The following is a 122,017-nucleotide window of genomic DNA, read 5'->3' on the forward strand; positions in this document are numbered from 1 at the left end:
TGTTTTTCCGTTTCTTTATTTGTATCTCATTTCAGCTTCCTGTCGGTTCCATTTCTCTATAAACACATACTGTTGTCCAAAAAAAAGATAAAAAAAATCAAAGCAACAGCTCTATCCAGATTATGAATCACGCAACGGTTCTGAATATAACAAACCGATACAAATTTAAATCAGACACCGACTCTGAAATTTAAAAACCGGAGTACAAAACAAATATCTGCAAAGAGAGTTAGCATGAAGGAGAAATACTCTTGACCGAAACTTATCACATTCTTGATGCCACTATTTGATCCAAGCTACATTTGCCATTAGCCTATTAGTGTCTATGTTGTGAAGACATGCTAACACTGGATAGTCTTTAGACTACTCAATTTTATTTTCCAAATACATTATGATATATTATTTCTTTTACTTATCCGTTTATATTCTGTGTAACCATCTCTATTTTCTATATATAGAGATGTTTTTACTTCTTTGTAAAGTTGATCGGCCATAATACAAAACATATATTGATACTAATATAATATAACCAGGTGAAACATGACTACACCCCAATTAGGACAATCCCGATTGCATCATCTCTACAAAACTGGATCATCCAAATTGCATAATAAAAGCATATTTACACAGACTTGAAAAGACCTAACAGGCTTAAAAGAAGAGAATTCAAAACAAAATCCCAAAAAACTGTTTTAATGTCAAGTGAAAATGTAACTTTTGTCAATGATGTTAAACAAAAAGTAGAATACACCAATGAACATATGGTTAGTATTCTCAAGAGTCGAGACCTATATACACTTTTCGAAACATAATGAAATAAAAAAAAACAAACAAACAACTTACCTTATCAAGAAACCGTATGGCTATTCTTTATCTTTAATAAAATGAGTTGTCAAAAGCTTTGAAACCGTGAAGCCAACAAACGTGTCAACCTTAAATAGTTCTTTTAATTTATCATCACATAGAATCCTCCGTTTGTCAGATGGATCCTGTCAAAAAACATCAATTGCTTTCAGATCAAAACGGCCTTTGACCAAAATGGGCCTGGGTTGAAACGAGCCGTTTTAGAAAATCGTAACAGAATAGTAATTAACCTGAAGGTCATTTTGTTTGATATAGTCCCATATTCTCTTCACGACTTCTGAACGAGATAGTTCGTGTTCACCCGTACCAAAAAACTGAGCCAGCTCATCAGATATTGGAAGTGGAGAAACAAATCCCGAACCCTTTGACTTTTTTCCTTTTTCCTTTTGTTCAGGTTCATCTGAGAACACAATACACAAAGGTTAGTAAATTTCTACAGCATTGACCACAATTCGCTTAGTCAACACCTGACATTACCTTCTTTGGCTCGTTTATTCTGTTTTTTCTTATCTGAAGGTGTTTCTTTGACTCGTTTATTCTGTTTGTTCTTATCTGAAGGCGTTTCTTTGACTCGTTTATTCTGTTTATTCTTCTCTGAAGGTTTAACTGTAACTGCATTTTCAGAAGAAAATATGATCACATAATGTTATCAAAGTATCCTTTTTAATATTCAGTATTACCTTCTTCCTCTTCTATTGGCCATATATGCTTGCTAAGAGCTTTATTCATTTGAAACATATCAATAGATTTGACACGAAAAATTTCATGTAACATTTCATCACAGAGAATCTTCCTTTTGTTCTGTGGATTTTGCAAATCTTTCTCTTTGATATAAGCCCATATCTTCTTCACAACCTACACAACCAAACAAGAAAAATCTCAAAATAAATATTTTAGAAACATTATTTTTATTATTTATATTAAACCGTACCTCAGTTCGGGCCATTTCGGGTTCTCCTGTAAACTTCTGAAGTGGAGGTGAAAGTGCACATGGTTTGCTAAAACCTCCTCTTTTCTTTCCATTTGCAGCCGTCTTGTTGCTTTTACTTCATAATTCATGATACATTTAGGTTATATTAGGAATATTAAACAGAAAAAATGTGGAAACTAACTGCAGCCAGTTTACTGAGTTACAATATACAGTGTTGGAAAAATCTTATTCAGTCAGAGACATACAGTGTTGAAAACATCTTATTTAATCTGCAACTAGTTGCTAATCGGACTCCTGCTTAATTTTAGGGCAATGGCAAAAAAATCGGTTGTCGGACTTAGTCAATCCTAATCTGTCAAATCTGGACTAAATTAGTTTTAATTGGCCTTAATTCTAGCAAAATACTCCAGCAATTTCCAGAGATTGCGTGTATATATATACATAAAAAAGTGTGTGTGTGTATACATAAAACTGTAAATTACTTAATATAAAACTAAAATTTACATATAAAACTCCAATACGACTAACCGCTAGTCCCTACACCACCGTCCGACCGGCGAGTTCCACAGCATTGACAAGATGTATGCTATGCTTCTAATAACAAGATCCAAAGCTAACTAGGTCTCTTCACATTTTGAATCTTCTAATGTTCAACAGAAAACAATAAATTCATAACATTCATATTCAACATTCAGCATATATTAATTGCACATTCCATAACAGAACAAATAATAAACAAACTCAAATAAAACCCTAAACTTGGCCAATATATTAACAATATACAATAATATTATACATATACACACACCTGTTTGTATTCTCCTCCTCTGCATCACTTTCTTCTTCTTCTTCTACCTCTTCTGGTTCCACGTCATCATCGGATACACTCCCGCCATTATCGTTCTCTTCGACCTTAACATTATCCGATTGTTGAGCCTCCGTATTGCCATGGTTATAACGCGATTGAAGATAGAGATCGATTTGTTGCCTAATATAGGGCTTTCTATCGGACAAATCGATACCTAATTCTTGCTCGAGTCTACGGCGGACGGTTGCGCCGGTGGCGGTGTCTAGGTCGGATGTTCGGAGGACGTCGTGGAGATGTTTTAGAAGCTCTGAATCGGTTAACATTTTGGATTATAGAGAGGTTATTGGCATGCACAGATACAGATGATGATGAATAGGTTAAGTAACTAACTGATTATTATTATTGTTGTTGGTTGTGTGTTAATGTGAATGTGAATGTGAATGTGAATGTGAAACTAGGTTTAAGTTTGAAGGAAGGAACATTATTATTATTATTATTATTATTATTATTATTATTATTGAAGAAACGTGGATCGACTCACTGGTGGACGATCTACTTTCCTCGGGTGTGATTATGCTATTTCACCGATGGTTCTCTGGAATCTGGATTCTTCCACCTACAAAATGAACAGCATCGTAAACTTACCCCTCAGAAAGGGACAGAGGGGTCCTCTTTGGGGTAACCCTCCGGTGTGAGAATAAGAGTTTGTAGGAGAAGATAATAATCTGAGAGTAAGGAAATTGGAGTGTATTGCTTAATATAGCTGAATACTGTGTAATAGGGTGTACCTCTCCTTGTGGAGTTGATGTGGTATTTATAGTGCTAGGGTTTCCAATGATTGGGCTCAGACCCAATTAGGGCCTTTTTGGCCTCCTCCTATTGCTTCGCGCCACGTGTCCTTGGGACACCTGGTGCTTTTTCATTGATTATTGCACATGGGTTTTGCTGAGTTGTCCACCTTTCATTGGCAGCTGTCAACATCAGCATATTCTTATTCCTTAAAAAGATACCTTCTGGAAGGTTGTCTGACGTGCACAATCAAGGTTGCCCTAATCCTGATTTGGATAAGGACGAGGTTGATTATGTGCATGTGTGATATGCGCCTATCCTGAGGATGCGCGAGGTCTTCTCTTTATTCTCACGCGCAGATGTTTCATGCGCAGATGTGATATGCACAAGCATGTGATATGCGCCACGCGCGGATGCGCCACGCGCAGATGTGATATGCGTGAGCATGTGATACGCGTGAGCATATGTGATGCCTGAGCATATGTGATGCATGAGCATATGTGATGCCTGAGCATGTGATGCATGAGCATATGTGATATGCGTGAGCATATGTGATATGCGCTATGCGCATAGGTTTTGGCTTTGTGCCTTCATAATGTCTTGATTTCAAGCCTCTTGTCTATATCTTGTGGGTTGACCCGCCTCGCTCGGTGTTGAGGCGGGTACATACCTCTTCAAGCCCCCCCAGTCTAATGTGTGTCTTGTCTCGCGCGAGCGAGGTAAGATAGATATTAGACTTAATAGTTTGCTCTTTTAATAGGGTTTGTCTTTTCTTCTTATTACTTATCGGTGCGCGAAATTCTATCCTTTTGTTTGAAAGCGAATCGTCCCTGTACGTGGTTGGTTGTTGCTGACATGCGTCAGTGATGGAGACGTGTCAGACTTTTCGTGTGCTCGAGGTGCTACAGTTGCCTTTCATGTCCCCTCACATAGTGTCAGGAACACGTGTCGCGCTCGCGTTGGTCCGTACCTGCGAGTGGTGGCGAGTGAACTCTGGCAGCACCTGTATCGTTTCTTTTCGTGTCCCCTCACACAGTGTCAGGGACACGTGTCGCGCTCGCGTTGGCTTACACCTGCGAGTGGAGGCGCTTGAAGTCCGATCAGTACCAAATTTTCTCTCTCCTGGGCCTATAAAAGCCAGCCCTTTGAGTTTTTTTATCCTTCATCTTCTTTGTTGTTTATTCAGAGCTTCTTTCTTCCTTCGATTAAGTGCCTATCTTTCAGATTTCCGTTCTTCAGAAGCAACTTGTGCCTGACTCCGTTGTATGTCTGATAGCCCAGACAACACAATCTCCCCCAGCAATCGCCGTGTGAAATCGTTAGTAATGTCTATGTTGAAGAAGACCGGCAAGGGGAAGAGGGCTGCTGAGGCCTCATCGGAGGAGGTAGGGAAGACCAAGGCAGTGAAGAAGTGGGATGAGATCCCCTGTAAACTGAGGCAGTCCGATTTTGACAGCCTTATCGCCTCTCAGGGTTTTCTCCCTGAGTATGGCTGCATGCTGCCGGCGGCCGGGCAAACGGCGGCGGACCCGCCCACCGGCTATATATCCATTTATTGCCATTTTTTCACCCACTGCAACCTTCGTCTCCCGATGACAAGGTTTGTGGGTGCGCTGCTTAGATTTTATGGGATTCATATATCCCAAGTCCATCCGTTTGGACTCGTGCGCATGACTCACTTTGAGTTCATGTGCAAATCTCAGCGCGAGGAGCCTAACCCTCGGCGCTTTCAATTTTTTTACAAGCCAAAGATCCAAGATTCTTGGTTCTCATTCATTCCTCGCAGTCAGAAGGTCAAGTGCTGCACCGTTTCCTTCAAGAGCCTTCATGACTGGTCTGAGAGATTTTTTTACATTAAGGCTGGTGTGATCCCCATCCGCATGACCATGCGCGCGATCTCTTCTGCGCCTGCGGATGTGGGTGTCTTCAAGAACCCAACTGGCGCCTGGGTAAAAAAGTTGACTGCCGAACCATCCCCCGCCAAGAACATTTGCGAGGAGGTGCTGGTGGGGGTTGGTATGAGCAGGAGGTGGGCCGACAGCGCGACTGAGCCCGTTATCCAAGTTGACGGCTTGTGTAAGTTAACTCATTGCATTACTTCTGCGCGAATATAATTCGTTTTGCTGATATCATTTGACTTGTTTTGTGCAGTCAGCAAGGAGTATGTCCACGCCGCCTATGATGAGCATATGGAGGGTGGCTCCGTCGCGCTGGGCGCTGGGGAAGTTGGCTTCCCCGATCGCTTCGATCACATGTTCATCCCTGTTGATCTGGGATTTCTCTTTGACAGCGATGCGCCTGGTAAGCCTTTGTACTTATGCTTATGCCTTTATAATACCAAATTTGGCTAACATTTCTGTTGCACGTATTGTAGACGCGCTTGAGAACTACGAGTTGGAGCTCGCAGAAGAGGAGGAGGAGGAGGAGGAGGAGGAGGCTGAGGTGCCTCAACTAAAGCGTAAGGCTAAAGGGAAAACTGGCGCAGGGGCCAGTAAGAAACAGAAAAAAGATGATGCCCCTGTTGTTCAGGATCCTCCTACTCAGGCGAAGGGACTTGAGAAAACCCAGGAGTTTACCTCCAAGTTTTCCTTGTCTTCCCTGCCTCAAAAAGTGGGCAGACCTCCTGTCCACACGAGGTATGCTGCCGCTACCTCCTCCCTTCGCGCGGCGGAAAAGGGAAGCGGCGTTGCGCCTGCCGTTTCCTCTTCGACAGGTATACTTTGCTTATCCTTTATGGTTCTATGAGCGCAATTCTGATAGAATTACTAATGAATCTTTGCTCACTCAAATGTTTGTAGAGCCGGCGACCTTGGTGGATCAACCTCAGGCGCAACAAGGTGCCGAGGCTGCGCCGGAGTTCGCTTCGAAGTCCCCTGTTTTACCCTCAAAAAAGGGGAGAATGGACTTCATGGCGATGTTTAACTCGCGAACGGCGTTGCGCCAAGGTAAGTATTGCGCTTTTATTTTCTGACTTTTTTCTTTTAGATCAAGTCATGAACCATTTCTTTTTGTTGATTTTTTCATAGGAGTCATAGCTGGCGTTCAAGCTGCTGGCGGCACTGCTGGCGCCGGTGCCAGTGCCGTTGGTTCTGCTCCTGCTCCTGCAAGCGCTGAATCTCCCCTCATCGGGATTACTAAGGATCTGGCGGCGTCGAGACCTCCCTCACCTCCTCCTGCGCGCAGCCCTCCTCGCGAGACTGATTTTGGTTCTTCTAGGTCGCAGGAGAAAAGGCCTGTTTCAGAGGATGAGGAGGTTCAAGTTGAAGGCTCCGACAGCGGCCGCGCCAGCCCTGCTGCGCCACGAGATTTCGCAGCGCAGTCTTCTCGTGGGGCTGGCGCTGACTTTTCTGCTTCATCCCCGCAGGTATAGGTTCGTTTTTGCTCCGCTGCGCGGACTTCCATATTAGTGTTTTGACTTAGATCATTACTTTGTGTTTGCAGGAAACCGATCACATTTACCGCCCGAGATGGAATATTACTGAGGACAGCTCATTTCAGTCCATGGGTGTGTGTGAGGATTTCTGGGCTCATTCTGTGCCTCCAGCTGAAAGGAGGTTTCAGGAGGGCCGCGCTCGCGATGACTTGCTCAACGATCATCTGTTTGCTGGGTCGGCTTTCTTTGCTGCCTCCCAAGAGCTTCGCTATGATTACGTAAAGGTACATGATGCTCTTGCGGAAGCCAAGCAAGAGGCTAAAGTGTCTGCTTGGCATCTTTCTGATGCTCGAGAGAGAGCTGAGAAACTTCAAGCAGAGCTCAACGAGAACAGAGCAAGTGCCAACACCGCCTTCGTGAAGCGCGGGCATGAGCTACAGGCTGCGCGGGAGAAGCTACAGGCGGCCGAGGCTGACGCGGCCAAGTACGCGCGTAGAGTGCGCGACTTGGAGTTGGACGCGGAGGCGCGTGACCAAGCTCTTGTCCAGTCTATAACCGACAAATCATCATTGGAGAGTGAGGTTGCGCGCCTGAAGAAAGAGCTGGCGGCCGCGCGGGCTGAGAAAGATGAAGCCTTGGCGACGGCAGCGTCTAGCTAGGAAGCCCTCGATGTTGCGCGAGCGGAAAAGGAAGAAGCCTTGGCGGCAGCAGCGTCCGACAAAGAGGAGCTGAAACAGACTAAGGAAACTGTTGAGTTGTTAAACTCTCAGATTCCTACTCTTGAGACGTCTGTTTCTTCCCTCGCGCAGGATCGCCAATGGCTAATCTCACAGGGTATGACTCGTTGCGCTTACGCGATGAAATACTCAGACGAGTTTCAGGCCCTTGTGATGGATTGCAACGCTGCCTCGCGCTTGGTGGGTCGAGCTGAAGGGTTCAAGGATGGTTGTGAATATAGCGCACTGAAGAAGAACCCATCCGACTACCCTTACCAGCTCGACGTTGTCTTCGCGGATATGGCCGAGATGGGGGAGAAGTATTTGAATACTCCCATTCCCATCCTTGGGCAGGTATTTTAACCTTAATGAGATTACCTTGACTTATTTTCCAAGTCTTTTTGTACTCATATTTTTCCTTATGATTTGCAGATATCCGCGCTTGCTGACCAGCCCGATCTCGGCGCGCTAAAGAAATTACTTGACGAGTGCGAAGAAGCTGGTGGCGGCGATGATTGCGCGGGGAACGCTGCCCCCGCTAGCGGCTCTGGCGTGGCCAAAGGACCCGCTCCTGACACTATTGTGATAGAAAGCGACTCCATTCAGGACGAACAACTTGACTATGGTCAGTTTGGATATGACGAAGAGCGGGCTGCGCCAGATGCTGAGGGCGATGATGAGGACGATGAAGAGGCTGACGTCGACGTGGAGAATTGAGAAGCCCTTCATGTTTTTTTTTTATTTTTTTTTATTTGTAGTTTGTATCTCCTCATCTTGTAAACTTGTAAATTTCAATGCTTTGGAATGAAATTTTGTTTTTCCCTTATTCGCACCTTGCGCATTCCCCATTCATCTCTTTATGTTGCATGTTTGCTTGTTGAATATAAGATATGCTTGCACGTTGAAATAAGAACAAGGTTGTAAGGAAATTATTATACTTAATCCTTGTCATATTGTAAGTGATTTTGCCATATCTTGATTATGTTGACACGTGCCTTGGCGTTTCATTATTCCTCTTTTGCGCGACGTTATCGCGCATTTATTATAGGGAATTATGAGTTTTTTAGCCTTTACGTGTCAGTATGTGTTACTCAGATATCCATTACAATTTCATGCGCGACCTCGACCTGAGACCTTAACAACTATGTTTCGGCATTTGCTTTGCCTTGGTTGTGCTTAGGTATTTTTATGGTCAGGCTGCGCAGCATGCATGATGGATGTTGTGAGTGATTTGAGCTAAGGCTCACATTATTGGGCTAAGGCCCTGAGCTAAGGCTCATATTATTGGGCTAAGGCCCTGACGTTTTAGAGTTAAGACTCGTTAACGCGTTTGAGCTTGAAGCTCGCGCATGTATGTTTTACTTCGTTTTATTTTTTGTTTTGATGTCAATACAATGTTGTCATATTGCTCAAAATTAATAAAGAGAAGTGTGAAACATGTATGCAAAAGGTAATAGAATCCACATTAAGAGAAGATAGCGCGTATCATTATTCATAATGGCTTAAAAAGCCTTGATTACAAACTTGACATTTTTTACATGAAACATCTTCTAAGCTGTGCCGCGTTCCATGCGCGCGGGATCTTCTTTCCATTCAAATCTTTTAAAGCGTATGCACCTTTTCCCAATTCTTCCGAGACTTGATAAGGTCCCTCCCAATTGGGGGACATTTTTCCCGGGGGTATCGCGCGGCTAGCTTCATTGTTTCGAAGGACAAAATCATTTTTCTTGAAGTGGCATTCTTTCACGCGCTGATTGTAATATTTTTCCAGTTTTTTCTTGTATTTGGCTTCACTGATGATAGCCGCCTTTCTGCGCCCTTCAAGCAAGTTGAGATCCAACCTCCTTTCGCGCTCGTTATCAATCTTGCTCATCATGAGTACTCTATGGGATGGGCATCCAATTTCTGCTGGAATCATTGCCTCCGTTCCATAGGTTAGGCTGAACGGGGATTCGCCGTTGCTGGTTTTGCTTAATGTCCTGTGCGCCCACAGGACATTAGGTAGCTCTTCGACCCAAGAATGGGATTCTCCCTCCAACCTTTTCTTCAGCCCATTTAGCAAGCTTTGGTTCGCGCGCTCCACTTGGCCATTCCCCTGAGGGTGGTATACTGAAGTGAAAATTTGGTTGATGCGCAATTCCTTGAGCCAGCTGGATATCTTCTTGTCAGTGAATTGTTTGCCATTGTCGCTCACAATTTCCATGGGAAGACCGAAACGGCATATGATGTGGCTCCAAATAAACTGCTTCATCGCCTCGGCTGTGATTTTTGCTAGTGGCTTGGCTTCGACCCATTTTGTGAAATAGTCTACCGCCACTACCAAAAATTTTACTCGCCCTTGCGCTTGCGGTAGGGGACCCACAATATCGATTGCCCATTTGTGGAAAGGCCATGCGGAGGTCACCGGAATCAAGTTGTTCTTTGGCCGCATGGTGTTTGGCGCATAACTCTGACATGCTTTGCATTTTTGGATCTCTTTTAAAGCGTCCAAGTACATGCCTGGCCAATAGTAACCTGCGCTCATTGCCTTGGCAACCACCATGCGCGGGCCAGCATGTATTCCACAGATTCCTTCGTGTATCTCTCTGATCACATAGCTTGCTTCCTCAGCATCTAGGCATTTCATGAGTGGTCCGAGATAAGAGCGTCGATACAATGTACCCTCAAGCAGTTCATAGTTCTGCGACTTGTGTCTTATCTTCCTCGCCTGTGCGCGATTGTCCGGTACCTTTCCCTCTTTCAAGAATTCCATTATTGGAGTTATCCATGATGAAGGGGTTGTATGAGTTACAAGGACAGACTTCGCTACCACCGACGGGTTGCTCATTACTTCTACCCTGACATCTTTGCCAAAGTGATCGAAGCTGGTTGATGCTATCTTACTCAGCGCGTCGGCAGATTTGCTTTCACTGCGCGGAATATGAATGATTCTGAAGCAGTCAAATTGCTCGATGAGTTTTTTCGCCTGCTCTAGATACAGAGGCATGGTGTTCTCCTTGGCATCATAAAGGCCATTGACCTGTGCTGCAACCAAGTATGAATCAACATGGGCCTCTAGCTTTTTAACTCCGAATTTGTGCGCGATGCGCAGGCCAGCCAGCAGGGCTTCATATTCAGCTTCATTGTTGGTGCTCTTGAAGTCCAACCCGATGGCGTAAGTATATTCATGATTCTCTGGATCCACCAGTTTGAGGCCTGCGCCGGACCCTTCGTTGTTTGAAGCTCCGTCTGTGAACAATCTCCAAACATTTTCTTCATCATTGGCTCGCGGAGGGTCTACCTCGCGCTGAGCCTCTTCAATTTTTCCTTCGGGGATTTCTGCGATGAAATCAGCTAAGACTTGTCCCTTTATTGCTGGACGGGGCTTATAGGCGATCGTGTGCTCTCCTAATTCCAGCGCCCATTTTGTCAGCCTTCCCGAGAGCGCGGGACGTCGCAAGACTTGCTGGATGTTGTAACCAGTTAGAACTTCAATAGGTTGACCATTGAAATATCTATGAAGCTTACGCGACGCGTGTGTTAGTGACAAAACTAACTTTTCCATGATGGAGTAGCGCGTCTCAGGATCTGTCAGCACCCGACTCACATAGTATATTGGCGTTTGGATTCCCTTGCGATCCACCAACAATACTGCGCCGATGGCGCGCTCTCCTGCTGATAGGTACAATGTCAAGATTTCACCAGGAAGTGGAGCTGTGAGCGCGGGCAGATTTATCAAACATTCTTTTATCTCACTGAAAGCTTGCTCGGCCTCAGGAGTCCATTTGAATTGGCTTTTCTTTAAGCAATTTCTCAATGTGTTGACAAATGAGGTAGATTTGCTTGCATGATTCGCTAGGAACCTGTTGATTGATACCAATCTACCATTCAGCTTCTGGACTTCTTTCATGGTGGATGGCGAGGGCATGTCAAGGATGGCCTCCACCTTTTCTGGGTTCACCTTGAAACCGTCCTTGGTGACCATTACACCTAGAAATTTTCCCTCTTGTACGCCGAAAGTGCATTTGCTCGGATTGAGCTTCATGTTAACTTCCTTTAGGCGCCCAAGAGTTTCTTCGATGTCTTTGAGCATTTGTTTTTCCTCCCTGCTTTTGATCACCAAATCGTCCACGTAGACTTCTAGGTTTCTTCCAATTTGCTCGCTGAAAACGGCATCCATAAGTCTTTGGTAGGTGGCTCCCGCATTCTTCAAACCAAAGGGCATTTTTGTGTAACAAAAAACTCCCTTGTCGGTTCTGAAGGCAGTCTTGTCCTCGTCTTGTGGTGCCATTTGAATCTGGTGATAGCCCTTGTAGGCATCCAGGAAACATTTGAGCTTGAATGGCGCCACGGAGTCCACCTTTGCGTCGATGTTTGGGAGGGGGTAACAATCTTTTGGGCACGCTTTGTTGAGGTCCTTGAAGTCAATGCACATCCTCCACGACCCGTTACTTTTCTTTACCATCACAGGATTGGCTACCCATGTCTGGTATCGTATCGGGCGGATGATGTTCGCGCGCAGTAGATCCTCAACCTGCTCATTCATGGCCTTCGCCTTCTCATCCCCCATGACTCTCTTCTTTTGAGCAATTGGCTCTACAGACTTGAACGTGTTGAGAGAATGTTGCGCCAGGTCTCGCGGAACCCCAGTCATATCAGAGTGTTGCCACGCGGAGACCGACATATATGCTGTGAGCATCTTTTCATTCTCAACCTCGTGTCGTCTGATATCGTAGCGCCAATTGTGATTGTCTGCTCCGGGAATTTTGGGTTGAGAATCCATTCCTCTGGCGCGTTGTCTGCCATTGGAAGTTTCATTCTCCCTTCCCGCGGAGTACTTATCACTGCACACAAATGATCTCGGTATACAAAAGTTACACCTGTTGGTGTTGGGAACCCCAACGCGCCGTGCGCTGGCGACGGTATGGCGTTAAATTGGGCAATCGTTCCTCTACCCAAGATCATATTGTGGCAAGAAGTGGTGGGCAAGACCAAGAAGTTGACAACTTCGGCTCGCTTGTGTTTCTCATCCCCCATAGTTAGCTCAAATTGTATTTGACCTAGGGGATGAATGATTTCATTTGAAACACCAGAGATTGGTGCATTCACAATTTCGAGCCTTGCTTGTTCTGCCGGATCCAGTTTTCTGAAACATTGCTCATACATGATGTCTGATTCGCTGCCAGTGTCCACCAGGACTTTTGACACTTCATAATGAGCAATGTGTGTAGTGATGACAAGAGGACTGCTGATAGAAGGGCCTCCCCTGATTCTTGGGAAGATTACTTGTTGCTCGCGCCAATCTCCTTGGATTTGCGCACTTCTCTTTCTTGATTTTTGCCCTTGCCTTCCTCCCTCGGCTACACAGATTCTTTTGAACTTTTTGCTGGCAGAGGCTCCCTCTGGTTGTTCATTTTCTGGTCTTGGGTTTTTCACCAGGTGAGCCAGCTTGCCTGATTTCACATCTTTTTCAATTGCATCCTTCAAGTGATGGCATGCATCAGTGTTGTGTCCTGTGGACTTGTGAAACTCACAATACTTGCCACTGTTTGATGGTCCCTTGTAGTGTAGTGGCTTGGGGCTTTTGAACTGGACATTCTCAGTGCTTAACACTTGTGAAGGCGTTTTTGTGAGGGGAGTCCATATTCTTGGCAGAGGTCTGTTAGGATCTCTGCCGCCTTCCCTCTTATCACCTTCGCGATTACGAATGTCTTTTTGGGGCTGAGGTGAGCTTGGTTGCGCCTGCTTTTCTGCGGGAGAAAAACTGGTTGGTTGCAACCTGGACCATACAGTGTTCTGTTTGTCCCTTCTTTCGTTGTTGCGCGGTGCCTCTGCTTGATGCCCTCTTTCTCTCGCTCTATCTTGGGCAATTTGTTTTTCATTTCTCGCGAAGACTCGCGATGCTTCCATTAGCTTGGCCCAAGTGGTTGGCATGCCATCTCTGCTTACTAGAGCTCGGCGGAGTTGATCGCTGCGCGCGCCTTGTATAAAGGCCACGCGCAATAGTTGCTCAGTGATACCTCCGATTGCCAGAGACTCCTGATTGAAACGAGTTATGTAGTCTTCAATCGTTTCATCATTCCTGCGCACGCAGTGCATGATGTCATCAGGGTCACGCGTGTGTCTGCGCTGTTGTACGAAGTGGGCTTGGAACTTTTCCAATAGTTCCTCGAACCCATCGATTTGCCCAGTCGGCAAGCTTTCGAACCAGACACGCGCCGCGCCCGTGAGGCAGCGAGCAAACATGTGACACCATGTTGGCATCGTCCAGCTTTCTAGGTTTCCAGTGTTGTAAAAACCTTGTAAGAAATCGTCTGGATCTGTTGTGCCGTCATATTTGCCCAAACCACTTGGCATCTTGGTTTTGTGCTGAATGGGGGCCTTCGCGATGCGCTCAGTGAATTTTGAATGTTTCACCAAGATGGCTGGCCTGTACGGTGTGGTTACGTCCACTTGCCCTCTCACTGGTGGGCTGTATGGTGTGTACAGATCCAGATCGGCTTTGGCTCCAGGCGCCATGTTCACGTGCGCGCGGAGCTGTGAGCCTCCTGCATGAGTATCTCGCGTCTTCCTCATGCTGTGCACTTCTTCATCACTAAACTCAGCGTGTTCAGTGTGAACAGAGTGACCCTCTTCCGGCGCGCACGCCCTTTTTGTTCCTTGAACGGTCTGCTTGTCAAACGCTAGCCTTTGTGTTAAGTCGGCTAGCTTTTTGTTTTTGACCATCTCATTGTACTTGTCCATTAGATGTCGTTGCTCGTTTATGAGCCATTCTTTAGGGTCATTGGTTTCATCTTCTGGACCCATTGGTCCTTTTTGTTTCGCGCCGGCAAGATTTTGGAACGTGAGATCGTCTGGAGGAGTTTCAGTCTGGCTATGAGGAGTTGTGATGAAAGGATGATTACTGGTGGTGCGCGTAGAATCACTCGGCACCCTCAGAAACTGCTGTCCCCCATTAACATCCTCACGCTCAATATCCTCCAGAACTTGATCGACGTTACGAACACCAGAAACCATGGTGAAATTTTTTTTTTTTTTTTAGAGAACTGATGAGATTTTGTTGCCGTTCGTGTCCCACGGATGGCGCCAAATGAAGAAACGTGGATCGACTCACTGGTAGATGATCTACTTTCCTCGGGTGTGATTATGCTATTTCACCGATGGTTCTCTGGAATCTGGATTCTTCCACCTACAAAATGAACAGCACCGTAAACTTACCCCTCAGAAAGGGACAGAGGGGTCCTCTTTGGGGTAACCCTCCGGTGTGAGAATAAGAGTTTGTAGGAGAAGATAATAATCTGAGAGTAAGGAAATTGGAGTGTATTGCTTAATATAGCTGAATACTGTGTAATAGGGTGTACCTCTCCTTGTGGAGTTGATGTGGTATTTATAGTGCTAGGGTTTCCAATGATTGGGCTCAGACCCAATTAGGGCCTTTTTGGCCTCCTCCTATTGCTTCGCGCCACGTGTCCTTGGGACACCTGGTGCTTTTTCATTGATTATTGCACATGGGTTTTGCTGAGTTGTCCACCTTTCATTGGCAGCTGTCAACATCAGCATATTCTTATTCCTTAAAAAGATACCTTCTGGAAGGTTGTCTGACGTGCACAATCAAGGTTGCCCTAATCCTGATTTGGATAAGGACGAGGTTGATTATGTGCATGTGTGATATGCGCCTATCCTGAGGATGCGCGAGGTCTTCTCTTTATTCTCACGCGCAGATGTTTCATGCGCAGATGTGATATGCACAAGCATGTGATATGCGCCACGCGCGGATGCGCCACGCGCAGATGTGATATGCGTGAGCATGTGATACGCGTGAGCATGTGTGATGCCTGAGCATATGTGATGCATGAGCATATGTGATGCCTGAGCATGTGATGCATGAGCATATGTGATATGCGTGAGCATATGTGATATGCGCCATGCGCATAGGTTTTGGCTTTGTGCCTTCATAATGTCTTGATTTCAAGCCTCTTGTCTATATCTTGTGGGTTGACCCGCCTCGCTCGGTGTTGATGCGGGTACATACCTCTTCAATTATTATTATTATCCCACACTCAAGGAATGAAAGAAGGGGCTAATATTCATTATTATTCAATCTAAGATTTGGGGTCCAATTTTGTGGAGCTCATTTCTTTTATATGCTCATTTCATGTGGCCCATATTAAAACGAGCGGGAATTTTGGCAAGAAAAGAGGCTCATGTGAATTTCTTGTCGGATTCGAGTGAAGGAATGTCTACCCTCTGACCGGCGGACATTCTTGTGTTTGGATGGGCGGGGGAAACATGCTTGTGTGGACCTTACTGGGGTGTCCCCTCTCGTCAGGCTTAGGGACAATGGGTTTGTTGCTAGGTAGGTTGTGCTTAAGGCGGAAGCAAGAAAAATTGCTAAGCACGAGAAAGCGTGTGTTAAGAATCAACATGCCTTCATTCCTTTTGCTTTAGATACTTTTGGGTCCCTTGCCCCTGATGCTGATACGTTTTTAAAAAGAGTTCAACGGGTCGTGCATAGTAACTCAACGACGCCGAAGAACGATAACTTTGTTTTCAGTAGGATCGGTTTTGCCATTCAAAATGGGGTGGCGGCGCAGCTTGTTGTCCGCTTACCTGCCTCTATATTGTAATTGGATCCTTCTATATTATATAAAGTAATTAAACACCTTTTGATTTTAAAAAGAAAGTGTTTAAATTTGAAAAAAAAGAATATTTTTTTGTTCAAATATGAAATAAGTAGCTAGCTATGTTAGAATGTAATTACATTAAGTAGATGTGTATATGGTTTAGTTTGGTTCGGTTCGGTTATTAGCCAAAACCATAACCAAAGTTATCAGTTAATCAACTTTATTAGCCATTTGATTTCGATTTATTCGGTTAGTTTGTCGGTTGCTAATGACCAATACCAAATTTGGGATAAAGTTTTTGCTTAGACATACATGAAATGGAGGTATAAATTCAATAAGTGAAGGTAGAAATATACAAAAAGAATGTATAAAACATGAAATGGAGGTATAATAGTTAGAAATATATGAAAATATTAATACTTCGGTTCGGTTAAATGAGGGCACAAAAAATACCCAATAGTCGGTTAATTCGGTTTATTTCGTTTCGGTTTCGTCGGTTTTCGGTTCGGTTATAAGAAGGTAGCTATGTAAATGTTAGAAATTAATAAGATGTATAGCCAGATCGTGTATCTAGCCCGGCGTTACTCTACACTATGATTATTTACGTAAGTTTTGACTTTGTTGCACGTATAAAAGGAAGGTTTGTGTTTGTAGGTTTGCTGCGCGTACGAAAAAAGGACGAAAAGTTGATATTTTAGCATTCTAGTCTTAACTTACAGCATAATAAGGCTGATACATAGTTTATAAGTTTTGCAAAAAAAAAAAGGAGCAAGTCAGCAGTAACTCCTTCAAAAAAGAGGCAGGGCTAAAGCTTCACGATTGTCGATCAACGAACGAATAACATCCAAAGGCTGATGAGAAGAAACCGATATCTGGTCCACCAAGGAGTGCCCAGAGGATTGCAGGGTGTTATAAGCTTTGGTGAGGTTGTTCATAACAGTTGCCAATGGAAGGAAATGAGGTGTGTTCCTGATAACAGTAACCCCAGCAGCAGCATGCTGATATCCGGCTATTAACCCATTTTGGTAGCCAGCCGCTACTGATTCCCGGCTAATGTTCTCAACCAATGTGAGCCACTCTTTGCTATCTCGGACGCGCTCAAAAACCTGTTGAAACCCTTCACTTATCAGCCAGTGCCGGTCGTGGGCTAACCTGCCTCGCTCCACCCGAACCTCCTCGTGACGTGTAAGTAAGCCCGAACGTTCGTCCTCTAACTTAGTAACCTCAAGTTTACTTAGCTCCAACGATTCTAGGAGTCGGGAATTCTCCTGCGACAATAACTGCTCTTTTTCATAAAGCCTCGAGATCTCCTCCTATATGGAAAAATAAATAAAAGTAAAGATTTATGAAGAATAAAAAAGAGAAAAAAATTAAATAGTGAAGCATACCTCCTGACGTTTCAATCGGACCGAAAGCTCATTAGCGGTGGTCTTGGACTTATCCAGTTCAAGATTAGCAGCATCAACTGCAGCAGAGAGTCGGCCATGTTCAGAAGAAGCTTCAGCCTTATGCTTCTCCAGTTGCACCACAAGCCCCCTTAAAGCATCATTATCAGAAGACAACCGTTTGACTTTGGGGCGAAGCATCTCTATCTCCTTTGAAAGACGGGACTGTGGGGTAGCCGATTGTAGCTTATCTTCTTCGAGTAAAGTGAGTGTCTGCAGTAAAGAAAGTTTATCTCCCACGACTGTTTTCAATTCGGACTTCAGTTTCTCATTTCTTCGAGAAGCTCGCCGATAAGCTTCTTCATACCATATCATTCGGTGGTTTATCTCAGCGCCACTAACGAAGTTCGTGGCTAAAGATTGGGCATATTCGTCAGAGAGTTGTTGGGAGGCCATGTGACGACCAATGATTCTTTCAGCTGGAGGAGGTCCGAAATTAAGAAATTGCTTGACGGAGTCGGGGTTGTCTAGAAGGGTACCATTGAGAAAGTTCCAGTTTGGATGAAAAGGCTGCACACTCTTTCTTCCTCGCTGAGAAGAGGAAGGTCATTGTAGGCCATGTCCTCATCCGAACACTGTCCCTTTCCTCGGAATCCAGAGTAGGCCCAATGGATGGAGGAGGATCGTTGGTATCGTTTGGAAGCGGGTCAAGGTTGAAGACGGGTATCACATCAAACTCGAACGCATTCCCTCCTCTCTTGGTCATTTCAAGTAGGCCCGTATCTGCAGCAAAAGAGAAGAGACAATGATAGAAACCGAAAACTTAAACAAGAAATTAAATGATAGTTGGCCCGATTTGAGACGGGCTATTCTCCAATTAATACTATTCGAGAAGGATTAGATCTCCATTACAAGGATTTTAACCAAGTCAATTCATAAACATAAACATTGACATCCTCCTCACTAGAACAAAAGATATAATAAGCACTAGTAGAATAATAACTTGCCCTAAACTTTAGCTACCATTTAATTATAGAATAATAATCGGTCCTAAATTTCAGCTACTCATTAACCCAATATCACCTCATTTAATAACTGATTTGACCAAGATATGGGACCGTATCAGACAACATGTTAATAAAAAACAACGAGCGACGCAGAAAAACGAGTCAACACCCAAAATTACCTTCTTTGACTCTTTTATTCTGTTGGTCCTTATATGAAGGTGTTTCTTTGACTCGCTTGGTCTGTTTGTTCTTATCTGAAGGTGTTTCTTTGTCTTCGATAAAATGAGTTGTCAAAGGCGTTGAAACCATGACATTAGCAAAGGAGCCAGCCTTTAACAGTTCTTTTAATTTATCATCACACGGAATACTCCGTTTGTCAGACGGATCCTGTGAAAAAAATTTCAATTTTCAGATCTAAACGGGCTTTGACCAAAAATAGAACTGGATTGAAAAATCTTAACAGAATCATGAATAACCTGAATATCATTTTGCTTGATATATTCCCGCATTCTCTTCCGGACTTCTAAACGAGATAGTTCGTGTTCACCCGTACCGGAAAACTGTGCCAGCTCATCAGATACTGGAATTGGAGAAACAGGTCCTCCCTTTGACTTTTTGTTGCCTTTTGTTTCAGTTCATCTGAGAGAACAATATACAAATGTTAGTAATATTTCTTCAACATTGATCAAAATGCGCTTAGTCAACACCCAAAATTACCTTCTTTGACTCGTTTATTCTGTTTCTTCTTACCTGAAGTTTTAACTGTAACTGCATTTTCAGAATAAAGTATGATCACATAACTGTTACAGAGATTACGCTTAATTAACACCAAGTGTGTGTGTCTGTGTGTGCGCATATATATATATATATATATATATATATATATATATATATATGTATATATATATATATATGTATATAGACAGTACCTTCTTCCCCTTCTACTGGCCATAGATGTTTGCTAAGGGCTTCACACATGTCAGCCATATCAATAGATTTGACACGAAAAATTTCATACAACATTTCATCACAAAGAATATTCCGTTTCTTCTTTGGATTTTGCAAATCTTTCTTATTGATATAGGCCCATATCTTCTTCATAACCTGAACAACCAAACAAGAAGTTTAAAAGAAATAAAATAAAAACATAGTGTCTGTTATTTATGTTGAATTGTACCTCAGCTGGAATCATTTTAGGCTCTCCGGTAAGCTTTTGAAGTTGGGGAGAGAGTGCCCATGGTTTCGAAACATCTCCTCCTATTTTCTTCGCATTTGCAATCGCCTCGTTGTTTTTACTTCATAATACATGATACAGTTTGAGTGATATCAGGAATGTTATACAAAAACAACTATTATCAGCATTCGGTAAACAATACTAACCTAAATACAGTCTATATTAATTGCGCATTTCGTTGATATGGGTGGTTTTTCTCATTATTCCGGTCGGATTGTGTTGATTGAGACAACCTTTTTCTAATGGAACCGGTTAGAATGGGTTGGTGTTATTTTTCAAACAGGTCCTTATGGGTTGCTCAACCAGCATTAAACACGTGTAACTCGTGCAGATAGCCGGGTTACGTGGCACTGGAGGCGCGTTTCTCAGCCCAGTATGTGTAACCGGCTCCGCACGTGTAACCTGCACCGAAATGCGCGCATTTAAAAAGTGTAATTGACGCCTAAAGCTTAACCGGTGTTAAAAGCCATAAACAAAGCTGAAATTTACATTAACATAAAAAAATAAAACATTTATTTTCCGTGTAAAACTAAGGCAGTCAAAACATGTGTCAGACGCAACACGATAAAACACGATGACCTGTTGTACTAAACACAAACACGACACGATAACTAATCGTGTCATTTTTTCCAAACAAGAACACGAACCTATTTAGTAACAGGTTAACCTGTTAAGACTGCCTGTTAAGACCTGTTAAGGGACTTGTTTAAACATACAATGAATAATACATGTGTAATGAAACAAAATTTTTCAAAACAAGCATAGAAGTCCTAATTAACACATAAACAATGCCATATTTGAAAAAAAAATCACAATCTTTAACATATATGAAACAAAAAGCCACAAATCGATACCATACTTAAAACAAAAATCCTTAAAAGCAAATCATAACATCCATTAAAATATACATTAAAATATAATAGCGGGTTCTTACGGGAATTAGTGAAATGTCGTATGACTTTAGGTTTAATACTTTAGGAGTGCATATTTATTAATTTTTTTTAAATTAAAAATCTATTATCATGTGTCTTTTAACATTTTAGGACACAAATTTTAACACGTCTTAAAAAAATAGGTCGACCACGAAACGTGTTAAGCTCAAACTCAAACCTGTTAAAACCCGCGACACAGGTCCGTGCCTGTGTAAAACCCATTCCAATTTTTATCCTAAAAAAACATGAATTAATCTTGGGTTTGAAAGACCTACCTGGGAGTCACCATATTTTTCAGGAAAATTCAACCAATCAATCAATTTCAACTTTTTTTAACCAAAATAGAGCGTTTACAAATGGAGATTTTGAAAAAAGTAGAGAAATAGAAATGTAAAATTGAAGAAGGTTTGTGAGTATTTGAGGAGCAAGTGATAGTCAAAGAGAAACGGAAAGTGAGAGTGAATGATGAGTTTATAATTTTGAATTTTGTATGTAGGGGATGTTTGGGATTCCATATTTAAGGTAAAAAACGACTTTTTTATATAAAAGTTTTATGACTTTTTAATAAAAAGATTTCAGAAAAATGTGTGGATTAATATAAGACAAATTGTTAAACCAGTGTTTGATTTAACTTATTGATTTAAATGATCAAAAATGATATAACGGGCATTCTAAACCTATAAAGAGATAAGTTAGCAAACTTCAACTTATTGAAAACCTTCATTTTGGCTTTGTTAATAAGGAGAAATGGAAAAAGCCTTATGTGTTCCTAAACATTTGGCTTTTAAATTTAGTTGTTTGTTTTATTTTAAATTAAAAAAGCAAAAGAGTATTTAGTGATCATGAGGTTGTGGATACTTGAGCATCGATATAATGAGATTGAAGATAGAAATCGATTTGTTGTCTGATATAGGCTTTTCTATCGAACAAATCAATACCCAACTCCTGCTCGACTCAATGCCGGATGGTGGCGTGGGTGGTGGTGTCGAAGTCAGATCGTGTAGATGTTTTACAACCTCTGATGAATAAGCGATATATCATACGAGCTCTTCATAAAGCAAACACTCAATATCACTATGACACGATTGTTAGATGCTACTCCAAGATCAATGCACTCGTATAATAAAGATTATAGTGTTTTAACATAATAACATATCAAAACTACTCTTCAATACCTGTACAGCTAACTTAGGCCTCAATCATGTTCATGGTGCAAGTGCTTCATAAAACTATATATAGCAAATGCAGTATTAGATATGCACAAAACGATATTCTATCAATAAGATCATAAGATTTTGAACCCTAGTAAACTGTTTAAAGATATACCATCATGAAAATCCAAACAAAATAGCTAGGATGCATCATCTTCACTATAATCAGAATCGCTTCTATCAAAGTCAACCGTTTGGGATTCTTCCTTTAAACCGGAGGATAATTGTTCCGGCTTCAGAAGATCTTTTAACTCCAACACAATGTACGGATCCACCAATTTCCAAAACCATATTGAATTGCTTCTAAGTAAACCTATCCAAAACACTCCCCCCTTGCGTTTGACTTTACAAGTCAAAGACTTTTTCTGTAAAGCTTTAACAATTCGGTCAACACCGTCTTCACTTCCTCTAATCTTAAACAAAATATCTCCAGACGATGTCTTATACCCCCCATACATGTACCAATATGCAAGAACTCGCGGTGACAACCACCGATGAATTAATTTTGGAATCACCGGTTGACCTTGTGGCCAAAACTGGTCAGCATAAAACCCAAAATAAGAGTGTGAGACTGTAGTCAACTGGTCATCTTTTTCATTACTCAAATCCAACCACTCGTGAAACTCGTTGCAAATACGTCTCTTTAAACCCTTATGTACACTCAAGTTCTCATTAAACTTGAAAACAAGCATATGATTCTTTCTTTTTTCATCTGATTCAATCTTTAAACCACCTAACAATAATCCGACAAGAGATTCTCTTTGTTCTTTGCTAAGCTTTAACGTTACCGGGTTCTTAACAACTTCTTCATTCGAACTCAAAACCCTTTCAAGACTTTCAACCAAATCAGGTTCAAGATTAAATTTTTTCTCCTTCATTAAAGCATACATCTTTTCTGCTTTAACATACTCTCTACCATCTAAATACCCTCTTACAATAAGATTGCAAGATTTGGAATTGACACCAACATCCTTGTAGGGGTATGGTACTAAACCCGGCTTACGACCTTTATTTATTATGTCTGGCTTATTTTATTATATGGACTAATACAATATTATTGGGCTGAGGGGGTTTTGTGGAGGTAACCCTAACTGGGCTAGGCCCATTAGGGTACCATGATGGTGGCCATGAGGCTCCCTATATAAGGAGGTCTCCACCTCCTTATTAAGGGTGGTTGTTGTTCTCAATAAGAGCCACCACCATAACCATTTTTGTGTCTGTAAACAAGAGATCCTCGAGATTTCTTAGCAGTCACCTCCACACCCCCAAAAGCCATTGCAGATCTGAGCGGAGAAGACGATCCGAGATTTGGTTAGATCTCAAGCTATCGGAGAAGAAGATCGAGTCGTGTTTCGTTCATCTCGAAGACCGGGGAACATCGTCATGGATCAGGTCAGATTCATTTCATGCTTCTTCATTGGCGCCATCCGTGGGACCGGCAACGAGCTACCCTTCGATTTTCGTCTCGGTTCTCAGATCTGTTCATCCATTATTCTAGATCTGTGATTTTCTTTCTCCCAAGAAAAATCCAGATCTGGAAGTTTACAGAGAGATGCTTCAAGATTTGTTCTATTAAAGCTCAAAAAGATCCATAGATCTAAAAGATGCTTCCAGATCTGTGCAAAAATGAAGCTGAAAAAGATCTAGATCTAGGTTATAGATCTGGATTTTAGGTTTAAAATCATAGATCTAACTTTCTCTCATCCTCAAAATGGAAGAGACATCATATACTGCGCCATCGCCATCGCGGAAAAATGTGATGGCCGCACGTGCGCCATCGCAGATCAGTACTCCGTCATCACGTGCGCTCCAGCGAACAAGACTCCCGACGCCGTGCATGCGCGCCCGCGAGTAACCGCTCCGCCGCCATGCATGCGCACCACGGATCAAAACCCCATGCGGGTTGGAAGACGACCCCATGCGGGTCAAAAAAAGTACAATATGAGCTTGGAAGACGACACCATTCATGGGCGCCGTGCTCCGACATAACAAACTCTGACCAAGGCGGGTCACCTGCAAGCTCCGCAGGTAAGCACCCGACCACCGTTCATGTGCGCCGATGGGTTTCAACAATACGTCACCATGCATGCGAGCTAAGGATCATCGCGTCACCGTGCATGCATGCGTGTCCCGCTGATCAACTCTACACCGCCATGCGTGCGCTTTCGCAGATAAACAATTCGCCGCCATGCATGCGCGCCATGCACATGTTGCACTCCACCGACATGCTTGCGCGCCGCTGCTGATAGTGCACTACGCCTTCATACATCATGCGCGCAGCCGCGCGTCAACACTTCGCCGCCATGCTGCGTGCAGCCACATATCAACACTCCACCACTTGTGGAAGACTTTGCCGCCACCACGCATGCGCCACCGCGGCACAATACATCGCCACCACGCGTGCGCCACCGCGGTTCGATACATCGCTACTACGCATGCGCCACCGCGGTTCAATACATCGCCACCATGCATGCACACCGTCGCGGATCAACATTCTGCCATCATTCATTCGCGCCACCTTGAGGCAACAGCGCGCCGCCATGAAACCAACAACGGCGGAATGCTCCGATGCCTTGCATGCGCGACCCCGCGGATCAACGACCCGCCATCATGCATGCGCGCCGCCTTGGATGATGCATTCCGCCGCCATGAACAGGCGCCCTGCGGAACAACTAGCCGCCATGCATGTACGCCCACGGATCACCTTTTTGCTTCCATGCATGCGCCGCATCGGAGGAACACTCCTCGCCATGCATGCGCCGCCTTAGAGGAAGCCGCATCGGAGGAACACTCCGACGCCATACAAGTGCGCTGCGGACGAACTCTCCCGGCCATGCATGCGCCGCATCGGAGGAACACCCCGACGCCATGCATGCGCACTGCCGAGGGTCACTTACCGCGGGTCAACACCTGCGGGCCACCATGCATGCGCGCCGGCGGGTCCTCTCTCCGCCGCCATGCATGCGCACTGCCGAGGGTCACCTACCGCGGGTCAACACCTGCGTGCCACCATGCATGCGCGCCGGCGGGTCCTCTCTCCGCCGCCACGCATGCGCACTGCCGAGGGTCACTTACCGCGGGTCAACACCTGCGTGACACCATGCATGCGCGCCCGCGGAAACCACTATGTGGGTCGGAAGACGACTCCATGTCCTTGGTTTTACGCAGAAGACTCCACCGCCAGGCATGCACACTGCCGAGGATCAAGACTTCGCCGCGACGCATGCGCGCCCGCGAGTCACCACTCCGCCGCTATGCCACAGCCGCGGATCAACATTCCACCACCTATGGAAGATCCCGCGCACATGGAACGCAGCACAACTTAGAAAATGTTTCATGTAAAAGTTGTCAAGTTCGTAATCAAGGCTTTTTAAGCCATTATGAATAATGATACGCTCTATTTTTTCTTAACATGCGTTCTATTACCTTTTGCATACATGTTTCACACTTCCCTTTATCAATTTTGAGCAATATGACAACATTGTATTGACATCAAACTAAAAATAAAACGAAGTAAAACATACATGCGCGAGCTTCAAGCTCAGACGCGTTAACGAGTTTTAACTCTAAAACGTTAGGGCCTTAGCCCAATAATATGAGCCTTTGATCAAATTACTCATAGCATCCATCCTACGTATTGCGCAGCTGGACCATAAAAATACCTAAGCACAACTAAGGCAAAGCACATGCGCGCTCAACCCTTCGCCATGAATGCGCGCTCAACTCCCGCCATGCATGCGCGCTCAACTCTCCGCCATGCATGCGCGCTCAACTCTCCGCCATGCATGCGCGCTCAACTCCCGACATGCATGCGCGCTCAACTTTCTGCCATTCCGCCACCATACGTACGCACCGCCGGGATCAAGACTGCCACCATGCATGCTCTCCCGCGGGTCACTATTCCGCCGCCATGCACGCGCGCCCGCGGATCCTCACTCCGCAGCCATGCATGCGCGCCCGCGGAAACCACCATGTGAGTTCGAAAGACGACTCCATGCTTTTGGTTTTACGTAGAAGACTCCAACGCCATGCATGTGCACGCAACCCTCTACCATGCTTGTGCGCAACTCACCGCCATGCATGCGCGCTCAACTCTTCGCCATGCATGCGCACTCAACTCTCCGCCATGCATGTGCGCTCAACTTTCAGCCGCTATGCATGCGCGCCCGCGGATCACCACTCCGCCGCCATGCATACGCGACCTTGGATCACCACTCCGCCCCCATCCATGCGCGCACCGCAGATCAACACTCCGTTAGACGAACACCGATCACCGCGGATCTTTATGAACGCTAAGGGTCACTTACCGCGGGTCACATATGTGTTCCTTAGAATAAATTCCAAACAGCTGGAGGTCACCCACACACGCATATCGGTGCTCCTCCATCACCACCGGAGCAACTAAAGTTAACAGTCTCGGAAGAACTCCGCCACCGCGGAAATATCCATGCTCCGCCGTGATGCTTGCGCGCCGTGGATCAACATTCTGCTGCCATGTATGCGCATCCGCGGATCCTTAGTATGCCGTCATGCATGCGCGCCGCGAATCAGCATTCTACTGCCATGTATGCGCATCCGCGGGTCCTCAATACGCGCCGTACTTAAAGGTTGGGAATCCTCATAAACCCATACGGCTACACGCCACACTTAAAGGTTGGGAATCCTCCTAAACCCATACGGCTACGCGCCACACTTAAATGTTGGGAATCCTCATAAACGCATACGGCTACGCGCCACACTTAAAGGTTGGGAATCCTCATAAACCCATACGGCTACGCGCCACACTTAAAGGTTGGGAATCCTTATAAACCCACATGGCCACGCGCCAAACATAAAGGTCGGGAGCCTAATAATATCCCACATGGCCACGCGCCAAACATAAAGGTCGGGAGCCTAATAATATCCCAAACGGCCACGCGCCAACGTAGGTTGGGCACACCTCATAATTTGCCCGAGGCTGGGAACCTTGTAATACATCTACTTTTAGTTGATATGTTTTTGCAGGTTCGGCTACGAGTCGCACAAGCACCTATGACACTGTTATTATTATCTGGCCGTTTGTGACTCCACTATTATTTTGAAGACAAGCCGGGATAGTCATCCTGCGTAGAAGAGGCCCTTGTGGGCCAGTCATTATCATCATATTATAGCTCATAAGCCGCAACTCGCGCATGCTTCATTATTTTATAGCTCTACACCATTATTATCATAAGGATCACAACATGTCACCATCATGGAGAAAACCTCTCAAAACTAAAAGACAATAAAGACAAGGCCGAAGAAAGGGGAAAAAACCGCCTCATATCCTAACACACCTTATGAAGTCCAGCGCTCCACCTAAACGCTTGCACGCCTAGGAGCAACACTGGACTTGGGGGGCTTGTAGGGGTATGGTACTAAACCCGGCTTACGACCTTTATTTATTATGTCTGTCTTATTTTATTATATGGACTAATACAATATTATTGGGCTGAGGGGGTTTTGTGGAGGTAACCCTAACTGGGCTAGGCCCATTAGGGTACCATGATGGTGGCCATGAGGCTCCCTATATAAGGAGGTCTCCACCTCCTTATTAAGGGTGGTTGTTGTTCTCAATAAGAGCCACCACCATAACCATTTTTGTGTCTGTAAACAAGAGATCCTCGAGATTTCTTAGCAGTCACCTCCACACCCCCAAAAGCCATTGCAGATCTGAGCGGAGAAGACGATCCGAGATTTGGTTAGATCTCAAGCTATCGGAGAAGAAGATCGAGTCGTGGTTCGTTCATCTCGAAGACCGGGGAACATCGTCATGGATCAGGTTAGATTCATTTCATGCTTCTTCAATCCTCAAGATTCTGCATTTGGCACAATACATCCTCCGCCTTTTCAAGATTACCAATATGTACCAAAGATTTGAGATATATATTGTAGATGGTACGATTTGGACGACATTTTTCAAGGGATTGAAAGAATGTATACTCCAATTTATCATGCATGCCTAATGTAAAATACATGTTCGTTAAATCGATAAAAGATGGCATTAATGGCTTCTTACCACTTTCAATAAATTCTTTCATCATAGACTCTGCAAGCTTCGCATCTCGAGCTTTACACAACACTTCTATAATTTTATGAAATCCTGAAGTGCTAGCTGAACCTAAATGTTCTTGGAGACTTTTAAACACCTCTAAAGATTTCATATATTCTTCGTTTTTTGCATGTACTTCCATTTTATTAACAAAAGCTTGAGAAGGAATGCTTTGAGCTGACTTAACAGGCTTTTTCCATGTTTTCTCGGTTTCTTTAACGTCCCCGTCTTTTGAGCAAGCTCTTAAAACAAATACAAACACTTCTTTACTCTCTTCAATTCCAGATAACTGCATTTCGGCTCGTAAAGATTCAATTCTTTCTTTATCTACCTCATCTTGATAGCTATGAAGCCAAATAAGACCACTGTAGATATCCTTATGAATCTTGAATCCAGATGTCACCATTTGATGGAATATAAATTCCGCTTGATCAAGGTACCGTTTTGAGATGTCTTCTGGTGCGGTTACAATGGCTTTGAAAAGAGAATTGTGGAGGCTAAGTCGGGGACTATAACCGCCTAACTGAATCATCCGGTTGTAGATAACACACGCTTCATCTAAACAACCTCTGTTCGATGAACTAAGGTAGGATATTATCAAAATATGAAACGTGTATTCCATAGGGATTAATCCATGGTTAATTATGTCATCAAATATCTCCCTACATTTCAAATATTTTCTCTCTTTTCCCATTAAATCCGCTAGCCTCGTAGCAAGCGCAAAATCAAAACGAAACCAATGTTGTTGCATCATCCATTTGTAAACCTGAAAATTAACCAACCAAACCCAAATATTTCAACTAAATAACAAAACAAACAAACAAATTTATATAATTTTATATAATTAAGTATTAGTAATAATTAAAGTAACAAACTTTACCCTAAATCTGGTTTCATTCTCGCGAATTCGCATACAGTGCACCGCAACATAAGTCATATCGTCTTGATTAACCCACTTTCGTTGAGCATTCAATATTCTAACAAGCGTAGCCGGCTTATGCGACGGAAGCTCCTTACACAACCAAGCTAGCTTAGACCTCCTCCACTGTTCAGGCAGCTCATCCAATTCCTTCACATCAAGTGTCGGATTCGACTTCGACTTCTTGAAATCATCAACACCCGACCCAAACCCGGCATCAAAGGTGAACAATTCGTTATTTTTATCAAAATCCCAATTCTCTTCCTCGCCCGCCAAGTGTTCGACGAAATGACTGACTGAAGATTGGTCGGTGGAGCGAGTGAGAAAGGACATACGAGGTGGGTTTTGGGCGTGGGGTTTGTGGGTTATGTTGAAAGTGCGTTGGGTGATGATACGGCGGTGGTGGAAGGAGGTGGTGAGTGAGCGGAGGATGGTTAAGGCTGTGCGCATGGGTGGTAAGTAAGGTTTAACTTTAACAGGTGTGGGTATGGATGAGAGGATGAAGATGAATGGTGGGTGGTCTTGAGATTGAGAAGTGGTGTTCAGTTGCATTTCGTTGGTTCTTGGTTTGGTGAGTGAAGACAGTGAACTGGTGAAGCATTATGTTTGTTCAGCTAAACCGATAAAGGTGTTTTTGTTTAATCGGTTTAACCTGTTTATTACTTGCATAAAACATGCTAAACTTATTGTGTTAAATAGGTTAATAAGAATACATATTGTGTTTATCACATATTTATCAAAATCAAAATGACAATATGTTTTATTTTTATAAATGATTGAATATAATTTAAATTTGATTTAAATTGTAATATTGTTGGTTTTAATTTTATCATGTTAATTGTATGTTATAACCAAGTTTAGTGAATATCGACAATACTCGTGTTAGGTACACACTGTTAAAGGTGTTGTGACATTTGTGTTTATTAACCATTTATCTTTAATCATGTTAAACGTGTCATGTCGTGTCATATAACCTGCTTATTAAACTATGTGTTAGTGTTAAAGAAAACGTCACACTAAGTTAACAATGACGTGTGCGTGTGTGTATGTGGAGCGTATGTTAAAACTTATTACGACAAGGATTTATAGGTATATAGAGCGTGCGCTAACACCTTTGTGATGGGTTAAACCCAATGTTATATAGACATATAGAGGCTGATATACGTATGTATAGAAGATCGTTACAAATATATGCGTCAAGATAGTGACATGTGTGTGTACAGAGTGTGATTACACGTATATACATACGTGGGCGGATACATGTTGAAGCCACGAGAGCCAAGCCCCCCCCCCCCTCCCCAAACCCACTCAACCAAACCCGACTAAGATCAAATGCATGAAACATTTTGTTTTGACCCGACCTATTTTTTTTTATCCTACGCCTTCACTTACATAAATTCCTAGATCTGTCACCGTTACAATGATAACAATATAAATGAATAGTTTATGCGGGTGAAAGTTGTTCAACAACTCTTTGTTTATTAATTTTTTTGTAAGACATGTGTATATGTCTTTGTGAAAGACATGGATAAGTCTTCAATTGTATGAAAGTTGTTCAACAACTCTTTGTTTATTAATTTTTTGTAAGACATGTGTATATGTCTTCAAATTTAAAAAGTTGTCCAACCATCATGTAAGACATATGTGTATGTCTCTAAATTTATAAAAGACATGAAGTCTTTATTTATTTTCTTAGGTTTGTTAAGTTTCCAATTATAAATCATTTAGTTTTAATAAGGATTAATCGAGTTTTGAGAAATCAAATTTTTGTAAAAATGCTTAAGGAAAGATTATAATAAATACTTTTGAAGTAAATTAACAATTATAAAATAAATCATACCTCCTCTTCTTATCCAGCTAAGTGAACCTATGGCTTGCCTTGGCCGAGTTTTGCATGCCTTGGCCCCAGACCATGAGTGCCTTAAACATTTTGTTTTGACCCGACCTATTTTTCTCTCCTACGACTTCACTTACATAAATTTCTAGATCCGTCACCGTTACAACGATAACAATATAAACGAATAGTTTATGCGGTATCTACTCACGTTGACAGCCACCCTTGTTTATTTTCTCTCAAATGAAAACCCTTAAACCCTACCGGAAAAACCTACACTTTTCCACCGTCACCTCCTTTCCACCACCGTCACCATCGCCGCCTGATGTCAATCTCGTCGGAAAAGCCATCTCCATCCTCAAACGCCACCACACACACAACCTAAACCCTCTATCTTCCCAATTCACCCCTCAATCAGCTTCCTATTTACTCCACCACTCCCAATTCGACAAAACCCTAATCCTATCATTCATCAATTGGGCTCGAAAACACCCATTTTTCGACCTCAAATGCAGCTGCCAATCAATCCACATTCTCACAAGATTCAAGCTTTACAAAACAGCCCAGTCCATTGCCGAAGACGTAGCCGTTAAAACCCAGGACGATGAAACCGGAGATATGGTGTTCAATTTGATTAAAGACACGTACTTTGATTGTAATTCGAGCTCTTCGGTTATCGATTTGTTGGTGAAATCATATTCCAATTTGAAATTGGTTAAAAGGGGATTGAATACAATTCATTTAGCTAAATCCCATGGGTTTATGCCCGGTGTGCTTTCGTATAACGCGGTTCTCGATGCGGTTATCAGGTTGAACGAGCCGATTAAATTAGTTGAAGAAATGTATATGCATATGATTAACACTGGTGTTTCGCCAAATGTGTTTACTTATAATATATTAATTCGCGGGTTTTGTGCGGTTAATGAGTTGGAGAAGGGTTTGGAGTTCTTTGATAAGATGCAAACGAATGGTTGTTTGCCGAATGTTGTTACGTATAACACGTTAATTAATGCTTATTGTAAATTGAGCAAACTTGATGATGCGCTCAAGGTGTTTGATAAAATGTCCAAGAGGGATTTGGAGCCGAATGTGATTTCGTATAATGTTATACTTAACGGGCTGGGTCGAGAAGGGAAGATGAAAGAAACGGGTCGGGTTCTTGAAGAGATGAAGCGGAAGAGAATTGTTCCTGATGAAGTGACGTATAATACACTTGTGAATGGGTACTGTAAAGAAGGTAATTTCCATCAAGCACTCATTTTGCATGATGAGATGACGAGTAATGGGTTGTCTCCAAATGTTATTACTTATACTTCTTTGATTAATAGTATGTGTAAAGCTAGAAACCTGCACCGGGCTATGGGGTTTTTAGAACAAATGCGTGTAAGGAAGTTGTTTCCGAATGCTAGAACTTATACAACATTGATTGACGGGTTCTCCCAACAGGGGTTCATGGAAGAAGCTTATAAGTTGTTGGATGAAATGAAAAAGAACGGGTTATTACCATCTATCGTGACTTATAACGCTTTGATTCATGGGCACACAATAGACGGGAAGATGGAAGATGCGTTACGCGTTCTTGATGATATTAGTAAAATCGGATTATCCCCGGACGTTGTAAGCTATAGTACAATCATAACCGGTTTTTGTAGAAATCAAGAACTCGATAAAGCCTTTGAAATGAAACGCCAAATGGTCAAAGAAGGTGTTCAACCCGATCATGTTACATATTCATCACTAATTAAAGGTCTTTGTGTTCAGCGGAAACTAACCGAAGCTTGTGATTTGTTCCAAGAAATGTTGGGATTAGGTTTACCACCCGATGAATGTACATACACGGCTTTAATAAACGCTTATTGTGTAGAAGGAGATACAAAAAGCGCGTTACAGCTGCATGATGAAATGATTAATAAAGGCCTGCTACCCGATGTTGTGACTTACAGTGTGTTGATTAACGGGCTTAGTAAGCAAGCACGAACACATGAAGCAAAACAGATTCTTTTCAAGTTGTATTATGATAATGCGGTTCCGGATGATGTGACCTACAATACTCTAATAGAGAATTGTGGTAACATGGAAATGAAAAGTGTTGTAGCTCTTATAAAAGGGTTCTGTATGAAAGGTTTGATGAGTGAAGCGGATAAGGTGTTTGATAAAATGCTTCAAAGAAAACAAGTGCACAATGAAGCTGTTTATAATGTTATGATACATGGTCATTGTAAAGGTGGGAACTTGAGGAAATCTTTTGATTTTTATAAAAAGATGGTGAGTCATGGGTTTATACCTCATACTGCAACGGTCATTGCGTTGGTGAAAGAGCTTGTGAAAGGTGAAATGATTGTGGAGTCGAGTGAGGTTATAGAAAATGTGTTGAGAAGTTGTGAGGTTACGGACGCTGAGGTGGCGAAAGCGCTTGTTGAGATAAACCATAAACAAGGGAACATGGATGCAGTGTTCAAGATTCTTTCTGAAATGGCCAAGGATGGGCTTCTTCCAAACAGTGGGAGAACTGAATATGCTCAGTTATCATGATTAATGTGTCATCTTTAACATACAATGAAAAACGCAAATTTGTTAAGCGAGCCAATGGGTGACTTACTCGAGTCAAACCAACTCGAGTTTTATGAGTGAGCTACCTTCAACTTGAACTTGGCTCGGGCCAGTGAGCTCAAACTTAATCAGCCTGAGTTCTTAACATGTTAACGAGCCGTTGGGTGATCTGACAGCCACGAGCTATACGATGTATTGATCAGTCTTAGATACTAAGTGGAGTGTGAGACCCTTTTGATGATACTAACAGAAGGTTTGTATATAAATTGTATGATTATTTATAATTTAATGATCTTGTAACAGTTATTCTGAATAACTAGCTTTGGTTTATTATGATTTTATTCTCTGATATTTCAGAATGTTCAAGCCTTCAAGTAGAAATGCTGTCATGCTAGAAATTTTATAGGTTTGTCTTGTAAATCACATTTTTGATCATTTTTTTAGACCACCCGTAATGGAGCTTTTTGCGCGGCCTTTCCGGCGTTTTCTACAAAACGCTTGAATGGCACGAATTTCAAACATATTTGACCGTTAATTTTGCTGAACAACTGATGGGTATTGAACAAGATCCAGATCCGCCCGTCGCACAGTCCATTACATGCCGGATCCGTCGCACAAGATCCAGATCCGCCGCCGTCGCCGTCATACGTGTTCGAGGTGATTAGGATGTGATCTGGCTGAGATCCGCCATAAACCGGAGGAGATGTGGAGGTGAGATAGAGCTACGGTTTTGGTGTGCTAGATAGAAGGAAATTGATTGCTATTTTTGTATTTTATTATTTTGGGTGTTGATATGATTGAAACCTTCATATGTTTAGTCCCTATGGTTTGTATATAGAAAAAATTTGAAACAAAATGTATTTATGAATGAGATGCCATATGCCAAAGTTGATATAAGAATGAATTTTAAAACTTCTACATCCGTTTAATGTATTTTTTTTAATTTTAATGTAGTTTTTAAATTTTATATCTATTATTTAAATGAATTATTATTTTTAAAAAAACAAAAACAATTAATGGTGACTGGGCGCCACGTGGCGCATAACGCCTGGGGTGGGGCTTTATGACTACACCCTGTTTTCGTATAAAACCATAACTCTGAGTGGGCGCCACATGTCGTATAATGGCTGAGCGTGAGGCTTTATGACTATACATTTTATGACTATACATGGTCTTAGAATAACAACTATTCCTGACATCAGTTTATTTTGACATGTTTAAACAAAAAAGTTATTGATTGCATAATTTGGGAGAATTGCATATAATCTACTTTTAAACTTTACTAACGGCATATTTACTCAACCCAAAACTAAATTGCATATATCCCCCATTGTAATTTCATGTTATGATAAATATAATCTTTCAGAATTGAAAAAACCCTTTCTTATTTCCCAACCAATCAGTTATCATATGAAGTGACTCTTCGTAACAGGCGGCTCTCTCTCAGCGAATTTGATACCTGTTGATTTTTTAGTTGACCGAAACAAATCAGAATTCAAACCAATATAGCGAGCATCTGCAATTAACAGAGGCGTAGACTACAGGATCAATATACTCGATACCCAGGGCAATTACAGGTTCGATTTGCTATCCGGCCAGGCTTGAATTTGGTTTTCTTGAAGAATTCTTTCAGTTTTATATCCAGAAGAAAGATTCACACGGAATTGAGAACTGATATTATGATATATATTGCTTGGCCCAATCTGTGTATGCAGTTTCCACAATTCTTGAATTGAGAACCCTAAATTCGAAGTATACTCGGTTAGCGTGCGCCGTGCGGGATCAGGTTGGTTTTGCAAGGAATGTGGTTTGTTCAGACGGGGGTTTTCGTTTTACTGGTGTCAAATTACTAAATGTTGCTTTATGCGTGAGCTAGAACCATTTGCACACTGCAAATTAATTGTCATCTTGCACTGCTTGTACGTTTCACTGCTGCTGCTTATATTTTAGTTAGCAGAAAACATGATGTGAACAATGAAATGACACCAGGCCCGTCGAGTTTAACCAAATCCGATTAATACCACTGACCCAAGTCTCAAACGGGTAGATCAGTTCGGTTTAATCGGTTTTCGATTAAATTTGTTGAAGCCTTTTACATTTCCCAAACACAATTCTTTACCAAATTTAACCACATTAAGCCAATCCAAATCAAGCCCGGTGGCGGGTTAACCAAACAGTTCTATACAATTAACATACAACTGAACAAAACAAAAAACTAACCGAACCAATCAGTTCAAAACATAAACTTACAGTTATGGCTAGGGGCAGTTCAACTTCAACATCAAGTGCAAAAGAGATCAAACATGACACAACATATGACTGCAAAACATCTTCTATGCATTCAGAAATTGAGTTAGCTTTTAACTACAGATCATATACCAACCAGTTCACATACACACTACTTATTACCACCAAAAGCTTTAATCATCCTAGAACAAAGTTACAACAATATTAGTAAAAAAACAAAACCAAAAGACAAGACCAACCTTAAACAAGAACCACCAACCATCATCTCGAAGAAAGCCTCTGGTACAAATCATCAGCCAACACCTGCCTCAAACTCTCACCAAAATAATAATAACTCTTCTCACTCTCCAACACCCTCGGCACCGGCCCCCTCTCCTCTGGCTCCCTCCACAACTCCGGCTCCGGCTCTCTAGCAATCTGACACAAATTATGCAACACACAACACGCCACAATCGTCTGCGGCGCGTGATTCAACCCCACGTTCATATCCTGCAAAATCCTCCACCGACCCTTCAACAACCCAATCGCCTCCTCCACCACCTTCCTCCCTTTCATCAACCCCTCATCAAACGTATTCTGCGCCGGGTTCCCCGTCCGGTTCCACGAAAACGGCGTCAACAAAAACGACAGCAACGGATAAACCCAGTCCCCAACGATATACGGCCTCACCGGTTGCCCCTTCACATTCACCACCTTCTCCCACACAATATCCCCGGAAATCAACTTATTATAAAGCAAACTATCCCGAAAATGCGACACGTCATCAAACGCACCCGGCGCCTTCACACACACATCCCAAAAAATTTTCTTACAATCCGCCACCACTTGAAGCTGAATCGACTTAAACCCGTACCCATTCATATAAACATTCGGATTCGTCACACCCGACGGCAAACTATGCAGACGAATATGCGTGTTATGAATCGCACCACATATATTCGGAAGCGACGTGATCTCGGCAAACGCAGCCGTGGTCTCGTGCAGCCTCCGTCTCCCGGCGGGTATCTTAATAAACTCGGGGTACAATTTAGTCGACAACAGTCTCGTAACCATATTAGTAATTTTCGAAACAAGGTACGGTTCAAGAGCGTATCGTTTCGCTACGGTTTTCGCGGATAGCCCGAGGGAGAGACGGGATAAAACCATGGCAACGGCGTAATCGGAAGGTAAGGAGAGGTTGGATTGGGCAATATAGGGTTTTAATTTATCAACAATTGTGGTGAATACAGGGAAAGATAGGCCGTACAATGAGCGCCACTGGGCGTCACGTAATGGAGCTTCCATGTGCCAGATGCGTTCGGTGGAGAGTGCACGGAAGGCTGCGACGGAGTATTGGGAGGTGGTGGATGGTGAGGGTGGTGGTGATGGGGTGCGACGGGGTTTGCGGGCGGTGGAGATGAAGGAGAGGACGGAGGCGATGGTGAAGAATAGGAGTGGGGCGGCGGAGGTGGTGGTTAGGAGGGAGGATGGGGTGGTGGTGGTGGTGGTGTCGGAGAGTAAGGAGGTGGTGGGGTCCAGGTGGTTTTGGAGGTGGAGGAGGTTGGAGAGCATGATTAGGAAGGATTGATCCATTGGGTGTTGAATGTTGAAAGTTGAAACCCTAATTTGATCGCCGGTGAGTGGTGGAGAGTGGTTATGAATACGGTGAATGTATAAGTTTGGTCCTCGTGGTTTTTGTGGGTATGTAAATTACTACCTCCACCTCCGTCTCGTTAAAATTGTTATAGTTTGAAAAATACAATGTTTATTTATTAATACTAGTTGTATGTGTTAATGGTAAATTTGAAAACTGGTTAATAAAATTTGAGAGTGTACTTTTGTAACGAAACAAATAAAAAAGGTAATACAGACACCTTTAATGAGACGGATGGAGTATCAGTTAAGTGACGTTTGGTTTACAGATTGTTTTAGAATTGGAATTGGAATCTACATATTAATTAAAATTTGAATAGGAATAAGAGTTGTTTGTTTACATCTGAATGAAACCATATGATTCATTCAGACTTCAGACTGTTTTGTTCTATACTAAAAAAACACCTGAATGATTAAAATTTGGGTCTGAATCATTCAGACTCATGTAGTTGCTGAATAGAACAGATGCTCATTTAGATCTGAATCATCCAGATCTGAATGAACAAAACAGCCCATAAGACAAATGTAGTCAAAACTAGTTTAAATTGCACATATGGTATTCGATTGTTTTATAAATGGAATTGGATCACCGTTTCGAGGTAAGTTTTACTTCATTTACAACAGTTGACTCGTATTCTTCTCCCGATCAAAAGCCCTGAAACATCGATTTGAAATTCAAAAAAAAAACTAACAACGTTAATTGTTTTTTAACGGAGGTCCATTGAGAAAAAAATAGTAAAACAATTGGATCGTTGATAGATAATTTTAAAGACTGGATAGTCATTAGCGAATACACAAAAATGTAAGATTGTTTATTTCCAATTAACTTTATTTTTATAGGGGGTGTTTGGCCTAGCTTTTTTAGTAAAGCTTATAACTTTTTTAGCTTTTCTTTATAAAATAAGCTTAATGTGGTGTTTGGTTTAGATTTTTTAGCTTATGTTTATAAGCTAATTTGAATAAGCTTATTTGAAGATGGTTTTCTAGCTTATTTGTTTAAGGGGGTAAATTACCCATTTGTCTTCAAATGATTATGGATTAATAATATTGAAGCAACTTATTACTAAAACAAATTAAAGAATGATGGATTTAACAAATTATTAAGTAGTATAATCAACTTGTAGAATATAAGCTAATCCAAACACTTAAAAAGAGCTTATCAAATAATAGAAAATAAGCTATAAGCTACTTTAAAAATATAAGCATAAACTAAAAGATAAAAGCCAGGCCAAACACCCCCTTTATAATTAAAAGTTAAAAGTATCTTGTTAATTGTTTTCTCCGTAATGCAAGTAGAAAAAAGTAAAAGTGAGAAAAGGGGTTTATGTATATAGTGAGAGGGCAAATGGGCAATATATACAATTCAGTTATTATCGGATAGATGAAGTTAAGTTAAATTAACCCATTCGGTTTTTCTCGATTATCAACGCAAGTTTTTTCCGGTTTCTTGAGGTAAAATCGCCGATTGCTGGTTTCTTTTCTTTTATGTTCTCAGTTAGATCTATCTACTATTGACTGTGATAATGGGTTAAGGATAATAGGATACATAACTTTTTACTGAAACTGTAATCTTGTATATTAAGGAGCAGTGTAGGCTTACCATTGTCACTTCATGAGTATGATAGATTTACCACCTGTTGTTGCTTGCTATTATTTAGTGAAACATACTTTATTATATTTTCACTCGTGCGCCCGTACAACCCTAGATTGCCGGTAAACCAACCGAACGTTCAGTGAACTATTTGTGATCCGTTTGGCGGGAAGTTTGTTTATTTTCATGCATTTAACAAACAAACGGGCATGAACAAACATGAACACATGTTTCGGTCGTTCGTTAATGTTCATTTTTGGTTGAAACTTTGGATGAATCATCTATTTGTTTGCTTGTATTCATTTTTGTTCGTTTATCTTTGTTCAGTTATGTTCGTGAACGGTTCATTTACAAGCCTATTTGTACAAAGGAAATAGGAATATTGGTATCTTAATCAGCTAATAGTTTCTTCTTATATGTCTTGTTTTCTAATTAACTAATACTTCTCAACAGCTAGTAAAGTTACCATGAATAACCAGCTACTCCAGACAATTCTTGTTGTGCGAGCCGGACAATTGCAAGCAGCTAACCTGGTTTGCTTATTGGTGGCTTTCATTGCACGCCGCAGACTGACTACCAAAAAACGTGCTAAATTACAACGAAGATATGTACAAGAAGAGATATCACACGACCTTTCAAATGATGATGACGATATTCAAGGTGTGATTATCACGCCTTCTTCATCCGAGCAATCTTCAAACGTGACGAAACATAAAAGTAAGAAAAGAAAGCTTGAACAAGAAGACGAAGCACTTATCTCGAAGCTTATGAATTGCCTTGACAGTGTGACTAATGCTATTCTAGAAGGCAATAAAGTACTTGATAAAATTTGTCATCGCGAGTATACAGGTGAGGAAATTTATAAAGAATTGGAGCAGATGGGTTTAGAATCCGATGATATACCCAAGGCTTTGATTTATTTGGCGGCTCATCAAGCAGAGGCAAGGGCATTATTTACTTGTCCTCATCATATACGGATGGATATACTGAAAGCTATGATGGGTGCGGGTAATTAAGCGAGTTCGGGAGGCGGTGAAAGGGTTAATCTTATGCATTTTGTAGTTGCAGTTTTTTTTTGTTTGGTAGTTTCGAACAATATGACATTTTTAATCATTGTAGGGTATTGCTTTGATGTTTTTATATGATTGCGCTACACCGTCTCTGGTTGGTATATTCATCGATTTCAGGTAATCGTAAACATAATCTTGTTTATTTATTCAATTTTAAATCATGGTTGCAAGATGGAGTCATCTAAGTTGCGATGTAAATAAATACGGGTGCAAATGAGCCGAGCTCGGCTCGTTTAACTTACACAGAGCTTGAGCTCGGTTCATTTCGAACTCTATTTTCAAAGCTCGAGCTCAGCTCGTAAGTAGATTTTTAAGCTCGAGCTCGGCTCATTTACTATTTATCAATTATTTTTTATATAATTATAATTATATTTATATATTAATTAATAAATATTAAATATATGTTTTAAAAAATTATATAAATGACAGGCGAGCCTTAAGCTCGTGAGCCAGCTCGAATTCGATAAGTGAATCCCGGGCCCGGGCTCGTTTATTAAACGAGCTTACATTTAGGCTCGGGCTCGATTGAGCTTTTGAACGAGCCGATCTCGAGTAGCTTGCGAGCAGCTCATCTTGTTTGTAACCCTAAATGTAGTGTTTCAACCCACAAATTGTTTGATTTGGTAAAATGAATATAAGATGATAATGCGAAAATTAAGCTCCAATAAACTCAAATGCAAATATGCAATGTAATTATTACTTGAATACTAGATTAATGTGTTATGTAAGACTTCATAGTTCACAATCAATGCCTACTGTCCACCTCTTATTATCCTCTAATTATAGTGGTTCCAAGTTCCAACAATTACAGTGGTTTATAATTTGTTCATGTACAACATTGATATACTTAATTTACTATCTGTGACATTATATTGTACTTAGCAGTATGTTGGCTACAATATCTGCATATTCCTATATATAATTTATTTTAATAAAACTATTGGCAGAAAGCAAGTGTAGTTATCAAAAGGACCTATCAACTTTTCAAAAGGCCAGGGATTATAATGCAGTGTCGTTAGGTGCTATAACAAGCAGTGAAGAGACAGATGATGGCTCTACATTTGGATGTTACTGATAAAACTAGTAATTTAATAAGTAGTACTAATGTGAAAAGAACTTAGTAAGCATGACATTCTCATTCTCATATGTTTAAACAACTTAGACAAATGCAAACTTATAGACTTATAGTATGCAATGCCGTCTCCGGGAATCTTTAAAGAATATTCGGGCAAAGGCGACTTATAAAATGGTTTTCTTATTGGGTTTTAACAATTAAAATTTTAAATTGGCTTATTGAATTATGATTTGGGTTGTGTAAATTTATTTAATTTTTTTATAAAAATGAACTTAAATGAATTGGGTAATTGGGTTATAAAATTAAAAATACATATTTTTTTCAGAATTATATATATAACTTTTTTTAAGTTCAGGCCTACCCTATCGGGGTAATCTGGCCGGGAGCCGTCTCCTCTTTTCAAAGCCGGCACTGAAACGGTCTTTGATTCCATCAAAATATAATGTCACTATGCTCTTAAGAGATTTGTAAAATGGAATCATTTATTTGATTCACATAGCTATTAAAATTTATATTAACTGTCTTAATCTTATCAAAGAGAACCATAAGTCAGAAAACTATATTATTGTGTGGGTGCATTTACATCAGGATCATGCAGCAACTGACATTGAGATCCATTATCAAAAGGTAAAGGATGGGTAGGGGCCTGGTTTACAAGTCCAATTGTTTGACTTATTTGGTCAAATAAATCGGCCCAGACATTTTAATATCCCCTGGCTGGACCCTTTCCGTCAAACAATCATTTGTACGTTTTCTCCCACTTGTAGAGTATAAGATACTACTAATTTTATAAATTTTGTTATGTAAGTTTCTAACATAAGTAACCAAGTGTATAAATTTTATAACGTGAGGAAAAATAAATAGGAGTAAAGAGGTAAAAGCAAGCACAATAATGCACATATATCGTGTGGGTCTGTCTTCTTTAACGATTGATGGGCACCTTCACCTTTTTTTTTAATTGTATATTCTTCTAGGATCTATAAAATAGAAAGGAAAAAAAGGTATAGAAATGAATGGCTTGTAGTTAAGTTTGTGGAGGGCTTTGAGTTTGTATCTTTTATATAGGGCTGTGCACAAAACCGAAAAAAACCGAACATAAACCAATAAAACCAAAAAAACCGAACCGAAAAAACCAAACCGAAATAGAAACCGGTGGTTCGGTTTTGAACTTTAGCAAAAACCGAAATATTGGTTTTGGTTAGGTTTTGTATTTTGTTAAGAACCGAAAAAACCGAACCGAACCAAAATAACCATAACATCTTAACCATAATCATTAAAACAAAATCTTCCGATGAATATTTGTTTAATTTTAACAGGTTTTAAAAAATCATAAAACCGAAAGTTTGGTTTTTGGTTCGGTTTTAGTCTAAAACCGTACCGAACCGCACCACGCACACCCCTACTTTTATATATGGTTAGGGTCATGTACCAAAGGTTTCTTTAAGCAAATGTAGGCAATTGATTGTATTTAATTAAGTGGTAAGGGTTAAAAGGTGGAAAAAGAGTTGTATGACATGTTTTTAAAACTTAAACAATAGACGTTTATTAATCGAAGGTATCTTTAGTTACTTGCTCTCGTACCATGTTTAATCAAAAGACCTAATTTTTGTGTCGTGGTTGACATAGTTCTTTCATATCAAAGACTAGAGATCAGAAGTTAGAGCATCCATCACGGTGCTCTTTCCCCTCGTTAGTATATATCCCACTTGGAGAGAGAGAGAGAGAGAGAGAGAGAGAGAGAGAGAGAGAGAGAGAGAGAGAGAGAGAGAGAGGTAGGTCTGGCGGTGTAGACGACATCGGGGAGTGGTGCGAGGGGCATAGGTGAAATTTACTAAGGGCCCGGGGTGGTCCTGCCCCCACTGTTTTTTGCGAAGTAGTGTAAATTTACCCGTTTTCGACTGAAAATTTTTATACATAGTGTAAATCTAGCCGTTTTCACCCGGAAATTTGAGCCCCCCTCCCTCGTTTGTGATTTTGTGTATACATTTTGAGTCCGGCTCCCCCGGTGTCTTAGTCCAAGCTTCACCATTGGCGAGGGAGGAAGAGAAAAGGGGTAGTGGCGATGTAGTGGTCTGGGCAAGTCCGACCACTATGGGCACCTCTTAAAACAATGAAAATTTTCCATTTCAAACACTACAAGAAGTATTTATTACAACTTGGTATATGTAAAAATGTATATATCAAAATGGTTAAATCTTAGTTGAAGCAAGTACTTGGTGGAAGTTTTCATCCTTTTGGGTTTATTGTTACACACGTAAAGGGAATATGTTTTTTGATGAGCAGACTTAACGTTACTAGGTTGTAATTATATGTATCAAAAGTCACAAAAGTTTTTTCCATTAAAAAATATGTAAAAAGCTATGGACATGGAGAATGGTTTTGTAGCACTTTCTCTTTAGTATCGACTATAATAATTACGTGGCACCGTATAAAACAATGCTTTCCTCTCCTTTATTTTACTTGTTTATCAACATATCTTTTTAAGAAAAATCTTTAAAATATCCTTTTTATTGAGAGAGACTCCCACAAATCAAGAGTTCCACATTGTCTTCTCAAACACGTAGGCAACGTGTTTTTAAGGCAGGATAAAGCGTTGGTATGACCAATAAGCAGGAGTCACTTGTTATCAATAACTCAAGAGATGACTTATTTGTTCAACAAAATTCATTGGGGTGACCTGTTTGTTCATATAACTCGTCTAGACGACTTGTTTACAACCTCATCTGAACAACGTCTTTGTTCATCAAACTCATATGAGACGACCTGTTTGGGGCTGGCTGACATTATTTGATTAGAGGACAAACACGTCGGGCGAGTAGGAAAAACGGCGGCAACGACGTGTATGAAGGGGACATTTTTCAAACACTTGATTTATGAGACATAAACGAAATCTATCTCTATAAAAAAATACATTTTGAGATTTTTTTTTCTTTTCGATTAATAGTTTGAAGTGATATCAATAGCATTTTGTAATATGCACAAAACAATTTACTTCTAGTAAAGGCTTGCTGATCAAAGCTAATTTGACATCCCGAAATGTAAGATTTACATGAACGGGACTAGAGTGGGTTTAAAGGTCCTACGATCATAAAGGTGTCAAGCGTGTCGAGTTGGTGGTTGAATTGCTCAACCTCAGCGATTATCATATGCTTATTTGTGTTAATTGTTATAAATTATAAACCCAACCATATTCAGAACACGCCTAAAATCGTATAGCTCAGACACCCACATATCTAAACGAGCTAATTGGGTTTGTGAGTTGTAAAAAATATGCTACACAAGTTAGTAGATCGACGTATCTACTTAAACAAGTTGACGAGTTAACATATTTAATTAAACAAAATAAAGATTCAAACCTCAATATTACCCGTTTAATTCAAAGGTTAGTTTTTTTAATGATAATATAGTTAAATTATCAAGTTGAGTAGTTGAAATTTGAAAATGTCTTATTCCACAAACTTAGAACAAGTTGGCTAGCCAAATTTGGATGATTGCTGTTAGGACGTGTTAAAATTAATGTCAGCATTAATGACCATCCGACGTCGGTGATGGTAACGAAAGTGTATAATCATAGAGAAGTGAGTTGACTCGTTGACGTACGTTGACGGGGTTAGAAGTTAGGACCCTGTCCTCCACACCAATCACCACGGAAACAAATAATTAAAAAAAATAGATAATAGAAACTAGGGTTGACATTTGAGAATGGTACGAAAATTCTGAGAAAAAAATAAGAGAAAACACAAATTAGATATAGTAACGGTTATAGGGTAACAATACCGGTATCAATGTTGTTAGGCCGATATTAGTTTGGTGCATTACCGTTACACGGTGAAAAATGTACGTTATCATGGCATGGAAATACTAATCACTCACTATCACCTTTCGCTCAACATTTTTAAAAAAATATTTTAAACACAAATCTATAAACGATTTCAAAGCAATCATCTATTATTGTCGGATAGTCGAGATTTATAATTATATTTCACTGAAATTACATATTCAAACATGTGCGTAAGTCATTTATGATACTCAAAAATAACTTTTTTAAAAGATTATATCAGAATGTTGGAATGTTGACAAAACAGTTAATTAAACATAACTATGTGTTCATATTTATTTAAATATTACGAGTAAAAATCATTACAAAACTCATATTAAAAAAATAAATGAAATATTTTACCAAAAAAAAATTCATTAAAAAGTTAAAAAGGTAAAAAATCAGTTTACGTTGATATTTGTATGTAGTAGCAATAAACAAACAGATATATTTTATCAGATTTCAGTTACAAAAATAACACTTTACTATATAAATGATAAAATTAGAGAAGAAAGTCATGAATACTTTATACAATAGGTTTTTTTTTTTTTTTTTAACTCTTTGAAATATTTAACTAATCCATATGTAAAACTATGTAATATACCCAATAATATATATTCCTTACGACTTTTATTATCACATATATAAATCCAAATACATGGAAGATGGTTTTGTAAGACCATTTATACTGGTCACGTTGTGGCCTGCGTTGTGGGTGAAAACGCAGTGGGTATATCGCCACCCCTTGCGTTTTGTGTGTTTTTATTAAAGCGTTGTATGTAAAACGCGTGAAAAGGGCACAAAAATCAAGAGGTGACCGTTGCATGTTACCGTTGGAGAATAAAAAAAATATATTTCTTTATATATTAAACCAACTAATTCTCAATCAAAACTCATCAAATATATAAAAATTCTCTTTCAACTCTACAATTCTATAAAAATTCTCTTTCAACTCTATAAAAAATCACTATATATGGATCCTCCATCTATATATGAACAATTTTTCGGGCCCGACCAACAAGCCGAGGACGTGCAGGAGGAACAGGCGGTTACGAGTGCGATTATGCCCGCGACAAAGTATATGACTTCCGTTACGAGTGCGATTAGCTCTCCACCCCCCGTTTCAAAAAGAGCATATATCGAACGAGATCGTGCCGAAGCCAACAACCGGTTGATGGCGGATTACTTCTGCGACTCCCCGAGATACAAGAACCCGAAGACCTTTAGGCGTCGTTTTCAGATGTCTAAAAATTTATTTATGCGCATCACCAATGATTTGGAGCGTGAGTTTGATTACTTTCAGCAAAAGCTTGACGCTTGAGGGACGCTAGGATTCACGGCTATTCAGAAGGTTACGTCAGCCGTACGCGTGCTCGCCTACGGAAACACGACCGACATCAACGACGAGTATTAAAAGATGGCCGAAAAAACAACTCGGGACACCTTGGAGTATTTTTGTTACGATACGTTTTATTTTTTTTCAATAGTTTATCACTTGTTTAATGTGATCATTTATTTTATAAAAGTTTTGTAAAATATAGGAATATTGAAACTATATGGACCACATTATCTGAGAGAGCCCAACGTTAACGATCTACAACGTCTTTACGAGACACATACAAGGGTGCATGGTTTCCCTGGCATGATAGGGAGTGTAGATTGCATGCATTGGGAATGGGCTAATTGTCCAACTGCATGGCGAGGTCAATTCACACGAGGTGACCAAAAGGGACCAACGGTCAGTCTTCAAGCGATTGCTTCATACGACCTTTTGATTTGGTCGGCATTCTTTGGTGTTCCCGGTTCCAACAATGACATAACCGTCTTAGAGCAGTCTCCTGTGATAGAGAGTTACATATCTGGGACCGTTCCCGTCGCTTTGTTTTGGGCTAACGATAACTTCTACCATCATGGGTACTCTCTAGGTGATGGAATATATCCAGAGTTCGCGATAATCGTTAAAACATTCAGAGACCCGATGGATGAAAAAAGACAGTATTTTAAAAAAGTGCAAGAGTCTGCAAGAAAGGATATCGAGAGGTGTTTTGGTGTTCTTCAACAACGATGACATTATGTTAAAAATCCTTGTCGTCTGTGGTCTTTAGAAAGAATGAGATGTGCTATGTATGCGAGTATCATAATGCATAACATGATCATCGAGGACGAGGGAAGAGCAATATGTCCAACTTTCATACCGGACCCGGATCCACCACGGACTCCGGCAAGTATGGAGCAACGACTGAAAAACTTGGATTCCGTGCGGTCAAGAGAGATACATAAGGAACTAAAGGAGGATTTGGTCCAACATCTTTGGATGTATCGACCTCTGCCTGGTGAAAACGATGATCAAAACGAGGGCAACAATGTAGACGATGATGAAGACGATGAAGACGACGAAGACGACGAGGACGAGGACGACGACGAAGAGGGCGAAGACGACGACGACGACAACGACGAATAGTTTTTTTTTTTTTCATGTAATATTTATTTAATAAAATATTATTGTTATTTGATTATTGTTATTAAAAATTTTTAAAAAAACAAAAGGTGTAAAAGTGACTGGGCGCCACGTGGCGCATAATGCCTGGGGTGGAGAGTTATGACTACAGCCTGTTTTGTAAAAAACCATAACTCTGACCGGGCGCCACGTGACGCATAATACCTGGATGTGGAATGTTATGACTACACATGGTCTAATATCGTGGTCCCTATCAACGTTGTGGAATAAACATTGACCATCCAATGGAAAAAACACAAACAAAACAAGATGGGTCGCTGTTCAACGTTTACACACAACATGTGGTTTTCATATCGAATGTTCACACACGCATAACTTGTTCCGGCCTCCAAAGAAAATTCGAGTTGGTAAATCATTTTAGTCAACCAAACCATTTAAATCAGAACAAATCAACCAGTTCAACTTATTTGAAATTAATACGGTTCGATTTTAGTCTGTTTTAGTATGACTAGCGGATTAAAACTTTTTGTTAGATGTCGAGCTAGTAGTTAATCCATTTGATTATTTTATATTTTTATAATGTGTAACTATGAAGGTGTGTTATATTCATTAATCATATTCACTATTTTCAACGTTTTAATACAAAGTCATAATTTAGAAAATAATAAATTAAAACTGCTAAATTGATCGACAAACTCGCTAAGCCTAAGCAAGTTTAGGGGGTGTTTCATGTTTGTGTGAGCTTTTAAATCCAGTTTATTTGCCTTTTGAATAGCAAAATGTATTTGATAAAGTGTATTCAAAAGCTTCAAATTAAAGCATTAAAACTTTTTAAAAAGCAAATAAACAGGTTTTAGAAGCTCACCGTTTACTCCCTTAGTCTGACCTCTACCCAAACAATGCTAATTGAGTGATAATATAGTGCTGAATTGAGTGATAATCATTAAGAGGCTCATCAGGTTAATAAAATGTGTAATCAAACACGAGCTACATCTAATCTATTTAGAAGTAGCCTTTTAATATAATCATTAAGAACTTACCAAACAGCCCATATGTACAAAAATATCATGTTTGTTTAGCGGTCGAAAATAAAAATTAAAAATTAAAAAAATCCAAGAAGCATAATGGGTTTTCTGCAAGATAAGACTATTATTTTACAAATCTTTAATCAATTCACATTGTACAAACATAATTACCATGATTAAAAAACACACAATCTAATTATACCACTCCGTATGTATGTAACAACAAACCTGATACTAGAATCTTCACCAGATTCATCGTTTCATAACCGAATTAATCCCACGAGATATCTCATGAACACTCCCAGCATTTTGATTAAACCTTAGGCAACCCATCAACCCAGATTTGTACGGCAAACTCGACTGATTCTTCACCGAATCACCACCACCACCACCGTCGCTGCTTCTAAAGCTAAACGACTGGTTCTTCTTCCTCGTAGTCGCACTACCCTCACTCGCACTTCGAAACAATAACAAGTTCTTCAAGTTCCACTTATTATACCACGTTAAGTTAGATGCTTCATGATCTTTGCTTGTTCTCCGGTTATTTAAAATATCCGAGATTCTAAATGGAGATAATGATCTAGAAACCTTGTGTCGGGTGTTGTTCGTTGATCGAATTCGTCCCCGAGTGTAATTATCTTCGGGTTGTGAAATGTGTGGTTGGTCAGAAGAGGTTTGTTTTAATGCCTCAGAGAAAGGATCAAAATCCTTGTGTTTAATTCGGGGAGATAAGCGTAATTTAGGCGATTTAGGCGATTTCGGTGATTTGGGTGAATGTAAATGTGAATCGTTTGAGACATGCAAACGTGGGGGTGGTTTTAAGGGTTTTATTTTGCCGCAGTCGAAGAGCTCATCGGCTGCAGAGATAGAGTGGCGTTCAAGGTACCCGAACGCGAAATCTGTGTCTATTTCGTGTTCGGGGTATTCTTGTTTGGGGATTCCGGGTTTTTCTTCCCAGGTGAAGGGGATGGTGGACTGGGGACTAGACGGGGCGGTCGCGTAGGGAGTGGTCGTGGTGCTGTCGAAGTTGAAGTCCCCGGCTGGTGACGGTGGGATTACTTGTACTTCCATGAGAGGAGAAGTGATCAATGAGTATTTGGTGAAAGGTTTCACAGGTGAATCTGTAGAATTATGGAAAGAACTAATTAACAAGTGGACCTTCATCTATGGTGTGAAAAGATATACTTTTTTTTTTCTTTTTGAATTATTATTATTATTATTATTATTATTATTATATGGAAATACCTAAACCACCAACTACGTTATATAGGATTTTGATATATTTAGAACATGGAATGGATTGAAAGATTCTAAAATGTTTGAAACTAGTGTTTACCTCGACGCAACGTGCCGGGCAGGTCGGTAAAACATGATCGGCGGTAAAACACAAGCAATGATACGGTAAGTCGACGCGAATTCGGTCGGTTTCAGTTACGTGCGTTATTGTATCAAAACTAAGAAAAAACAAAACAAAAAAATTATAAAAATTAGGGTGGACCAATGGCGTGACGTCGGCCGGTAAAACTCGATCATTTGTAAAACCCAACCGTTATCAATTCTGGCCGTTAAGGCGGTTGAGTCCATGCGAATTTAGTCGGTTTTCGTCATGTTCGTTACGATACCAGATTTAAAAAAAATAAAAAACATCGGGTCGCAGTCGGTTTTCGTCATGTTTGTTACGTTGCCAAACCTAAAAAAACAAAAATCAACATTCAGTCGCTTTTCGTTATGGTACTAGAACTAAAACAAAACGTGGTGATTCTACAGGAATTCGATCGGTTTCCGTCGCGTTCGGCACGGCACCGTAACTAAAAAAATAATAAAAGAACAAAAACAAAATTAACATTCGGTAGGTTTTCATTACGTTCATTACGGCCGAAACTAAAACAAAGCAAAAAATATACATACCATCAATAGGGTGCCGCAAAGTGACTCAATCAGGACTTTGCGGCACCAAACTCCTTAATTATATTATATAATAATATTCTAAGACCGCCACGTCATCAAAATCGAACGGTTTAAGAGTTTATAGTTGCATAGTTGTGTTAGTTTCATCCTTCATGCGATTGTGATTCTTTGAGAAAAAATTGTTACCCATACGTGTCTTGTTGAGTTGTAGATCCGACATTCTTTAAGTTGAGGTGATTGGTTGAATAACTAACTTGGTATATGTTTGGTGGCAAATATTTGGTCGATTCATAAAGTGATTTATTGGCTGATGTATTTTAAATGATTTTTTTAAAGGTTTTATCAATGTTTTCTGATAAGTTAAAAATAAAAAAACAATAGTCATTGATTCTTGACATTAGATTTTACCTTTACGTTATGTTCCTGAGTTCATTTATGAAAAGAAAGTAAAGAAAATAAAGTTTTCTCTTCTTATTTTTTCTTTTGATACCTCTTTTTTCTCTTCAAATTTTCCTTTCAAATCTTTTCAATTTGGAAAGACACAAATTCTTTTATTTTACTCATCATTTTCTCTTTCTTCCCATCTTTTTCTTTCTTTTAATGAAACTCGGGAACACCTCTTTAAATTTTACTTCATTTTTCTTTCTTAAATGAAACTCAGGAACACAACATATTTTTTTCATCTCTCATTTTCCTTCCCTTTCCTCAGTCAAATGAAACTCGAGAACACAGTGTTATAAGGACCTAGACACGCTGATACATTGATAAAAAAACAATGTTAGATCCCGTGTTATACACGGACGAAAAATATATAAAACTTCACATATATACATATATATGTGTGTGTGTGTGTGTGTGTCTTATATACATTTTAATGAATTGTAAACGTCAGATAATCTACCATTATTATTATTATTATAAGGTTTCATATTGTTGTTTTAATAAAAAGAATACAGCATACAAAAACCAATAGCGAAAAGTAGCAATTTAAAACATAATTTTAAGTTATGCCACGTATTTCTAATTTATACCATGAAAAAAAGACATATTAATAGAAACTTCATCATCTGCTGAAGTCATATGTTGTAAACTATGAAACGTAAACATATAGTATTGTAAAATAAGTTGTGTGTTATAAAAATCAATTTTAATTGAAATTATCAAACATTTAAGTACACAACATAAAATAATGCTAAAAATATGAATATAACAATGAGATATACTTATAATTTTTAGTAAACCACGCGTTTAATAAAACAACGATATAATTCAAACCTCGTGACTTAAACCACCATTTCAATCCAAACATCCACACATTCAATCCAAACGTTCATAAATAATTTCTCAAAATCCAAAAAGAATAAAATAACAAAGTCTCAAAATTAAAAAAAAATAACAATGAAAACAATTAATTATCTCTATTACTCAATAAATGATGATTATAACCATTTATTTTGAAAACTTCTTCAATTAGGAGTTAATGTTTAAAATAACATGTGAAAATTATATAAATAGAAAATAATGAGTTAGAAATGGACATGCTAGTAGAATACCATTTAAAAGTTGAAACCTTGTATTGCTTTAACAGTATGATAAAATAAGATTGTATATTATATGAATATACAATAAATTCATATAATATTTTGAAATGATATTTATACTTATTATCCCTTTATTTTTTTCTATCATGAATGATGTACAATTGAACTTAATATAATTGTTATTTTCTTTAGATAGCTTAAAAGCTTTGATTTAAATGCAAGTGTTTTAGATTGCTTAAAAGCTTTTGTTTAAATGTACCTACTTTTCTATTGTCCAATAAAAATATATAATATATATAAACGAAAACCCAAAAATCCTAGGTGTCATGATGTGGTCGCTCTCCTCTTTTTTCGAGTCACCAGATTTGCTTGATTTTTTAAATGGAGGCTTCATGCATTGACCCGAATTCATGGGTATGGGTCTTATCAAACCCATATATTTCTTAAACGGGTTATAACATCTCATTAAATTAAAAAACTAATCTCACCAAGTATTTGATGTAAAAATCCTATAAAATAGGAATATATAAAAAATTAATATATGATTTTTTTAAAATATATTATTATAAATAAAAAACAATTTTATGGTAAAAAAACAAACGGGTCTTGAGTCTCACCAAACTCATATAGCTTTTAAACTGGGTTATAACATCACATTTATTTGTGAAACCTTTTATCATCAAAGCATAAGTATATTCTTAACTTACATACAATAAATAAAATTAAAATTGAAAAAATATATAAATACTAAAAACAAATAATATAAAACAACCCCCGTAATACGGGGGATAAAAACTAAAAATTAATATATGATTTATTTAAAAATATATATATATATTATTTATAATTACAAAACCAATTTGTAGTAAAAAAAAATAAACGGGTTTTTGGTCTCATCAAACCCATATAGCTTTTAAACCGGGTTATAATATCTTATTTATTTGTGAAACAATTTATCATCAAACCATAAATATATTATTAACTTTCATACAATAAAAAAGATAAAAATTCAAAAAATAAATAAATATTAAAAACAAATAATATAAAACAACCCCCGTAATACGGGGGATAAAACTAGTATTATAATATATCAATTTCTTTTTATCCAATTAAAAATATTATAGTAGATCAATTTTTAACTGTCCAATAAAATATTTTATAATATATCAATTAATTTGTATTGTCCAATAAAAATATATAAATTATCAAGAGATAAATACCACAAACACGATTTTATTCAAAAATTTAACAAAGAATTTAAGTTTTTTATGACGTATGAATTTTGAGTTGTATCATTGGATTCAATTAGGTGTCATTAGGACTCTTTGAAGCAAGATCCATAAGACATGGTTACAACAATAACTTTTGAAATGACCTTTACACCTTTACTCATGAATGTACTCATTCTCCTTTGTGATTATGGCTGGTGCTCATGCTTTCACTCACTTTTTTACTTATATTATTTTTTTTTGATTTTGGTTTAATAGTGTAATGTTATTAGATCTTATTAAATTTACAAGCACTTATTTTGGTTTAATAAAACAATAACATGCATTTGGCAACACTAACAGGCTAATATATTGGAATTTCGTTCATATTCGCGAATTAAGTTTAACAACACATCGAGAGTAAATCAACATCACACTCGCATTACTTTTGTGAGCACGAAACTAGAAGCAAAATTACATAGACGCTGGAGGCTTTCCATTTAAAAAAGATGAGAAAACTGCTAGAGCACGTTTGGGCTGATAGCTTGGTACAAAATGTCCAGCTCCTCTAATGGTCAGAAATATTAAGTTTTCATATTCAACCGCATACCCACCGACCTAAGGATAGCAAAACAGTAAATATAAGCAAATAAACAAACTAAACACAATGCTTATACTATATGAAGGAAGTTGTAAGTATTAGTTTCTAACCTCGCCATTCAAGTACCATGGGTACCATGCTGTCTTAGTCGTAGTTTTCAATTTTTTTATTGCATATTGGGTTGTTGTCACGGCCACTCTACTATCAGTATCCCCACTGCATTTTATAGGATGATCATATATATTAAAACACATGTAAAAAAATAATAGCATATTTCTTTTTTTTTATTGTTTCCAGTCAAACGACAAATATTTCATTCAACTAAAAATTTGTCACATGTTTGACATGACAACTAATTAAGGAATTAATTATCATGTCATTTTTACATGTAATATGATATAAACACATGTAACAATTATGTAACAATATATTTGATATGAAAATCTTTGTATATTATGGCTACTTACCTGTAAATCCAAAAACGAATGCCACTCTCCATCAATCGTTGAATGGTTGGTAACATAGTAAATGGTTGGTCGGCCCACTTTTTAAATATGCCATCACTACATAAAGAAAAAAAACTCGTAAGAACCTTTTCCGGTCTGCAAACACTTTTCAAAACATTGTATTAACTTGAAATTCGACAAAAGGTTCTTACTTGCAATCTTCCCAATGCCCCGGGAGGCTAGTGAGATTCGCATGGAGCGCCTTTTGGACTTCAGGGATGTTCAAGTAACTTTCAATATAGTCTTGTGTGCATGGATCAAAACCTACCGTCTACAAAAATTTCAGTCTCAAATATGTTCCAAAGAATTTTACTAAAACAATAGACTATAACATAAAGTTAAGTTACCTTTGTAGATGTTCCATTCAAACATAAGGGAGCATAAATCTCGAAAGGAAAGACATTCCAGACGAGGTAATCCTCCTCGTGAATATAAGCTTTACATATATCCGACAATACCGAATTCCACGAAAAGTCACAATTCTTAACGATCCCATCATGGATTTCATCAGAAACCATCGAACGAAACCACAAAAAATCATGTTTTCCCTTTTGTTGAGTTTCATAATCAATAAGCGCATTTCCAATCTTAAAAAAAACACCAAATTTACACTCGTAAGTTTATAATATATGTTACAAACATTGGTTTTTAAAAATCTTTATATTATATTTAACATGCTTACCATAATCCCTTTGAGGTTGATAATGGTGTTATTATCGTTCCCGTTGCTTCTAAGGATTAATTGTGCGAGTTGAGGTATGTAATGGCCAGCGTAACTTTCTCCGGTGATGTAAATATCTCTAGTTTTGTATTCAGGAAACCTCTCCAACCAATTGATTAAAAATGTATATGAATCTTTCGTTGTTTGTACATCACCTGGTGTTTCATAGTCGGAGGATTTGTTGGAGTACGAAAATCCGACGCCAGCAGGAGATTCCAAGAATAGCATATTAGCCTCTGCAATTGTTTTCGTTACAAATTGCAAGTTTGAAAAGTTTTCGGTAATAATTGATTGTTACAATAATGTAGAAACAATAGTTTTAAACTCTATTGATTTAATATGTTGTTTACATTATTTAAAAAAAAAACAAATATACAATGAAATTTTGAATAACAAGGACAAATAAGTTACCTTTAATCCAAGAGTTTATGTTAATCGATAGAGTTTTACCATCTTTATTAACTCGAAATGGGCCAACTTCCATCATTGTTCCACCACCGATTGAAGAACATCCGGGTCCTATAATAATTTTAGTAGTTAATGAGAAATAAAATTATATGAAGTTAAAGATATATAAAAAATATATTAATGATTGGATTTTTCGTACCTCCGTTAAGCCATAGCACAAGAGGTTTTTCAGAAGATTCGTGTTTTGACTCTGAAAAATAGTAAAACAGAGCTCTGCCATTATGTGGATCAACTGTTACATAACCCGAATATTGGTTAAGTTTGAAGCTTTTTGGTTGTCCTGGTAACCTTGAAATCTTGTCATTCTCCTTCAACCCGTGTTGTGAGCTTACATGAACAACAAAGTCTGCAGTGGATAAATCTGGACTTTCGTACGTTTGTTTAAGATGTTGAAATTCTTGGAATTCCGAAAAATGGTCAAAGTGATTTCTAACACACTGAACCAAGATCAAAATAGCGAATTGAATTGAAAACACTAAAGCGGTCTTCATAGTTGATGTTAGATTGTTTATACTTGAGTAAGAACACTTGTATTTGATGTTAATTTAAATGTGCTAAAATTCATGTTATAAAGGATTCTTGATGTTATCTAATGACGAAACACATAATGTTTGACCGGAGTGTATCATGTGACTTCTAAGATTTCAAGTGATTGTGACAATTCAAATAAATAGAAAAAGTTTAACGTTATGCATAATTAATATCTTTCATATTAAATTGCTTTGGAAGAAAAGGTTAAATATTCAATGTAGTTCAAATGCATATCCATGGGTTCTAGATGTCACAATGAGCTGGCAAGTTATCGTTTGATGGGTTGAAAATAATTTTACTATAATTCATATTTTTGTGTACCAAAAACATATATTTTAACCCAACAACTTAAAAGCATGTAAAACTAACATGGCCCTAACAACCTGTCTATCAAAAGAGATTGACGGGTTGTTGAAGAGGTAGGTCCCAGCAGAGCCCAGTTGGACCCGCAAGACTCACCTTAAAAAGGGACGTCTGCGCAGAAACCAACTGGATCCGCAGGACCAACCATGCTCAGAGACGTGACGTCCTTACGCGCAGTACGCAAGCTGTTCCCGCAGGAAATGCCTCCCAATGGTGAAGGACTCCGCCTGTCCCCGCAGCCTCGGATACAAGCCATTAGGGAAGGCCACCCGCGCAGCAAGGCTACACGCACAAGGCACTTAGCTCTCAATCACAGTGTCACCTGAAGGAATGAGCGAAGCCGGGAACAATCCCGCACAAGGGCGGGAGGGGGAATACTCCCGCCCAAATAAGCCAGTCCGTACGATACGGGAAGATCTTCTGTAGTGTACCTGACGAGGTATGGGAAAAAGATCTGACTAAAGATACAACAGCTTATGGACAACAGTATGGCGAGCAGCATGCTCCTACACTGTATGTCACTATTAGCCGCTGCCTACTCACCAACTCTTGTCATACCACGTGCGTAGCCGGCAGTTGGTAGAAAAGGAATAGTATACAGCAGGCCTGGTCGCTATCAGCCGCTACCTACCCACCAACTACCAGCAGGGCACGTGCGTAGGCTACTGTTGGTGGAACAGGAACACTGTTGCAGCCGGCCATACCTCCTTGGAAACCTACCTTCGGCTATAAATACCACAAATTGTATGACCATCATATCTTATCTTGTATCATCATATTATACCTGATATCTGCTCTAGCAATCTCTTAATATACATTTATAGTTAAAGAGCAATCTAGTCTGATTCTCACGCCGGAGGGTGGTCACAAGGATGAACCCCCCCCCCTTCTCAGTGACAAGCTCACGGTGTCTGTTTTGCAGGTTATCAGAAGAACCATCTTCTCAGGGTCTAACCCCTCGTGGGAAACATCTATCTAACCCCCAGGTTACCAGTAATCTGCACGGGGTCCGGTTAGTGTTTCTTCATTGGCGCCATCCGTGCATAAAGCTAGAACTACATTTTTCTCCAGTTTTTTCAAACTTCTACAAAGATGGTTAGAGAAATTCCGGTAACCACAACCCCAGCTACTGGGGGGAATACCGGCAACACAGTTTTTACGAACACTACCCCGGTTACCCAAGCCGGGGAAAGTGAAGTAAATTTTACGAACACTACCCCAGTTACTCAAGCTGGGGCAAGTGCAGTAAATGATCGCCTACTGGGATCCACCGATACCCAGTTGGAGAAACGAAGACTCCCCCGCCAAACTCTCGATGAAGTTAAAGCATGGGCGGAGGCACGACAAAAGGAATTTCAGGCTGAGTTGGACGAACGATTGCGTTCCGTACAACAGGCCGACGAATTCGAATACTTGGATGACTCGGAGTAATCCGACTCCGACGCGAACCCTCGCCATAGGGCAAAAGGGAAGCGTAAGGAAACGGAATCCCAACCGAAAAGGCATTTTGGACAAGCCTTCAAACCAAAAAGCACAGGTGGAAGTCCACGAGACTTCTCCAAAACGTTCAGACCAAACGTTGCAAATGCGGGAACGTCCAAATTTACAAGGGACATTGCGGAAGCAATCGCCCCAAAGAGTGCCAAACAAATGTCAAGCATAGGCACATATGATGGTATATCTGACCCCGATGATCATTTGAACAGATTCATAGCGGGGGCAACCGTCAGTAGTTGGACGGAACCTACGTGGTGTTACATGTTCCAAATGACACTGGTTGGGGCTGCTAGAGCGTGGTTCGATCGTCTACCGGTCAACCACATCTACGACTGGGCAGACTTCCAACAGAAGTTTAGCCAGCACTTCAGCCAGCAAAGAAAGTATACAGAGGAGCAATGAACGCTGAGCAGGCTGATGCGTGTAGAACCCCAGCTGGGAAAAACATGAATAAAATTCCAGCTACAATGTGGAGACTACATGCTGCGTAAAGAACGAGATCCCGAACCAGGTGCGTATCGGCTCGATGGCACTCCCATCCCAACAACATGGAAGGGAGCTCATTTACACAGTTTGCATGTAAATCAATTCCAAATTTGTAAAGAAAAGGCCAAGAGCCACTTCTAATGGAAACGATTCTCCTTAAAACATTGACGCTGATGATCTTACATTTTTATGAACTATCAACACGGATATGCCGGTTTTCACCGCATAATTACGTGAAAAGACGTTGGCTGGGGAAGGCGGCAAAACACGCATAAACCCAAAAAACGACAAACCTTCACGCAGGTCAGTTGAAGGGGAAAAGTTCAGTTATCCCATTAAATGAAAGTGCCGGTCTATCCGCATGAATCATGAAAAAGGGAACTGAACACTAACCTATTGACAACCGCGCGTCGAACGGTTAATCTATTCAACACGGATATGTCGGTTTTCACCGCATAATTACGTGAAAAGACGTTGGCTGGGGAAGGCGGCAAAACACGCATAAACCCAAAAAACGACAAACCTTCATGCAGGTCAGTTGAAGGGGAAAAGTTCAGTTATCCCATTAAATGAAAGTGCCGGTCTATCCGCATGAATCATGAAAAAGGGAACTGAACACTAACCTATTGACAACCGCGCGTCGAACGGTTAATCTATTCAACACGGATATGCCGGTTTTCACCGCATAATTACGTGAAAAGACGTTGGCTGGGGAAGGCGGCAAAACCCGCATAAACCCAAAAAACGACAAACCTTCACGCAGGTCAGTTGAAGGGGAAAAGTTCAGTTATCCCATTAAATGAAAGTGCCGGTCTATCCGCATGAATCATGAAAAAGGGAACTGAACACGAACCTATTGACAACCGCGCGTCGAACGGTTCAAAACAAAATTCTTAAAAGGATAAGGAAAACCTACACGCAGGTCAAATGGTAAAGTTTAGCCATCCTACTACGTGCAAGTGACGGTCCTACCCGCACAATCACGGAAGAGGAAGCAAAACTTCACCTATCTACCCGTTCAAAGGTTAACTTATCCCCAAAAGATGAGGAAAACCTACACGCAGGTCAGATGGTAAAGTTTAGCCATCCTACTACGTGCAAGTGACGGTCCTACCCGCACAATCACGGAAGAGGAAGCAAAACTTCACCTATCTACCACGTTCAAAGGTTAACTTATCCCCAAAAGATGAGGAAAACCTACACGCAGGTCAGATGGTAAAGTTTAGCCATCCTACTACGTGCAAGTGACGGTCCTACCCGCACAATCACGGAAGAGGAAGCAAAACTTCACACCTATCTACCACGTTCAAAGGTTAACTTATTCTAAAACACTTGGAAAATTGCTAATTTAAACTAAAGTATGCAAGTCATACAACGTTTACAAAGCAAGGAACCCAACGAAAGTAGCGGTCTTGCCCGCAAAAAGATTTATATTTCACAATGGTTGATTACAAGAATGGCCGGGTAACTACCCGCCTACAAGAAAGTAAATCTATACAACTATATCTATCCTAGCAGCGGGAAGGGATCTTCAGGATCAGGCTTCAGGGCCACTTCCACTTGGACCAGCCCCATCAGTAGAGCGTGGCAGTTCAAGGAAAGCTTGAGGATAGCTAGCCCGTCATCAGCAGCAGCAACTTCATTCACCTTCTCCACCACTGGATGCGGGAAGGCGGCGTATTGATTTACTGCTTGGTCGTATACAGCTTCGGTATCTACATCGAATAAAGGGAAGTTGGAAGGCGGGATGCCTTTCTCAACGAACCCTAGACCAAGCAGAAAGCCGGCCTTTTCCCCATCCTCGTGAGAAGCGTTGAGGGCTGCGCTCATAGCATCGTCGTAAGATGTCTCTGAGAAGACCCGATGCACAACCTACAAAGAAAAATACAAGTGTCAGAACCTTTTCTATTTATAAGGAAAAGCGTGAAGACATGAAGTTAGACATACCTGAGACAACGCTTCTCGAAGAAGCCATTCCTTGGCAACCAGAGCCTCTTGGAGGGCAGCTTGAGCTTCGTTACGGGCGCGTTCGGCTTCATTCTTGTTGAGATTGGCAAGCAACACCTCTTTAGCCGCAGCCTCTTCGACGCCCTTTAGCTTACGCTCGGTATGGTCAAGCACCCCCCTCTGGTCCAGGATTTCTTGAAGCTTCTTAGCATCCTCCATCGCCAAGGCATCATGAGCCTGCTGGAGAGCCTCTAATTTGGCTTTAAGTTCTTTATTCTCCACGCGTAGAGGCTCAGCAACAGCTTCAGCCTTGGTGGCCCTCTCGGTTGCGTTCCTCGCAGTTTCCTTAGCCAGCCGAAGCTGTTCATTAACAGCTTGGGCAGCCTTGGAACGGGCCTCGAGTCGAGCCTGAACTTCAACCTCAAGGGCCTTGAAGGCCTTCTCCTTCTCCGCAGCCGCTGCGGAGAGTTTTTGGTTCTCCTCCCGGATCGCCCGCGCCTGAGCTACTTCTTTAGCGCGAGCTGCTTTTAACTTGTCGTTTTCACGACAAAGCAGCTCGACGCGCGGCTGCATCCGGGCGAGGAGAACCCGAAGCTCATTGCTTAGCCTACCTTCCTGGTAGCTAGCCATGGCTTCCCCCAACGCACCACTGGGAGCAGCGTGACGAGCCCATTCCACGCACTCCACAGGGGTACGAAGGGTTGTTCCTCGGCGTATGTTCCATCGTGGAACATACACTTCATTGGAATCCGACACTGCAGAAAACAAAAAGCAGTTAGGAAAAGATGATAAAAAATATATAAGTGAAAAAGGGCCAAAGGAACCCTACGCACCTGTAGGGTCTATAACAGGCCGATAGCCGCCGAACCCATCACCTGAACCCAAAGGAAATCCATCCAAAAGGTCAGGCAGATGGGAAGGTGGCAAAGATTGGCGGGAACCCCCAACGCGTACCTGATGGACCGACCGTCGTTGCCAATGGCGGGGGCATAGTAGCAGCCGCCGTGGTCGCCGCCGCGGTCGCTGCCGCAGATTCCGCAGCAATGGTAACCGCCGGCTCGGTGAAGGATGCTGTAAAAATCGCACTCACCGCCGGCGGAGACGTCATCTCGGCTGGAACAGTTGGCTCAAAGGAGTGAGCAACTGGACCAGCGGAAGCAGGCGCAGGCGCCTGGGTCGTCGCCTCAGGTAAGCTGACCAAGCCTACCGTCATTGGCGGGGAGGTACTACTTGGAGCTCTACCCTGGAATGCGTCAACATCCACGCCTGCGTAAAGAAGAAAAGTGTTAAAAGATAAAGTTATGAAGATAAAAAGCTGAAGGAAGTTGTACTTACGGGTTTTCTTGAGCCTGAAAGTACGGACGGGCGGGGATGAACCCGATGGAGCCGGCCTCTTTGCGCCGGTCACCGTCGTCTTCTTGGGCTCTCCGGAGGTGACAGTCGCATCCTCCGGAGCAGTGGTCTTATCACCACCGGGATTCCCCGCCACCTCTTCGCTCTCAGTCTCCGAGTCAGACAGAGGCACCGGATCGGCAGTGGAGGCCACCTTCTCCTTTCCCTTCCCGCCGGCAGCCTTCTTCTTCCGCACCAACGGAGGACCATCTGCGGATTCCTCATCAGAACAGACGATTAGAGGAATTCCAGCAGAGGTTTCAACATTGAGGGGTCGAGGGTTGAAGAGCGCCTTACCTGGCCGCCTGGCGCTAAGGATCTCATGGCCTTGCGGATAGACCTCCACGAACCGATCCGCAGTTTGTTCGAGGATGGGCAACTCGTTCTCGTCCAGAGCGCGAGTACCCATCCGTGTGGGACCGTCAGCCTCCCGCGGGTTAAGGAGCGACTGCAGGTCGTTCCCCTCTGAAATAAACAGGGAAAAAGTTAGAAGAAATTTAAAATCAACAAAAGGAAAGAAAGCATACCGTAAGGAACAGAGTTCGAACTGTATTCGAGGACGATCGGAACCTTTTGCGCGTCCGCCGCCTTCCAGACCCGGCTCATCCCCAACATGACCATCCCGGACTCCGCAAACCGGTAAACCGGAGATTGGATCCGAGATATCCTCGAAAACCATTCCGCCTCCTGGTAGTTGGAGGCGTGAAGGCTTGGGAGAGCTTGCCCATTCTTAAACTTCATGGCAAGGGGAATGGCGCGAGCGGAGATAAAGAAGAACTCCCGCTTCCACGCGCGAAGACTGCGCTCGGTCGCGCAAATCTTCAAACCCTTGATACGGGTTGTCAGGGTATACCACCCCTGGATGCACCTCCAGGTGTAGAAGGTCATCAGGCGGTCAACATGGGGCTCGATGCCCAAAATCCGGCACACCCACTCGAAGTGGCGAATCTTGGCGATCGCCATAGGGTGCAGCTCGGTCAAATGAACACCGTGCCTCTCAAGGACACGGTAAACAAACTTTGTCAATGGGAACCTAAGATTCCCATAGACAAAGAATGCTGCATAAACCCCGATCTTGCCTCTGGGGGCATCGTACAAGGTCTGATGGGGTTCAGGAAACTCAGGCTCGAGAGGATCGAGCATGAACTTCCTGACAACATACCGGTACAGATCGCCGGGCAGAGCACACTGGCACTCGCCAGCAGTACTCTTGTCATCGGCCGAAGACTCGAGATCACGTGAAGACATCTTGCAGAAAGAAGAAAACGATTTCGGGAAAATGCTTGCCTGAAAAGGTGAGTATTTGCCGGAAATCGCTAAGAAGAAGAGAAGGGTGAAAGTGTGGATTATAAAGAGGCCTCTCCCCCTTTATATACTAATCGCAATTAATGCGGAGGAGAGAGAAATCGAAGGTGCAATGAAACTATGACACGTGGCAAAAAGCAAGCTGGCAACAGCTGTTGACAGGACGCGTACCATTAATTTCGCGGCCACGCGCCCGAAAAATCGCGGCCACGCGCCTGAAAAAGCGTCTGGAATGACCATGTACTGTCACGTCACCATAACTTCCTGCACGTCCTGACACAGTCAGAAGAAACCGTCGCACGACGTTTCAGAGGTTTGGACTGTTCCTATCTTTCCACCAACCTTTCGAATTTCAAAATTCAAAATTTAAAAATATTAAAAAGTAAGCGGGAAAATACCCCTTACCTTGGCAAACAAGTAACCGTAAGACGGATGCGGGTACAGTGTAAAGGCAAAACCCTTCACATACCTAGCACCCGCAGGGAATTGAAGCCAAGTAAAACCTTGGCGAACAAGTAACCGTAAGACGGATGCGGGTACAGTGTAAAGGCAAAACCCTTCACATACCTAGCACCCGCAGGGAATTGAAGCCAAGTAAAACCTTGGCGAACAAGTAACCGTAAGACGGATGCAGGTACAGTGTTAAGGCAAAACCCTTCACATACCTAGCACCCGCAGGGAATTGAAGCCAAATATTCCTCGGCAACCAAGTAACTATAAGACAGGTGCGGGTACAGTGTAAAGGCAAAACCCTTCACATACCTAGCACCCGCAGGGAATTGACGCCAGGAATACCTTGGAAGTAAAGTAACCGTAAGACGAGCGCTGGTACAGTGTTAAGGCAAAACCCTTCACATACCTAGCGCTCCGCTGGGAATTGAAACCAAGAAGGATCTTCTGGGCAATGCTTGCGGAAACGGAAATAACATCCCCGCATAGCGGGAACGTCGAGAACTACGTTGTTTGAAGCTCCAGGATGGAATTGGTGGTTTTAACATAATTGATCACTATGTTCAAAACTACCAAAACCTCATGGAGAATCCACACAAGTGGGACTCAACGCTCCTGACTTGCGAGGAGGTTACAGACCTACCCGCATCATACCCAAAGACCAAGCAGGAAACTCGGGAATTTCTGCAAGTGACAAGGACTTCCGCGGGAAGAATCCCCATGGAAAACCTTAAAAAACCCTTTTCAAAACCCTTTGCTTAAGTCCAAAAGTTCACCTCACTTTATTAAACACGCATGAGAAGAACATTGGACTGGGGGGACTTGAAGAGGTAGGTCCCAGCAGAGCCCAGTTGGACCCGCAAGACTCACCTTAAACAGGGACGTCTGCGCATAAACCAACTGGATCCGCAGGACCAACCATGCTCAGAGACGTGACGTCCTTACGCGCAGTACGCAAGCTGTTCCCGCAGGAAATGCCTCCCAATGGTGAAGGACTCCGCCTGTCCCCGCAGCCTCGGATACAAGCCATTAGGGAAGGCCACCTGCGCAGCAAGGCTACACGCACAAGGCACTTAGCTCTCAATCACAGTGTCACCTGAAGGAATGAGCGAAGCCGGGAACAATCCCGCACAAGGGCGGGAGGGGGAATACTCCCGCCCAAATAAGCCAGTCCGTACGATACTGGAAGATCTTCTGTACTGTACCTGACGAGGTATGGGAAAAAGATCTGACTAAAGATACGACAGCTTATGGACAACAGTATGGCGAGCAGCATGCTCCTACACTGTATGTCACTATTAGCCGCTGCCTACTCACCAACTCTTGTCATACCACGTGCGTAGCCGGCAGTTGGTAGAAAAGGAATAGTATACAGCAGGCCTGGTCGCTATCAGCCGCTACCTACCCACCAACTACCAGCAGGGCACGTGCGTAGGCTACTGTTGGTGGAACAGGAACACTGTTGCAGCCGGCCATACCTCCTTGGAAACCTACCTTCGGCTATAAATACCACAAATGGTATGACCATCATATCTTATCTTGTATCATCATATTATACCTGATATCTGCTCTAGCAATCTCTTAATATACATTTATAGTTAAAGAGCAATCTAGTCTGATTCTCACGCCGGATGGTGGTCACAAGGAGGAACCCCCCCCCCTTCTCAGTGACAAGCTCACGGTGTCTGTTTTGCAGGTTATCAGAAGAACCATCTTCTCAGGGTCTAACCCCTCGTGGGAAACATCTATCTAACCCCCAGGTTACCAGTAATCTGCACGGGGTCCGGTTAGTGTTTCTTCAGTTGTAGATGAGACGAAATCATGTGGAAAACTAGTTAACAATACTTAATATGTCATAATATAGTGTAGTTCAAACAGTATATTTTACTAACCAGTAAATAGTAAATACACTAATTATAGTGTCTAGCTTAAATAATAACCGAATATCTAAAAACTATTTTGTTAATTAACCGGTAAATGCACTATACTATATTTTGTGTGTTCGTTGGAGACCGGACCGTTACATGGTGACCGGTTTTTCTTCTTTGTTGGGCTTTTTCATATACTGGGCTATTGGCTATTGCATATTTGGGCCAGACTGAGCTTAGTCCATGAAATCAGACTTGTTCTTGCTTGGGATATAACTCCTCACTCATCATAACAAAACATCATGTTGAAATTCGAAATAAGTTTTATATCAATCAACTCGTATTTTTTTGGAATAAAAAATTCTAAAACATCATTTTAAAATCGGTTAAAAACTAACGGAGTTAAGTTATTTTTTAACAAGGGTCTAATGAAAACAAATAATGTGAAAGGTGACAAAATACTAAGCTGTTTTATGGTATACATGATTTTTTTAGTTGCATAGTTAGATTAAGTTAGGTGTTATACATAGAATTGTGTCACTAGTAAAACTAAAGTTAAGCATTTTAATTTAGAAAAATAAAAGACAAACCCGCTAATGTACTGCAATTTTCTAACAAAACTATGTTTTACTTGTCAAAAGATTGCGCATTAGAAGAGCGTTTGAAACTCTTTTTATGAGCGTGAAGCAAGAACCATAACTACATAGAAACAGGAGGCTTTCCATCCAAAAATGATGAAAAAAGTGCATAAGCACGAGCAGGTTGATAGCTTGGTATGAAATGTCCAGCTCCTCTGACGGTTAGAAACGTTAAGCTTTCATAACCAACCACGTATCCCGCAACCTAATCATAGGTAAATGTTATAAAGCATTAGCATTTAATGATTAGAACACCAAGTAAACTATTAGTATCAAACCTCGCCATTCAAGGACCATGGGTACCATGGTGTCTTGATATTTGCCTTAAGTTTCTGTAATGCATATTTGGTTGTTGTCACCGGTACACTATTATCGGTATCCCCACTGCATTTTATACGATAGTCACATTAAAGGAGAATAACATAAAACATAATAACATATTTCAAATTTTCTATCAATAATAACATATTTGTATATGATATATACCTATAAATCCAAAAGCGGATGCCACTCCCCATGAGTCGTTGGATGCTTGGTAAAACAGAAAACGGCTGATCGGTCCAGTTATTATATAGTTGGTCACTGTAAGCACAAAGACAATATTAAGAACCCTTATTAATCAATAGTTTTTTCTGGCAAAAAAAAATTCATATGTACTTAAGATTTGAGAAACCGTTCTTACTTGCAATCTTTCCAAATTCCCGGAAGGCCAGTGAAATCTGCGTGGAGTGATTTTCGTACTTGAGGGATATTCAAGTAACTTTCGATATACTTGTCGCTGCACGGATCAAACTCGGTTGTCTGCTTAATTAAGATCAAATAGACAAGTAAAGATTTAACTTTTCAAATTTATACCCATGTATTTTATAAATTTATAGTGTTAATATAAATAATAACAAAAGAACATGACTTAAGTTAAGGTTACCTTAGCAGCTGTTCCATTTAAACATAAAGGAGCATAGATATCATAAGGATAGAGGTGCCCGACCATTTTATACTCTTCATTAGCAAAAGCCTGACACGCTTTGGTTGTGGTTCCATTCCATGAAAAGTCGCAATTTTTAACGATTCCATCATGGATTTCATCGGAAATCATCGAACGATACCACCAGAAATCATGGGCTCCTTTTTCATGAAGTTCATCATCAACATACGCATTTCCAATCTAGAAACACATCAAGTTTATGACCGTGTAAGAAGTTATAAAAATATGATTTTTTTTTCTAATAGTAAACAAGTTTCCTGAACGTCTTAGAGTTAACTTTCTCTTAAATGTAATACTAGTTAAAGTTATGTTATGAACATATAAGCTATGTTATTTTAAACATCTTACTATTTAACTTTTTCTTGAGTTTCAATACCAACTAAAGTTATGCTATGACCATAAAAGTTATAAAAATAGGAAATATTATCTAATATCAACCAATTTTCCTAAACATCTTACTAAATAACTTTTTCTTTAAAGTTAATACTTAAAGTTATGTTTGATCACACTTACCGCAATTCCTTTCAAGTTGACGACTGTATGATTTTTGTTTTTGTTTTGTTGAAGGATTAACTCGACGAGTTGAGGTATGTAATGGCCCGCGTAACTTTCACCAGTGATGTAAAAATCTCTAGTTTTGTATTCAGGAAATCTCTCCAACCAATTGATTAAAAATGTATATGAATCCTTTGCAGTTTGTATATCTCCAGTTTTGTAGTCGGATGATGTGTTGGAGTATGAAAATCCAACGCCAGCAGGAGATTCCAAGAATAAAATATTTGCCACTGCATTAGTTTTAGTCATTGCAGTTTGTCACTTTGTAAGGTTTTTCAGTAATAATTATTTTTTGCAATAATACATATATACATTAATTGTGAGTTTAATTTTTTTAGTTTTTCGTCAACATTCAGGCAATTTGTTCTTTTGTTGATGAGAAGTCAAATATTGAATATTCATATAATCAAAATGATAAAAAAAAAAGAATGTTAGTTTTTTTATAAAAGCAATGTGTTAATGGTTTATACAACACAAAAGAGTACATTAAAAACTAAAAAACCCACCTATACTTTTCTTATAAAAATGCAAGATATACAATCAAATTTTGGTAAGTGACAAGAAGTTACCTTTATTCCAAGAATAATTGTTTACTGATAGAGTTTTACCATCTTTATTAACTCGATACGGACCAAGTTCCATCATTGCCCCGCCTCCAAGCGAAGAACATCCGGGTCCTAAGATAAATTTAATAGTTAATATCAAATAAAAAGTTACAATCAAAACACATAAATTAAGTTGGAGAATTCCGTACCTCCGTTAAGCCATAACACAAGAGGTTTTGTAGAAGCTTGGGTTGTTGACTCTGCAAAATAATAAAATAGTGCCTTACCATGATTCGGGTCAATTGTTACATAACCTGAATACTGATTAAATATGGGTATTCTTGGTTGTCCGGGTAATCTTGAAATTTTGTCAGTAGCCTTCAGCCCATCTTGTGAGTCTACCCGAACAACAAAATCATCATCTGCCAAGTTGGGGCTGTCATACGTCTTATGTTTATGACGTTGAACCTTTAAAAATTTTGACAACGTGTCAATTTGATTCCCACCACAATGAGCCAAAACCAAGATACAAAGTTGAATCGAAAACACTAAAGCGATCTTCATAGTCATGTTCGATTTTTTTATACTTGACCGTGAGTACTTGTGATGAAACTTCAACAATCTATAACCTGAATTTATAGAATTTCAAATAGAACAATAAATAAGTATGATACGAATGATTGTATCATATTATAGATGGAATTCAGTTAAATGGTAATATTATTCCTTTGTACAGATGGATTAGATGGAATTCAGTTAAATGGTAATATTTTTTCTTTGTACAAATGGATTTCAATTAAATGCTGAAATTAATTTTTAGAAAATACATGAAAATTAAAATAACATGATTATAAATTATATATTATTTTTTCAAAAAAGTATAGTTGGAAAATAAATTATTTACTAAATAAGTTTGGTTGAAAAGTTATTTATCAAAATGGGTAAATAACTTTATTAGTCAAATATAATTACTAGTCATTATTATTAACTTTGTTTTTGTATTTTCGGTTTTTCACTAAATATATTTTTTATTTTCAAATTATAATAACTTTTTATAAATTTCAACTACCTCATTAAGTAAAATTAGTTCGGGTATAAAGCAAAAAAGATCATTTTGTAATGTCCTGTTGACCATTTGCAAAAATGAGATCATAATTCAAGAAACTAAAGGTTACCTAGGTAGTATATTTGGCGTGGAATAGCCCAAACTGTAGAGATGCAAGCTTCGTAGATGTGAGATATTTGGTTCAATCTTAAGCAAGGGGAAAGTTGATATAATTAGTAAACGGAGATAAGTGTAACATTTACCGTTTAAGAGGACAGTCTGACTCGATATGAACAAGGTAGGCTGGTAGGTGTCTCTATCACACAATATTACTGTTCACGGGATATAAGTATCAAGAATATAAGAATTGATCAACCACATTTTGTCTATACAATTAGCGGTATATATACAAGAACTACAAGCTAACTCGAAGGAATACAAACTAATTTTAAGGAATACATAATACATTTGATTCCAAATATATACAAGGCTATAATGTGGGAGACAATCACTTAAACGATTTTAACTGATTAGTGTGATGGACTTGATTTTCTCTCTTTGATCATATTATATTATACTGTTTTCCTTAATAATAAGCGGGTTAAACACAACGTATAAAACATTTAAGCTTTAATTTTTAAAGTTACACTAACGTAATTACAATATGACCAATCACTTCTTCATCGTCTTTCATAAATTTTACGTTAAATAATAGACTTAATTAATTACTAAATTAATTGTTGATTAATTATTATCGTGCAATAGAACAACGAACATTAACTTTCTTAACCAATAATATGATTTAATATAACAACGAACATTAACTTTATTTACCATTTACCAATAATATGATTTAATTAATTAATTCATATAAAAGATGTTTATGAAACTATGTATTTAATTTTAGGGATGAGCAAATTCTATACTTTTACCTGATCTGTAAGTTTTGAGCTTTCGGGTATTGAGTTTTCGGGTTTTTGGTATCGCTATGGTTCGTTATATCCCGAATTTGCATGAAATACCGGTACCGGCCGAACATTTCGGTACCGGTATAAAAAATTTGCGATTTTTGATACCGGTATCGGTATCGGTATCAATCTCATCCCTATTAAATTTAGTCAATGAAAATACCGAAACAACTTGTAATTTATAGATTTTACCATTTTCTAGTCATTCACCGAATATCTATTAACTTCATTTACCAATAATATGATTAAGAGGTTGGCAAAATTGCAAACTAAACTTTTTAATTTCTACTTCTTAAACAGATAAATTTATATTTTATTTATCTTCGAAAATGATTTTTAACACACTGAAGAGTCTTACGATTTGGACCAAAGCCACCACTTAGTGATTAATTTATAAAAATAGTTTCATCTTCTCAAATAAAACATCCATACGTGAGAAGTATTAATTTTCAACTATTAAAGAAGTTTGGTTTGTACCTGGCTTCTGTGAAGATGGCTGGCCGGGTGACTCGAATGAAACACCAACAGATCGTATTGGACGATGACGTTTTATAAAATGAGCCTAGTAGCTAAAGAATATGAGAAAGATACGTATATCTATAATGAAGTTTATAGGAGTAGTAAAGGTAATTATTCATTTATTCCATAGCTCCAACAACCATTTAGATAATATGATAATCTCTAAGTCAAGTATATCTATAATGAAGTTTATCTATACGTAAAATTGTTAATAATCAAAATTCATATATTTATAACACTAACCAAATAAACCAAAAATGGAATGTATTATAATGGCATGATAACTTCCCGAGTAATAATATATATCACCAAAATATATATAATTAAAACACATTTTATTATGCTATAAATAAATAATGTATTCGACCAAAAACGAGGTAACTCACGACCCCAATCTTTTCTCACGTTTTTACAAAAACGGCCACATCCGAAGACCTATCGGCACCCCCATTGTCCCTTGGTCCGACAATCTTAAAACCGGGCTAAACCTGGAGCCAATATTGATTATTGAACATAAAATTTCGGTTGGGGGCGGTTTGGAAGAGGTTGGGATGGGTTTGAAGATTGTGGGTATGGCGTTGGTTCACCCGTATTTTGAGTTTCACGAGGTGAGTAAATTATGGACACATTTGTTCGGGTTTGGGTCGGGTTGATAGGACATAGGTTAGATACATCAAGCATGGTGTAGCCAATCCATTTGAGTTGAAACTTGTTCTACAATAGCTTTTAGGGCTTTGCCTATGTTTGCAGCTAAGAGACACATTGCATCTAAATCGTTCGGTCACCAACGACATATGTGGGGAGGTTTACAATAGGAGCATCAATAAAACTCGGAGAGTGAAATGAAAACGACTCCGGGATGGGCAACCCTTTAAAATACAGTTTCTACCATTGGGAACAATACAATATATAATAACATTTTAGTGCTTTTCTGTTTCTTTCTTTTATTTTTCTTTTTGGGTTTTTGACATTAGAAATATTGGATAACAATGCAGGGGATCATGAATACATTGACATTATAAACTACAACACGTTTGCAAATTATGACCGCTTAATTATTCACAACTAACTTCAGAAGTCATGTTAGATAGCTAAATCACTTCTGGTTGTTTACGCAGGCTCATTAGCAAAATTAAAACAATTTTTTTCAAGTAATGGTGGAAGCTTACCCGTTTGTTTCTCAACACAAATTCTATGCTGGACATCTAGAGCGGGTCAAATCTTTGATCCAGATTGAGGTGGAAACGAATAAAAAACATTCGAAGAAAGGATAAAGAAAGGATAGGAGAAGAATAGAAAGGAAAGGAAAATCTGTCCATTCCTTTCCTTTCTCTCGTTAAGTAATCTCGTGAACACAGCATAAATGTATCTTGGTATTTACCAATTTTTTTTTTTACAGTTTATTTCGCTCTAATACATATCCGGGCAAACATGTAAACCTGCTATAAATTAAAGTTGATATTCACTTTTTTGGTCAAGGAAGATGTACAAATACACGTTTATTCAAGTCCCGTATCGATAATCAACACACGAATATTAAACGAATTACTCTCGTTATACTAATTAGAAAATCTTACTCAAAAAACTGATTACAAGCCTCAAACCCTAACTCGGTTTGACTATTGATGAACCCTAACTCGTTTACATCTCGTGTGTACCTCTTGGATGAACCCTAACTCGGTTACACCTCACATCACACATCCTATAATGTCTAACCATGACATGTTTATATAGGACTAACCTAACTTGTTATCAAAGACATTACCTATTATAATTACAATACAATTAGGAAACATAACGTAATTAGGAAACACAACCACTATGACTTACTTGTCAATATTGGTCCTTCAAGTTCACCGACTTGTGACTTGGAGTCTGAATTACTTCCAACATTTATAAGTATATAACGATTAAGATTCGCATAGATACCCTCAAATTTTTATTTAAATGTTATATGTTATATTTTTCTATATTCTTATAAATCATGTAGCGAGAGAGGCACTGTGATCGTTTTTTTACAAAGAATATTATGGTTTTTTTATAGTATACTTTATTTTTTAGTCGCATCGTTAGATTTGGTTGTTTTACATCAAATTGTGTCATTAGCGCTTTAACTGAATTTAGGCATCGTGTCACGAAACTATGTTTTGCAACTTGTTAAATATTTATCAAAAGCACGTTTGAGATTCTTTTTATGAGCATGAAACAAAAACTATAACTACATAGAAGCAGGAGGTTTTCCTTTCAAAAATGATGAAAAAAGTGCGAAAGCACGAGCAGGTTGATAGCTTGGTATGAAGTGTCCTGCTCCTCTGATGGTTACAAACGTTAAGCCTTCATATTCAACCACATATCCCCCGACCTAATCATAGGCAAAATAATAAAGCATGGGCATTTAATGATTCAAATACAAGATTGTTTAAATTTGTAAAATACTAGTTTCTAACCTCGCCATGCAAGTACCATGGGTACCATGGCTTCTTGATCTTTGCATTGAGTTTCTTTAATGCGTATTTGGTTGTTGTTACCGGCACGCTACTATCAGTATCCCCACTACATTTTATAGGATAATCATATTAAAGGCAAGATACAAACAATAATATCATATTCATAATTTTCTATCAACCACAGTAATTCTATCTATACACTCAACTTACATACTTTTGTGATATTTACATAATTCCCTTAGGCGTTTATCTCACGTGTATATGCTATGACTTTACTGTCAAGAGTGTCATTGGGCGTTAGTCCATGGATCTTCTAGCATTATGCGCAACCTTTTTTCAGGCCGGAAACATAACAATGACACTTTTGCATAAGCCCTAACCACCTCATTGGGTTTTTGGGTTTTCTTTAGCAATAAAATGTTACACGTTTGAAATGACATATGGGACACATGTTTTGGATACTTATTTTCATGTCATGATGGTCGATATAATATCATCATATAAATACCAATATGAAAATCTTTGTATACGTATATACCTATAAATCCAAAGGCGGATGCCGCTCCCCATGAGTCGTTGGATGCTTGGTAACATAGAAAACGGTTGATCGGTCCAGTCATCATATAGCTGATCACTATGAACGCAAAAACAATAGAATGAACCCGTTTTGTTCAATAATTTAAAATAAATAAATAAGCCGTCATATGTACTCTAGATTTGAGAAACCATTCTTACTTGCAATCTTTCCAGATTCCCGGAATGCCAGTGAAATATGCGTGAAGTGATTTACGGACTTTAGGGAGGTTCAAGTAACTTTCGATATACTTGTCGTTGCATGGATCAAACTCGTTTATCTGCTTAAGATCAAATAGACAAACAAAGATTTAACTGCATACGTATGTTCCCATGTATTTTATAAAGTTTATGGTATTACTCGGTAAATAAGTTAAAACCAAAACCATAAGTTAATGTTACCTTAGTGGATGTTCCATTTACACATAAGGGAGCATAAATATCATAAGGATATAGGTGCTCGATCATTTTATGCTCTTCGTCAATATAAGCTTGACACGCACCGGACTTAGTTCCATTCCATGAAAAGTCACAATTTTTAACGATTCCATGATGGATCTCATCGGAAATCATAGAACGATACCACCAGAAATCATGTGTTCCCTTTTCTTGAGTATCATCGTCAATATACGCATTTCCAATCTAGAAACACGTTAGGTTATTATCCATATAAGCTATAGATGAAATAAAAAAATTTATGTAAACATGTTTCTTAAATGTCTTACCAGTTAACTTTTTATATAAAGTTAATACTACTAAAAGTTATAGCCATACAAGTAATAAAAATAGGTTATCTGATAGCAACCAAGTTTCTTAAACGTCTTATTCTTTAAAGTTAATACCAATTAAAGCTATGTCATAATCATGCTTACCGCGATTCCTTTCAAGTTGACGACTGTATGATTTTTGTTTTTGTTTTGCTGAAGGATTAACTCGACGAGTTGAGGTATGTAATGGCCCGCGTAACTTTCACCAGTGATGTAAAAATCTCTAGTTTTGTATTCAGGAAATCTCTCCAACCAATTGATTAAAAATGTATATGAATCCTTTGCCGTTTGTGTATCTCCAGTTTTGTAGTCGGAGGATGTGTTGGAGTATGAAAATCCAACGCCAGCAGGAGATTCCAAGAATAGAATATTAGCCACTACATTAATTTGATTATTGCAATAGTATAGTAACATTAATTGCGAATTTATTTATAATGTTAATTTTCCGTCCACATTAGTATACTTTTAAAAGGAAATTAACCCAATTGAACCAATATAACGACTTACACTGTCATCTATTTTTTTAAGATGAGAAGTCAAATATTGCAATATTTATTTATATAATTAAAATAATAAAAATATGTAAGTTTTTAAAGTTAATGCTTTATACAACACAAAAGGGTGCATTAAAAAAACTTATCTTTAACTTCCTCAACAAAAAGAAAATTTATACAATCAAATTTTGACAAGTATACCTTCAGTCCATGAATAATTGTTTGATGACAGAGTTTTGCCATCTTCATTAACTCGAAATGGACCAAGTTCCATCATTGCTCCGCCTCCGAGTGAAGAACATCCGGGTCCTAAGATAAATTTAATAGTTAATACAAAATGAAAGGATATAATCAAAACTCTATAAATTAAGTTGGATAATTATGTACCTCCATTCAGCCATAACACAAGAGGTTTTGTAGAAGCTTCGATTGTTGCCTCTGCAAAATAATAAAATAGTGCTTTACCATGATTTGAGTCAACTGTTACATAACCTGAATACTGATTAAATGAAGGTGTTCTTGGCTGTCCAGGAAATTTTGAAATTTTATCGGCCGCCTTCAACCCATCTTGTGATTCTACGCGAACAACAAAATCATCAGCTATCAAGTTTGTATTGTCATATGTCTTATGTTTAAGACGTTGAACCTCTCGAAATTTTGAGAGGGGATCAATTTGGTTCCTAACACGTTGAGCCAATATCAAGAGGCAAAGCTGAATCAGACACACTAAAGTGATCTTCATAGTCACGTAGGATTTTTCGAGACCTGTTAGGTACTTATCATTAGTTGTGAATTGTGATGAAACTTCAATAATATTGTAACCTGAATTTATAGAATTTCATATAATACAATACATAATAAAATATAAATGATAGTATTATATTACATTTGGATTTCAATCAAATGGTAATATTATTCCTGTAAATGACGTTGAACTTAGTTATAAAAAGTTAATGAAAATTGAAATATCATATAAATTATAGTATTTTTCTCAAGGAAAATAGTTAAAACTATAAATAGAGATAAAAATGAGAAGTGTGAAAAGAATTTATGATCTTAAAAAAATTCTTTTATACAAAAATCGAAAAAAAACATAACTCAAAATATAAATAAAAAAAAATTCCACTTCATTCTCGCTAAAAGAATTGAAAATAACAAAATGAATAAAAACACAGTAATAAATAAATAAAAAAAGATGCAAAAGATCACAAAATATAATACAATGTTATCCTTTAAGTAAATGACGTTGACTTTAGTTATAGAAAGTTAATAAAAATTGAAATATCATATAAGTTATAGTTTTTTTCTCAAGGAAAAAAAGTTAAACTATGAATAGATATAAAAATGAGAAGTGTGAGAAAAATTTGTGATATAAAAAAAAATCCTCTCATAAGGAAATAAAAAAAAATAATAAAAAGAATCATAACTCAAAATATAAATAAAAAACTAAAATATTTCTCACGTCATTTCGGTCTAAAAAAACTGAAAAAGACAAAATGAAAAGAAGAAAAAACACAATAATAAATAAAAAAAGATGCAAGAGATCACAAAATATAGAACAATATTGAGTAATATGACATAATATCAATAAAAAAGACACAATGTCAATGAAAAAAAAACAATCAATGACAAAAATGAACAAGAACACAATTATAAATAACAAGATATAATGATCTTTTATCTTTATATTGTGTCTTTTTTTTTAAAACGGAGAAGACGGACGAAACATTTTTATTTATTTATTTTATTTTTTTTGTTTTATTATAAATTTTAAGTTATATTTTTTTATTATTTTTTTTCCATTTTCATGTAAGAAAATGTTCTTAACCAAATGAGAACATGAGAACAAACTAGAATTTTGTTTTCATTTGTTGCCCACGATAAAATTATATAGTTAAAAAGAGACCCATAAAGCTACAATTTAATGCACAGCTTGACTATAAAGATTTTAATGAATTTTTCATTCTCTTCTTTTAGTTATTTAAAAGAACTTTTTTTTTCAACAGTTTTACTGATCTAGCACATTCATATATTTTTTGTAGTGATTACAATATCATTCTTTGTCTTAAGATTATGGTAGAAGAGAATATTAAAACTTTAAGTAAGAGCGATCAACCAGACATGCATGTGGCTCAATTCTCCCTCTCTCTCTCTCACACACACATATACTATTTTAATATTTTTTTTAACAAGAAATGTGAAAGTTTGAAGTTTTAGAACAAACAATTGCTTTTAATAAGTGATATGACAGGTGATGTGGCGTTTGTAAAAGTTTATCATGAAAATGCTCTTAGACTGTGCATAGTTAAAATTCGGCACACCGGACATTTTGCGCCATGTGACGGCTAGTCAGCTTTTGGGCATTTTACAAAAAATAGGTGTAGTGAGAAAATGCCCCCAAAACGTCTCTCTCATCTCCCTCTCTATCTATCACAAAACCCTCAAAATTCAAACCAGTCTCACGTCGTGCACACAACGCCGACCTCCAAAACGCCAGGGTACGGTGTTTCCAACATTTTGCCCTCAAAACGCCCCAAAATGCCATCAACTTCGGATGATCTTATAACAAACACGAGACGCAGAAACTAAATTTGAGTGTCGTATTCATTCCAAAATCAAAACACAAGGATATTTTAGTTTCTTATACGAAAAGCATAAAAAATAAACAAACAAGCCAAAAACAGAAAAAACGAAACCACAAGAAATCCAGAAAACGTTTCCTCCGAGCCACCACACAACACAATTAACACCATATGAGCTGCTACACCAACCCTCTCGCTGCAACCTCACCACCGTTACCATTACTACCAATGGACCGAGCCGTTCTTCGTTCTCTATCTTCACGCGCAGCCTCTATCCGAACCTTCTCGCGTTCTTCTCACCGTCTCGCCTCATCCACTCGCCACCACCACCGCCTTATCCCCAATCTCCGCCGCCGTACTCCTCTCCGCCACCATTTCGGCCGTACATCCACCGTTCTACCGTCTCTTCTCAACTTCAGTACTCGCTTTTCAGCTTTGACCACCAGAGCTATTGCTACCTCATCCACTCAATTCTCTCAAGGTATAATTAATTAATTAATTGATGACTAATTCTCTTTGCGTAGAGCTAGGGCTCTGTTTAACTGTTTTGTGATTGATAATTGATGTGGAGTTTGTTACTAATTAGGAGTGGATATGAGCTTATTTATTGATTAATTTTGGTGGATTAGATTGTTCTAGCTGTTTGTTTTCATGTTTATTTCGGCTTTTGTTATGTTCATGAATAGCTAGGGTTTTTTTAGCTGACGTGTGGAGAAAATTGATGTATATTATGATGTTTGAATTTGGAAATGAAGTTTTAGGAGTGATTATGAGCTTATTTATTGATTAATTTGCTGGATTAGGTTGTTCTAATTTTCATGTTTATTTCGCTTATTTTTCCGTTCACGTCACGAAGAGCTAGGGCTTTATTTAACAGTTTTGTGATTGAAAATTGATGTATAGGTTATTACAAATTAGGTGTGGTTTGTGATGTTGGAATTTGGAAATGAAGTTTTAGGAGTGGATATGAGCTTATTTATTGATTAGTTTGGTGGAATAGGTTGTTCTAGCTGCTTGTTTTCATGTTTATTTCGGATTTTGTTCCGTTCATGAAGGGCTAGGGTTTATTTAGCAGTTTTGTGATTGAAAATTGATGTATAGGTTGTTACAACTTAGGTGTAGATGTGTAGTTTGTGATGTTTGAATTTGGAAATGATGTTTGAGGAGGGATATGAGCTTATATGTTGATTAGCTTGCTGGAATAGGTTGTTCTGGTTGCTTGTTTTCACTGTTAAGGTGAATATTAGGAATTTAGGGTTTATTGCTTCGTTGCAGACGCTACCGGTTCTAATGAAGAGGTTGCTGAGAAGCTTGGATTTGAGAAGGTTTCAGAGCAGTTTATTGCCGAGTGTAAGTCGACGGCTATTTTGTATAAGCATAAGAAGACCGGTTGTGAAGTAATGTCTGTGTTGAATGACGATGAGAACAAGGTCTTTGGTGTAGTTTTCAGAACTCCTCCGTAAGTTTGTTTTTCAGAATCTGGAAATTGTTGTCTGATTGTTCATGTGTTTATGCGTTGTTAATGCAAGCAGCTGAATAGTTCATAAAGCATAATCTTTAGATCATTAGTGTGTTATTTGTTCTATCTTTAGATTATTTGTTCATATACAGAGCTGCATTGGATTTAAGAGTTGCAACATAAAGCACTTGTGCCATATATTCTATCTATTCAAAAGTTAAAAAGAGTACAACTTGCATTATTTTAGTAAAAAAAAGTTGGTAATTTGTTGTTTCCATGTATGATTCATAAACTTGAGGACATTGCACCATCAATAATGGAATACAGTTTGGCAAACTATACTTCGATTATGCAACTTTGGAACATTTATACCAATACGTAGACGGGCGCGAAATAGTTTATTGCATTACTATGTCATACTAATTGTCACTTCACCCAACTGCAGGAAAGATTCAACCGGAATTCCTCACATATTGGAACACAGTGTTCTATGTGGTTCAAGAAAGTACCCTTTGAAAGAACCATTTGTTGAGCTACTGAAGGGGAGTTTGCATACTTTTCTTAATGCATTCACGTATCCTGATAGGACATGCTATCCTGTTGCATCTACAAATACTAAGGTTAAAACAATGTGGCAATTTATCGGATAAAGCATAATTTAATGTTCTACTAGATCTAGTTTCATAATGTATTTTATATTTTGTGTAGGATTTCTATAACTTGGTTGATGTATATCTGGATGCTGTGTTCTTTCCCAAATGTGTGGAGGACATTCAGACTTTCCAACAAGAGGGTTGGCATTATGAGCTGAACAACCCTTCAGAAGAAATAACTTATAAAGGTTAGTATGATTTTTTCCTTTTCTATGTTGACAATTCTTGTAACGTATCGAGGGTTGTAGGGCTATATTCTTAGTATTATTTTATATGCTACTATCTTCAGCATGTTAATATGGTATCTTAAGAATTTGAAAATGGCATGCATATCTGTGGTCTTAGTCTTTTATAATGCTACTTTCAGGTGTTGTATTCAATGAGATGAAAGGTGTTTACTCCCAGCCTGATAACATATTAGGCCGTGCATCTCAGCAGGTAAATCTGATGTTTAGTGGAAAACGTTTTCTCGGTTACAGGCCTGAGTTATAACTCATGAAAACATAATATACGGCATACCTTATAACCATTTTTGTATAAACCCGTACCAGTTTCGTTTTTTGCAAGTCGCCTCATGTATCTCCAATTCTGTTCTGTTTTTTGTGTTGCATTTATATGTTTTGTAACGGTCAAAGAATTGAAATAAAGCTGGGCTTTCTATGGAAGATAGTTTTTCACTCAAGATAAATATGTATTCATATATGTTAGATTAATAATTGAAGCACACAGAATTTTGTGTAAATTATATAATTTCTAATGTGTAGCTTGTAGTGGTTAACCGAATATACTTGCAAAGAAGCTTGTACTTTGAACACTTCTTCATGTCACTAGCCCGGTTAATTGTTCAGGGATGAAATATAATTATGCCACCCAAGTATTTAACAGATTACATCTATGAGTCACAGGAACGTTCTGTGTGCAAAATAAAATAGAACTGATGTATAAACTATATAGAGTTTCCTCTATCCGTTTCGTGCAAAACTCAGGAGCTTTGATGAATTCATGCTATTTTTCTCTGTAAATTTTGTGCTACATGAAGTTTGTGATTAATTCATGGTTTGTGCTTCTTGAATACGTTGTTGCCAAACCTTTACCTTTATTATACATGCTGTTTCCAAATCAAACCTTTACCTTTATTATACATGCATTTTTCTAAAATATTTACATCTCAAACATTATGGCTGATGCTGCATGGTAATTTATGCAGGCTGTTTTTCCAGACAATGCTTATGGTGTTGACAGTGGAGGTGATCCCCAAGTTATACCCAAACTCACATTTGAAGAGTTCAAGGTGTATTTTTGTTCTGGATGCTTTTTGTGAACTATAGTTGACAGTTATTCGTTAATTACTATCATTTGAGTACTTCATTTTCACTAAAATATAAAATACACAGGATTTCCATCGCAAGTATTACCATCCAAGCAATGCCAGGATCTGGTTTTATAGAGACGATGATGCAAATGAGCGCCTGCGTATCTTAAGTGGTATGTTTTCAATTATTATATGTGAAAACAACAGTATGAATCCTTATTCTGGTTTACTAATAACTAATAACCTTGTCTTTAAACAGAATATCTGGATATGTTTGATGCAAGTCCAGCTCGCAATGAATCAAAAATTGAAACACAAAAACTGTTTTCAAAGCCAGTTAGAGTTGTTGAGAAATATCCAGCTGCTGAAGGTGGCGATTTGAAGAAAAACCACATGGTATGCCTTAACTGGTTGCTTTCTGAGGAGCCTTTGGATTCAGAAACCGAACTTGCACTCGGATTTCTTAATCATTTATTGTTGGGAACCCCTGCGTCTCCACTAAGGAAAATTCTGCTTGAAAGTGGTTTGGGAGATGCCATCGTTGGTGGTGGAATTGAAGATGAACTTCTTCAGCCTCAGTTTAGCATTGGATTAAAGGGCGTTTCTGAAGAAAATATTCCAAAAGTTGAAACTTTGATTATGAACACACTTGAAAATCTTGTAAATGAGGGTTTTAACACGGAGGCTGTGGAAGCTTCCATGAACACAATTGAGTTTGCTCTTAGAGAAAATAACACTGGATCGTTTCCTCGTGGGCTTGCCTTGATGCTTCGTGCTGTTGTAAGTTGAGCTTTACCAGAGTACTTTATGTTGTTTGTAGAACTCGAATATTTATTTTAATTTTGTTTTTTTTGTTTATAGGGGAAGTGGATTTATGATATGGATCCATTTGAACCACTGAAATATCAAGAACCTTTAGCGGCATTGAAAGCTAGAATTGAAAAGGAAGGATCAAAAGCAGTATTTGCTCCTTTGATAGAGAAATATATATTAAAGAATCCTCACCGTGTAACAATTGAAATGCAGGTACTGTTTTTATTATTTTATGATCTTTCTTTATTAAAGTATTGGTTGATTTATATTTACTGTTCCAACAGCCTGATCCAGAGGAAGCTTCTCAAGATGAAGCAGTAGAGAGAGAAAACTTGGAGAAACTTAAAAAAAGTTTGACCGAGGAAGATCTTGCTGAGTTGGCACGTTTGACACATGAGCTAAAACTGAAGCAAGAAACTCCTGACCCTCCAGAAGCTCTGAAAACCTTTCCAAGCCTCTCGTTGCAAGACATTCCCAAAAAGCCTACTCAAATACCTATTGAGGTAACTTTATATTGTGATTTGTTTTTTTAAGATGGCAACAAACTTGAAAATATGTTACCCAACTGATTTTGACAATTTTAGGTTGGAGATATCAATGGAGTAAAAGTCTTGCAGCATGATCTGTTTACAAATGATGTTCTTTACACTGAAGTAGTATTTGATACGAGTTCACTGAAACAAGAACTTCTTCCTCTGGTTCCGCTCGTTTGGTAAGATGTTTCAACAGAAGGGTTTATAACTCAAATTTGCTCTCACCATTTTTTTAACACTATTAGCTGTTAGACTGTCTGGGGTACAGCCTCTAATATGTTGACAATAACTTACAAGTTATGGTCTGCATTTTTATTCATGTTAGCGTATACTCATATGTTATTATGTTACTATATTGGTCAACAGTCAATCATTGCTGGAGATGGGTAGTAAGGACCTAGACTTTGTGCAGCTAAATCAGTTAATTGGAAGGAAGACAGGTGGAATATCCGTATTCCCTTTCACTTCATCAAAGCGAGGATCAGATGCTCCTATCAGTCATATTATTGTTCGAGGCAAGGCCATGTCATCACGCACGGAAGATCTATTTAACCTGGTATGTGTATCCTATATATTGCAGTGTGTGTTCTTTATTTGTTTATAAAGGTTCTCTCAGATAAGCTTATAAGTTATAACTATACTATTTTAGGTCAACTGTATTCTCCAAGATGTCCGGTTTGCGGATCAAAAGCGCTTCAAGCAATTTGTATCCTAAAGCAAAGCTAGAATGGAGGTATTAATTGGAGTTTTGGCATTTCAATTATCATGACGGCTATTTCTAGTGGTCTAATATTTTATAATTTTTGTAGAACCGATTAAGGGGCAGTGGTCATGGTGTTGCAGCTGCAAGAATGGATGCAAAGCTAAACAGTGCAGGGTGGATCACTGAACAAATGTGTGGTATTTATTCACCCCTCTTTATTTATCTAATTTTCTTAGTTAAATCAGTCACCCATGGGATTAACACTCAATATACTTGCAGTTACTTGGAATTTTTAAAAAATCTTGAAGAGAGAGTTGAAAACGACTGGGATGGAATTTCCGCGTCCCTTGAAGAGATCCGCAGAACCCTTCTCTCAAAGAAAGGCTGCCTTGTGAATCTCACCTCAGATGGGAAAAACCTTAAAAACTCAGAAAAAGTTGCTGGGAAGTTTCTAGATCTACTTCCAAGTACTTCACTAGTCACACCCGCTTCTTGGAATGCACGACTTCCATCAACAAACGAAGCAATCGTGATACCTACTCAGGTTAACTTATACTTCTATACATTCTAAAGAAATCTCCTGTTTCATTATTATATCAATTTGTTATTATGATTACAGGTTAATTATGTTGGAAAAGCTGCAAACCTGTACGACATTGGCTATGAACTAAAGGGGAGTGCATATGTTATATCCAAACACATAAGTAACACTTGGTTGTGGGACCGTGTGCGAGTTAGTGGCGGGGCTTATGGAGGCTTTTGTGATTTTGACACACATTCCGGAGTATTTTCATTCTTATCTTATCGGGATCCCAACTTGCTTAAGACACTCGATATTTATGATGGAACTGCTGATTTCTTACGCCAAATGGAAATGGATAACGACACTCTTACAAAAGCAATCATTGGGACAATTGGTGATGTAGATTCATACCAATTACCTGATGCTAAAGGATATAGCAGGTTAGTAATAAATAGGGCCTTAATCTATAGACAAAAATCGTATTTAACTCAATTTATTTTTTAAATTTGGTCACGATAATAATAATCTATATAAATTTGCTTTTGCAGTTTACTACGATACTTGCTGGATATTACCGAAGAAGAGAGACAAGTAAGACGTGAGGAGATTCTATCAACTAGGTACACACTTCATAATTTCTTTTTAAAAACTCTATATAGACATGGTTGCATTTTATGATATTGTATACCAGAATATAACACTCTTCTGTTTTTGATAGCTTAAATGACTTCAAGGAATTTGCAAATGCAATTGAAGCAATCAAAGATAAAGGCGTTGTGGTAGCCGTTGCATCTCCCGATGACGTGGAGGCTGCGAACAAGGAACGAGCCAACTTCTTTGAAGTCAAGAAGGTCCTCTAAACATAAGCAAACCGCTGCATCGTTTTCTGGTAGGAAGTATATTTTTTTATTAGATTAAACACAAGCATGTCAAATTTGCATACTTAAATTTTGATTTTGAATTCAGTAAAAGAAAATAAAAAAAGGAAATTGATATATTTTTAGAAGGAACATGACAATATGACATGTACTTTAGTTGTGGGTAGCCTTAAGTAGGTAGTGTGGGGATGGTGATAATGAAGAAACATGAGGCAAAGGTATTATACCTTGTTTTCAGATTCCTTAATTGGGTCAACACAAGCAGTCCCCATGTTTGCAAATGGCTAATCTCAACCGCATCTGTACTTTCTGGTCCATCCTTTATCTTATTATTATACCTTCTTTCTTTCCAATGCTAGTTTACAAGTTACCTATGTATCTTATTACAGAACTGAATACCCACAAGTACATTTACACTTTAAGCTTGCTACATCACTTTCCAATCTGCATCTTGTGATTGTACTGTACAAGTACATAAAGCTTGTAGTGACAAATTCAAAATTCATTTTAATCTGACACTTCTCAGCAACTAAAATACTAGGATGCCCTTCATTTCTAGTAGGCAAAATGTACAAATGATTAGGTAAACGTATAGCCTAATCATGAAATATTCATAAAACCAGTTTGTGGGGTTATTATTTTCAAAAAGAAATTTGGTCAAAATAATTATTTATGTAGAAAAAAACTTCATCAACATGACCATATTACATGATTTTGTGTCTTGGGGTTAGAGGTGCACAAACCGGGTATTTTTGGAATCGGAAGGTATGGTCAATATAAGTAAAAACCGGATCCGGGTATAGCCGAATATTTGACCGGTTCCACTGGGTTTTTTCGGGTTTTGGGTAGGATCGGGTATTGGTGGAACCGGGTCCGGCTTAGTTGCCGGGGGGCAATCCAAAGCCTGATTCGTACTCTAGGGTAGGGTAGAGTCCGGAACTGGTTTTTTGTGCACCTCTACTTGGTGTAGGTAGCCTAGTAACACGTATAAAGTTTTTTAAACCCCTAAAGGTTCAGGGGTATAAAAAGAAACTTTCCTTTACAAAACACATGATTTCCTCTTCCTTTTTTGTGTTTTCTTTTTTTTTTTGTATGGGCCGGTTTAGTTGACATATGGAGTCCTTTTTACTATAAGTTATTACATTAAATAACATATTAAATTTAAACTAAATGGATTTGTAGTCATTTATTTGGCCCTATACTAAAAAAGATGGGTTGTTTGTTATTTAAGAGCGGTTATAAGTAGTTAAGGAGGCATTAATTGGCTGTGTATAACTGTATATGATTGGAGAACTGAACACCCCACACGTACCGCCTACATCACTAATAAATGCATCTTGTGGTTGTACTGTACAAGTGAACAAATGTGTAGGGGTGGCCTTGAATTTAGGGGTAGTTTTTATAAAAGTAAAACAAAAGGTGGGTAGTTTGGTGTTTAAAAGGGGTCATAATTAAGCAAGGTTAAAGTCGTCATGATGATGAATCCCATAGTTGTGAGGAATCCTATGCAGTTTTATTTCCATAAATATATGTATGTGGTAATCATGGACATCCACATGCAAGATTCCCTCCAACAAACTTCCCTCCCTATCTTCTTTGTTTATTCATGGATTGATAGATATTAATAAACCCATTAAAGATTGTTGAAAAATCCGGTTGAGCAAATATATTTAAAAATGTAAGTTACTTTAAACGGTTGGTATTTGCGGTAAAAATGTAAAATTCGACGGTTATATGTAGCAATAAGATAATCCATGATCGGTTTAGGACAGCTCTCGGTGAGACTCCTTTGTTTTTGTGGTGTTATAGTTGAATGTGATATTATTTATAATATTCAATCAATCACAGAACTATTATTATGACATGAGGGGAGTGAGGTGTATGCGTAAATCGTATCTCTATCCTAGAGGAAAAACCTTGAAAATCTTCAAAAATAGTGTACGACATGGAGACTATAAGACCATCCGTTCTTAATGGTGAGGAGCTTCGATGCTCCTCCTCAGTACCACGTTAGTGTCACGTGGGCAATGGGGGCTTTAAAGCCCTACCCCAAAGATGCTCATTTATGGTGAGGGGATTCGAAGCCCCTTTATTTTTTTTATAAAACAAAAAAACCAACAAATTTATTAAATACAATAATAATAAAATACAAACTAAATTAAACTTAAAAACATATACCTAAAAAAAATCAACTATTTTCAGTCGTCGTCGCCGCCGTTTTCTTGTTTGTTTCTCCTAATATGTTCAACCAAATTCGATCGAAGACTGAAATTCGTTTCCTTTTCTCGTGTTCTTAATAAATTAGCAGATTTCTCATCCTCGTTTAGTGTTGTCATCGGCTCTAGCGCATCGTTGTACTCGTCTTGACAAATTGCTCTACCGGAGTCCTCTAGTATCATATTATGCAAGATAATACAAATGTACATTACATTTCGTAACTTATCCATTTGCTGAATACGAGCCGAATGTCTAACTATAGACCAACGTTTCTATAATACCCCGAATGCCCTTTCAATGTCCTATAGGGCCGACTCGTGTTTTTTCTTGTAATATTTTTGTTTATCATCAGTCGATCACGTAAAGCTATGAACCAACGTGGCCTAAACCGGATAAATGTCGTCGATAAATAATATCCTTATTCGTAGTTGACACCATTCGTGGAAAATAAGGTGTCGGGTCCAACTCCATTTACGAGACGGTAAAAAATAGGAGACACATTTATCACCTATATCATTGTTTGCACCGGGAATCCCTAAAAATGCATGCCATATCCAAATATAAAATGATGCAATAGCCTCAAGGATAATTGTTGGTCCATCATGATCACCCCGATGATATTGACCTTGCCAAGCAACTGGGCAGGCATTCCAATCCCAATGTGTGCAAATAAGACTACCAAACATCCCAGGAAAACAGTGTCTTTGTTCATGCACCTTGTATATTTTTTGTATGTCGGTTTGAATCGGCTTCCTCAAATATTTTTTATGATATAGTTGAGGAATACCTAATATTAGACTTTTAAGGTCATTTTATAAAACTTGCATTTAAAATATGATAAATGCATATTTAAAATGATAATAATACTCACATTCGCAGAACGTGTAAAGGACTTCACGAGCCACTGTCCCCGACATTTGTAAATACTCTTCCATGGCATCGCTCGGCGTCCCGTACGCGAGTTGAAGAATCGCCGCCGTGCATTTTCGCAATGGAGAAAAACCCGGTCTACCTCTAGCGTCACCGAGTTGTTGAAAAAACGCATAATCGGTCGTCCCAGTCCTCTGTTGGGCCCAGATAGTGAACATTTGAACATTTGGGCCTGAATTAACTAAATCCATAAATGTTAAGCCCATTATCTTGGCTTAGTAGATAAGCCCAACTTAGAAGATAACTTAAAATGTTAATGGAAAATGTGTTAAGACAGTTAATGAAAATAAAATTTTTCCAAGCTGACCTGGCAGCTTAACCCTAGCCAGGGGCTCTGCCCTTGGACCCCGCTAGCGGCTGCCGCCCCTAGAACCCCGCTGCCAAGGGCGCTGCCCCGGACCCCCGTTCGTTGAGAGCAATAATCAACCTAGAAACACATTTTGAGTAGAGATAGCTAATTGATGCATGTAATTATTATACAGTTATCCGTGCCAAACTGAAGAAAGGAATAACTATTAACGGTGAACGTAACCGACTTCAGGTGAGTTTCTAGCCCCACTTCCTTGTTATGTTTTCGGGGCTGTGTGCATACTCAATGTGATAGTCAATACACTTACCTTAAGTGGTAAGTGTATGCCCTATACGAATTATGTATGATGATTGCTTGACGGTGCATGAACGATCTTCGGATATTGCATGGACCATCAGGTAGTAGTTAACGATATGATTGATATATATGATGTATGAATGTTGTATGTATGAACGATTAAGTATGATGTAAGTATGATATGTTGCCGGTACGTGAATGCTCTTCGGAGATTGCACGTATTGTCAAGGAAGGTACGTAAAGGACATGTATGTTATAGTAGCACGAAATGAAGGGTGACCGGACCCTAATAATATCCGAGGATGAAGGGTGACCGGACCATAATAATATCCGAGGATGAAGGGCGACCGGACCCTAATAATATCCGAGGATGGAGGGTACCGGACCCTAATAATATCCGAGGTATGTAGGGCGAATGCTCTTTATAACGTAAGGTTAGTTATGAATGTATATGAAAGAAAGATGGACAGGTTAAGTATGTAATGCGTACCTACAGGCACGTATATGTGTATGTATAGTAAGTTATGGGATTAACTAGAACTCACTCAGCGTAGCTGACTTTTAGTATGCATGCATGCAAATAGGTTGAGGCAACTCGCCTGATTGTAGACACATGGCATGGAATCGAAGATACTGGCATCTCGAAGAAATGTTGTGATGTTTTAAAAGACTATGTTTTGATTTAAATGACTTTGAATGTTTTATAAGACAAGATTTGAAGGTTATGTATGATATTATGGTTGAAGTTTTATATTCCACGTAAAGTTTTAATTAACTCTGATATTTAGAACTGCGTTTATGAGTAAATCCAACAACAAAGTAGGGCTACCGGTAACGGGGCCTTACAAGTTGGTATCAGAGCAAAGTTCGAGAGATTTAAGCATCCTACATGCTTAGACTCGAACAGAGAATGGGATTTAAGTAAGAAAATAAAGAAGATGCCAGATCGAGAATGCCATGTGTCGCTCAAGCAAGCTCAATAAAGGTAAGATGTATGATTAAATGATGTATGTTAAATGATAAAGAAAGGACATGTGAACGATAGGGATATGATTAATTGATTGTTTTGATTGACTAACTGTTTGAGTTGAACCAGCACAAATAGACTCATAAAGGGAAGTGTATAGGACACGGAAAGTAACGTGATCAGCTAATCACATCTGGCCACTGTTATTACCTGTTAGTCTTATTATCCTTGTACTAAACAGTTCCTAGAGTGATGACGTTTGTGTTTTCCCTTTTAGAATACAATGGCTGGAGCTGGAGAAATTGCAAGAGCTGGAGGTCGCATTGGACGACGCGGCAGGCCTCGTCGTGTCCAGCAACCTTTGGTTGAGACAGCTTCCAACACCGGAGATGAAGGAAGCGTATCTGGAAGAGATTTAAACAACAATGAAGGGGTTCAACTGGATCCCGCAATTCAAGCAGCTATTGTTCAAGCTGTAGCCACTGCTGTGAAGAATATTACTCCTGTAGGGTCTGCTGGAAGCCGTGAAAGAACTGTTGGAGGGGCAGGTGGGGATGTTAGGAGAGATGAGGAAGAAGAGAGGGAGGCCTCGAGTGGGGTTAATTCTGTGAAAGCCGGTGACAGAAAAAGAGGCCGAGGCGGGTGCAATTATAAGTCCTTCAAAGGATGTGACCCGCCGAAGCTGTCTGGGTTGGGTGACGCAATCGCTACTCTTCAATGGATAACCACCATGGACAAAATTATCCGCAATAGCGAGTGTCGTCCCGATCAAGTTGTCGGTTATGCCACCCAATCGTTTGAAGATGAGGCAATGTATTGGTGGGAATCGATTGAGCAGAGAAGGAGTCGAGAGGAAATCAAGGATATGAGGTGGGAGGATCTGAAAGAATTGGTTATGAAGAAATTCTGCGCTGACGCCGAGGTTGAGAGGGCGGAAATGAAGTTCCTTAACTTGAAAGCCGGAACGATGACACATCGTGAGTATACCACCGAGTTCAACCGAATGTCCAGGTTGGTACCCGATATGGTCAACATTGAGGCTAAAAGAATCAAGTGCTATGTGCGAGGATTGCCACAAAAAGTCTGCATGCTAGTTAGGACGAGTAAACCTGATACCTTCGACTCTGCTGTCGAACTCGCAGAGATGGTTTATGCAGACCTGGCTGCGGAAGATATTGTGGTGGAAGAAGAAAAGAAAGATAAATTGTGGAACTCTAAGGACAAGAAGCAGAAGGTGTGGGAGAGGAAGACATGCAAGACGTGTGGGAAGGTGCACGGTGGCGAGTGCAAGTGGGGTGTTGGTTCGGATGTGTGTCACAAATGTGGAAAGGCTCATGGTGGAGAATGCAGGATGGGGTCTAATGCGTGTTATAAGTGTGGGAAGGTAGGGCATTATGCCAATGAGTGCAGTGCAAAGCCAACATGTTACAAATGTGGCAAGATAGACCATATGGCGAGAGAATGCACCTATGGTGAGGCTGGAGGTAGTGGGAAGAAGGATACTGAACAAGCTAGGCCAAGAACCAGGGTCTACATGCTGACTCAGGAACAAGCCAAGCAGATTCCAGATGTTGTCACAGGTACGTTCCTAGTAAACGGTATATCCGTTTCAGTATTGTTTGATTCAGGTGCGAACAAAAGTTTCGTAGCCACGCCATTTACTAAATTAGCTAAAATGAAAAGTTGTCGAGTGTATGAAACTTTTATAGTAGAAACCGCTAGTGACACTTCAATTAAAATAATGAAAGTGGTTAAGGACGCTAAGATAGACTTAGAGGGACACGAGTTCCCTGTTACCTTGTATGTTATGACCTTAGGAGGGTTCGAAGTAGTCTTGGGAATGGATTGGCTGTCTGAGTATGAAGCTTAGATAGTGTGTAAGAGTAGGATAATAAGGTTAAAGTCCTTGGATGGTAGTGCGGTGACGGTTTATGGTGATAAGGAAAGTTATGGGCTTAATGTCATTTCGATGATAAAACCTGAGGGATTGTTAAGACGAGGGTGCGGTGCCTACCTGGCGTATGTTGTCAACGCTACGGCCGAGACAAAAGAAATGAAAGATGTTCCTATTGTGCGAGACTACCCAGAAGTATTCCAGAGGATCTTCCGGGGTTGCCACCGGAGTGTGAGATAGAATTTCAGATAGATTTAGTACCAGGAGCCCAACCCGTCGCGAAAGCGCCTTACCGACTAGCACCGTCCGAGATGAAAGAATTAATGTCCCAACTGCAAGAACTCCTTAACAAAGGTTTCATAAGTCCAAGTGTCTCCCCGTGGGGCGCACCGGCGTTGTTCGTGAAGAAGAAGGATGGAAGTATGAGAATGTGCATAGACTATCGCGAGTTGAACAAGCTTACGGTAAAGAATAGATATCCTTTGCCAAGGATTGATGATCTGTTTGACCAACTGCAAGGTTCAAGTTGGTTTTCACGAATAGATCTTAGATCAGGCTATCATCAGCTGAAGGTGAAGGAGGCAGACATCCCTAAGACAACGTTCCGAACACGGTATGGACACTACGAGTTCCTCGTGATGTCATTCGGTCTAACAAATGCTCCTGCAACATTTATGGACATGATGAATAGGGTGTGTCGGCCAATGTTGGATAAGTCAGTTATTGTCTTCATCGATGATTTATTGATTTATTCAAAGAGCGAACCTGATCATGCTGAACATCTGAAGGAGGTATTAGAGATTCTGAGGAAAGAGAAGTTATATGCTAAGTTTTCAAAATGCGCGTTCTAGTTGAGAGAAGGGCAATTTCTAGGTCACGTGATTATTCCTGAAGGGATTACTGTGGACCCAGCTAAGATTGAAGCGATAACTACTTTGAAGACTCCACAGATGCCGACTAATATACGAAGCTTCCTAGGGTTAGCTGGCTACTATAGGAGATTCATCGAAGGTTTCTCCAAGATAGCCGCACCGTTGACCGGTATGACCCGAAAGTCGATAGTATTCAGTTGGGGAAAGTTCCAAGAAGAAGCCTTTCAAGAATTAAAGAAGAGACTCACGCAAGCTCCAATCCTTGCCTTACCCGATTGTGACGAGGATTTGCTTGTTTGTACTGATGCTTCGCATCGTGGGTTAGGTTGCGTATTGATGCAACGAGGAAAGGTGATAGCTTACGCGTCTAGACAGTTGAAAATCCACGAGAGTACTTATCCGATGCATGACTTAGAGCTAGCAGCAGTAGTGCATGCCTTAAGTATATGGAGGCATTACCTGTATGGTACTAAGTGTACCATCTACACAGACCATAAGAGCTTAAAATATTTCTTTGAGCAGAAAGAACTGAATATGAGACAGAGAAGGTGGTTAGAGCTGATAAAAGACTACGATTGTGATATAAAATACTGCCCTGGTAAAGCCAATGTGGTCGCCGATACGCTAAGTCGTAAGAATGAGGAAGTCATTGCAACGGTGAAGTCCTACCAGCTGATTATGAACTCAAATCTTTTTTGAAGAAATCATCAAAGCACAGTCAGAGGTGTTAGTAGATGAAGGGTTAGTGAAAAAAGAGAGAGTTTACGGCCAGCAGAATGAGTTGATGGAAAAAACTCATGGTGTTAAGACTAGATTTGACCGCATGTGGATTCCACGCCATGGAGATCTCAGAGGTCGAATCTTAGATGAAGCTCATAAATCAAGGTACTCGATTCATCCTGGAGCTACGAAGATGTGCCAAGATTTGAAAAGAGACTACTGGTGGCCAAGAATGAAGAATGACGTAGTAGATTATGTCAGTAAGTGCTTAACTTGTTTACAAGTCATAGCAGAGCACTAGAAACCTTATGAGAAGATGCAACCTTTGGAGATACCAGAATGGAAATGGGAACACATCACCATGGATTTCATAACTAAGCTACCCTGTACAGCTAAGCATCATGATACCATCTGGGTGATTGTGGACCGTTTGACCAAGAGTGCTCACTTTCTGCCTATACGAGAGGCTATCTCGTCAGAAACGTTAGCAATCTTGTTCATTAAAGAGGTTGTATCTAAGCATGGAGTACCGTTATCAATCGTGTCCGATAGAGATACATGGTTTACTTCGAGGTTTTGGAAGAAGTTCCACGAAGCTATGGGAACGAGATTAAACATCAGTACGGCGTATCATCCTCAAACCGATGGACAGTCTGAAAGAACGATCCAAACCCTTGAGGATATGCTACGTGCTTGTGTTTTAGATTTCGGTGGAAGTTGGGATGATCACCTGCATCTAGCAGAGTTCTCCTATAACAACAGTTACCTTTCAAGTATTGGTATGCCACCGTTTGAAATTCTTTATGTTAGACAATGTAGAACCCCGGTGTGTTGGGGCGAGATTGGTCAGAAGGAAATGGGAAGTTTAGAAGTGGTTCAAGAGACGTCTTCAAAGTTCGAGCAGATCAAGGCTAGAATGAAAGCTGCTCAAGACAGACAAAAGTCGTATGCTGATAAGCGGCGACGACCGATTGAGTTTAACGTAGGACAATGTGATGCTCAAGGTCTCGCCTTGGAAAGGAATCATTCGTTTCAGGAAGAGGGGAAAGTTGAGTCCGAGGTACATTGGACCCTTCAAGATTTTAGATCGTGTGGGTGAAGTAGCCTATAAGCTGGATTTGCCCGGAGAGCTAGAAGGAATTCATTCAACCTTCCATGTTTCTCATTTGAGAAAATGCCTAGCTGATGACACGTCCCATGTGCCACTGATGGACATTGAGGTTGATGAACAGTTGAACTATATTGAACAACCGATCGAGATAGTGGACTGCAAGGAGAAACAACTTCGTCATAAGGTTATACCCTTAGTAAAGGTGATATGGAAGCACCGCAAGGGATCGGATGCTACGTGGGAAGTCGAGGAAGAGATGCGCAAGTTTTATTCTGCTTTGTTTAGATGATAGTTAGGTTTCGGGGACGAAACCTCTTTAAGGAGGGAAGACTTGTAACATCCCGAATCTCAAATAATAATATTTTATATATTATTCGTAATGGAAAAGTTTACTTGGATTATAAATAAAATAATAAAAGATGGAAAGGGAAGTAGGCTAATTAGATGGATTAATCATGGACTAAAATGGAAAGATGGGCCTCAGGTCCATGGGCTTAAGGGCGTATAAATACCCCCTTAAACCCTAAATCTTTCCATTTCCATCCATCTTATCCACTTTACACAACAAAACACACCTACAAACCTTCCTATTTCGGCCGCCACCTAGAGTAAGAAACCGAGATCAAAAATCAAACCTTTATTGATAGATCTTTGGGATACAAGATCAATACTTCATAACAGGCTAGCCGTGACCTTATTAACGTCTAAAGGTATGTTCTTTATGATTAAAGGTTACGTTTTTGTGAATGGTTTGCTATGAAACTTGACCCTAGAGTAGATTGGGTCGAGATGCTTCATAAAAATGCAAACTTGATGATTAAAATGAACCTAATGGTCTAATGATAGTATACGGCTCAAAAATGAACCATAGATCTAGCCTAGAACGTTTTAAACTTATAAAGGTCCAAGCTTTATGCCTAAAACGAGATAGATCTTGAAGCCGGGATAGTAATGAGTGTAATACGGGTATGGGCGATGATGATATAAGATTAAAAGTTCAAGATTTGAGCTATGAATCAAGAAATATGGGCAAGACATAATCATATGATAGAAGAATGGGTGAGCTGGGTGTTTCGGCCACCATGTGAACTCGGTTAGCAAGAATTCTTGGTGACTAAGGGTTCTCGACCAAAATGGGAACTCGGTCAACACGAGTTCTCGGTCAACCCAAGTTCTCGTCCAAGAAGGGTTCTCGGCCAAGGAGGGTTCTCGGTCAAGAACCAAGGTTCTCGGTCAACGGACGAGTTCTCGGTCGTCCCAGTCCTCTGTTGGGCCCAGATAGTGAACATTTGGGCCTGAATGAACTAAATCCATAAATGTTAAGCCCATTATCTTGGCTTAGTAGATAAGACCAACTTAGAAGATAACTTAAAATGTTAATGGAAAATGTGTTAAGACAGTTAATGAAAATACAATTTTTCCAAGCTGACCTGGCAGCTTAACCCTAGCCAGGGGCTCTGCCCCTTGAACCCCGCTAGGGGTTGCCGCCCCTAGAACCCCGCTGCCAGGGGCGCTGCCCCGGACCCCCGTTCGTTGAGGGTAATAATCAACCTAGAAACACATTATGAGTAGAGATAGTTAATTGATGCATGTAATTATTATACAGTTATCCGTGCCCAACTGAAGAAAGGAATAACTATTAACGGTGAACGTAACCGACTTCAGGTGAGTTTCTAGCCTCACTTCCTTGTTATGTTTTCGGGGCTGTGTGGATACTCAATGTGATAGTCAATACACTTACCTTAAGTGGTATGTGTATGCCCAATACAAATTATGTATGATGATTGCTTGACGGTGCATGAACGATCTTCGGATATTGCATGGACCGTCAGGTAGTAGTTAACGATATGATTGATATATATGATGTATGAATGTTGTATGTATGAACGATTAAGTATGATGTAAGTATGATATGTTGCCGGTACGTGAATGCTCTTCGGAGATTGCACGTATTGTCAAGGAAGGTACGTAAAGGACAGGTATGTTATAGTAGCACGAAATGAAGGGTGACCGGACCCTAATAATATCCGAGGATGAAGGGTGACCGGACCATAATAATATCCGAGGATGAAGGGCGACCGGACCCTAATAATATCCGAGGATGGAGGGTACCGGACCCTAATAATATCCGAGGTATGTAGGGCGAATGCTCTTTATAACGTAAGGTTAGTTATGAATGTATATGAAAGAAAGATGGACATGTTAAGTATGTAATGCGTACCTACAGGCACGTATATGTGTATGTATAGTAAGTTATGAGATTAACTAGAACTCACTCAGCGTAGCTGAGTTTTAGTATGCATGCATGCAAATAGGTTGAGGCAACTCGCCTGATTGAAGACACATGGCATGGAATCGAAGATACTGGCATCTCGAAGAAATGTTGTGATGTTTTAAAAGACTATGTTTTGATTTAAATGACTTTGAATGTTTTATAAGACAAGATTTGAAGGTTATGTATGATATTATGGTTGAAGTTTTATATTCCGCGTAAAGTTTTAATTAACTCTGATATTTAGAACTGCGTTTATGAGTAAATCCAACAACAAAGTAGGGCTACCGGTAACGGGGCCTTACACTTATCACATAAATACATAATTAAATCTAGTAACAAGCCTTAGAATAATCATTTAAGATCAAATTAAAAAACGAAAATTATGATCATATGGTCAAAGAATGGTGGTTTAAGGAAAAAAATTGATGAAGCCTAACAGCTAGATTGAAGGAAACATGTTTATTTATAGCGTATGCATTAAGTGTTTTACATAATCATCGCAACCTGTACATTGATGCATAGTAAACTTATATATTATAATTGATAAGTCGATATTGAGCAAAATTATCAAAACGTCGACAAAAATATGTGCGTCGCAACGTTAAGTCGATTTTTTTTATATATCATAATAAATTAGAAAATATGGATATAACAAGACTTTTAAATAAAGTTGTCAAATTACGGGTTAAGGATGAAGGAGGCAATCGCGTAATAATTTTATAAATTTACAAAAGGTAATAAAAGTTAAATGTTAATTTTGTAACTAATTTAAATAAAATGGAAACACACGTGATATTTAATGTCACAATGATCCTCTTACTCATCTCTAAGCTTATACTATGTGACTTATAAGTAGTAAAACTACTAAAAGCAACGCTCTTACTTTTTATATCACTTTAGTATTTTATACCGGGTGCCCCTGCGATGTCGTGGGGTATGCGTGTAAACACAACATTAAACGCTTAACCGGTATTAGTACGCACATAACCTCGCATCGACATGCGTGTAACCCAACAATAGTGTGTGTGTAACGCTACATCGAGCGTGTATCGGTACACGCTCGATGTCGGTATCAGGTGTCGGTACACGCTTCACGCAACAGTTGTACATGCGCAATTCGGTGTCAGTACACGCGTAACCGGTCTCAACCAGACCTGAACCAAATTTAATTTTTATGTATCATGTGTTTTGTTCAAAACCATTTCTGACCCATTACCCGAACCCACTCGACGGGGCCCATTTCCCGGTCGTTACTGGTAATCACATAACACGTTAAGTTTTTAAAATTAAAAAAATATAGCAACATCATACTCAAATTAAAGAGCATAAAATGCTCGTTTTTATGTAGCATTGTTTTTTGGAAAAATATTAACTTGAAAAAAGTTATAGCCGTTTAAAAGTCGTAGGGGTAGTTAATTTAGAATAAGGGGTAAATGTGAAAATATTATATATATTAACCCTAAAATCTCATAATTTTATGCATTGTGTATTGTACATTGTGCATAATTGATTGGACCTCTTAAAATTTAAGAGGTCCTTCACTCACTCTTTATATATAGTAGAGATATATACATAAAATCTTTTTTGACCTCTTTATTTTTTTAAAGTCGTTAGAAATAGTCGAGGGGGGGGGGGGGACCAAAACCATCCCAAGCGCGCCGGCCGTTGGGACGCTAGGCAGGACGACGCCCCTTGGTGGTGTTGAGTGCCCAACGGCGCCCGCCTTCAACCCCGAAGCCGCCCCATAGCATGCTGTCTAAATAACCGAAAACAGAAGGTGCTGAAAATATAGCAAACAAATACTAAAAATAAGTTAAATTCACTCTCTAAAAAGTGTGTTATAACATTGAAATTGGATGGTTCTGAATTGTTTCGGATAGATTTGTGAATGTATAAAAATCTAGAAAGTTAGAAAGAACGGTTATAGAGTAGTGCACGCAGTAAGACGTTATGTCAACACAACTCATTATTTTAAGCAAAGAATCATGATAATTGCATTTATTATTACAAGTATGTAATGCTTAACAAACAGAGTAAGAGTCCATTAAGTGTATCGAACAATGTTAAAGTTAGAAAGAGAATTGAGTAAGAGCATTCATATTTCATTTTTCTACGTTCATCTTCATTTTTAAAACTTAGGGTATCTAAAATATTAGTGGTTGTGAGGTGTGGGAAACACCGCGGTGGGGCGTCGTAGAAAGTGATGTCCAGGGCCGGCCCTAATGTATTGCAAGACCAAGCAAGGGCTTTAGGCCCCAAAAATTTTGAGGCCCCAATTTTCCAAAAAAAAATATATATATATATGAATTATAAAACCATTATATGATTTATTTAACAATCTGGGCATATTACTCTACTGGTAAAGTGACATGCATATAACCTTTGTGTCCAAGGATCAAACCACACTAATAAGCTTCTGTATTTTTGTTTTTTTTTTGGATGTGTTACGGGAGGGAAACAACTCGCCAATTACCCCATATTTATTGTGTTTAAAAATATTTTTATCTTTCTCATTAATGTTTTATCTTCTTATTAATTCAATATTTTTTCACCTTTTATTTTGTTAATTAAAGATTATTCAATAACTTGAGTATATATTGTAGTTTCCAATTAGTTACAACCAAAATTAGTCTTAAAATATTTAAATTCAACATTATATTAGTTACATTGGCGGATCCAGCATACAAACGGGTGGTTCCCCGGAACCACCTGAGTTTCGAAATAATAGTGTACGGATATATAGAAGACGCGTAGGAACCACCTTATAAATTAAGAGGGAACCACCTAAAAAAAATTTCTGGATCTGCCACTGATTAGTTATAACACTATTTTTTCTTAAATGTGTGACTGTGTGGTGTCGTCCACAAGATGTTTTTCAACATCTTCCAATCAAGTAATTTTCATGTTGCGCAAAATGCATTCACATTTTGGTTGGTTACTTTTAAAAACAAATATGACATTTATAATGCACTTATGAAATAGTTTGTCTGAAGAATAATGAAATTATTCGGGTTTTATATTTAACTTATTCACTATATGAATGCGAAGCAAAAGGAATAAAAATTTGTAAAGAACGGCCAATTTTTTTTCTTGGCAAAGGCCTCAGATCTTTTATTCGCTTTAGGCCACTAAAATTGTTGGGCCGCCTCTGGTGATATCGAAAGAATCTCAAAACCAGGGTCACGGTGGTGGAAGCATGAGCCATGAGAGTGTGATGTCTAGGTGTTACATTATGTTGGCCGTTTTGTTTTAATTTTACACTATTAATACAAATTAATCCATTTGACTCAATTTTTCAAACGTATTCTATAATCACTCACACATTACGCTCTACAACTTTATTAGCATTATTTTTTAAATAACATGAATGAAAACCCTAAATGCAACACTAAAGATTAGTAAGTCAATAACTGTGCACGACGGACACTAACCAATATCAGTCATGAACACCTATGCGAATTAATAATACATTAAATATTATTATTAAGTCAATAACTTTTATAATACACTTTTATAAAATAATTGTTTTATATTATGTATTGAAAGTCCATTGTTATAAAATGTAAAATATCTATGTTTTAAGAGTAACTCACCTTCACCTTCTATGGGGTCATCAACCGGATAGGTCTTCAAACCTAAAGCTATGTAATGGTACTATGGTGGTTAGGCCAAAGCTTCTCCACATGTAAATAGTAAATACATGCATGTTTATGCAAAAACAAAACAAAGAGAAAGTGACTTTTTTTTTTTAATTTAACAGTCATTTGGATCAACAACAAACCACTGACCCACCAGATTATCACAATTTATACACCATTCAATAAAACTGCAACATATGTATTGGTTGGAAATTTGTTATACTAAACATTAAAAAAATTTTGTCCTAAGGGAAATACATTATTTTGCAAGTTTAGAACAAAATATATGAATCCTCCCAAATCTTATGATTAAAAGATAACTTAAAAACATTTAAAACCGGTTAAAATATCACTATATTAATCATCGAAATTGTATAACATTTGCGATGTGAAAAAAATAAACTGAAAACCGAAAACTTACTAGTTCACGATTATTTTCAAGGAAAGTTTTGTTTTGAATAATCAAGTAGAGGTTGTTTTCCATCCATCGATCCCACAATCCTAAAGCATTCTCATCGAGGCCCCACAGCAACAGGTTGTTGATATGTCATAGTAGCAAAGTACTAGAGCTTGTTTTTTCTTACATTGACACATATGTTGTCGAACAAAAGACTAATTGTCCAATCATTACTCGTTTGTGAAATGTGATTAGAATCCACTTTCAAGACTCTAGAGATATAGACATTAGTGCTCATGTTTCCATCATCATTCTTGTTTCTACACATCAAATTCTACGTTTATAAACAAGTCTTATATATATTTTTTAAATTAAAACATATTTAAAAAGGAACATGATGAACTCGGATTAAACATATAATGAGATAAGTATCGACTAATACTTTTGCGTTAGATTATAAATTTGATAAATTTTATTTCGGTTTATGTACGAGGCATATCCGATCGAGCAAGACAAAGACGCGAGTAATATTTTGAAGTGACGTATCAACAACTCCTTATGAGTCAATAATGTGGTGCATGTTACCTATTCTAGTTAACAACCTTTAGAACCATAAGTAAAATCCTAAATATAATAATATAACGTGAAAAACTTTTAGTATTCTCGTAGTAGTAACTTGTCATATATTAGTTATAAGTTACATATAAATGGACAACATAATAATATTCTTATGTCGTGAATCATGATCCTAAATTGCAAAGAGATCTTTTAGATACATAAATGGTTGAACAAGCATATCTTGTAAGGGCATATGCATATGTTGTAACTAGATATATAATTCTTGGTCTTAATTCATCAACACGTTAGGTTATTTTGTCAAGTTTCATTTTGTACATATTAGAATCTTAAATCAACTGGCGAAGATTACGAGGGATTCTAGAGTGTACCTGGTCACCCCGTTTTTTCGCGAAATTGTTCGTAAATTTTTTTTAAGAATCAAGTACGGGCACCTCTAAAATATTTTTTCACGACTCCGGTCACTTCTTGATTAAGCCCAAGCTTCGTCAGTAACTATATCCATATAAATCATTTATTTTCAGGATAATGTTAAAATACAAAGTGTAACAAAAATGAGAATAACATGAGAAAGGTGAAAAGAAATATAATTCATTGATTTTTAATTTGGATGAGGGAGATTAGTTTTTGAATAAAAATTGATGAAAATGACATTAAGGTAATAGCCTACTTAGGCTCGGTGTAATGGCCGACAACAGCGATTTTTTTTTTAGAAACAACCCCCCCCCCCCCCCCCAACGGGCGATAAATGGGGCTATAGGGGGGAATTAATATTACTCGCACATATTTATTATTATTATTATTATAATCAATATGACCATTCAACGTTCATGAAAATTAAAAAAAAAAATTAAAACTATATATATATATATATATATATATATATATATCTTCCTCTACAACCTCATATCTATTTCATCCAAACCATTAACCAAATTCTTAAAAAAAACATACAAAAATGAATCCTATCAACAACCTGAACCACACCATTTCCTCCTTTTGGTCAATACCATGGTTCGCAAAACCAACCGAACCAACCGAGCGTAAAGATGCAGTGGTTCCCAAACACCGGAAATCAACCGAACATAAACTATCTGTTTCTTATTCTCGATCCGAACTTAAACATGTATGCCAACTTCCTCATGCCCCAAAACCTCATGCTAGTGTTCAGGTCTAGCCAATCGGAGCCGGAGCCAGTAACGGTGCTGGAGACTCAAACGTCACGGGCCTCCGGTTCAAGCCAAAAGTGACCCGTAAACATAAAAAAAAAATACCCGGGGGAGCTGATGGCGCAGCGTGATCGATACAAGCAATGGACCGAGGATGAGGAAGTAGCCCTCACAAGAGCTTGGATCGCCATTTTGGAGGATCCCGATGTTGGTAAGTTTTTTAATATTAAGTATTCATATAACTTTATTTAGTGTTTATTAAAAATTTATATCAATTGTGAAAAATAATTTTAATTTGTAGCTAACTTTCAAGTCGTACGAATATTTTGAAGGAAAATATTTGAAGTTTGGCTCGTGCTAACGGGTGAACCGGAAGACTACGACTGTGTCCTAACGGTCCTTCCATTATGCATCTTAAAGACTAAACTTATATAGAAAGAGTGACGTGTTGATGTACTAATAATAAAAATGATGTCAAAATCTTGAAAGATGTTTACTAACACCTTTCGTCACATGTATTCGGATGGGTTGATCTTGCGAGAGAAAAAAAATGTCCAGTGGCAAGCGTGGTAGCAAAGTCTGAATCGAGCATAGAGGGGTAAGTAGAAGTCGTGATCATTTCAGTTGTGTCTCGTCTTCGAAAGTCATTATCTTAATTTATAGAGCATAAGCGGTAACAAAGGTAGAAGAACTTAAATAATTACAAATGAGAAAGTCATGGAGTGAAATTGGTGTTGACGATTAACATCAGAATGGCCTTGAACAAATGGAATTAGATATCACAAGATGATGAGCAAGAAAATTGACAATAAACGTGAAGTCCTAACCCAACGTCTACCCATTAACTCACAATTCTGATTTTAAGGTTTAAGTTTTCTACAGGAAAGAGCCTTAGCTTTGATACCATAACTGTAACACCCCAACCCGGAACGGGCTGACGTGTCACTATTACAGATATCAAATCAACCTAAGTCACATTTTTACACCAAAATGAATTAACTTTTAAAAGCTTGAACTTCATTATTCTCTCTCATCACTAATATCCCCGAGTCCCGGATTACCTGAAAACAAAATAAGAAAAACAAAACAAGAAAATACGGTTGAGCCAAAAATTGCCCAGTAACGGAAAGAACAATAGTACATGTAAAGACGAACTTACGAAAAAGAAAAAGAAATAGAATTGGCACTAGACTATAACTGAACTAATACATATACTAAATATAATACTAATACAGATGTTGACATAACCCAATATACTAAATAACAGATTCAGAATACAAAGCAATAATAATAAACATATACAGAAACATATGTAGAAACAATATATCAGACTACACGACAATAATATATTCATAAAATAAGTCGTGTACACAGAATCACCCAAGCCAGAAACAGAAACAGAGGGGTACACACTTAGCTAATCTATGCACCAATGAGATGGCACGTGTGGCGTACACGCGTTGTTCCATCCCCCAGAAATCAGAAGTCATAAATCAGAACAGAACTAGGATCGATCCATACGTCCCTAAGTGGCCCTAATACTTCACAAGTACTAGTTAGAGACGCCGTGAACTTTACTTACGCACTGTCACGACAAGTGCCATGTCGTTGACGCCCCAACGACAAGTCAGAAATTTGCTCGGGTAACAGAGTACTAAAACCAAAAACATATAACTAAAATATATTATATAAATAACTGAACTCCAAAATATAACTGACGCGTAACAAAAATCCGTACTACAAAGTAAAGGAATAGAGTCAATACCAAGAATAAACGGAGACAGAAACCGAAACGAAGTAACAAAATATAATTTATACTATGAGTGACAGAAACCAGAAATCGTACAACAAAGTAACGGACTATAATTAATACTAAGAGTAACAAAAACAGAAACCATACCTTAATAGTCGATGAGCAAGCGAGTAAAGTCGAGTCGCCTTAAGTCGTACTAACACCTACATTTTATTTATTTCAAACGATTCTCTTAGGTGTGCCAAGTTGTTTAGTTCACTTGTTGGTTCCGACGACAGAGACTTATATACTTTTACACCTCTCTTTTTGTTAGTTAGAATTCTCAAAAACCATTTATTCCCCATGCATAAAATAACTAGTGGTTAAGGTATGCCCATTTCAACAAGACGAAGTTCTCAATTACTAATTAATTTGAAAGAAATTTTAGAAAACCTACTCATAACTTTATTATAATAATAATAATAATAATAATAATAATTATTATTATTATTATTATTATTATTATTTATTATTATTATTTCAACTCATACATAACAGCTACGTACAGAAACATGACTATTCTTTAATTACACAAATTTTAAATCTTGTAAATATAGTTGATTTTGGAGACAAGATTTATAAACAGAAGCAAACGTAGATCGATTTATAAACAGAAGCAAACATGTAAATATATTTTCTTAGTAACCCCATATTCGGATTTTGGTTTAGTCGCCGGAAACAATCGAAATTTGAGAACCATATTTAACCGAATGAACAAAATAACGGAGAGGAAACTGTTACCTGATCGCTGAACGAAATCAACTTGGAGTTAGGGTGTAGTAGCAGGTAACCGAATCAACACCGAAACTACGTCGCCACAACCATGGCGTAAACACAGTTAACATCGAAATAAGACTTTAACCAATAAAACAAAGAACTAATTTGTATCAAGAGATCAGGAAGGTTTTGAAGGTTACCTAATCGCTAACAGAAAAACTGACTACGACGCCGGAGTCGTCTGATTTGCAGCGGCAGTTGGAGGCACCGTGGTGGCGGCCAATCTTTGTTGCGAGGCTAGTTTAAGGTGGTGGTGTGATGCGATCGTGCGGCAGATAGAACGCAACAAATATGGTAGGGTTTCGTGAGGTATATATATATATATATATATATATATATATATATATATATATAACATAGGAGAGTGGTGAACATATTCATAATCCAATTCTTTTGATAGTTAGTTAGCAGAAGATGAGTTTGAAAATTTGAATTTGTCAACATCTTTTAAATTCCAATAGATGATGTTTTGTATAATTATTTTTATTTTAATTTAAATATTTATTAACTTTGAAATATTAGATATTAATCTCACGAAACACAAACCTACTATAACAAGTTAGTAAAAATAATATTTATATATGAAATGTTTGATGATTATATATCCGCCATTTATGTTTTATCGGTTTTACGGAACAACACTTCTTCTAATAAGTGACTCGATTATTGACATTTACTATTTTATTATATCCAAATTTATTATTACTAATATTGCTATTTTTTTTCGGGTATTACAAAAATACTCAGGGTATGCCCAAAATGGAATGGGGCACTTACCGTTCAGGTCGCTCGACGAGTTACCGCATCATCCCGAGCTTCAAAAAAGTCGAGGACATCGTCGTCGAGGAATCCGAGCACACAAACCACACTCTCCGATGCTCGTAACTTCAACCTCGTTGGCTAACACGACGCGGTTAATTTAGACGACGACAACGACAAAGTACATGAGTTGGCTAGACCCCAAGGCGGAGCAAGAAAAAAGAATACAAAAAAAGGGGAGAGTTCATCATCGTCACGAGTCAATACGGCGGCCAGTGACAAAGTCAAACATCTAAACGAGGTTTTCGGTTGTATCGAAACCCATACCGTGGAACTCGCCACTAGCATGGAAGAAACCAACAAATAGCACGAAAAGCTTGCCTACGTTGGAATTGCGACAAATAAAAAAGGACTACGAATCTCTCAAAACGGACGGGTTACACGAAGAAGCCGCATTACTGCAACGACGACGAGTTGAAAAAATATACGAATATTATGGATATTAATTTTTTTTGTTATGCATTCTTTTGTATTTCTTTTCTAATTTTAATATATTTTTATTTAAATATTTAAGTTAATGGGTTTTTATTTGTTTAGTTTATTTATTAAAAGAAAATAATAAAAAATGGTGACGTGACAATGAGGAGCTACAACACCATTACACCCCAAACAACAAAAACCTATCATTTGTTGACTGAAGTCACGTGTCACAATTCGCCCCAATGGTATCCCTCCACTACACATAGTCTTATGATGGTTTTATCTTTCCACATGCAAATCACATATTAGTTATTCCATTATTTTAAAATGTCAATAACTTTTGCATACAACATTTTTATGGTGAAAAACGATTGTTATTATGGTAAACTTAAAAAAAATCATATTAAAAGGTATAAGACCATGAGTAGTCATAAAACCCCACTACCAGGCGTTATGCGTCACATGGCGCCCAATCAGAATTATAGTTTTTTACAAAAACTGGGTGTAGTTATAATGCCTCACCCCTAGGCGTTATGCGCCACGTGGCGCCCCAGTCACGTTTACACTTTTTTGCACCCACCATCGGATCCAATTATTACGGCCACCACGATCAAACACAATCAAACATTCCGGTCACCGGATGTTTGTGTAATTACGTAAATTACACAATCAAACATTCCGGCCACGATCAAACACAATCAAACATTCCGGCCACCGGATGTTTGTGTTTGTGTAATTATGTAAATTAAGCCGTACACAAACACAATCAAACACATGAAAACCCACCACCGGATCCATTCATTCCAGCCACAATGAAAACCATCGGATCCAATTATTCCGGCCACCATGAAACCCACTGGATCCATTATTCCGGCCACCATGAAAACCCACCACCGGTTCAATTATTCTGGACACCATGAGATCCACCGGCCACCATGAAACCCACCATGAAAACCACCGGATATTGACTGGATTAACGAAGAAGAATTTGTTTTTCTTAATTCTCGCGCCTTGACCCGCGTTATATATAAAACGCTAGAAAAAAAAAAGGAAACCCAAAACGCCGGGGGGGGGGGGGGGTGCCTCCGGCGTTATAGCTCAAAACGCCGTAAAAACGGGCCGACTACAGATGGTCTAAGCGATTTAAAATGAAATGAGAATTAATTAACATGTTTCTTGGATGTGAAGAGATGAAATATGTACTACTAATTTATACTATTATTCTTTTAATTCTCACTTGTCACATGTCAACTAATTATTGTTTATCACACTTTTTATTTTGTTGGTATTTGTTGAATAATCCAACTTTTATTTCAAATCAATAAAGGTTTTTGAAAATATATTTTAAAAGTAAGTTTTCAGTTCAAAATTTGATTTTCTTTTTTTTTGTTCATGTAATGAACAAATATCACTACTCGTGAAATTTTATTACTCATTTTAAAACCATTTTAAAAACAAAATAAAATAAAACTGAGTATATTAATAAAATGTATGGAAAATATTGTTGTTTATAGCAGCAGAATTTTCGTAACGAATAACAAACTCAATAACTTTCCACCGTTGGATCAATATATTATATATCCAACAATCTTCACTCTCTCTCCTCAACGGACTACTACTACTACTCTTGGTCTTTAGAGACAGGGGCGGACCTACATAGTAGCCGTCGGGGTCCCGGGACACCAATGTTTTTTAAAATTTATTTAGAAGCGATATAGAAAATTTTTGAAGGACCCCATATAAATTATCACTTGGACCCCATAACAATGTTACAGATCTGCTCTGCTGGGAAAGATCCTTGTTTTGGTGTGGAATGTCCCAGGTTCGAGTCTCATCCACAATCCGTTTTTTCTATGTTTTTGCTATTTTCTTTTTTAGTCAAATAGTCAATATAATAATTAGGGTTTTTTAAGTTTATAACATCAACCAGAACCAGAACAGATCTGAACGTTGTTGCTCAACCTCAACTCCTCAACACTGCTCAAGCATCCGCAAGACCGCCACCAACCCACCACCTGCCGCCGCGGCCCTTCTCAGCCACCATCCATCCCTTTGGCGCTCCTCTGTCTTCATTGCTTTCTGATTTTGCCACAACTTTCAGGTAATTTTAAACACTTACTCCATAAAATAAAGATATCCAATTGATTGATTTTATGCAATTATTTACTTAGATTAGTAACTGTATGTTGTATATTATTGTTAGATTACGACTTTGTTATGTCAAAAACTTAATTTTAAGGTTAGTTATTCAAGAATCATTGAAAAGAATGGGGAAAGGGTTTGAAGATGGGGTATTGTTATATATATATATATTATAGATTTAGAGAAGAGCCATGCTATGGAGTTAGGGTTTGAGGAGAGTAGCACGGTTTAGATCGTGCAAAAACGGTTCATTTAAGAGTGTTTCAATTTGGCTCGGGTCAAAACGATTCTTTTTTCAAAATTTTAATTTTGTTCAGGTCGAAACTGGCTTTGACCACTAGACTCTTGTTGAATAGAGTTGTAACATAATAAGTTAATTAAGCATAACTTAGATGGTCTAGCTATTTACGAGTATGAGGAATTTTGTGAGAAACGCGGTATATATCTAAAATGGGTTTAGTCATGTTAAATTAGTAGCAAAAGGAATATTTGGAGCCTGTATTTATTTACTTTCTATTTCGTAATGGCAAAGCTTTGATTTTGCAGACGGAAGCATGTAACTTGTTCATATCATGATTGTAATGTTTTCTCTTATCGTTTTGAATGACATCCTATTGTGTGGGTTTTATTATAATGATATTGTTTTCTATTATGTTTCTCCACTCGACCCGACCTGACCTGACCCGACCCAAACAACGACCGACCCAAAAATTTGAACGCCGAAAATAACGGGACCCCGTTGTCAAAAAATCCTGGGTCCGCCACTGTTTAGAGAGAGAGAGAACTAACTAACTGTGTGTGAGAGAGATGATGAATACCAACAACACCAACACCATTGATCAAATTCCAGCAATCAACGGCTCAAATTCACTCGCCGGCGTACGCCGCAGCCGAGACACAGACGCCTCAAGCTCCAATTCCAGTAAAAGAAGAAAATTTGATACACTTGTTGTAATTCAGCTGCAAAACGACTCGGAGGATAATGTAATTTCTTCACCTGAATCCGGTGATCATGTTGTTACGTCTTCATGTTCAAAGCATGATTTGAGCTTAGATCTGAAGGTATAATTCAAATAAAATTCTATATTAATTTAGTTAATTATTATTGTTTATTTATTAATTGTATGAACGTTTAATTACAGTCCGAGCTTCGTTTCGTAACGGAAACCTCCATGTCCAGCAATGACGGTTTCAGGTTATTAATTAATTTATTATAATAATTTATAAATTTCTATTTAAATCGCTTTTAATTAGTGAATTAATGTGTATGAATTAATATGAATTTACTTATCTCTTTCACTTTCCGTAACGAACAGATTCTTAATTTCATATTCACTATATAAAAAAGTTAAAAAACCTTCATGTTAATAATATGATTAATAATAATTTACAGCAGAGAAGCGAGTTCTTCAAGCGAGATTTGTTTAAATTCTGACGAAATGGAGTCATCTTCAACGCTGAAACCGAATCCACCAAGTCGAAAACATCCGAATAATCCTACTGCGGAGGAGATCGAGGCGTTTTTCGCAGTCATGGAATCGAAATAACATAAACGATTCGCTGATAAGTAAGTATCGATCGATTTAATTCGCTTCGTAAAACCTAATTACATTAATCTAATTAGTAATTACACTGATGTTTTGATCTCAGATACAATTATGATATTGTGAATGACGTACCAATGGACGGTAGGTACCAATGGGTTTTATTGAAGCCGTAATTGTGGAAATCAAGCAGGCAAGCATGAAAATTGAACCCAAATAATAATAATAATTTCCTACTGTCACTAATTTTTGAAATTCCAGTTTGTTTAATTAGTTATGGCAGTTAAAAGGAAATTACATATCCTGTTTATTATTATGAATATTATTATTATGTATATGTGTAGGCAGGTCGATCATCAAAATTCCTAACTATTATCTTTGATTTCATCCTTAATTTGTGTCATACAACATTTTAGAAGCTTCCTCTGCAACTATCACTGTTGACTGTCAGTAATTTTTTTGTGGGGTATGTCCTTATGCTAAGCTAAACATAGGGATTTGAACCCCTCTATATTAATTACTGTGTCAGATGATACAATGTGTTCATGACTAATTTGTCCTTTTTCTTTTTTATATCCAAATAACTTACTATTTAACCCAAAACATTTCTCACCCCATTATCCCCCTTCTTGTCTGTTGTTGATCAATTTATCAAGAATTTTGTAAAATAATTAATCATTAGGTTGTATGTTATGAGTTAACTAGAAGGGTTCTAGTAAAAACGTTGCATCACTTCAATGCATACAGTGAAATTTTAATTAGCTAATCCTTAATTATTTAACTAATATTTAGATAACAAATTTCAACAAATAAAATAAACGTGAGTGTATTTGTATATGATTGATGAGTTTAAAGTGGATCTCATCTACCAAAAATGGGTTTGGCGCCGGAGTGATAATGGTGGTTGTGTTGTGGTTTGGTACCAGTTTTGGCTAGTGACTTTGCTTTTGGCGCCTCCTTGGCGTCTCCACAAAGTAAAGCCTAACTAATAGCTGTATAATTTGAATAAATCTAAATTAACCTATCCCGTCGCGTTTACTAATATTTTGATAATATGATAATATATGATTCATCTATTGAGTGTATGAAAAGTTATAATCATACTATATAGTATTCCATTCTAGGGAAGGTAGGGTCCATTCAACTAGCTTTTGGATCTAGATCTTAATCATACATTGGGCATGTTGTTCTTTCTACTACCTTCAAAAGTTGAATCAGATCAATGTATGTTGCGGTCAAAGATGTATATGAAAAATATGAGCTGGTCAGTTTGGTGTGATCAAGCTTTCAGGGTCACACTTTTTTGCATTTTGAGTTAGTTATCCTTTTAGAATGTTACTTTATAGTACACATGGTTTTGTGGAAGTCAACAAAGTTATTTTTCTTTTTAAAATTTCTTTGTTGTACTTGGATGGAATATTAAAAAAATAAAAAGAAAAGGTTCATTAAAATTTAAAATTTTCCATCACAGAATAAAAGTCGATGCAAAAGTGAAAATGATAATTATTGGATTGGATTGATTGTTCGGATCGAAAATGGTTACATAAGCATTCTGACTAAACCAGTTTAAACCGTATGTATTTGAACTGGTTGGTTAAAAAAATTTTGTTAATAATTTTTACCGAGTGTGTGTTGTATTCCGGCTTACAATTATCCATGTCACCTTCAATTTTCATTAGCATATATTTTGTGTATTCCAGCCTCCAATTATCCATACAACCTTCGATTTTCGTTTAACATTGCAAATCCATACCAAATTACCAATCTACAAGGTAGTTTCGCATTTTGTTTGAAAATATGTTATGAATTTTGATATTATACAGTTTTTGAAACTGGTCCGACACTGAATTGATAAATCATAAAACGACCAGTCAGATTATTAAAATATTGAACTGCCACTTCTCCTAGGATTCTTTTGAGTGATCATTTCATCAACTATGCCACCTTATCTTTAGAAATTATTTAAATCGATTTCCATAAATAGCTATTTCCAAGAAGGTGAAACCAAAAGTAGTTTGGTCGGAGGATACTGCTAAACACTAAAATCGAAACTTAAATGATGATTAAGTTTGAATATTTTTATATGGTTGCGGTTATTAATCGAATCAAACTGATAGATAACAAACCATTTGAAAGTGAGCCTAATTTTAAGCCTAAAAAAGAAAACTTGGTATCATTAACAATGGCAATCGAGAATTTTAATATACATTAAGCTCCAAATATGTATTAGACGTTTAAACTTGACCCGGTTAAACTTGACTTACATATAAAGGCTTAACGTTTAGTTAACTACAACAATTTACACAATTTACCAATAACGAAAACTGAAACTTTTCAACTATGAGCTAAAAATCAAATTAAACGAAAGCTAATCTTGATTCATGCTCGGATGAAATTTGTATGTACATAATTAATTTTCTATATGTTGCATCAAAGCATAGTAAAGAGTGAGAGAATGGGCATAGTTCTTATTAGTCATTTTCATCTTTAATTTCCAAGTATTTATATGGGTTCTCATGACTATTTGTATAATTATTAAACTTTGAGAACCAGCATTGCAAAAACTGCAAATTACATGGATCAACCAAGAAATTAACTCGATATAAGTAAACAATATTGAATCAATAGTATTAAAATGAATCAAATTATTCTGTGTTTTATTAATAACAAGTCAAATGAGTGTAACGGTCCAAACTCCAAACATGCTAAAAGAAAGTTACAAAATACTGTGTGTGTGTGGGGGGGGGGGGGGTGGGGGGGGGGGGGGGTGGGAGGAGGCTATATCTATTAGAGGATATCCAAAATATGTTCCTTCCACATGTATAAATAATCTATCTATTATATAGTTATCAGGATACAAATATACAATATTAAATTAAAATCATTAGTATTAAAATGAATTAAATTGGGTTGTATTTAATTAACAAGTCAAACGAGTGTAACAAATTGGCATTATCTATATAAAATATAGTCAAGTAAAATTAACTTAATCTGATTAAGTCACTAAATAGATAAACAAAATAAAAAAAAAGTGTTTGCTAAACGTATTTTACATGTTTATAATACTTTGATTTAATTTTCAAATATGAAATATGAATATTGAAAAGAATATAAAATTTTATATTATATATTATTAAAAAAATATGTAAAGTGAAAGGGGGACAAAGAGAAGATGTGGATGCACGTGGTGTGTGGTGTTTGAGATCGTAATGCTTCGGATCCGATGCCAATTTTTATATAATAACTACAAAACCGAGATCGGCAGCTAGAAAGTGAGAATGTTGCTATGCCTTTTCATCAAACCAACAAACCCTTTCTGTACTTTCTTTTATTTTGGATACATTTGATTAATCAATAATTTTAAATGTAATAAAATATTTGGTATGACTTAAAACAAAAATTTCACCAATACATAAAAACTAGAAAAATATATGTCAAGCTTTAGTTAAATGGGTAGTATTACTTGAGCAGGTAGCGGGCTCGACCATTATAGCGACCTAAAGCGAAAAGTTTATAAGGCATTATTTTTTAAATTGTGTTTTTGAATCGTCACCTTACCGCGACTTTATGTAACAAACTCCCAATTTTATTTAACCACACCCAGTCATGTTTGTCGCCTTGACAAATGCCTCGCATGGTCTTAAACAAGCTCATCATGCTTGGTTCCAACGACTAAGCAGCTTCCTTATATTTTTGGGTTTTCATGCAGTTAAACCTACACCTCCTTATTTTTCAGTGGGCTTCGTGCATTTTTTATTTATTGGTTTAGTTGAACGATGTTTTTCTCATTGCAGTAATGAGGCTACTATTCGTATGTTATGGAAAACTGGTTAAACAAACAGAGAATTAGCCGAAAAACACGCAAGAAAATAGAGAAGATGATTCAAGGTCTAGCCAAATTATAAGATGGTATAATGAGATTACGAAAACACCCTTAATTTTTTTTATCCAAATCTGGCGTTGTATATCTTTATTATTTTATAGTTAAGATATATGTGTTATCATTATCTATTTTGGGGGTGTTTGAGTGAGCTTTTAGAATTGTTTTTTTTTTGCTTATTTGCTTTTTGAAAAGCAAAAAACAACTTTTGAAAAACTTCATTTTGAAGTTTTTGGAGGAGCTTTACTGAACAACTTTTGTTTTTTAACAAACAAATAACGAATAAACAAGTTTTAAAAGCTCACCCAAACACCCCCTTTATACCTATAATATAAGAATTTGCTTTTAAGGATCTTGACAAGCTAAGTAGTTTTGTGGGTCCTAACATAACCTACAAAACATATGTTTCTTCTTAGCTATGCGAAGTACACTCATGATGTTCTTACTCAAGCCGGTTTACTTGACTTAAAACATGACGGTCTCGTAAGCAGGGATGCTCAATATTAAAAAAAAAATAGTTTTTCATTTCGAATTGAACTTGAATTTTAAGTGTCGAATTCGGATTTGATGTAGTAATTGAATTTTGAATCGAGTATGAATTAAAGATTTTAAAATTCTCGTTTTTATTAAGAAAGCCCATTGGGCTTGACGAACATAACCACATCAGATCCAGTGGGCTAATTACATGAACAACTTTGTCTTGTTACTCAAGTCCTTGGTTACACCGTTACAGCAATCAACGATCTTCATCAAGACGCACACAGTCACACACACACACATAACAGATTAATAATTAATAAATAAAGCGATGGCAAGAGAAGTATCTGAAAGCTGTATGGATACGTTGTTAACTGAGATCGTATCCTCTTATTCCACCAGATTTTACGCCAGTAAGCCCGAGCTTGCTGCTCGCCGCCTCGAAGCTATCGGCTACCAGGTCGGCCACCAGCTCGCCGAAAGGTATTCATTCAATTCACAAACCATACTAATTAATTTCAACGTCAATTTATCATTTATTCATGTAATTGTTCTAGTTTGCAACACTACGTCTAAGCTAGTGTTCCATCCAGTAGATTTGCCATAACAGTTATACAGATAGATAACTTTAGGTTTTTTAATTATTAAATGGACATAATACTAAAGATGCATATTAGATGTTTATTTCTAGCTTAGAATTTTAAACCTAGGTAGTGAATTGATCTTCATTTCTGCACTGCATTGCAACTTGATGAGTTCTGTTTCATTTCCGACTAAAAATTAATTTTATTCGCTTCCTTTGATCGTAATTGAACAACAGCGTCTACGTCTAAGCTATTGTTCCTTCTAATTAGGATGCTAAGTTATTGGATTTTGAGGCCAGAGATAGATTTTTTTTAAAATTGAAAAGTTTTAGGGTTCATATGTTGAACCCCTGCCTTAGAATTTTAGGAAATCAGACTTTCGGTGCGTCTGTTGGAATTTAAAACTCTTAAAATCATCTAAATCATTGTTCTCTTGCTTGAAACTCTCTATTAAGCTATTAAAACAAACATAATATCTTCATTTCTGCACTGGATTGAAAGTTACTGAGTTTTGATATTGGTTAGGTATACGATGGACCGTCCACGGTTTACTGATCACCTAGAGGCGATTAAGTTCATATGCAAAGATTTCTGGTCTGAGCTTTTCAAGAAGCAGATAGACAATTTAAAGACTAACCATAGAGTAAGGATATTTTAGATCCCAAAATTTTCAAATAGAAGTTATTATGTTTTGTGAGCAATGGGTTGTTATTATTTATTTATTTTTGTTGCAGGGTACGTTTGTGTTGCAGGATAATAAGTTTCGCTGGCTGTCACGCGTGTCACCGGATCTAGCAGTAGAAAGTTCTGGTGCTACTCAAGATACTACTAGCATGCATCTGTATTTTCCGTGTGGGATTATAAGAGGAGCACTTTCAACTTTAGGGATTCCCTGTGCTGTTACGGCTGATGTTTCAAGCCTTCCTGCGTGTAAGTGTCATTAATATTTCCAACTGAAAAACTTTAGGAAGCCTTAAAAGAACATGGGCCCTATATGATCAAATATATCTGCATTACTAACAAGATGGCTTTTGTTCTTGTGGACTGATGTGCAGGTTCATTTGTAATCCGAATCAAGGTGTAGCAATCTTACTACAAGAGTTAAAGTGGACCGAAAGGTATGGCTTTTCCTGATCTTCAAACCAAGCACTATAGTTTCTGATTTTCTGTCATGATCATGTAAACAAGTAATTTAGCCGTAACTAGAAATAGGTGACACTTCCCAAATAAATATGTTCATAATTCATAAGAGATGTAGATTTGTGGGAACTCACAGAAAATAATTTCTTCTTGTTGGCTCGGATTCGGATGTATGTCACAACGTGTTTTTTGTATTAGTATTTACCATGTGGTTGGCAATATTTGACATGACACGAAAAAAAATCTGCTTTTGGTTGGGATATATCGGTAAATAAACGGGTTGTGTTTGGGTTCGCCTGTTTTATTAAATGGGTCTTGTTTGTTTACTTTTAGCCTGTTTAAAAAACAGTTGACCCGCTTAACTTGTTTAACCTATTGTTTTATAACACGCCAACCCGGTTAACATGTTTACAACTTGACAAGGTCAACTGAACATGTAAAAAATTGGTTAAATGGGTCATAGTGGCACCTGTTTTAATAAAGTGGTTGTGTTCGGTTGACCTTTTTATATGATTACTTATGCAGGGCGACCCAGTTAACCCGCTTATGACCGTTTAACCCATTTTTAAACCTGTTTACCCAAACAAGTTCGCAGGTTTGACATGCTTAGAAAATGGGTAAAACAGGCTGTGCCAGGTTACGCAATTTTAGGCATGGAGGTTAGGGCTGTTATTTTTTACACGAATAAAAGATGTGGGTCGTGTTCGGATTGAACATTTGACCCACGAGCTCGCAAACTGTCAACCCGACATGATTGACACCACTTATATACTATTGGCAAAATGGGTGGGCTAGGTTATGGGTCAAAGGGGTTACTTTTAGTAAATGTCTAAAAATATTGGGCGGCCCTGTTAACATTTTATGTTCGGACTTCAGTTATTCTAGTGTTAAAACAATTGATGTTGAAATATAACTTTTAAAAACTATTTATTATGCATTTGAATATGTTATGAAGAGTATTTCTTTTAGGTTAACCCATTTTGACTCTTAAAGATAAAACATTACCTAAACCGACCATTTGTTGATAGATGAGTTAAAAATTATTACTTGTATTCATCACATTAGGCGCCTTTTTATAACCATGCAAATGCCTCGAAATGCCTTGTTGAGTCTGGCTACGCAGAAACCAGTTAAGACCCGCGGCCCAAACTAGGACCGTCCTGATTCATGAACCTGTAGTTAATGGTTCGGACTAAGATCCGCCATTTATATAAATAAATCATGGCTTTTGATTCAATCCGGTCCAAACCTAAACACATTATAACTGCTTTAAAACATCATAACACAAGTTCTAGAATTGTAAAGAGTAAATCTCACAAGATATATAATGGCTTCGGCCTTTGGGTGAATATTTAAAAACCCGTCTTTAAGACTCTTTTATTCTCTAAGAAACATGTTGATTTGGGGTGAAAAAATAAAGACTTCCTGATTGGTTCACTCAAGTCCTCCCAATATTGGGAGGCTTGTTATTCCAATTGCAATAATAAAAAATCATTTAATTCAACACAAATTATACTTACGCAATTTGTAGCTGCTCAAATTAAACGTTATATTTATTGAGCTTAAAAGAAGTCCAAACGGGTTGTCACCACCCACCGCCATTGTTTATCGCTATCATCTACTCGCCTTCGTCAAAGCCACCATCAACAACATCATGATCGTTGCCACCACCTTCGCTATTGCGGAGCAAAACAAATGTGTTTTGTGAATTTGTGGAATCGATTCAATATGAAGCAATTAGTGCTGAATTCGTGGGATATGTAACATAAAACAATTGATCAATCATGAGTTGAAGAGAATGTGAATTGAACTGCATTACTTTCAGAATAAGAAGATTGCATAGGGTTTCACTGATGGATTGCGAACTGAATCGACTATACTTGATATCGGGTTTTTAAAACGTGTACTTTATTCAAGTTTTTTGGGTTAATCTGAAACCTATAAAGCAAGACCAACAACCAACCCAAACTACTACCATGATGGATCTACCGTGTCTTAATTCTATACAATTTTATTAAAACGGAATGAGAATAATAAATCTAGTATTGTTACAAGAAAATGAATATATAATTAGCAATGCATTATTATTTAATTGCAGGAGACAAAAAACATGAATATAAAATGCTTTTTTATATTCATAAAATTTACGCCAGAAAAACAAAGTCAAAGAGCAAAATAGCTACAAAAATAAAAAATAAAAAATTGATAGGAGTCATAGGACCAATAAAATACTTAATAGGTACGCAAGCCTAACTTCACGGGGCTTATAATAAGACTTTGTAGGGGCAACAAGCTACGCCGTTTGGTCTTTTTAAATTGCAAAACCCGGTATTAAAACTTATTTTAAAAAGCAATAACAGGGTAATCTAACACCATCCACGATTGGATAACTACATATCATTTTTAGGCTTGTAAACGAACCAAACGAACATGAACACAAGCATGTTCGTGTTCGTTTGTTTAACTTTAACCAAACTTGAACACGAAAATATTATCGAACACACTCTTTTGTTAATTTTTGATTATTAAGGAAACGGGGATGTTCGTATTTGTTCATGTTCTTTAATTTAAAAATTAAAAGAATAGTTCACAAACGTAAACAAACACAAATGAACAAAAACAAACAAAAGCAAATGAAGATAATAGAACAAATATAAACAAATGCAAATGAACATAACTGAACACACATAACCAAGTATATATATACATATAATTTAAAGGAGCCTTATTTATGTTTATATTTATATAAACATAACTACTTATTTTTTATTTTAAGCGAATACATAAACATAAATGAACGAACATAAACGAACTTTATGAACATATATAAATGAACAACGAACAAAACGTGTGTTCGTGTAATTGTAACAACCCAGCTACCACCGCACCGTAATATTGTCCGCTTTAGCCGGACGTACCGCCATCGCCTCATGGATTTGTTTTTGGTTGCCCAGGTGGTCACCCATTCTCATACTACTCTCACATGAGCACGCTTAACTGTGGAATTCTCCTCTCATCGACTACCATTAAACGCCGAAAACGCGTGATGATGGGGAAGATATCCACCTTATTATAAAGAATCCTTATTATAAAGAAGGTTTAGTTTTCCTTCCCAACCGATGTGGGATGTCACAGTAATCGTGGTTGTTTATTTAATTAAAAATGAACAAATCATGTATGTTTGTTTATTAAATAAACGAATTTTCCACTGACCAGCTCATAATGTTCTGTTAATTTACAGGCCTACCCGTTTTAACCAGAAGCGGTCTAGACCGAACCCGAATATTCTGACCCTCAACTTGCGGAGCTTAATGGTTTCAAATTGGGGTGTCCAAATCCTAAATCACCTGCCACATTACTGGATATCCCCACTTGACACTCAAATCTAACCTGTCTTTTGTCTTTCTGCTAAACAACAAATATCGCACACCAATTAATCAATTTTAACAAGCAATCATCCACTACCTCCTTTTCCTTTCATATTCAAATGTTTGTTTTTCCTCTGCTTTTTTAAGGTTTCATTCTGAACCAAAACATTTCTTTAGACAAGACTAGAAAGACCTATAAACATCCGTGGGAATCTAAATCTAAGGATAAACAGGTCACGTATCGTTTCATTTTACTTTAAAGTTTATACTATATTAAAGGATACCGCAACCGGGCCGTAAGCCCAGCCCGTTTGAGATTTCTTGTTTACGAAGTTATAAACCCTTGTTTAGTTTCTCTCTCTCTCTATATATATAGTGTTATCTACTTGTAATGTATATCATTTTGCCAATTGTGAACGTAGGTTAGTCTAGACTAAACAACGTTAAATCGTTCGTTTATTTGCTTTCGTCAGATTAGACCAAACCAAGTTAAATCTTTAAGTTCGTTTATTTGATTTCGTGTTTCGTGTTTGTGCTTTAATCCTAACATATGTGACCATGCCCACTTGAGATTCGTCATTCATTGATGTTTGCTTTTGATCTATGATTGTAGCTATGAATCTGTGGTTTATGTTATAGAATCTTAATTATTTATAACCACTGTTGGATCTTAATTGTGTTTGCAACCTTGAATAGTTTATAATTTTACAATTTTTGAAGCCCTAAATTATTTATTTATTTATTTATTTTAACAGATTATGCCAAACAAGCCCCAGAAGTCTTCAGGGTTAGTGACATCATATGCATGATTATTTGACTACTTTCTCTATAATTTTTAATGATTTGAGTAATTTTGTGCGCGTTAATACAGCAAAGGTAAAAGAACACGGGTGTGTGATATTTACAATGATGCCGAAGATCAATATATGTGTTTGGAGAGAGCAGGAATACTATTGGAACGTTTAGATACCGCGTTACCTATGTTTGTCAAGTGTATGCTCCCGTCCAACGTTCTCTATAGTTTTTGGTTGGTAAGCAACGAGTACTTAAACCATAGATACTAGAGGTGGTAAAACGGGCCGGTTGGGTAACCGGTCAAAATGAGTTATCTTGTACGGGTTGACCCTAAACATGTTTCCGACTTTCCGTCAAGAAAAAATTGGTTTGATTAACGAATTTCTTGGAAAAAAAATTATCAAAGAGGTTGTATGGGTTAACACTTTCCTTCTATCGGGTTCATTTTAGCTCGTTTCATTTTTAGGTTGACCCTAAACATGTTTTTGTAAAAAAAAAATGTCTAACGAGTTTCATGAAAATAAATTGATTAAAGATATTGTATGTATTTGACTCGTTTAAGTTTTAGCTACCTATAATCATACCCATTCAACCCGTTAATGATATAATATTACGCAAATTGACTATTGTATAAATAAACGGGTCGAACTTATTCTTTACCCTCTACGGTATTTTAACAAGTTCAATTTCTATTTGTAATATTATTAAATCGAGTTTTTATGATCACAGATTCTTCCAAAGAAATTTTGTATCATGCACTTACCAGAACATGATACAACGGTTACTCTGGTGGATGAGTTTGGAAAGGAGTTTGAGACAAAGTACTTGAAGGCGAGGTGTGGCTTAAGTGGCGGTTGGAGAGGATTTTCAATTGCTCAAAAGTTACTACAGGGTGATATATTGTTGTTTCATTTGATTGGAAGCTGCAAGCTACAGGTGATTACGGGGGTGTTCAGATGTGTGATATCGTTGTGATTATGTAATGTAAATAATCACAGTCGGTAATTATTTTTGTAGGTGCATATAGTAAGAAGATACGGTTTAGAAGCGGTAGAAGCAGCTGCTTGTCTAATGGAAATGCTCCCCCGGGTTAAAAGAACACGGTCGTTGACCTCGGGTAACTAAGTATATAAACACTTTCGATTTTCCTTACTGATTTTGCAACTAACTTTCATTAAGATTAAATATTATTAGAGAAATCTAAGCGTGACAAGATAAAGAAAGGAAAGAGGACCAAGAGACGCCCTAAGATGTGTATAGCGGGCCCACCAAGTTGGCGTCTCGCCCAATTGGATACGAATGTTGTTGAAGGTATTTGGCGATCGGTTTTGCTTTTGCTTTTCAGATGTAGTGGTAGTTTTGACTCGTTTACTTATAACTGAGTTGATTTGGGATATGTTATATATACTTGTAGGGTCCACGAGTGACGAGTCGCAAGCTGACCCTGACCAGCGTGGCTGCGATGCGCCAAATTTGTTGTATGATAATGGAATCAGCTGTGGGTCAGCTGTCCAAAGGATATGTAGTCCTACTGTTGCAAACTGAACACAAAGTTACATTCATGATAGAAAATTTCCCAGTTTTAATAGGTATTTTTTTAATATTTTGAAAAAGAAAAGTACAAGTAAGAAGAAAGCAAAACAAAAGGATGGATTTGAAAGTGTGGTAGCTTTTATAGTCATGTTTATGTAGGAACTTGGATTCAGTTTTGGCCTTTGTATCATGATGTAGTTAATAGAGTTAGACTTAGGTTGAGAGTTGAAACTAGTAGTTAACTGGTATAGTCTATATTGGTACTGGATTTCGGTTAATAACCGAACTAGTTGTTGGTCAACGCGGTCAAAACCGGTTATTTCAGTAGCTGGTTTTGATGTGTAAAATCTGTAACTTGTGTAACTGGGTAGGTTGACAACCTGAACGGGGTTGACCAACGACCGATTATAATGACAAGTTTTTGATAAAAATGCTAATCTTGTTTTTAAACTCTTTAAAACTCAAGAAGTTAATTTAAGTGATATGGATGACAAATTTATAGGGGTTCATTGGGTGTTAAGTGTTAACTAATCAACTCTGCGACATCCCCTTGATTCTTCAATTGGTAGTTGCTCCACTAACGTTTCTTTTTAAGGGAAAAGATCACCGATACACCAAGTGTCTCACTAGTTTAAAGAGAGTGGTCACGTTGTGCAATAGTTTCACTAATCCAATGTAGTCACTCAATGGAAACTCTTGTTGGATATTGTCCAAAAAAAAGTCGGAATATGGTGCTTATGGGAGGTTTAACAAAACATGTACCAATTACTAAAAATTCTTTTTTATTAGGTACACTTTCTCTTTGTGGTATTCCACCCCTTGCTTGTTTTTGGTCCAAAGATGAAATTCTTAATGATAGTTGGTTGTATTCACCTATTTTTGCAATAATAGCTTGGTCCACGGCGGGATTAACCGCATTTTATATGTGTCACTTTCTACGTCTTACTAATCTTTGGTAGTGATCATATCTCTCAAAGATCACCAAACCATCATCGGAATTAGTTGATGGTGGTGACAAAAATCACCAATCTCGATAATTAGGGCTTTTACTAGAAAAAGGTTTCTTAAGGTCCGATCCAAGGCTACAAAGACGTTTGGAACGAAAATGTTGGTTTTCCCGAAAAAATGCGAGTTTTCCAGCCAAAAACATTTTTCCGGCGATCTGTAACTAACGACGTTAGAATTATGTTAGTCGTGGACCATTAGAAACAAATACATTAAAAGATGGGACCGTCATCAACCAATTTGCTAGTTGGGACTGACAGCGAGCAAAAGATGCTGGTTTTGATTAATAAAAACCAATACACCATATTATATTAAAAGTTAATTATCAAAAATCTAGTTTCAACTTACTAAAGCATGCATTAAACCTATATCTTAGAGCATCTCAAATACATCACATCAGTTTTTGTTTCAAACCGCTAACTCGACATATCACCGACTTAAAA

General features: G+C 38.3%; 11 protein-coding genes, 1 long non-coding RNA gene and 2 pseudogenes across 14 annotated transcripts; 5 read left to right on the top strand and 9 right to left on the bottom strand.

Annotated features, from left to right (window-relative positions):
• Positions 1-506: 506 nt before the first annotated feature.
• LOC143537296 (uncharacterized) lies at positions 507-2,999 on the bottom strand. Of its 2 annotated transcripts, none has more exons than XM_077031093.1 (6): positions 2,604-2,999; positions 1,796-1,910; positions 1,545-1,719; positions 1,342-1,470; positions 1,095-1,264; positions 507-989 (listed from the first exon to the last, which is right to left on the bottom strand). In XM_077031093.1, exons 1-6 carry the CDS (start codon positions 2,924-2,926, stop codon positions 864-866), a joined length of 1,038 nt encoding a protein of 345 aa, XP_076887208.1. In that variant the 5' UTR covers positions 2,927-2,999; the 3' UTR covers positions 507-863. The 2 variants fall into 2 exon arrangements, with proteins under 2 accessions (XP_076887208.1, XP_076887207.1); XM_077031092.1 differs by having other exon boundaries at positions 529-989; positions 1,342-1,476; positions 2,604-2,997.
• A 13,842-nt stretch (positions 3,000-16,841) lies between these two features.
• On the bottom strand, positions 16,842-18,096 carry LOC143537295 (uncharacterized). Its single transcript, XM_077031091.1, has 2 exons — positions 17,473-18,096; positions 16,842-17,397 (listed from the first exon to the last, which is right to left on the bottom strand). Exons 1-2 carry the CDS (start codon positions 17,923-17,925, stop codon positions 16,873-16,875), a joined length of 978 nt encoding a protein of 325 aa, XP_076887206.1. The 5' UTR covers positions 17,926-18,096; the 3' UTR covers positions 16,842-16,872.
• On the bottom strand, positions 17,966-20,931 carry LOC143537280 (uncharacterized; annotated as a pseudogene).
• An 824-nt stretch (positions 20,932-21,755) lies between these two features.
• LOC143537325 (pentatricopeptide repeat-containing protein At2g15820, chloroplastic-like) lies at positions 21,756-29,407 on the bottom strand. The gene is made up of 3 exons (XM_077031117.1): positions 28,804-29,407; positions 27,684-28,689; positions 21,756-22,826 (listed from the first exon to the last, which is right to left on the bottom strand). The coding sequence occupies exons 1-3, from the start codon at positions 29,392-29,394 to the stop codon at positions 21,994-21,996; spliced, it is 2,430 nt and encodes an 809-aa protein (XP_076887232.1). The 5' UTR covers positions 29,395-29,407; the 3' UTR covers positions 21,756-21,993.
• LOC143537324 (B3 domain-containing protein At5g42700-like) lies at positions 25,843-120,710 on the top strand. The gene is made up of 8 exons (XM_077031116.1): positions 25,843-25,846; positions 118,437-118,474; positions 118,997-119,028; positions 119,113-119,272; positions 119,766-119,972; positions 120,054-120,153; positions 120,231-120,347; positions 120,451-120,710. The coding sequence occupies exons 3-8, from the start codon at positions 119,000-119,002 to the stop codon at positions 120,579-120,581; spliced, it is 744 nt and encodes a 247-aa protein (XP_076887231.1). The 5' UTR covers positions 25,843-25,846; positions 118,437-118,474; positions 118,997-118,999; the 3' UTR covers positions 120,582-120,710.
• LOC143537322 (pentatricopeptide repeat-containing protein At5g39710-like) lies at positions 30,911-33,452 on the top strand. Its single transcript, XM_077031115.1, has one exon. It carries the CDS (start codon positions 30,920-30,922, stop codon positions 33,206-33,208), a length of 2,289 nt encoding a protein of 762 aa, XP_076887230.1. The 5' UTR covers positions 30,911-30,919; the 3' UTR covers positions 33,209-33,452.
• On the bottom strand, positions 48,253-49,288 carry LOC143537298 (uncharacterized). The gene has a single exon (XM_077031094.1). It carries the CDS (start codon positions 49,210-49,212, stop codon positions 48,394-48,396), a length of 819 nt encoding a protein of 272 aa, XP_076887209.1. The 5' UTR covers positions 49,213-49,288; the 3' UTR covers positions 48,253-48,393.
• LOC143537299 (serine carboxypeptidase 1-like) lies at positions 52,916-55,792 on the bottom strand. The gene is made up of 8 exons (XM_077031095.1): positions 55,234-55,792; positions 55,038-55,145; positions 54,588-54,862; positions 54,253-54,492; positions 54,058-54,176; positions 53,867-53,962; positions 53,510-53,615; positions 52,916-53,416 (listed from the first exon to the last, which is right to left on the bottom strand). Exons 1-8 carry the CDS (start codon positions 55,583-55,585, stop codon positions 53,273-53,275), a joined length of 1,440 nt encoding a protein of 479 aa, XP_076887210.1. The 5' UTR covers positions 55,586-55,792; the 3' UTR covers positions 52,916-53,272.
• On the bottom strand, positions 65,633-68,220 carry LOC143537300 (serine carboxypeptidase 1-like). Its single transcript, XM_077031096.1, has 8 exons — positions 67,866-68,220; positions 67,681-67,788; positions 67,070-67,341; positions 66,497-66,736; positions 66,254-66,372; positions 66,058-66,153; positions 65,850-65,955; positions 65,633-65,776 (listed from the first exon to the last, which is right to left on the bottom strand). The coding sequence occupies exons 1-8, from the start codon at positions 68,218-68,220 to the stop codon at positions 65,633-65,635; spliced, it is 1,440 nt and encodes a 479-aa protein (XP_076887211.1).
• LOC143537273 (serine carboxypeptidase 1-like) lies at positions 72,270-75,231 on the bottom strand. The gene is made up of 8 exons (XM_077031077.1): positions 74,857-75,231; positions 74,671-74,778; positions 74,081-74,352; positions 73,584-73,850; positions 73,371-73,489; positions 73,174-73,269; positions 72,636-72,741; positions 72,270-72,550 (listed from the first exon to the last, which is right to left on the bottom strand). The coding sequence occupies exons 1-8, from the start codon at positions 75,209-75,211 to the stop codon at positions 72,407-72,409; spliced, it is 1,467 nt and encodes a 488-aa protein (XP_076887192.1). The 5' UTR covers positions 75,212-75,231; the 3' UTR covers positions 72,270-72,406.
• On the top strand, positions 77,121-84,615 carry LOC143537323 (presequence protease 1, chloroplastic/mitochondrial-like; annotated as a pseudogene). Its single transcript, XR_013136035.1, has 18 exons — positions 77,121-77,532; positions 78,327-78,510; positions 78,956-79,130; positions 79,219-79,351; positions 79,531-79,601; positions 80,371-80,454; positions 80,558-80,648; positions 80,735-81,255; positions 81,337-81,501; positions 81,573-81,791; positions 81,873-82,000; positions 82,188-82,377; positions 82,471-82,554; positions 82,631-82,725; positions 82,801-83,068; positions 83,144-83,487; positions 83,596-83,667; positions 83,766-84,615. The product of XR_013136035.1 is annotated as a presequence protease 1, chloroplastic/mitochondrial-like (transcript).
• LOC143537301 (uncharacterized) lies at positions 103,109-104,153 on the bottom strand. Its single transcript, XR_013136032.1, has 3 exons — positions 104,008-104,153; positions 103,832-103,897; positions 103,109-103,254 (listed from the first exon to the last, which is right to left on the bottom strand). It is a non-coding gene; the product is annotated as an uncharacterized LOC143537301 (long non-coding RNA).
• LOC143537302 (uncharacterized) lies at positions 106,617-109,079 on the top strand. The gene is made up of 5 exons (XM_077031097.1): positions 106,617-106,736; positions 108,021-108,310; positions 108,391-108,443; positions 108,642-108,815; positions 108,899-109,079. Exons 2-4 carry the CDS (start codon positions 108,056-108,058, stop codon positions 108,793-108,795), a joined length of 462 nt encoding a protein of 153 aa, XP_076887212.1. The 5' UTR covers positions 106,617-106,736; positions 108,021-108,055; the 3' UTR covers positions 108,796-108,815; positions 108,899-109,079.
• Positions 113,427-115,075, top strand: LOC143537303 (uncharacterized). Its single transcript, XM_077031098.1, has 4 exons — positions 113,427-113,632; positions 114,259-114,376; positions 114,468-114,663; positions 114,789-115,075. The coding sequence occupies exons 1-4, from the start codon at positions 113,481-113,483 to the stop codon at positions 114,815-114,817; spliced, it is 495 nt and encodes a 164-aa protein (XP_076887213.1). The 5' UTR covers positions 113,427-113,480; the 3' UTR covers positions 114,818-115,075.
• Positions 120,711-122,017: the final 1,307 nt, after the last annotated feature.

The sequence above is a fragment of the Bidens hawaiensis genome, unplaced genomic scaffold (assembly GCF_021521415.1).
Source record: "Bidens hawaiensis isolate Kalapana, Puna unplaced genomic scaffold, B.hawaiensis_p1.1 tig00011171_1, whole genome shotgun sequence".
NCBI lineage: Eukaryota > Viridiplantae > Streptophyta > Magnoliopsida > Asterales > Asteraceae > Bidens > Bidens hawaiensis.

Excerpts from the sequence above, each read along its gene's own strand:
- LOC143537296 (XM_077031092.1), bottom strand. The coding sequence starts at position 2,926 with ATGTTAACCGATTCAGAGCTTCTAAAACATCTCCACGACGTCCTCCGA. Across the intron at positions 1,265-1,341 it reads GAATAAACGAGCCAAAGAAG|ATGAACCTGAACAAAAGGAA; the intron begins GTAATGTCAGGT and ends TTGTGTTCTCAG. Across the intron at positions 990-1,094 it reads TCAAACAAAATGACCTTCAG|GATCCATCTGACAAACGGAG; the intron begins GTTAATTACTAT and ends GTTTTTTGACAG.
- LOC143537295 (XM_077031091.1), bottom strand. The coding sequence starts at position 17,925 with ATGGCCTCCCAACAACTCTCTGACGAATATGCCCAATCTTTAGCCACG. Across the intron at positions 17,398-17,472 it reads TCCGATTGAAACGTCAGGAG|GAGGAGATCTCGAGGCTTTA; the intron begins GTATGCTTCACT and ends TTTTCCATATAG.
- LOC143537325 (XM_077031117.1), bottom strand. The coding sequence starts at position 29,394 with ATGCAACTGAACACCACTTCTCAATCTCAAGACCACCCACCATTCATC. Across the intron at positions 28,690-28,803 it reads AGAATGAAACCAGATTTAGG|GTTTACAAATGGATGATGCA; the intron begins GTAAAGTTTGTT and ends GTTAATTTTCAG. Across the intron at positions 22,827-27,683 it reads GTGCCAAATGCAGAATCTTG|AGGATGTTGGTGTCAATTCC; the intron begins AGGATTGAAGAA and ends CATACCCCTACA.
- LOC143537322 (XM_077031115.1), top strand. The coding sequence starts at position 30,920 with ATGAAAACCCTTAAACCCTACCGGAAAAACCTACACTTTTCCACCGTC.
- LOC143537298 (XM_077031094.1), bottom strand. The coding sequence starts at position 49,212 with ATGGAAGTACAAGTAATCCCACCGTCACCAGCCGGGGACTTCAACTTC.
- LOC143537299 (XM_077031095.1), bottom strand. The coding sequence starts at position 55,585 with ATGAAGACCGCTTTAGTGTTTTCAATTCAATTCGCTATTTTGATCTTG. Across the intron at positions 55,146-55,233 it reads TGTGCTATGGCTTAACGGAG|GACCCGGATGTTCTTCAATC; the intron begins GTACGAAAAATC and ends AAATTATTATAG. Across the intron at positions 54,493-54,587 it reads TCAACCTCAAAGGGATTATG|ATTGGAAATGCGCTTATTGA; the intron begins GTAAGCATGTTA and ends GTTTTTTTTAAG.
- LOC143537300 (XM_077031096.1), bottom strand. The coding sequence starts at position 68,220 with ATGAAGATCGCTTTAGTGTTTTCGATTCAACTTTGTATCTTGGTTTTG. Across the intron at positions 67,342-67,680 it reads CAATTATTCTTGGAATAAAG|TGGCAAATATTTTATTCTTG; the intron begins GTAACTTCTTGT and ends AAACTAATGCAG. Across the intron at positions 66,737-67,069 it reads TCAACTTGAAAGGAATTGCG|ATTGGAAATGCGTATGTTGA; the intron begins GTAAGTGTGATC and ends ATGTGTTTCTAG.
- LOC143537273 (XM_077031077.1), bottom strand. The coding sequence starts at position 75,211 with ATGAAGATCACTTTAGTGTGTCTGATTCAGCTTTGCCTCTTGATATTG. Across the intron at positions 73,851-74,080 it reads TCAACTTGAAAGGAATCGCG|ATTGGAAATGCGTATATTGA; the intron begins GTAAGCATGATT and ends ACGTGTTTCTAG. Across the intron at positions 73,490-73,583 it reads TAACTTATGGTTTTGGTTTT|ATAAACGAGTTTGATCCATG; the intron begins AACTTATTTACC and ends GATCTTAAGCAG.
- LOC143537302 (XM_077031097.1), top strand. The coding sequence starts at position 108,056 with ATGATGAATACCAACAACACCAACACCATTGATCAAATTCCAGCAATC. Across the intron at positions 108,311-108,390 it reads ATTTGAGCTTAGATCTGAAG|TCCGAGCTTCGTTTCGTAAC; the intron begins GTATAATTCAAA and ends GTTTAATTACAG. Across the intron at positions 108,444-108,641 it reads TCCAGCAATGACGGTTTCAG|CAGAGAAGCGAGTTCTTCAA; the intron begins GTTATTAATTAA and ends AATAATTTACAG.
- LOC143537303 (XM_077031098.1), top strand. The coding sequence starts at position 113,481 with ATGGCAAGAGAAGTATCTGAAAGCTGTATGGATACGTTGTTAACTGAG. Across the intron at positions 113,633-114,258 it reads GGCCACCAGCTCGCCGAAAG|GTATACGATGGACCGTCCAC; the intron begins GTATTCATTCAA and ends GATATTGGTTAG. Across the intron at positions 114,664-114,788 it reads TGTTTCAAGCCTTCCTGCGT|GTTCATTTGTAATCCGAATC; the intron begins GTAAGTGTCATT and ends ACTGATGTGCAG.
- LOC143537324 (XM_077031116.1), top strand. The coding sequence starts at position 119,000 with ATGCCAAACAAGCCCCAGAAGTCTTCAGG. Across the intron at positions 119,029-119,112 it reads AAGCCCCAGAAGTCTTCAGG|CAAAGGTAAAAGAACACGGG; the intron begins GTTAGTGACATC and ends GCGTTAATACAG. Across the intron at positions 119,273-119,765 it reads TTCTCTATAGTTTTTGGTTG|ATTCTTCCAAAGAAATTTTG; the intron begins GTAAGCAACGAG and ends TTATGATCACAG.